Source organism: Leptodactylus fuscus, chromosome 11 (genome assembly GCF_031893055.1).
Source record: "Leptodactylus fuscus isolate aLepFus1 chromosome 11, aLepFus1.hap2, whole genome shotgun sequence".
Classification (NCBI taxonomy): Eukaryota; Metazoa; Chordata; class Amphibia; order Anura; family Leptodactylidae; genus Leptodactylus; species Leptodactylus fuscus.
In genome coordinates, this window is record NC_134275.1 from 31,983,599 (window position 1) to 32,127,777 (window position 144,179).

The 144,179-nt window shown below is 41.6% G+C and overlaps 1 protein-coding gene across 3 annotated transcripts; it reads left to right on the forward strand.

The window, feature by feature from the left end:
• The first annotated feature begins 5,894 nt into the window (after positions 1–5,894).
• On the forward strand, positions 5,895–82,390 carry MVB12B (multivesicular body subunit 12B). Of its 3 annotated transcripts, none has more exons than XM_075260207.1 (10): positions 5,895–6,067; positions 18,213–18,335; positions 36,319–36,426; positions 36,506–36,602; positions 38,267–38,396; positions 39,745–39,873; positions 48,826–48,920; positions 66,292–66,347; positions 68,281–68,361; positions 77,399–82,390. In XM_075260207.1, the coding sequence occupies exons 2-10, from the start codon at positions 18,225–18,227 to the stop codon at positions 77,483–77,485; spliced, it is 894 nt and encodes a 297-aa protein (XP_075116308.1). In that variant the 5' UTR covers positions 5,895–6,067; positions 18,213–18,224; the 3' UTR covers positions 77,486–82,390. The 3 variants fall into 3 exon arrangements, with proteins under 3 accessions (XP_075116308.1, XP_075116306.1, XP_075116307.1); XM_075260205.1 differs by lacking the exon at positions 5,895–6,067 and adding an exon at positions 6,078–6,247 and having other exon boundaries at positions 68,302–68,361; XM_075260206.1 differs by lacking the exon at positions 5,895–6,067 and adding an exon at positions 6,144–6,247.
• Positions 82,391–144,179: the final 61,789 nt, after the last annotated feature.

Here is a 144,179-nt window from a genome sequence, read left to right on the forward strand (position 1 = left end):
TTAGTAGCCCTGCACACAGTATTATGTCCCTCAGTGGCCCCTGCACACAGTATTATGTCCCTTAGTGGCCCCTGCACACAGTATTATGTCCCTCAGTGGCCCCTGCACACAGTATTATGTCCCTTAGTGGCCCTGCACACAGTATTATGTCCCTTAGTGGCCCTGCACACAGTATTATGTCCATTAGTGGCCCCTGCACACAGTATTATGTCCCTTAGTGGCCCTGCACACAGTATTATGTCCCATAGTGGCCCCTGCACACAGTATTATAGCCCATAGTGTCCCCTGCACACAGTATTATAGCCCATAGTGGACACCCATAAACAATTATTATACTCTGGGGTTTTTTCAGACCCCAGACTATAATAATCGGAGACCTGGGGGAATAAAAACATAAAAAATTATTGTTTCTTACCTGTCTCCGCTGCAGTCCTCCGCTGTCATCCTTCTTCAATGACATCTGATGTCACATGACCCGGGACGCAGGTCGGGGTCATGTGATGTCAGAGACATCAGACAACTAGGCCTGAAGCCTGCCCGGATTGTGGAGAAGTAAGTAACAGTGTTTTTTATGTTTCTTACCTCTCCGGCCTCCAATCATTATACTCGGGGGTCTGCAAAGACCCCCGAGTATAATGATAGTCTTTGTGGGGCCCGCGGTGTCACTTACCGATCCCGGCCCAGCCAGGATCGGTAAGTAAATAGGGCCCGTTACGGCCTATTAAGAAAAAAGAAAAAAACGCAGCGGTAGCGGCTGTCACCGAGCTCCCTAATGTCCCGGGCCCTGTGGTAGCCGCTACCACTGCTACCACGGTAGTTTCGCCCCTGGACTGGACTGTGTAGATACAGTATGTCCATGTCTCAGGTTCTCTCTATCCTTGCTAGCTTTGAGATAGACATGGGATCTGTGTCTATCTGGCATTTTATGGCATATCCTATGGATGTAGCTATAAGTGTCCACTTGGCAATACCCCTTTACTAATATCTGGGTAATATTTCCACTGCAGACGGTTCAACAGTAACCCAAAATATCCACCAAAGATACACTAGTGGTGTCCATGTCAAGTTGACGTCCTTTTTGTAAGAGGGTAGTACGGTAGATCCATTTTTAATCATCTTTCCCTCTTTCAGTCTGAGTCACAATTCTAAATAATTATAGTACCCCTCACAGAAAAATTATTTTAATTTGGCATTAACAGGTTTTGATGCAGACAGCTGGTTATAGAGCAGGAGGAGTTGAGCCGATTGATGTATTGTTTTATAGGAAGAGATTTAGTATAACTAAGAATTCAGTCTTTCTGTGCTCGGGGGTCCAGTGGGCAGTCCTACTTAGTGATTGACAGCTATCTCTACATGCATCACATGGGGAAGACTGGCAGTCATTGAGTAGGACCGCCCACTGGACTCGTAAGCACAGAAGGAGCAGGGATTTATATGGCAAAATTCTAATTGGTTCTCCCTGCTTAGTTTTATGCAGTTTAATGCTGAAAACAAGGGCTAGATTGGACTGGATTAAAAGGTTTTGTCTACTTATTTTTTTAAGAATTCATAGTGCTGCTGATGGGGGCTAATAATATAAAAACACAATTACTCACCTCTCTACGCACCTCCTTTTTCAGCAGCATCAGGTCTAGTCTTCTGTAAACAGGTCCCGAACCTGCTGCCACTGCCAACATCAAATGGGGAGAGGTGGGTAATGGCTTTTATGTTACTGGCCCTCAGCAGCACTATTAAAGGGGCTCTATCATTGGGAAAAGTCATTTTTAACTAATCACATCCTTGCATAGGTTTTAGAAAGTCTACTCCACACCTACCTTTAGTATGTAAATTGCCTCAGTGGTTTCTGAATAAGTCAGTTTTATTCATATGCTATTTAGACGGGTGCACAATGTATCGTGCACCTCTTTGCTATTGTTTCCTATGCACAGGCTGCTGATGATGGGGACTCGGCTTCCTGTTTGCACACACACATAGGAGATAATAGCAGAGATCAGTGCTGCTGGGAACTTCCTGTGCTGGCTGGAAGCTCATTAGCATATGGATAAAAACTGACTTATTCAGAAGGAAATCTACATACTAAAGGTAGGTGTGGAATAGGCTTTCGAAAGCCTATGCAAGGATGTGATTAGATAAAAATGACTTTTCCCAGTGATAAAGCCCCTTTAAAGGAGTTTTGTCATTACAGACACTTATCCCCTATCTACAAGATGTGTGTGACCAGTGCTCTATTCACTGTTATAGAAGCCTCATAGAAGTGAATGAAGAGCCAGTCAGTCACACTGGAGCGTAATTCCCATAGAGGAGGCATGAGGGACTCTTTCAGACCCCTGTTCTCCAGATCTATGGACGTTCCAGTGGTTGGACCCTCAGTAATCTAACACTTACTGCCTTCTTAGTGGATCACACAACTCTTTTAATTGATAAAAAAAAATAAAAGTTGAACAATTCCTTAAAAGGGGTTTTACTGTAATAATAATCATCATGTTAATATTACTCTTTTGCTCATTTGCTTTGACCAGGGTTTAGATACAGATGTGACTTTTTGCCCCAGGTTAAGGAAAGTCTAGATACATCTCTGCATGAAGGTAGGGCTCCGGGTGAAAACACTGGAAGAGCAATCTCAAGTGCTTGAGTAGACATATCTGCCAGGTGTCAGGGTGTGGCAGATTTGGGGTTTTTACAATTAGTATGTGATAATTCTTTAGGCTGACATTTAGTATAGAACTGCTTATTGTATCTGTATCCTTTAATCCAGGTAAGAGGTTCTCCCATGAATAGAGTATACAGAAATATCTATTTGAAACCATAACCTAGATACTGAAACATACCTCTCAACTTATATAGAACTGAAAGAAAGACAAAATCTGTACTATGAGCCCTACTTTACTCCACCAATTCCAAAACATGCCCGTTTAGTGGTCCCAACACAGTATCATGCTCCTTGTAGTCCCCTCACAGTATAATGTCTCCCTTGTAACCCCTACAGTGTAATGCCCCATAGCATAATGTCCCACTTAATATGTCCTCCACATTATAATGTGCTCTTTAATGTGGCCCCCACAGTATAATATGCCCCTTAATATGACAAAATAGGGCCAGAGATGTCTAATAATCTCACATCTGCAGGAAATAGAACGTAGCCTGCAGGAGATTCAAAGACTACAAAAGTATACACAGAGTTATAGTTATACAGGATTTGTGGTAGCCAAATAACAATTAAAGGGGATGTTCCGATTAGTAAAGTTTACTATTCACAGGATAAGTGGTTAAGTGTCTGATTGGCCTGCTAGGACCCTCACCAATCACAAGAACAGTATCCCATGCCTTCATTATAAATAAAGCAGTGGTCGAGCTCCCACTTTATTAATCCCTATAGGACAGCTGTAGATAGCCGGGTGCCATATTTGTCTTCTTTTTGGCAGGCCAATAGAGATAAATAAAGTGGAAGCCTGCATGCTCAACTACTACTTCATTCATACAAGGGGACACTGACCCCCTTCTCATCATCAATGTGGGTTCCAGTAGTTGGACCCCGATCACTAAGACATTTATATCACCTGTCCAGGACATAGGAGGGACTCATAACATCATAGGTCTCTGGACCACATTCAGCCTAGGATATGCGAGCAATATGTGGTCCAGAATTTCCTGTCTGTATTTGCCCATGTGCATGGGACCTATGGGTATGCCCACGTGGGCCATATTCACTGTAGATTTTCTGCTGTGGAAAGGCAGGAAATAGCAGATGAGACAAATCTTATTCACACAATAGAAAATATCTTTATCCTGCGGTATTCTGTAGATTTCACCCTTTGCAATTAATAAAATGAATTAAAGGAAGTGCCGGCAGCCCCGCAGATTATCGATGGGATAGAGTCACCTGAGTAAGTGTTTTCTCTTATGAATCGGAGTTGCTATTTTGTGAATATGCAAATGAGTTCTTTGGAGCAATGAGGGTGTTGCCATTGCCAGAGTGATAAGTGGCAAAAATCTCATCAGTCCAAAGAGCTCATTTGCATACTAACAAAAACAATGATATCTCTATAATATCAGCAGTGATTCACAAGGGAAACACCCTTTGATTCAGGTGACCCTAACCTACCTATCTACAGGGCTTGGTTCATATGTTGGGTTATGGTGACAGACAGTGGCATAACTAGGAACAGAGGGGCCCCGTGGCGAACTTTTGAAAAGCCCCCACCCGACGCCCGCCAAAGACCCCGCCCGACCCCCCCAACGCCCGCCATTCCTGCACTCTCTATTATGCCCCATAGTGGCCCCTGAACACAGTATTATGTCCATATAGTGGCCCCTGCCCCATAGTTACCCCTGCACACAGTATTATCCCCCATAGTCACCCCTGCACACAATATTATGCCCCATAGTGGCCCCATTACACAGTATTATCCCCCATAGTAGTTCATGCACACAGTATTATCCCCCATAGTGGCTCCTACACATAGTATTATATCCCACTATGGACACCCATGAACAATCATTATATTCTGGGCTCTTTTCAGACCCCAGAGTTTAATAATCGGAGACCGAAAGGGGATACCAAAAAACACTGTTATTTACCTATCCCCATCTCCGCTGCAGTCCTCGGTGGTCTCGGCCATCTTCAATGATGTCCGAGACGTCACATGACTCAGGAGGCAGGCCTTGGTCATGTGACGTCAGGGAGAATCACAGAGGCCTGCCCGCAGAGAAGCCTGCCCGGAGAGGTAAGTAACATGGTTTTTTATGTTCCCTTACCTCCCCTGGACCTTCAATCATTATACTCGGGGGTCTGAAAAGACCCCTGAGCAAAGTAATGATGTTTGTGCTGCACGTGGCGTCACTTACCGATCCCGGCCCCTACCAGGATCGGTAAGTAAATAGGGCCCGTTACCAGCTGGAGTAACTCCAGCCGGTAACGGCCTATTAAGAAAAGAAAAAAAACACAGGGGTAGCGGCTGTTGCCGGGCCCCTAATGTCCCTGTGGCCCTGTGGCAGGCACTACCCCTGCTACCCCGGTTGTTACGCCACTGGTGACAGACTCCCTTTAAGTAATTCGGTGATTTGAGAATTTTGCAGCTGCAGATTCTGAGCAGATTTACGATTTGCTGTATACACATATGTAACATTATAGTACATCCAAAGCATATCCATGCTTGATACACAGGCAGCAATGCCCTGCAAACCTTCACATTTATACTGCGCTTTAAGCTGAGGTGTAACTTGAAGCTCCTGGGCCCCAATGCAAAATCTATAACGGACCCCCCCCCCCCCCATTTAGAATGCTGGTATATTTTGTCAGAGGGACCTTTGGGGCCCCTCAGGGACCAGGGCCCGTTAGCTACTACTATCTTGGCATCCCCTATAGCTATGCCCCTGGCTTTAAAGTGGTTGTTCAAGGACTGCTAATATATTTTATGGCCCTGGGAGTTGTGACAGATTATTATGTGAGATCGGTGGAGGACTGGGCAGAATGACCCATGAGTGGAGCGACCCCGGAGACTGAAGGCCGCTTCAGATCACATGATCAGGGGTCATGAGATGGCAAAAACCCTATGGATCCATCAGCTGAAATAACCTGTAAATTAACAGTCTCTGGACAACCCCTTTAAGGATCTTTTAGGTCACACATGCTGATAGGACAGTCTATAGGGATGAATCTGTCTATTGCAAGGACACAATTTTGCACTATTGTATTACAGAAGGGTCCTTCAACCATGTGAGCAGTGTGAATAATGACTTCTCTTTCTTTTTCAGATACAATGTTTCTTTAGACCTCATAGAAGGATACATAGTGTTAGTAAGTCTCCAGCACAGTAAATTCCCAGCACAGCACACACACAGGATGAAAACACACCCCTGCAGTGGCGCCTCTCTGCCACTAGGGGCTGCCTCCTTCCTCCCGCCGGCTGGCCGCACAGCCTCGCAGGTCCAGCAGACTTTGTTGCTGCTGGCTGGGTGTAAAGTTTACATGGCCAGGAGGTGACTGATGTGATCTCACAGGCGGACCTGCAGCTCGGACAGGGGTGGGCACCAGGAGGGCATCAGTGCAGAGGCAGGCACACACTGGGTAAGCTTCTCCCCTCCTCTGTGCACTGTGGCTGATGATATGTGTCTCGTTTTTCTCTCTCTCTCTCTCTGTTCAGCCTCTCCCCCTCCTTCCCAGACCTCCCTCTGCTCTCTCCCTCCTCGACTGGCAATGAACAGCTGCCTTTGCATGAAAAGAAGGGACGATTTTCCAGGCATAACAGTTAAGTGTCCTCTGGAGCCCCCAGCTGCAGGGCTGCATTGCATTGCTGGGGTTGTAGCCTGCAGCCTTTGTTGTCTTCTAGCACGGTATCTGCAGGCCTGAGAGCTCATTGGATCAGTGCAGGCATCTGTTAACCCCTTCATGGACTTATTATGGGGGGGGGGGGAGCAGAATGACAGAATTTCCTCTTGGGGATTATTTGTCTTCCTTTCTGTCGCCGTCATTCTCCCTCCCTTCCCCTTTCCATGGCAGCCATGCAGGTTTCTATCCCTGCATGCTATCACCATGGTGCATTCGGTAGCCATGGACTGTTATCTGTCTGCTCTGAGATGACACAAGCCTCCGCAGAAGATAATGGCCGGGGAGGGATGTCTTACTGGAGCAGAGAGGCCTTGCAGCTGCTGGAAGCCTGCCTGTAGTAATGCTATATATATACTGTATCTGGAACGCTGTGTTTCTGCATGTACATAGCATGTGGGACTGTGTATTGAGCTGGTGCTATAGGACCCCTCTGTATGAGGTCACCATTGCACCTTATAGATTTCCAAGTCACCAATGTAGACGTTGTGTCGCTTCAGCCTATGTGTTTGCCATAAGATATTTTACTATGCCAGTAACTTGTGTGGTGCTGCAGCCTATAGGAAACAAATTGGCACCATGTCATGTGATCACCACAACCTAGCAGTAGTGATAGCAACTCTAGGCTGGACATGTCACTATTAGATGCGGGTTGTGATTGGCTGCCATGGACAACTTTTTCTACATTTTTGTGCACAACAGGTACTTGTGTGCTGCTTAAAGGGGTATACTTGCTGATTGGTGGGGGTCCACCCACTGGGACCCCACCGATCATGGGAAATAAAGTACTTTGTGCCCCAGTTTTGCATGAAACGGCAGAACGGACAGTGTGCAGCTCTCCATTCATTTCATTGTGACCGCTGGAGATAGCTGAAACATAGCACATGGTACTCTCCAGCCATGCCATTGAAATGCACTGGCACATGCTGTCCGTGCTGCCTTTTCACTCAAAGCACCCAAGTTTTTGTTATCGGTGGCATACATGACTGGAGTATCCCTTTAAAAGGGATTCGCTACTTCTTTAGTTGCGATTGAGGGTAATGCAGCAGTATCCAACAGTCTTGAATGGAACACCGCTGCAGTATACTAAACCACCGCTATAAAGAATATAGGGAATGAGCCTTTCCGTGTACATCGAGGTACACAGCTGATCTGTAGGGGTCCTGACAGTCGGACCTCCTTCGATCTAAAATTGATGTCCTATCCTAATGATAGGCCATCAATATGTAAAAAATGCATAACCCCTTTTTAGTCTGTACATTTGATCTATCACAGTGACATCAATGATATCTGCTGGAAATGTGGCGGTGCGGATCACAGTAGGATTCAGTGTCCACGTGTTCAAATATAATACGTATAATACCTGTTACACAACAAAGGGTGTATTGCACTTTTTGTGAATGGTAAAGGGTAACTGCCCTTTCGTGAAGCTTTTAACTTGGTGACACAGCACGGTTAGCTACACTATATCCTGCCTAATATAGGGACGCCCCATGATGATGTTCCCAGTATGCCAATAAAATGTCCGAAATTCAATTGTCAGGAAAGCCCTTTAAGACTTGGGGTTACATATGGTGGACATGTTGCTGAGTTTCCATCATGTGTTTTCCTAACAGCCGCCACAAAAAGCATCTCCACTTGGGTGAGTATTGACAGTTTCTAGAATCTCAATGGGTTGTGTTTGCATTGAAAGCTGAGGGGTATAACCTGCAGCATTAATAGACATGCTGTGGGGTATAACCTGCAGCATTAATAGACACGCTGTGGGGTATAACCTGCAGCATTAATAGACATGCTGTGGATTGAAAACCTGCAGCACAGATCAGTCTGTGGGCAATGCAGGTTTTAGTCTCAACATATGAATGAGATTTTGTGAAACCTCCTCTACCACGCTGGTAATAATGTACAACATAGAGAATTAGCCAGTAGTGACTCCATTAGACGTCTATTGTATGGAATGGCCAATTTTGTCAAAAGTAAAATCAGTTGTGTTGGATTTATTATGCCGATATAAGTATATGATCAGCCGATTACTTGCCATACTGTGCAGACTCGGAGCGATTTTGATAGTTTCTTTTTTATTCCACCATTGATGGATCAGCTGTATAATGGGCAATTGTTATATACTGTGTATGGCCAGCTTTACAATGATAACACAACAGTCCTAATCAACTAGCTGTCTATCCTGTCTACCTTATGACCAGTAATGGTGTATATTAGCCCCCATGCCCGGTCTCATTAATGAAATGTATGGGACTGTGGAGGTCATAGACAGCACACTGATATCACCCACAGGCCATCCATGCCATTTGCTCTTGGACCCAATGGACAGACAATGCCAGTGTTAATTTAGTGTCGGTCATCGCAACTCAAAAACAGTCAAGCAAGTCTTTTGACTTGCTTGACTGTTTTTGAGTTGTGATTTGGCTGTAAAACAAACAAGTCACAGTCACATTTGACTTTGCAAAGTTTTGATCCCCAGCGATCAGGAGAATGGGGAACCGAAAGTCCTCCTGCATCATCCATGTTGTTTGTTCAGTTCTATAGGGTTTCCACATATTTCACACTTGGTAGCCCCATAGCAGTGAATGGAGTTCTAGTCATTCAGGTTTACTGGTGCTTCACTCACAGATAGGATGGAGGGGCGCTAGGGGATAAGTGTCTTTAATGGCACAACCCCTTTAAAGGCGACCATTGACATCAGCTGATGTGCACAATTGCAGTCTCCATGTTGCTTGTTATCCCTTCACAATGTTATTGTGATATTATGTGACATAACTTAGGGAGCGTTCACACTACCGTCGGTGTCCGAAATGTAGTGTCCGCTCCTAGTGTCCGCTCAAAATCTGTCACGGACACTAGGAGCGGACACTAGCTGTGTCCGTGACACCTGTCATTTATTTCAATGGGCATCGGGTGCGTTCTTTTGCACTCCGTGCCCGTCCTTTCCTGTCCGCAAGTGAAGATGTCCGACTTCTCAAGCGGACAGAAAAACTCAGGGTTCCTCTGTCCGCTTCAGAAGTCGGACATCTTCACTTGTGGACAGGAAAGGACGGCCACGGAGTGCAAAAGAACGCACCCGATGCCCATTGAAGTAAATGACAGGTGTCACGGACACAGCTAGTGTCCGCTCCTAATGTCCGTGACAGATTTTGAGCGGACACTAGGAGCGGACACTACATGTCGGACACCGACGGTAGTGTGAACGCCCCCTTAGTACGTTTCATAGGTCAGTGTTACATAACATTGGGAAGCATTGCCAGTTCTTTGCTTTACTTATCTTGTCCTGATTTTAAGATGATGATATTTCAGTTTTCTTCATTTGTATCTAAGTGACAGTATATCAGATGTTTGATAGCAGATTGGCGATAAATGATTGTTTCCAAGTCCAGGGGGAAACGGCTATGATAGTTCTATAAACAGTAGACAGTATATTATGTATGTATATATATTAGTTTCTCAATGTTATATGTTGACTTGAACAGTTTATCACCTAGAGGAACAAGGCTATTTTGTATCACAGGAAAAATATTGTTTTTATTTATTTATTTTAGCTTGTGCTATTTTCTGAAATCGCGTATGTTCACTCAGCTGTCATTGAAGTCTAGTGCTCTGATCTACCATAGAATCAGAGCAATAGACTGAAATGTTGATAGAATGACCGATGCAGATAAAGAATCCTCCGTCTGCATCCATCTCCATTCATTGTAATGTCAAAAAACAAGATGGAAGCCTTCTTCTGTTTTTGTTTGTTTATGACTTTTTTTCTTTCTTTTCCATTAGAGGGATCAGAGCAATAGACTTCAGCGGCTGCAATGTGATTACACCTTTAGAAGAGAATCAGAGGCCTCTCTCTTATACACCTGCAGCCCTGAACTGGATCTGACCTCGAAATAGATGTGGCTCCAAGTTCTGGCAGCCGCATCTTTCAGAAATGTATGGTATATTCTATGGATATATAAGTGCCAAGATGGGAATACTCCTTCTAAACTGGCCGCACGTCACAGAGAGCTGAACCAAACCTCTCCTGAACAGAATGGAATAGACTATTTCTCCTATTCCAAATTCTATCAGAAAGCCTCCCAGAGGAATGGAGACTTGTGGACAGAGATGGGACCAGATCCATGATCTGTTCTACATGTTTGGCCCGTAACATACTTATTGTTGGTATATTTACATTGTGTTTGGGTTATATATTGGTTATGCTTCTGAGGAATACACCGAGCCTATCCATAAGATCCCATTCACTGATGGATGTTATGAATGTCCTATTGGCATACGTCCATATACCTTTTAACTGCATGGAATACCGTAGTCTGTGGTGTCCTAAGGATGAGGTGTTCTACCATGTGGCTACACAGTGGTATCCATCAGATGTGTACATTGAGGGTATTCCCCAGAGTATACCACCTATGTACAATGCAAATGCTGTATACATAGACTTTTAGTCTTGTTTGGTATACAGTAGTGGTCTACACTGATCTTCAACACATCTGTAAGACATCAGAACTCCTTAAACAGAATCTGTCGGCAGGAAAGTCAGTACCATGTAGGGCGGCTTCTACACTATCCCAAGATGTGTTTCTTATTCTGCCTTGCAGCTCCATTTTCATGAAAATTAGCGTTGAAAGCCTCCTGCACACAACCAAATACGGTGCGAAAAAAGTGTCTATTTATCAGCTCCAATTTCTGGCCTGCACAGTATCTGGATACTTGGACTCCAAGCATCATAGCTTAGTGTCCCTGCCTCCCCACGGTATAACTAATACCTACTGTATTCATGAAAGCAGTATGGACAGTAGTCCCACAAGCAGACAGAGACTCCTTGTATTAGAGTCAGTGATTCTCAACCTGTGGTACACGTATCCCAGGGGGCACCGCGTGCAGTGGCAGATATAGTGAGTGCTCAGGTTCTGAGGCTCCGAGGGGGCTAGTGCCACCCAAACCATCCACTGACTTCAAATACTGATGCAGAGTGGCTGCCAAGCAAAGATGGGTTTCTTAGGACAATGGGTGAGAGAAAAGGGTCTCCTCTGCAACAGTGGGTAGTATGTTGAAGGACATTGGGTGAGGGTAAGGGTCTCCTCTGCAGCAGTGGGTAGTGTGTGCTGAACAGACAAATGGCTTTGACCTATGATCTGTGAATAGCTGGTTGGAAGCTAAAAGATGCTCAGAACTTTTAGTGTGGACCTACTATGGAGGCTGCCAAAAGGATTTGCTTAGAGCATTATGCCTACTTGAGATTTAGGTGGACACCACAGTGTCCATTGGGGGTACTTGGTTGGAACTTTTTTCACGAGAGGGCACTTATCTTGAACAGGTTGAGAAACACTGTTATAGATCATAGATGACTGTGATAATTCCAGTTCGGGTCTCCGGTTCAAGCCAGGAGATGTGGTCAATAAATGGATTGAAGATTCCAGAACGTACTTGGCCGTGTGCAGACGGCCTAGTGCAGAGATTTCCTCCTTATGGGCCGTCTGACTCATGGTTATATCTAAAGAACAATTGGATTTGATGACTTCATTTCTTTTCTTAGAAGTTTTGGTTTCCTAAAACCCAGTATTGCGATTCCCATAGAACTGATCCTCAAGTCTTGTGTTTGTTTTGAAGTAAATCTGGATTTTAGTACTCTGAATATTGTACTCACAAGGTTTTGTTTAATCTCAAATTCCTGCATTATTTTTCTAGATAAGAATTGGTTGTGACAGGACTCATTAACATGACCAGTCAACCAGAACTACATTGAAACAAAAGAATTTTTGCATTTTTTTCCTTTCCTAATCTGCTCAGAGTCTTTGTGCTGTTTGTGAGTTGGCTAGTCCATAGACTAGTATTGGTGACATCAGAAGGCTCAGTGTTGCAAATATTTGGAGTTGGCACTCTCTGACTCTCTGGCTTCATGCATGGGTCCCTGTGCACAGTCAGAGCTAGTGCACTAACCCATTCATTTCTATGGCACCATACACACGACCGTGTATTTTCAAGCCATGAGCAAAACTCAGGACAGGTCCTTTTCCTGTTCATTTTGCAGCCAGCGATCATTGGCCTCCATGAATGTGACCTTGGCGGCACTTGGATGTCATTATGTGCCTTTCAATCATGGCCCAGCGACAGCACACCCGAGGCTGGCAGTACACTCAAGATTTTGGGTGTCTGTCCTATTCATGATGGGAATGTTCATACCAACAATTCTGCCATCAACATGGACAACTAAACAGCCCGATCAGAGGACAGGTTATGGGCTCATGTATACAACTCTTGTTATCAAATGGCCACAGAAATATTGTAATAAACTGGCAAAAAGCTGTAATTTTACTACAGTAACTCAAGGCCTTAAACAACCCCCCTAATATTTAGCCATTTAGCAGGAAGACTGCCACTCCAGCCAGTTGTCTGAGGTTGGCCGTACCCATAAGATACTATTGGCCAAATGTTTGGTCAGGAAACAATTTTCTTCTAACTCCCATGTACACATGCATGTTCAACTCAACCGAGAGTGCATGTGTTTTGAGTAGGCAAAGAGGGGAAGGCCACTGCCAGATACCTTTTGGTCGCATCTCTCAGAGCACAAACGTAGGAGGTAGGTTGAAATCCAATGTGCAATTGGGAGAGATTTGTTAGGCCCAAATGGTTGTCCTATCTCAACAAAATTGGAGAGTGACGGTAAGCTGAGGCACATCAGTGTATGGTCGTCTTTGGAGGGGGGGACAGATGGCTATGCTTCTGAGGCATGTAACAAACATATATACAGTGCTGCGCAAATGTTTTTGGCAGGTGTGGAAAAAAATGCTGTAAAGTAAGAATGCGTTCTGTAATAGAAAGGTTAATAGTTTTTTTTTAGCTGTTAATTAACGAAATAAAGTCAATGAAAAAAAGAGAAATCTAAATCCTATCAATATTTGGTGTGACCTTTGCCCTTTGGAGGAGGAGGAGGAGTCCTGGAAGCGATGATATGGCGCCCACAGAACCCTGATCTCAATATTATCCAGTCTGTCTGGGATTACATGAAGAGACAGAAGGATTGGAACAAGCCTACAGCCACAGAAGATCTGGGCTTAGTTCTCCAAGATGGCGGGAACAACCTCTCTACCGAGTTCCTTCAAATACTGTTTGCAAAGAGAATTGATGGAAGGCAAAGGGCAAAGGTCACAGCAAATACTGATGGGATTTACATTTCTCTTCTTTCACTTCATTTTGCTAACTAGTAAAAACTATTAACCCTTCTATTTCCGAAACATTCTTACATTGCAGCATGTTTTTCACGCCTAATTATTTTACATGGTACTGTATACGTAGAATTTTTTAAATATATTTTCAGTATTTTCTGTTACTTTGAGAAATCCAGTGCTTTGAATTTTCAAGATTTTCCAGCACTAACTACAGGTATATTGTGTCTAGACATTGTGACATTGTGTGCTTCCATCCTCTCATCAGAGACTTCATACTTTTTATGTTGCGCATGTATTTCCCGGCGCTGTCCATATCTTGTCATCATACGTGTCAGTATCTATCAAGAATTGGGTTCACAGTGTAACTTCCGTATATCAGACACAGTATAATACTGATGTAAACACAAAGAGAACATTGTGCTGCCCGCCATATGCTGCCTGTGGCATTACCGCACTAAACTTGGCACACATTGGAACCTGGATCACAAACCACTATAGTCAGAGTTATGGGCAGCCCGGTGGTTTAGTGGTTAGCACTTTTGCCTTGTAGCTCTGGAGTCCTGGGATCTCAGACCAACAAAGGACAATGTCTGCGTGTAGTTTATATGTTCTCCCTGTATCCGAGTGGGTTTTCTGTGGTTTCCTGCCATATTATAAAAACATAATTTTAGCTTATTTTTCTTCTCTTGAAATTGGGAGAACGGAAAGTAGATTGTGATGCCCATTGGGAACAGAGTGACGTTCATGGTGAGAACCTTTTTACAGCACTATGGAATATGTTGGTGCTTATAAGCAAAATAAAACTTTACTGCAAGTACACACTGTACTGCAAGCACACTAATGGCAACCTATGGTGCTCTTAGGTCAAGTCGTCGGACCCATGCTTGAGCAGCGGATTGTAAACTGTGTTACTTTTGTGTGAAACCTGCTTAAAGATGATCTATCACCAATCCAATGACATACATTGTCTAATAGGCGCTGTCAACTTTAGCATTTTGGGCGGTAACACAGTGGTTTCTCTTAGGACGTGGTCTCTGTATGCTGTACATCCTGCTGGGATAGTATACTCTACATCAACACTAGAAGGGCTTATATCTTTGGAACATCTGAACAGATTTGGATAAACAAAACCCCAAAGTGCTCTGGGTGACGGCACCTATTAGATAATGTGTATCATTGGGCTTTTCAGAGCTGGTGACTAGTCGTCTGTAAAGGGAATCTGTCAGGGCTATTTGTGACACAAAACCATCCACAGGCCCTTATGGATCAGGGATTTAGAATCCCAAATCGCCCTTAAAAAAAAAAAAAAAAAAGCTTTATACTCCCCTTATCGATATATTTATCGCTCCATCACAGTTTTTCACTGAAGACTGAGGACTACACCTTGGCTTCACTGTACATGCCTCGTACCTCAGGCACTTGTGCAGTGAGGTGGGGGGTGTACGTTTCCGGCTTTACTGAAGAACTGCATAAGTGTTGGGAACACCAGAGATGAGTTCAATGAGATATAGGATTATTATTATTATATTTAATTTTTATATATTGTTTAAAGGTGTGTGCGGAAGGTTTTAAAGCAGGGCAATTTGGAACACTATACACCTGGTCTATTAAGGTCTGTGTGTGATTTAGTGTCCCGAATTGACCCGATAGGTTCCTTTTTTAAAGTGATTTTGTGTGTATTTTAAATTGATGGCCTGTTCTCAGCTGCTGCCACACTATGTAGTGGACAGAGTTAGTAGTCACTGACTCCGTCCACTGATGACTTGTTCTGATCACTGCTGCTCAGCTCCCCAAACTACAGTACTTTGCACTGCCATTATACAGTGTACAGAGCCAGGTCCTTCCAGCAGTAGCCGATTGGGCCAATGCCAGGGCTTTGGAGTGGAGGTTGGGGGGAAAAAAAGTTATCAATGCAGCATCAAAATTAATTAAATAAAATAATTATTTAATTTAATTGAACGTTTAATATTGTATAATTAATTTGATACATAGTTTGTAACATTTATTTTTGTAGAAATTCAATTATTGGCTATTTTCATGAACTAGAGGATCTTTACAGCTTCTTTCTGACCATGGCTGTCAGTCGTTTATGAAGTCAGAGCAAAACAGAGCAGTGTAAAGTTGGTAGTTTGCTCTTATATTAATGGACTATCCTAAGAATAGGCCCTAAATATAACCTGCCCAGAAAATCCCTTTAAGGGTGCGTTCATACGGAGTAATGTGCCGCATGATGTGGCACGTATACGGCGTGTGAGACTTTGCACGCCGTAAAAGCTCCCATTGATTTCAATGGGAGCCAGGATCGTATACGCAAAATCACGGCTGCAAAATAACGCGGCGTATACGATCCTGGCTCCCATTGAAATCAATGGGAGCTTTTACGGCGTGCAAAGTCTCACACGCCGTATACGTGCCACATCACGCGGAACATTACTCCGTGTGAACGCACCCTAACACTAGGATTAAGTCACCTTTGGGAGATATTTCCTCAGGGAATGCTTTCTCTCTCCCTTGAGCTGCAATCTGATCTTAATTCGCAGACATATGGAGCAGTAGATCTACTGAATGTGATGTAAACTTATCCCTGTGCATTGCGTGGTTAACACTTTCTTAGCTAAGGAACTTTTTTTTTGCCTCTGGCTTGGCTGGTTATGGTTGTTGGAGATGGCTTCATTAATTGCCTCTTGTGGTTTCTTGCTTCTTACTTCTTTTCTTGTCTTACAGCTTGTGCTTCCCTTGTATGGCATGGACTATAGACTCAAAATCTTTTCTTTTGACTGAGCAGCCTGAATTGAGTGTTTTTGTCCTCAAAAAAAGTCTTTTGGCATGCTGATCACATAGTGACCTACATTTTCTGGCTTGGCTACTGAACTTCTAGATTAGCAGTCGATCTTCTCTACCGTAGAGTTTCTTTCTACTCCCCATAAAACTGGGATTTTTGTGGTCTAGAGTACTCCATACAACAATCGGACAGATTGGCCCTTATTCGGATGGTGTCTTTACCAAGTGTTACTTGTCCTCAGTAGTTAGTGTCACCTCTCCTGAGATGTCTGATTTAGTAAATACTTGTATATCCCATGAAATATCAAATCTGTAGCAAAACTCTATAACATTGTACCATGCCTCTATTATCCCTCTGAGAGATTCATAAATAAATTGACAACTAGGTGCTGCCATTTCTCTTTTTAAAGGTATGCCCAAATAGTTTTTTTACAGGTGGTTTTTGTGGTAGAATCTTCAATTTTTTCCACTTCCCATTCATTTCAATGGTATTTGCAAGGCAGAATTGACCTGTCCGTGCCATTAGCAGCACTGATTGGCCTGTGCAGGGACACACCCCTTGATGGTAACGCCCAGTTGTCGGGGTTTGTTTTTTTTTTTTGTATAAAATTTTTTACTATGAATAACAGAGAAACTGTACAGCGCAGAACTCTGATAAAAGATGCTCCAGAATTGTTACATGGAATACAGGCCATTTTTAAAGGGGTCCTACAATGATATGCAGAGTTGCCCTTTATCATTTTTTGATACAGGGCCTAAAGATGTATTTTTGTCAACCAATAGATGAAGCAATATTTTTATGTATCCTGAAGAGTAGCCTGCTATTTGAACAGGGGAAAAAATTTAAAGGGAGTTCATTACAGCCAAAATGCCTGCTATACCAATGACCATGCCATGTAGAGACCTTTATAGGGAAGCTGTCGTGCCATGTAAGGGTCTTTAATAGGAGCAGAAACATACCAGTGTGGCCACAAACTATTAAATCAATGTAAAGATCATCATCTTTTTATGGATATGCAAATCAGCCTTATCGTGCACTGGGGGCGGGGAGTGAGTTACTAGATTTGCCTTCGGACAGCCAAAATGCAGACAGAGGCTGAAAATGTCAATCACGGCTAAAGGGACGTCAGGCGGTATTTTCAGCTGCGTGTAGGAAAATGGGGCAAATAAGGCCCCGTCTCAGGTTTGAATGTTCATAAAAACATAATTAGGCTTCATTAGTTTGGGGCCATGAAGGTGTTTCTGCTCCTTTTATAGGCCTCTGTCATTGTTTTGGAAGCCAATTTGGGCCAGATAGGCTCCCATTAGGACGCTCTCAGTCCATAATGCATATAGCTGTCATACATAGCACTGAAGAGAAGGGGATTCACTGGATACTTCATTGAATTCAAGTGACTACAAAAAGTTAGTATATGACTTTATGAATTAAAGGGCAATGTAGAATTGATATTTGCTGGGTTATGAAATATATTTATTCAATTAGTCCCAGTACAGTAACCAAACGATTTGCCCCCCTCCTCCTTCCCCAGCCATACACAACTGTTACTCTTCATTGCTTCATCAGACAGCTATTCAGATGTTCATAAAACTTGCATAAAATTCTTACTTCACCTTTGGATTGACAAACAAGAATCCCCGGTGCCTATTTAAGAAGATTATAAAAAGTTAATGCACAAGCTGTATCTTCTGCTTGCTTCTTTGTTACCGTACTACGTGCAACTTGTGTTTGCTATTGGGATTTGCCTATAGTCCTCGAGTTCATCTCCAGTTTATGGGCGGTCGATGCAGAGATGTTTCTGGGATTTGTATACATTTGTGCCGATGAAGGAAAGTGTGTCATGGCGGGGTGGTAGGAATGTGCTGAGGCTTCCTGTGTTGGAATTTCATATACAGTGCTCAAGAGCTCTGTGATAAATTTTACTTTTTCTCTGCAGGATCGTACTATCATGCCTGAGGTTCGGGACCTTTCAGATGCTTTGACTGACCTGTCTATGGATCCCATCACTGGTGTTGGGGTCGTAGCATCAAGGAATAGAGCGCCTACAGGCTACGATGTGGTAAGTATTGGTTTGGGTTAGGGACAAATTCACATGTACACAACAGAACCATCCAGCTCACTTATGGGTACAAGGCTACAGTACTGTGCAGATTTATTTGGCAGATGTGGAAGAAAAGCTGCAAAGTAACAATGTCTTCAAAAATAAAAGGGTTACTAGTTTCTTTTTCTCAATTAATAAAATGAAGAAATGGGAAATGTAATATTTGGTGTCAGCACTCTTTGCTTTCCATCTAGGAAGGGCTAGCATGGGGGCTCAGTGTTAGCACTGTTGACCTGCTGCACTGGGGTCTTGGGTTTGAACCTGACCAAGGACAACCTCTGCATGGAGTTTGCATGCTCTCTCCGTGTTTGTGTGGAGTTCCTCTTGGTGCTCCAGTTTCCCCCCCACATTATTATTATTATATTTATTTTTATTTTTTTTTTTAAACAACTGACCTTTGTGGGTGTTGGGGATGAGCGCCTGTATGGCAGCCACTTACTGCCATTTGAATGTCCGTGAGAAAATCAATTTACCTAATATGTTCGTTCTTGTTGTCACTGTCATCAGTTCCTCTCAGGACACTTGCAAACCGTTTCTGAAAGAACTCGGCAAAGAGGTTTTTCCTGCCATCTTGGAGAACTAAGCACATGGTTCTGTACATTTGAGGGTTTACATATGGTACACAAAATATACACAACAAATATAATACTAACAGTGACCGACTGGCACAGTGGGATAGGGGGCCCTGCCCGCAAGGGGTTACAATCTATGAGGGAAGAGGGATAGAGACAGAAGGTGATGGAAGAGACTGTACAGATGGCAGTGTGATGATAGTGTTATTGGAGGTTGTAGGCCTTCCTGAATAGGTGAATCTTCAGGGCCTTCTTGAAGCCTGTGATTGAGACGGTTGTGTGAGAGGCGGATAAGAGCAGAGCGGAGTAGATGGACTTTGGAGGATCTGAGGTTACGTGTGGGCAGGTAGTGGAAGATTAGGTTAGAGATATATGGTTGGGCCAGGCTGTAGGTGGCATTGTATGTCAGCGTTAGGGCTCATTCACACGCGGCAAGAGGGGGCAAATTCTAATGCTATGTAGACTGCTAGCTTCCTTTTTTCCGTGAGCAGTATGTTCCAGCTCATGGAAAAAAGAAGCGAGTTGCCCTTTCTCCAGGCGGATTCCGTGGCTGAGTCAGTCCCGGCGTCCGCCTAGCGACAGCACCCTTTGGACTAGGCCCGTTCATTTGGGCCTACTCCGGAGCAGGAAGCTGCGACTGTCGGAAGCTGTGACAGTCGCAGCAGGTGCATTTTGGTGCTATTCTGAGGCAGCTTTCCGCATCAGAATCAGGACCAAAATATGCGGTCCTGTGCCCCGTGTAAACAAGGCCTTAGCAACTTGAACTCTATTCACTGGGCAATGAGTAGCCAGTGAAAGGATTGGCAAAAGGGAGCAGCTGATGAAGGACAGGGGGAGAGGTGCATTAAGCGAGCAGCACAGTTTAAGGTGGACTGGACGGGGTGAGAGTATTTGCAGAATAGAGAAGGGTGTTGCAGTAGTCTAAGCGGGAGATAATGAGGGCATGGACTAGCATTTTTGTGGTTTCAGAGGTTAGGGCCAGAGTAATGACTTCAGTGAGTTTGGGGATGAGATGTGACTGGATTGGGTCAAGTGCGCAGGAGGTAAGGTGGGATTTAGAGATTAGGGTGGAGAGCTTTTCATCAGTGATGGTGGAGAAACAGGTTAAAGATGAAGAGTACTGAGCAGTAGGGTAGAGTGGTTGCCGGGGGTGTAGGGTGAGACTGTCTCTGATGGTGCCAACTTGCACAAATATTATGTAGATATTGTCTTGCTCCAATTTCTCTGTCTCTTCATGTAATCCTAGACAGACTGGAGGATGTTGAAATCAGGGCTCCGTGGAGGGCCAGCTTTTTTTCACACCTACCTAAAACTTTGGCAGCATTAATTTGGGAAAGTTGAATATTTCTTCATCAGAAGCCTATTTTACCTTTTTGGAGTCTAGTTTGTGTGTTGACAATCAGAATAAGTCATTAACTACCAAAGCGACACCTTTGGTTAGGCAAAGTAACCTCCCCTGGGGTTATCTGAAGTGACAAAGACAGGAGAATTATAAAATCCTTCTCCTCTCCTTGCACACTGTCAGCTGAAGCTGTAGTGAGGCTGTGAGCATATGCAACTCCGCTTTAACCAGAGATATCTCAAAATGTAGATGCCTACATACATGATCTTGGTCTTATTTTAAAGAGGACCTTTTTGTCACCTGGGGCACATGTAGTTTTATATACCGCTAGAAAGCCGATAGTGCGCTGAATTCAGCGCACTATTGGCTTTCCCGTTCTGTGACCCTGGTGAAGAGCTATCAGTGCCAGTACTGTAGCTCTTCACTGTTAGAAGGGCGCTTCTGACTGACTCAGTCAGGAACACCCCTGCTCACAGCAGAGTCTGTAGCGCTGTACTTTGAGAGAGGGCATTGCTTACCACCCAGCAATGACGCTGAGCGGTGAGGAGTGCCCCCCCCCCCCCATTACTCGTACTATCAGGAGGGGAGGGAGTGTTTCTCCCCGCTCTCACAGTACAGCGCTATAGATGCTACTTTGAGGAAGGGCGTTCCTGGTTGACTGTCAGAAACGCCCTTCTGATGGTGAAGAGCTACAGTACCGGCACCGATAGCTCTTCATCAAGGGCACAGAACATGAATTCAGTGCACTGTCTGCTTTGTAGCGGTACATGTGCCCCAAGTGGTGAAAGGTCCTCTTTAAAGCCAAGATTCTCCAGAATTAGAACCATTTAAAGTCACTGTTGTTTCTGCAGTCTCGCTGAACGTTTCCTGCTAAGGGTAAGCCATAATGTACTTTACTCAGAACCTTAGAAGTGTATGTTCAAAACTGTGTGGGTTACTGTGAGCAACACGGAGGTCCAACACCAGGCCTTTCCGCTGATCAGTTGTTTTGCACATAGTGTACTGGATCAGAAGCAGAGTCATCCTATTACTGAACTCCTATTCATTTCAGTGGAAGCCGGGCTGCAGTAGTGCAACTCCTATACAGTGTACAGAACTGTCTACTTCTGGCACTGTATATTACGCCCAAAACACCTGATCAGTAAAGGAAATAAGTGTTGGATCCCCACCAGCCTCAAATTAATGACCTATAAATAGATCATTAACTTTGGTCTTGGATAACCCTTTCAACATATATTGGCCCCTGTATCTCTGAGAATATGCTCTCGAATGTTGTATTTATCCATTTATCCCTATAAATTCTTTGTCTTCTTAGAAGAAACAACCACTGCTGTTCGTTCATGGGACAGCAGCAGAAAAAACACCTTCTTCTTAAAGGGGTGGTCCAAGTCTCTTTTTTTTTTTTCTTTTTTTTTTTACTTTGTCGCTCAGCCAGGAATCCAGTGGAGAGTCTACATTTTGTGCAGGCAGAAGGTAAACGTAGACCAGGTACCTGAAAGGAGACTCTTTGCTTGAGCCCTGGCTGTACCGAGAGAGAAGTACCATATATAGTGTGTGTTGTTTTAAGCTTTGCTGGGTGGAAAAGGAAACTTTTTGAATGTCCCTTTAAAGGAATTCTTCAGGAAGTATGAGAGCCCTTTCTTCCAAAGTTTAGGTGCCTTACCTAGGGGTTGGATCCAACCTTGGTTCCAATGACTGGAACCAGCACATGGTCCCCAGTCTCTCCACCCCCTCCTCTCTCTTCAGGTAGTTATCTGTCCTGGGGGCTGGCTTTATTATAGTTTGCCATAGCACAGGTTACTACCAGTAAATACAGGATAAGAGGGAGAGGCAGAGTCACTTTGGGGAGTCAGGTGCTGGTTCCAATCGCATGATCTGGAGTCGGAGCTAGTCTGAAACTGTTAGGTTCGGTACCTAAAAACCTTGAAGGTCAGAAGTGTGCTCCTACTTACTGGAGAACCCATTTAAGTGATGGCTCCTAAATTTGAAGAGGGCAGATACAAGAACATAAGGGACAGACAGTGATGTCGGTTCAGAATTGTATAAATTCATGATTGATAAGGCTGATTGACTTACAAGGTCTACAGGATTTACATTTTAATATCTTTAAGACTTGATGATGTATGTAATATACTATTTGGTACATATGTTTACGCATTATAGACTAATGAAGAACTGTGGTATACCCCAGTACATTTTAACATGTAACTAATATACCCCACAGCTTTACCCTTTACTCCTTCCTTGTCTTTATATAGAAATGCCTTTACTGCCGTGCTATTTTTACATCCTGTAATAGTCTACTACACCATATACACATATGCACTCTCCGAGGGGCACATTTCTCTACTGATTCATTAGATCTCAACAAAGTAAATGAATAGGAATTTGTCTTGCCTGCAAAATATTAACAGATGTTCACAGCCCTGACATTTGCCAAGTCGAGTAGAAGTTGCTTGTTGGTGAATTGAACTTGAAATGTCAACGTTTCAGCGAGATGGGGGGTGTGTACGACTTTGTAGAGTCAGGTTTCAATCTAGTAACATTGATGGGCTGTTGTAAATGGAGAATTTTCTATATTGGTAACTTAATTGCTAACTTTTTTTAATGTGAGTCTGTCTGAGAGAAGCCTAGGAAGCAGCTGGTGACTCTGAGCTCGGAGATATATAGATTTATGTGTTTTCAGCCAAAAATCACATATACACAACTGTTTAAATGCTTCTGGGCTGCAAATAAACTGTGAGTCCTGCTTCCCCTACCACATACACATAATAAGCTTGTGAGTCCTTCTTCCCCCCAACCACACCCATAGAAAGCCTGTGAGTCCTGCTTCCCCCAACCACATACACATAGAAAGCCTGTGAGTCCTGCTTCCTCCAACCACATACACATAGAAAGCTTGTGAGTCTGCTTCCCCCCAACCACACCCATAGAAAGCCTGTGAGTCCTGCTTCCCCCAACCACATACACAGCTTGTGAGTCCTGCTTCCCCCAACCACATACACAGCTTGTGAGTCCTGCTTCCCCCAACCACATACACATAGAAAGCTTATGAGTCCTTCTTCCCCCCCAACCACACTCATAGAAAGCCTGTGAGTCCTGCTTCCCCCACACTCACTAGCCATACACAAAATCTAAAAGTTGACTGTGATGTGGTTCATTGATTGATTGGGGGATTGTTCGTATGAACCGTCAACCTAAACCACCAAAATGCTTGATTGGGGGGATCAGTTTGGAAAAAAAAAATTGCTCCGAGTTTCTTCAGAGTATCATGATAAGACAAATGTGGGTGTTCATGTCAAAGGACAGCTGAAAATTTCTAACATAAGGTTTTTCTTTTTTGTTTTACTTAAGGAAAGGGGATAACTTGTGGATTCCCTGAGGTCTGACCCAGGGGATTTGAAGAAAAATGGAGCGGTAGTCAGCCTGTTTGCACCACTCCATTAAAATCAATGGGAGCAAAAGTCATAGCGTGGCCACCACTTCATTCAGAACAGGGGGCTAAATTCCCCCATTCTCCTGATCGTTGGGAATCTGAGCAGTTGGACCCCCACCAGCTTGGAAGTTATTCACTATCCTATATATAGGGAATATCTTCTGAAGATGGGAATACCCATTTATTCTTTTATATTCCTGGAAGGATATATAGCATTGTGATCATTTGGCCTCTTCCCTGATATTTTTTCCATAAGATTTCAGGGACTTCTGGTTAAATGGAGAACAAATTTGATGCATTGTTTGCCCGATTTGGAGTTGGGAAGACATTTTGTTTGCCTTCTTCTGGATCAATACTGTAGAATTATAGGTTGGACTTCACCTTTGTCTTCTTGCAACCTCATGTGAATGGATGATGTTACTAACCTTTGTTTGGGCCATTCTTTCATGGAGTCCTCTAGTAGATACCTACACAATAGCTATGTCCAGGTGTATAGTACTTACTGAGAAAATTCTTGTGTCCTATCAGTGAGAAGTGTAGATATTGCTCATGCTGCAGCACTTTATCTTCATGACATAGACTTCCTATGATGTCCTCGTACACCTCTGCATTTTCACTTGTCCTTTTTCCTATAATATAGATTAGATTTCTAAATTGATCATTTTATAGGCCATTAAGCAGAATAACCCCCCCCCCCCCCTTCCTAGGCCATCTCTTTGAAGGCTAGTGTGTGTACTTGGACCTAGTCTGCAGTGTTGTCTGGGTGGCCTCTGCATAAAACACTCCTTGTACAGTAATGACCTATCCTGATTGAGGTATTCATCTAAAATACACAAGACTTGGTTTCTCAATGAAAAATTTCCCTTAAAGCCTAATGCAAATAAACAAGAAAAACACATTTCCTTCTTAGCTGAGACATCTGGAAGTTGTACATCAGCAGCGGTACATTTACCCCACTTCTGATGGTCCTTCTTCTTAATTGTCTTTTGTTCCTTATACTTCTGTAACCTCCTTTGCTCTCTGCCCTTGCACAGACTATAAACCTTGTGTCAGCATGTTTTACAATGCCTATCCCAAAACCTGTAACACAAATTTTCAGGACTTTTTGTGTCTTTATTAAGCTTATTGTCTTGTTTCTTCTGCCTTTTAATTGCTTGTTAAAACTTAGTTTAGGCAATGACTTAAGTACTTGACACGATTATTATATATAAATCCATCCTGCCAGGTTGTTAAATCTTTCCAAATCTATGTTGAGATCTATAAATTGACATTGGTAGGATTCAGGTTATTGGTAGACAGAAGTAGGGCTTGGCCATTATGACCGAAATCACAATTAATTTGAACATTTTTCTTAAATTATGATTAATGAATGATTATTTTGGGACACTCCCTTCTGTACATCCCCCTTGTATGCCATGCCACTGAATTTTGGTTTTGGCTATTTATGTACCAACAATCCTGATTGGATAGAGCTTGTATGTGTTTCTCTCTTGTTATATACTACTGTACCATCTATGAAACTGTATCACTGAAATTTCCCCATTGTGGGACTATTAAAGGATTATATTATCTTATCTTATCTTATCTTACAGTTAGCCATACCTTTTAGCCAATGTCAGTGTGAAAAGGGATGGTATGGAGGCAAAATAATTGTTTTAAAACAACGGACACCCAATGGACCCCATTACAGTTAATGAGGTCTGTTGGACTCTGTATGTAACCACTTTTGTGGTCTGCCTATTTGTTGTTCTGGTCAAACTATGGACCAGGTCAATGTTAGGTGACATTACTGTGAACTTAGCGAAACGTGCTGCGGTTTTAGTATGATTAGTATAGCAGTTGATGTTAATGGGGTATTATGGTCTCAGGTGTTCCCAGGATGGGTCTCTCTCCAATATCCGATTGGTGGGGTTGCCACACCTGGACCCTGCACCTATCAGCTGATTTGGCCACACAAGACAAGATCTACTGTATAGCGGTGACGCCAGGGTACTGCAAATCTGCGCCTACTACTTGAGTAGGAGCAGCTATCCTGCTGCTATTAGCTGTGGGTGGCATGATGTGGCCAAATCAGTTGATCTGTGGGAGTAAGAGTCCCTGACCCCTACTAACTGGATACCGATGACCGATCTCAATGGGGGCAGGAGAAAATGTTATCAATGGCTCAAGATGACTAAAATATTAAAGAAGCTAATTTCAGTGCATGTTTTGGCTTCTCATTGTATGCTGCTCTGTGTATCTTTTGTACCTGCACAAAGAAAGAAAGAAAGAAAGAAAAAGAGAAACAAATGATAAAGAAGCAATGCTCTCCTCCTAATCCACTGCACTAATTATGCTCAAAATGGATTAAATAAATAAAAAAAATAAAAAAACTCTGCAAAAAGCAATACTCTTTGATCCAAAGGCGCTCTCATTCTGATAGTGCCCTGGATCTCTGCCAGTCTCAACTTCCTGATTCCTCTTGACGCACAGGAAATGACTCTCGTCCAATCACTGGCTGAGGTAGGTCCCTGCTGTGACCAGTGATTGGCTGAGTGGTTATTTTCTGTGTGTCAAGAAGGACCAGAAGGTAGAGACTGGCACAGTACCAGGGCACTATCAGAATGGGCGCAACTGGGGAACAAAAAGTATTGCTTTTTAAAAAAAAAAATGTAATCCAATTTAAGCCATTTTGAGCATAATAAATACTATGGAGCTGATGTATACTGAATCCTATAGCAGTAGGAGCACACAATGCTGGCATTACATGACCGTCACTGTATATCCTGCAGGAGTAGTTGTCAGTTTCTATGGACAGCTATGAAGATGGATGCCGTCAGTGACCCATTGTGTCAACCCATTGACCAAAACTGCTTAAAGTTTTCACAAAAGTATGATGTTCATTGGGAACTCATGACAACTAAGCTTTAATACAGGTTAGTACTTACAGCCAAATAGCTTAGCTTTAGTTTTATACAGGTGAATCTCAGAGGTCACAATGACTGTGTTTACCTACTTGGAACCCAACTTAAAGGTTACCATCACTTCCACCAGCTCCAACTCTTTGCAGCCTTTAATACATATCACTTCAGTCATTCTGGCTCAGTTGCAAATTTTCCTGTAGCTTTTCCTGTAATTGGTGCTCTTAGTTTTAGCATTCAATAAGCTAATTAGGGTCTTTACTGTCAGGTGGGCGGTCCATGGCTTGGTGCAGACAGACAGGTACCACCCATGTCACAGTAGAGAACCTAATTAAAGAGGACCTTTCATCAGATCGGGCAAATGCAGTTTTATATACTGCTGGAAAGCTGACAGTGCGCTGAATTCAGCGCACTGTCGGCTTTCCCGATCTGTGCCCGGTGTAAAGCGCTATCAGTCCCGGGACCGTAGCGCTTTAGTGTCAGAAGGGTGTTTCTGACAATTAGCCAGGGACGCCCTTCTGCCCAGCAGCGCCTATCGCGCTGTACTGTGTGAACGCGTTCCTCCCCAGTCTTAGAGCACAGCGCAATAGGCGCTGCTGGGCAGAAGGGCGTCCCTGGCTAAGTGTCAGAAACGCCCTTCTGACACTAAAGCGCTACGGTAACGGGACCGATAGCGCTTTACACCGGGCACAGATCGGGAAAGCAGATAGTGCGCTGAATTCAGCGCACTGTCAGCTTTCCAGCAGTATATAAAACTGCAAGTGCCCAATCTGATGAAAGGTCCTCTTTAACATGTTGGTCTGAAAGCAGCAGCACTGATTGCTCAGGAATGATGGGGGCTAGAGACAAAAAATTCCAACCTTGCCGGAATTAGTGGAGCCACACCTGTTGGAGTTGGTGACAGGACCGCTTTATACCTGATCCCGTTGAATCTGCCAGTTTTGTCGGCATTAATGTGAGTTATATGGCAAGCTTTAGAGTAATGGGTTCGCTGTAAGTTATCTGTCCCACGGACGCCAGCTGGAATGTCTTTAAATGTGCTCTGCAGATGCTGCATTGAAAGTAAGATGGAAAATTGGAAGAGTTTCCAATCATGTTGGGAATGTGACACTCCTTGAGTACTGGATAATCTAGCAAGATGTGCTCATCCATTATGAAACTGTATCTTGTAATATAATCCTGGTCTTGATACACCAAAAATATTTGATATCATTCATAGCCTTATGTTGGGACTACTGCCGCGTTATCCTACCAAACATGGGGGGGGGATTTTCGATATAAATAGGGTATGTCATAGCCAAACAGACCCTTTTTATCACTTTTTGACACCAAATATTGTTGGTGTGGTGGAATTCGGTGCTGTTACTGTCTTTATACCATATTTCTACACATAATATTAAGAATAGTTTATAGAAAAAATGAGTCAACACTTCCTGAAATAAATGGACAGGTGCAAATTTGCATTGACTACAAAAGCAGAGAAATTTCTTCACTCTGTAGGTTCCTAAAATATATGCAAACAGTATATATTTATTATTTCATACTTCTTTATTGCTATAGAGTATGTACTCTACTGATCTGCACGTACAATTGTGTGATCTCTCATGTTACAACAAGGTGGTTTTGCTTAGATGGCTTCCCAACACCTAGCTGTATATCTGTACAGGAGATTTTCCTCCCTCACTTGAGTCTAGAATACAAAATGAACTCGGGGTAGGTAGGAATAACATTTTTTTAATACTATCTATTAACAGGCTTGACCAAGTTCATGACCAAGTTGGAAACTTCATGATGTCATAAAACACCTGCTTTATGTGTACGGCATGCCTCAGTATTGGTAGTGATAAAGAGGACCTTATGTATGTGGTGTAGAACAGGCTCTGTTGTAGAGGACATGAAAGGTCCTCTTTAAAGGTTCCAAGTCTTTTGACAACATGTTCTTAGGATAGACCATCAGCTGTTTTTAGCACAGTGAAGAAGATGGCACCTGGAAACAGATGGCTTTGTAGGCTTTACTTTACTTTGACCCATGCTATATTGATGACCTATCATAAAGATTTGCCATCAATATCAAGTTTCAGAAAACCTCTTTAAGCAAGTTTAGAAAAACATGGCTGCTTTATTCCTAAACCAGTACCATTAGTATTTATGGGCAGTGTCTGAGTTTTCTAGGCATGCCCTGTTCAGGAAGGGGGAGTAGATAAGCTGTAACATCATCTATTGTCAATAGTGAATGCAATAATGGATTATCTTCTATTGTAATCTTGGAGGAGGAAGAGGAGACTGGTACAATGAAAATCCCTACAGAATTGACAAGTGTCTGTCTATTATCAGGCTTAGTGGCCAAAGTGAAAATTATGGAATATAAAAGAATAACATATTTTTCAAGAATTTTTGATCTTATTTTTGGAATAAAAACTGTTAAAGTGAATTTTTTTTTCAGGACTTTTGAAAAGGATGTAGCCTGCTTCCTGCAGATTGCACTAAATATAACAGGGTTGCATTAATACTACTGTACTAAATAAGGTTCTTTTCCTAGTAGTCCGAGAAGCAAAGTCTAAACCCCTGGATGTAATAATTGTATATATTTATGTACAGAATATAAAGCCCTATAAACGTCTTTCTTTGAGACAATCTGTTTCCTCATCGAAACCGCCATGTTCAGCTCTGGCGACTGTGGGTTACAAATCCACCACAGAGATCAACACACTCATCCAGATTCTGTCTGCCAGCCAGTTTACTCATGTTGTGGTTTGCTCAGACAGCTCTAGAGGTTTGCAGATTCTAGCGGCGTTATACAAGTTGACTACGAAAGCTACATGTGAATGAGAAGAGTAAACCTACAAAAATCTGACCATGTGATATGCCGGAATAATGTGGCGACTGTGTTGGGGGTGTGATTTTGTGAAGTTGTAATCTCCCTGATATTCTGTTGCAAATAGAGCAGTGGGGGAGGGCTGCTGCAGATAAAGGGAACCTTACAGCTGGAGACGCTCCTGATCTTAGATTTGTGACAAGGAATGGCAGAAATTGTTGATATTTTGTGAATCTTTACTCCAGTCTGATACAGTATTGCTAAAAACATGTCTCCTCCTTTGCAAAAAGAATTGGACTCATGGGTTATGATAGGGTATTGAATAACTTGGAGTAAATCAGGAGTAGATCAAAACAGAGAAGAATCATCTGTAATTTATGGGTTCTCACCCTGGTCTTGGCTTCAAAAACTGTATAAAAAAATCTGAACATGTATCTTTATCAAAAGTGTGTGCTTTCATTGACTACTCATTGGTTGCTCTATCTGTATCTTCTCTTCTGGTTAGGCTCTTGACTAGAACTTGAAGCTTGGGCATCCTTTAAACTACAAGAGTACTCCGATTCATTTTTAGGGTATTTTGGGGTTGTTCAGAATTAGAAAATATGTTTATCTTCTTCCTAGAACAGCATCACATCTGTCTATGGTTGTGTCTGGTATTGTGTCTCGGCTAAATTCACTTTAACAGAGCTTAGCTGGAATACCAGAGACAACCATGGACAGATGTTGTGTTGTATTTGGAAAAACAGTTTTTCTAATCCTGGTCAACCTTTATTAAAGGCAGTCTGTCACCAGAGCCCAGCATATCAACCCAGCCCACATATACACCGTATTTTTCGGACTATAAGACGCACCTAGGTTTTAGAGGAGGAAAATAGGGAAAAAATTTTTGAAGCAAAAACTGGTAAAATATTTAATATATGGGAGTTGTAGTTTTGCAACAGCTGCAAGGCCACATTGACAGGTGACCCTGCAGCTGTACGGGGATGCATAGAGCGTTTTTTTTGCGGGGCCAGCTGTACTTTTTAGTTTGCATTTTGGGGGATATCTATTGCTTAGATCACCTTGTATTGAAAAAAAAAAACAGGAGGTGATTTAGAACTTTTATTTATTTCATATTTTTAAAGTGTTTTTTTTTTTTTTTTTACTATTTTATTCCCCCCCGGGGGCTTGAACCTGCGGTCACTTGATCGCAAGTCCCATAGACGGCAATACAACTGTATTGCCGTCTATGGGACATTCTGTCTATTAGTATTACGGCGGCTGGTCATAGAGACCAGCCGCAATACTAATACAGCAGTGACAGGCCGGGGAGCCTCATTAGGCTCCCGGCTGTCACACAGACAGGTCGGCTCCTGCGATATCGCCGCGCAGGAGCCGGCCTGCAACTTTACAGGTACGGGGCCGGTCCCCACCGGGGGAGAAGGGGCCACGGATACTGACCTGGCATCCGCTGTACTAGAGAGGCGGATGCCGGGGAGGGATAGACGCCGGGGCCTGAGACATCGCTACGATCCTCTGCCCTGCATGAAGCCAGGGCACGGAGGAGCGGAATAGCATCACTCCTCCCGCTGCTGCTGGCTTCATGCAGGGCAGAGGAGCGCAGCGATGTCTCAGGCCCCGGCACCTGTAATGGCGTCTATCACTTACCGGCTTCCGCCTCTCTATTACAGCGGATGACAGGCGCCACCTTCAGACTATAAGACGCACCCTTCTTTTCCCCAAAAATTTTTGGGAAAAAAAGTGCGTCTTATAGTCCGAAAAATACGGTACTCGAGTATAAGCCAAATTTTTCAGCACAGTTTTTGTGCTGAAAAAGCCCCCCTCGGCTTATACTTGAGTCAAGCAAAAAAAAAATATATATATTTTTTTTTTTTTGGGAGGGAGGAGTCTATGACCAGCCGCATTAGTAATGTATAGAATCTCCCATAAAATAGCGGGAAAAAAAGAAGCTTTAAAAAAATATAATAAAAAAATAAAGTAAATAAAATTTCTAAATCCCTCCTTTCCCTAGAATACATATAAAAGTAGAAAATGACTGTGAAACACATTAGGTATCCCTGTGCCTGACAGTGCCCGGTCTACTGAATATAGGGGATCTGTAGTGCTCCTGTTCCATCGGGAAGGGGTTAATAGGAGCACTGCAGATCCCCTATATTCAGCCAGGCTGAATTCCAAGTGGGGAAAAAAAACAACTCAGTCTTCAAGCTCAGGGAAGGGGCAGACAGACAACCAAAACACCCCCTCCCCTTCCCCAGCAACTACTGCACCCAAAACTCTGACCATTTTAATTTTTTAAATTTTCCAGTAGCTGCTGCATTTCCCCCCTCGGCTTATACTCGAGCCAATAAGTTTTCCCAGTTCTTTGTGGTAAAATTAGGGGCCTCTGCTTATATTTGTTTCGGCTTATACTCGAGTATATACGGTAGATAGGCTAGGGTCACCTGAATCGAATAGTGTTTTCCCCTTGTGAATTGGTGCTGATGTTGCTGTTTTTTCGTCAACTTTTTTTTTTTTTTTTTTTTAGTTACTCCTTAACAGTATTATGTCTTTGCTTTGTTTGTCCTGTTTTGCAGATTGGGGTCAACATGTTTGGCCGAATATTATGTAATGTGTGACTTAGTCACTGTATGAGTAAACATCTGGATGTTCGTGTCACAGACCAGTAACGGGAAGTTCTCTTTCACTTCCACACTATCTGTAAAGGGTCACATTTCCTCTTTGGTTCATCTGGTAGTGTTTCCACCTGCACTGCCTGCATTTCTACATGAGTTGGGGAAGTGTAAGGTTTACATACTTGGCATGCAAAAAATAAAAAGCTCCTTGTTAAACTGTATACAAAGCGTATTATTTTACTGTAACTAAACCAAGAAAATACATTTTTGAGATGGGTTAGATAAGGCTTAGAGGTGACTTCACCCAAGGAAGAATCCATTAAATGGATATTCCCATCTAAATAAGTCATGTCCTATCAGTATGTTATAGGGATCTCACCTCTGCAACAAAAACAAAGGGACGGGATTCTCTCCTATATACTGTCTTACACTGTAAGGAAGTACAACGTAGTCACATTCTTGTGAAGGTTGCATGCACAACAGATGGCTGTAAGTGTCACTGTGCAGGGAAAAGTGTTGAAGGAGCAATACTGCTGCTACTGCTTGTCTCCGAGGATTGTACAAACCCCCACGATCAGTGATGACATATCCTCAAAATGGTTGAAACGCTCTGTGAAGAGGTTTTCTCACCCCCGACACTTATAACATATCCAAAGGATATATATGTCTGCTAGGTGACAGTCCCACCTCTTGTGCTCTGCTTTCTCTGGGCTCCCTCTCAAGTTAAAATGGTATTCCAGCTCATCATTTACAAAGCATTTCTTACATTGTGTGGTGGCTCTGCTTGGTATTGCAGCTCAGGCCCATTCATTTGAATGAGACTGAGCTGCAGCAAGACCGTGTGACCAATGGATGTGATGTCACTGGCCTGGTAAGAGGAAGTGGAGCTCAATATCATAGTCATGGAATACCCCTTTAATAGAGAGAGAGCAAGCAGTTTGTATGTGACGGCCTTTTCGCTCACTCAGTTGCGGCACGGAAGGGGAGTTCGGAGACCCCCAATCTAGAGATAGGCGGGACCTACATCTATCAAACATTTGTGATATATCTGGTGAGACAACAACCTTAATTGTAGACCTCAGGTGCAATACAAACCCGGTTATGAATAAAGAACTTCCATAGTAGATAAAGGATTGGGAATATGGCAAACTCTAGCCCCAGAGTAAAGCTTTCTTTGGAAGATGTTCATGTTTGTAAAGGGAGTTTTGGCAATGTGGGGATTAAACACCGATCTGTAATATCTGCACTGTTTGTGTATGCACCTCAGTAACAGTGCGGGGTGCAGCACCCCATAAATCAGGTGCCTCCTTCTATGGGGCGTAATACCTGCACTAAAATCTATGCCAACATCATTTACAATCATAAATCTGAAACCAGTTGGCTCTGCCACATCTCTTTCAGGAAAATGCTGAGGTCAGCATAAAAATGACACTTGTGACAATTTTTTCTTACAAGGGCATTTAAAATGTCGCAAACCCAAAGTTTGGTTTCTTTTTTTCTTTTTTTTTTTTTTAAACCTTTCTCTTTTTCAGGATTTAACAAGAACGCAAAGTTCTTCAGCCAAACCAAATTCAAGTCTAGTTAAAATTTTGTGCTCTCAAGGGAAAGGCTTTTTTTGAGGTTTTAAACTTGTCTGGAGCATTTGGCAAAGCACATGAAATTATGGAAATCTATAATCTGCTAAACACCGCAGCCCTAAACTGAAGCTCCTGAAAAGATATCCCCGAGCTGGCAACTCACAGTCCCAACCACAGTAGTGTCATCTAGTTCCGTTCCATTCTACAAGTGGAGACTTTGTCAGGCCATTATGGTTATGGATTTGTGCTGCCATTCATACAGTAAGGCTGCTTTCACATCTGGGTCTTTGTCTCCTTTCCTTTGGTCCATCACGGGACCAGGGAAATCAGCCAGTCTTATCACTGACTGTAATGGATCCTGATGGACCACATTGACTATGATGGGGTCCATCTGGTTCCATTATTTTAGTCCTTACGTTGCCAGATGAAAAAGTTTGTTTTGCAGAACTTTTTTTTACAGGATTTTTGATGGGCTCTTTGCCGGACGGACACCCAGCGCAGGTGTGAACGTAGCTTAATGCAGTACTGTTCATGAATTGCATATTAGTGCCAAAGATGGGAAACACAAAACTCTTGAACAAGCTTTAGCAAAACATTATGTGATCTAATGAGACATGATCCCACCCCATACATGTCTAAAAATATGCTTATATGGCTCAGGCATGGAACCGTGCACATCAGACGCTTGAGTGTTGTCGAGGGATGACCTGTAGCTCAGCAATTTATACATGACTGTTCAGTCTAGCTGAGAGAATAAGAGATTGGACCTACTTGTTGGGGGCCATTCAAACTACTTGCGATTTTCAGATATGATTTTCAGATATTATATTCTGGAAATTAGGGATATTTTATGGATAAGGGGGACATGTTCCGTACATATTATCTTGAGACCTATCACTTCTTCTATTTCATCTGGAGACCCTCATTTTTTGTTTTTCTCAAGGGGTCAGTGAAGCCCAAAATGTATACTGTCTCTCTAAAGTTTCTACATACCCTTATATTACACCCCACATAATGGTATTCTATCAGTCACAGGCAGTGTTGTATCTGTTCAGGGTCAAGCTATCATTTTTAGAAAAGCATTTGAGTTGGATCAGTGATTTCCTTTTTGGCACGATGTTCTGCGTCGTTACTTAAACTTTGTCTCTGGTTTTTATCAAAAAGAACATCTGTCGACCCTCAATCTAATGGTAGCCATGTTTATAAAATGTTTCCAAAGATAATGTTTCTACAGACTCTGACCAGTTTTTATCATCATTCGCTCCATTCCAAGCGCCCGTAACAAAAATTGGTCAATGTGAATGAATTACGAGATCAATGACAAAATGATCGAGTGTGCCACCATAACAAAAAAGTTTTCGGTGGTCCCTTCAGTAGATGCAGATTAAAGGCTCTATTCACACTACCAATGTTCACAGGCAAGTACTGTCTGTGATCCGTGAAAAAATAAAGCATGCTCTACTTTTTGACATATTGGAAATATGGCTCCATTTTCATCCACGTGTCTCTTTCATTGAAAGTCAAGGTTGGCACACTGGGGCCGAGAATCAGTACTGTCTGTGAATATGGACTAAGTAGAAGAAGTGAGTGTTCTCTCCATAAGACTGACTGTGTATCTATTTTTTGCAGTATAAAACAATGGATGTTGGACATCCCAGTGCATTTCTGTGCACGTCCATGTATAGAACACATTTTTCCCAGACCCATAGTCTTGCATGACTGGGAAATGAGAAAAGAAAAAAAATTGTGCATGCCAATGAAAGAAAAACAGATGTGTGAATGGCTCCATCTACCATAATAAGTCCTTGTGCTGTTGTGTTTTGTTTTTTTTTATGGACAGAAAAATCATTAGTGTAAAAGGGTTCTAAAGGAGAGTTCTATTGAGAGGGGGTAACACGCCCCTGAAAATGAACTCTGTCCCAAAAACTGAAGGCTGGAGGAATCTGGAGCAGAGACATCACGTTATAGACTGCACACAGTCTGCACATGGGGCTCTCAGCCACTATATCATTTTTGGCTAGAGGTCCCCTTTTAGTAGTGCACTGTGTTTTATCGTTCTTTGGCACTCTCTTGCATTCCAACGCGTTTTTCAAATGAACACCATCTAGGAATTCACATCATATGCAGACCAGACTAGGAGGAAGGCCGACTGAAGAAACAGTAGAACATGGTACAGTGTTAGAGGTTAAAAAACCTTCAGTAGAAGGCTTGGCTCTTAAGATTGCCAAGAGTCATTGCAAGAAAAAAAAAAAAGATGGTAGGATGTTTTGGTTAATTCGTGACCACCCTCGGGATACCTTACTTTTGGTCTTGGAACTGCCACACTTGAATTCACCCTTTTTGTCACTTTGCCATTGAATGGAAGTGTTTGGTGGTGATATATTAGTAGGGTTTCATGAATATTTCATAGGGGTTCATATGGGGCAATATAAAATAAAGTTGTTCACAAGCCAACACTTCTTGGTTCTTTTGTCTACACATGCTTGTTCTTTACATGATGTTGGTGGACAATTTCTTTTTAGTGACCAGGGCCATCAATTACATTGTAGTAGTAACGGCGAGGATGTTGTTCTGATCTTGTTCCACTTTGTTTTTGCTTTAAGATGGTTCAGAAAATAAATTTGAGAACTGCAAAAGTTCGTAGCCAGCTCAGTACTAATCTCCTACTTGTCCTTGTCATGTTGCAGGTTTCTCAGACAACAGATGGCCTGGATGCAGATCTTTGGAAAGATGGCTTATTTAAGTCCAAGGTGACAAGATATCTTTGCTTCACCAGAGCCTTCTCAAGAGAGAATGTAAGTCTGAACATCAACTAATAACTTGATTTCCTTTCATACCTTGTCCGTAACTGACCATGTGCTTGTTCTTCCACAGAGCCATTTAGGGAATGTCTTGGTGGACATGAAATTGATTGATATAAAGGACACCTTACCTGTAGGCTTCATACCCATCCAAGAGACAGTTGATACACGTAAGTATTTGCTCGTGCTGGGTGTCCCTAAATTAAGATAAACGACCACAAAATAACATTAGAAGCCTCTTAGGATTTTGGACTTTAAGTCAGCTTTGGATGTTGTTTTTTTCCTAAGCTAGCCATACACATTGGATGAATATTGGCAGAACCTGCCAATTTCATCATGACCAGACTGCCATTATATATTTATGGGTTGTCTCATATCTTGTCTTAATAGAAGATGTTGAGGGAAGACTTTACGTGCTGGATTTCATAAAGTCTAATCTTTTTTTTTTTTTCGTATCGGGTCTGTAGAGTCAGGGGCCAGTTACTGACTTCGGCTTCAAAATAAAATAGATGAATTGGAGATGGTGGTTTGGCCTTCTGACTCCACAGCTCTGGTTCACATGAAAGATAAGCAGCCTTCACAGGTTTCAGTCGGAAGGGAAAAGTTTTTGGCAAAATGTTTTCAGGAAACAGCTGCTGATGGTGTATGGCCACCTTAAAAGGTTGTTCATGGCTTCAGAGTCAGTCAGAGATGAGTGGTATCCAATACCCAGCACTCAGCATGTTCAACAGTGCTGCGTGAAGGCTTCCTTTGCTACACAGGCCTTGTGACGCCTTGTTCTTTGCTCATATAGTCTGCTTGCAGCTTATTCCTATTCAATTGAATGAGCTTGAAAAGTAACACCAAGCAGATCTGATATACAATATGCAGCTTATGAGCTTGGTTAAGAAGCTTCAGCAAATGTCCAAACTCTGCAGTCTCTTAAAACAGCTGATCCGCAGGGTCCTGGTTGTTGAACCCTGGCTGACCTTCAATTGATCTATGATATGCCTGGAAGCCAGTCTATCATAATGTGTTGGACCATAAGTCTTAAAGTAAATAAAACACTGAATCTTCCTTTTTGTGACATTGTGTTAGAAATGGGTTGACAGTCTGCTAAACATTAGTTTCCCAATGCAGCTACAGGCCTTTTAGTCTATATTGGCCATTTTAGTTGCTTGAACTGGCCAGACATTTCCAATGATACCAGGTGAAGGAATTTCCTTTCACCGAAAGATTTCTCCTAAGAACAAAGCATCTACTGAAATTTCAGACAATGGCGATGTGTCATTGGTGAACTAAAGCGATCGTTTGTCAAATTTCATTCAATTAATTCTTGTTTTTATTGAAATTGTTTATTTTCAATAAGGGAGTTTGCCAGGATAAATGTTCCTTGTACACAGAACAGCCATGCCCCCCTGCTTTGGCATTTACTAATATGCTTGTATTACTTACAATCTGCCATTTCCCAGGTTCCAGCAGTGGCCATGTGACTTTCTCAAACATGATTTTGGGGCTTCTGCTGAATTTCTGTTTCCCAGACAGCCCTGCTCATCTGGCTGTGAGGGTAATAGTGATGTCACCTATTGGAAAGCTGCTGGAGCCAATGGCGGAGTTCTCTCTTCTGTGGCCTGCTCAACCCCTTGGCTTGTACACACTATAGAGAGCATTGCAGTTACAAGATAAGTGCAACATCAGTGAAGCCTCCTGTATGTGAGTGGGGTGGAGCTGAGCGTTGTTATGGGTTGGAGTTGAATGGGACTAGGAAGGGTAGCTGTGCAGTCTGTGTGTGGCCACAAAAGACCATTGCATTGACCAGTATTACAGGATTACTGTATCTACCTTTTTTCTACAGAGGAAGTTGCTTTTCGAAAAAAGCGCCTGTGCATTAAATTTATCCCAAGAGACTCCACGGAGGCGGCCATCTGTGACATCCGTATTCTCAGCCGCTCTAAACAGGCCCCACCTCAGTATACGTTTATAGGGTGAGTGAGACCAATGTTATTTTTGCTCATTATCTTTTAAAATGTTTGGAAAAAGTATCCCAAATAATTGAATATTTGTCACAATAAATCAGCGGTTTCTATTCCAAACCAATCTATCTGAATTAAGGCAGAGAGATGAAAAAGCTACAGTAATCGCACATTACTGAATGTGAGCACCTTTAAAGAGGATCTACAACTGCATCCTTCAATATTTACCACTCCATAGATTCCAGTGACGTTGGAATTTTTTCTCTAGCCCCCACCATCCCTGAATTATCAGTGATGAGATCCTATCACCATAACTCCACAGATAGGTTAGGGTCACCTGAATCAAGTGGCGTTTTCCTCTTGTGAATTGTTGCCTTCATTGCTGAGATCACCGATTTGTCAATATGCAGATTAGTTCTTTGAAGGAACAGGGGCAGTGCTATTGCTCCACAGAGGGAAACAGAGCTAATTTTGCGTAATGACAAAAACTGTGATCTCAGCAACTCCAATTCATGAGGAGAAACAAACTGTTAAATAAGGTGACTCTATCTGTGGGCTGGATTGATATTCATGGTTCTGGTGGCAGACTCCCTTTAAAGGGGATGCACAGGACTTGAAAACATGGCTGCTTTCACTTCTCAGGAAGTGACATCACATCCGTTGGTCACATAGCAACATCACATCTCCATCCCATTAAAATGTACCGACAGACATGATGCCACTTCCTAAGAAGAAGAAGGCATCCATGTTTTCGAAGTCCTGCACAGCCCCTTTGAGCATTCAATAAGCTAGTTAGGCTTTCTACTGTTAGGTGGGCTGTCCTCAATGCTCTGCTCCAGCTTAGGACGGCCCACCACCCATTGGAGAGCCTAATTAGCATATTGGATGCTGAAGTTAACAGAAATGATTGCTCAGGAACAGTGGGGGCTAGAGAAAAAAACTCCAACTGCACTGGAATCTATGAAAAGATGAAAAGAGCTGGAGGTGGGGAAAGGTCTCTTTTTAATTTAAAATGGTATTTCAGCTTCAGTATAGAAAGATCTGACATGACTTGTAATCTGGTGGACATTAGATCACTATAGTATGGACATTTAGGATTGATCCTGAAAGGGTTAAACCTACCCTGTTCTCCAGGACTGTTCTGTGTGTACTCAGGTCTCTTTAGATAAAGTCAGGATGTGTTTAAAGACCAGAGTAAGTCAGCTGTGACAAATATGCAATAACAAGGGCCAAACTGAAAGGGGCTAAATATTTGTACACAGCAGTATAGCCTTGAGAAAGGAAAGTCTACAAGTTTGCACATTAACTCTTAATTCACCTGCGTCACATCTGGCCTTTCATGGGCTTTTCTTTTGTACAGGGAGTTGAACAGTATGGGCATCTGGTACCGAATGGGAAGAGTTCCCCGGGCCCCAGAATCTCCACAACCTTCAACGCCTTCATCGCCATCCACAGTGGTCACGTCTGCATCTGCTCCAAACCTCCCAAGGTAATCGCCTCTTTCTCTACTGTTTGGCAATGAACCTGCTCCTTCATTCATAGAGAGGAAAATGGGGCCACATTTTGGGGATCAGTGACTGTCCCAGTGGTTGGACCTCCGTCAATACACAATTTGTGGAGTACATAGGTGGGATAATCTTACTTACTGTATCTGCAGGAATGTGGGGTGTGTCATTTTTTCCCTCCTAGAACCTCAAACCTGCTCTATGAAAAATGGTAGATGCCTGTATCTCTTGCTATTTTGATGGATACTTGACCAGGTTCTGAGGTGGCCATATACATAAGCACAAAATCTGCCGTTAATGCACCAATTTCTGTGCGATTGGCAATCTATCTTATGTGTATGTGGGGTGTGAAAAGTGTCACACTTGTCCTCAGGATATATGGGATATTGCAGCTCAGTTTCATTCACTTCAATAGGTACAACCTATGGACAGTTGTGGTGTGTTTCTGGAAGAACACAGCCATGTTTTTTGAATCTTGGACAACCCTACGGTTACAAAATAGCTAATATGTTAGTGAGATCTCACTGCTAGGACCGCCATCTATCACAAGAATGGATATCTCTTCTACCCCTGTATGAATGGAGCGGCTGGTCATGCTTGCACGGCCGCTTCATTCTGTGCGAGATAGCGGAGTACAGCACTCCGACATCTCCAGCAGTCCCATAGACAATGCTTGGAACTTCAGCCTGCTGCTCTATTCATTTGGGGGAATGGGTTGCCATGATTCAGAGTTTGTGTGAATAAGGGACTTAAGTTACCGCCAAGACATATCCTAAGAGTAGTCGATAAATTAAATTTTGCTAAGATAAATTGACCCCAGGGTCATGGCCTGTATGTGGACTGGGTACCAAACACCAGACCCTTTTCTCCTGGGTGGCTGGGCCCATGATGCTAGCCCATTCTGATATTTTGCTTTGGACCCCCTGTATGCAAGTGGAATGAGTCCTGTTTGCAAACCCTGGCTGTGTAGTTGGAGTCCGGGGCATTTTCTCGTCAAGTAGGAAAGAATTTTCAAAATAAAATGATTATTTTTAATTATATGATACTATTATTAATATTATATCATTAATTAGATGTATAGTTTGTTGCATTTCACTCGCTTTTTTCATGAATTAGAAGAGTTGTCACAGTATAATTTGGTGCCGATTTTGTGGCATGTTCCACTTCAAAATGAGCCCCAAATTCCACCCTGCATTCAATGAGTGGCAGAGGTTGATGCAGGTTGCTGAAAAAAATAAGCGTCCTGCTTATTTAGCTGCACGACCCACTTTGTGAGTCCGTCCGTTGATCAGCAATGTCGGGGTGAAAAGCGAAGAGGATTTTAGGCCGAAGTCCACCTCAAATTACTTTTTCACAATTCCACTGTGTGGTTGGAACCTTACTCCCTGTTTGACTATGGTGGTCGGGCTTTTGTAAAATAGAAGTTAGGCCGGTTTCACACGGAGTATTCTGGCTCGTGATTTGGTACGTAGACGCCGCGGGATCTTTTGCGGGCCGTATACGCTCCCATTGTTTTCAGTGGGAGCCGGTACCGTATACGCGACGCTATTTTGCGGCCGTGATTTTGAAAACAATGGGAGCGTATACGGCCCGCAAAAGATCCTGCGGCGTCTACGTTCCACATTACGAGCCAGAATACTCTGTGTGAACCCGGCCTTAGAGTTGGTTTGACCCACCAACTCTACAGCCCTAGTCAGCTATCTTTTTATCCCTGCCTTTACCTACTACTATAACCTCTATCTTACTGGGCATGCCATGGACCTTAGTATAAAAACAGACTATCTGACCATAGCTGTCAGTCAGACTAGTTGTCTCTTCATCTAACCAGTGCTGTAAAATGCCCGTTTTAGTTTTTACTCTACAAAATACTACCATGTGAAGGGGGGTAGGATGGGTGCAGTAATGGGAGATGAATATAGCACCATCTCATCCCGGTCTGTGCATGGCGTCATCCTGCACGGCTAAGGTTCCTACAATTTAAGCGTGTATAAAAAGACTCATTATTCATCATTGATCAGTTAACGCCAGCTCATAGCCTGGAAGTGAGACGCACTATTCTCTGCAGGATTCAATTGGCATCTCTTTCCTTCTCAAATAACCTGATTCATCTTGGACTTCATGTCTCGCCGCAGTTTATGGCTTTGCAGGGAAATTGAATCAGTTTTGTTTTACTCGGCAAATAAAACAAGCGTCAGAATAAAATGTATTGTAATCTGGTTGAGTTAAAACGCACCGTGTTCTGGCGAATAATTGAAAGTTCAATTAATGGCGTACGGTAAAACCTGTCTGTCTGTCTGCAGATGTATGACATAGCCTGGCGTGTCTGTAATGAGCGGCCGGCTCCTCTGACAAGATGTTTATGTCTCTCCCAAAGTTATCATGATTTTATGAGCTGCATGTGAGACAAATGCTCGCTGCCACTTATCATGTTTGAACAGTGCCGAATATTTACTGGCGCGCTGCGGCAAAGGCTTGTGGGTATATGAATTCCGGAATGGTGATCTATATTACAAGCTTTACAGCAGCATAAAGGAATTCGTGTTGGTATAGGTTTAGGATGTATACGTTCCACACTTAGAGGAAGGAGATATTCTTCAGTAGACTATATGGATAGTGTATCATAGAGCGCCCTCTTGTGAGGAGAATTTTTTAAAAGTAGAATTCCACAGTAACTCCTTGAGGACTGAGAAGATTTTGGGGTCAAGGGCTGATCTTTGGTTTGCTGCAGGAATCATAACTGTAACTTTACAAAAAAATAAAAATCTGTGGCTTCCTCCAATCTTTCTTACTAGAATTTTTTTTTTTTTTTTAAACGAAAAGTTTCTTTTTTTCAAGCAGTTCAATGGTGGAGTTTGAAAAAATTAGATATTACATTGTTTTTTTTATTATTTTTTATTTTTACGCCACTGTTGACTATGCAGTATGTGCATATGTATATACGAGTGTGTTCTATTTGTCATATCAAATAGCTGGGGAAACTTTAATTTATTTTTTAAAATAACTTTATTTGCCTTTTTAAAAAAAAAAAAAAAAAAATCTGAATGGCAGTATTATTTTGCTGTCAGGGTTGTGGAGTCAGTCTGAGTCAGATTTGGGCCAGTTTTGGGTGGAGTTAGAAAAAAGTTACTGACTGTGACTTAAAGATAAAATACTGTATTATTTCAGATTATATTACACATTTATCGATATTGTATTTTTTGTACAGTATACACGCGAGTATAAGCCGATTTTTTTCAGCACAGTTTTTGTGCTGAAAAAGTCCGCCTCGGCTTATACTCGAGTCAAGATGGGTGGCCGCTGGATTTTCAAACTGCAGAAGTACTTATGGTACTTCTGCTAGCAGACCCGGAATGCAGCCTCCGCTCCCTTGCTCTCTCTTCAGTGTCTGCCAATGAGTGCCTGTGAGCGTCTTCTGCTCTCCGCCGCGAAACATTTTTTTTTTTACCGGACACAAAGTCCTGCGTGTCTGACTTTGTGTTCAGTTGAAAAAAAAAAAAAAAAAAAACAGTTTCGCCACGGAGAGCAGAAGATGCTCACCAGCGGACACTTTTCAAACCCATGAATGGGTTTGAAAACTGCCTGCCGGTTTTCGTCTCCTGTCCAGTTTCTCGGGCAGGAAACGGAAACCTGCATAACGGAGATCGGGCGCTGGTGTGAACCCGCCTTCAAAGTAGAAAATTACTGTGAAACACATATACATAAGGTATCCCTGTGTCTGAAAGTGCCCGGTCCACTGAATACAGGATATCTGCAGTGCTCCTATTCCGCTGGGAAGGGGTTAATGGGAGCACTGCAGATCCCCTATAATCAGCCAGACTGAATTCCAAGTGGGGGGAAAAGAAACCTCAGTTCTCAAGCTCAGGGAAGGGGCAGACAGACAACCAAAAAACCTCCTCCCCTTCCCCAGCACCCAGCATCTACTGCACCCAAAAACTCAGTCCATTTTAATTTTTGAGATTTTCCAGTAGCTGCTGCATTCCCCCCTCCCCTCGGGTTATGCTTGAGTCAATAAGTTTTCCCAGTTTTTTTGGGTAAAATTAGGGGCCTCAGATTATATTCGGGTCGGCTTATACTCGAGTGTATACGGTAATTAAAGGGGTTGTTCAGGATTCTCAGCAACTCGTGGGGTAGACTGGTTGAGTGTACCGGTAAATGAAAAATAATGCCTACTTACCTGCCCCTTGTTGCCCCTTGCTGCCCCTTGTTGCCCCTGTTTTCCACTCCCAGTCCCTTTAAGTTTTGTGCTGGGACGGAACTTTGGGGTTTATGTCACCAGTGAGACTGGTCATTGCTCAGTGTTGCTGGTCCTGGGCAACCCCTTTAATTAGATACATAGTTTGTTACATATGTAACTTTATAAGTCAGTCATTAGTTTTTTTTGTGGATTAGAGGCTTTTTGCTACTTCTGGCTGGCCATGGCTATTATCCATTTATGAAAGAGTCAGAATCAGGCTGTGGAAAAATAAAGGAATCGGAGTCCGTGGTTTAGCCTTCCAACTCCACAACCCTGTGTTACTACCACTACAATGGAAATGTCTGTCTGGTCACGACCTCCGCTTGCAAAATCATTTGGTTCCTATCATAAGGGGTTGCCTGATTGAGACCACCCTTTTATTTGCTTCTTTATTCTCAGTATATGTCCTGACATTGTGATCTTTTTATTTGTTTGGAGTAGTTGGTATGTTGTTAATAACAGTACTCTATTACCAGGCCTTTGTCATTGGGTGTGTGGGAGGGTAATTATTGGGAAATTCTGCTTCTACCAGTCTCAAAACAAAGGTGACAAAGGTGCCCGTTTATGTTAGAAGGGGATACAGTTTTAGCGTAGTGAATAACCTTGACTAACATTTTTTCCAGGAACATAAAATCACTTTGCATTATTTTGTCAATGTCTATTGTATCATTATGGGTGTTTGTAGGACTAAAGAGACTTTCTAGGATTTTTTTGATGACCATTGAAGAGGATAGCTCATCAATATCTCATTGGTGGGGGGGTCAACACCCAACCCTCATACTAATCAGGACTGCTGGTGGGTTTGATATTGTGCAGCATATCGAGCCGAAAGCAGATTTCTCCATACATTGTATAGTAGCCAAGCCATGTTAATTGATTTTAAAATGAAAAAATTAGGTCCCAGAACAAATTTTTCCTTTCCACATCATATAATGCTTCCTGTTTCCCCCTGTCCCACAGTATAATGCTCCCCTTGCAATCTCCCAATATAGTGTTCCTCAATAGCCTTTCACACAGTATAATGCATTGATCCCCCATACAGTAAAATGCTCACCATTGGCCTCCCCCCTACCCCAAACAAACACGGTATAAGGCTTTCTGGTGGCCCCACACACATTATAATGTTCACCTGTGGCTCCCGCACAGTACAATGCTTACCAGTGGTCCCACACAGTACAATGCTTACCAGTGGTCCCACACAGTACAATGCTTACCAGTGGTCCCACACACAGTATAATGCTTCCCATTCGCCCCTTCTCACTGTATAATGATCCCCAGTGGCCTCACAAACATTATAATGCTCACCCGTGGCCCTCACACAGTACAATGCTTAACAGTGGCCCCTTCTCACTGTATAATGATCCCCAGTGGCCCCACACATAGTATAATGCTGCTCTCCACTTGTCTCTGGCTCTATGCTGCAGCCTTCACCATTGTATTCAACTTGATTTGCATTCTGAATACACGTATAGTTTACATTGACACACAAAGCCATCCTCTTCATGTAGCTATGTGAGCTGGACTGGTCTACTTTTTTCCTAAAGAGGTAGCATGCTAACAGGGCTAGTGGCAAATGGCACCCTAACTAATAAGTCTTGCCACCATTTCCAAAATCTTAGTGGTTACCATCTGGAGCCTTGCATTCAACTGCAGTAAAGTCACACGGCCACTATACCATGTACATCCTCTGCATCTGACTCCATATACACCTTGAGACCCCCTTTACGGTTCTCTTACTCTTAAAGCAAAATTGTCTGAACTCACTAATATACAGTTCCTCTGGCCACCCATGTCTCCTGGGACTGTACCGCATATGCATCAAGAAACTTGCTATGAGCCTCTCCGCCAAAAACAAGGCAGAAGCTGTCAATCAAATTGGATGTCTGTGGGGCAGCGTTGGGTGTGGTATTCAGCTAGAAGGAAGAGTCTGGGCCAGAACTCATCCAGGCTCTTACACATCCATGTTGTACTCGGGACTCCTTTGTGTATTCTGGAAATCATGGAGAAGTAGTCTGCAGTTATAAAGGGATGAGTGTGAATACTACGGGGTACTGGAGATTCTTTATTAACCATTTCACAGCTGACAGACTCCCTTTAACAATCTGTTGTGATAGGGGTGACACTAACAGTCTATGGTGCGAATTCCCCTGTGCGCTCTTGGAAGAAGTCTTCCGAATGTTCCTGTTGGCATTAAGTTTATTGTAATTGTTTCCGTCTCCACCTAATATGATGGAGTTTCTTATAATTACACGTATAGCGCGGGTGTTTGTGTCAGTTTGCTTCCTCCAAATGATGATTAATTGTAAAGACTGTAATGTGAATGGAGACATGTCCCAGATTATTTCCTGGGGGGAACTAGTCCTTATACTGCTATTTGATTTGCCATATGCTCATGCTCCATATGCAGATGTAAGCTCAGAGTCTGGAAAGCGCTTTTTCATCCAGCAGTCCAATAGCTTTTTCTTTATGCATTATGGAAGCCAGATGATATACGGATAGATTTTATTCCTCTTTGTTACAGACAGTTGTACGTTGCTAATGCTATGTTCTGTTTTTCTGACACCAAACTCCTTGTTCTTTTCTTAGATATAGTAATTGGCTAGAAGCCTGACTACCTGAAGCCACCACTAGGGGGATTGTTATTACTGCATGCTGGTTTATTATTGCTATACCTTATCTACAGCATGCTGTAAGCTCCAGACAGAAAGTACACAATGGCATCACCTGTCCAAGGGGCCAAAACAACGGACAGGCGGAGCGCTAAGCTAGCAGTTACATACAGAACCCAATGGACCACATTGGGGTCCATTGGGTGACCATTGTTGTAAAACTGAAACCAGAAGAATAAACCTTGCGAGCAGGACTTTTCCCTCCACCAATTTCAGGTGGACATTACAACAGAGTCTCACAAATGTGAATGTAGACTATGTCCCCTCTACTGATAGCGGTTTGAAGACAGACATTTTTTATTTACCCCCTTCCCACTCATCTGCTCATCTGATAACACTAATAGTGAAGCAAATAGTGTGCGAAGAACCTGAAGAGTGGTTTGCAGATGTCTTAGGCTGTATTCACACAGAGTAACGCCAGGCGTTTTTTGTGTGTTTTTTGCACTTAGCGCCGCGCTATTATGCAGTGGCGTTGCCTGGTGTTAACGCGGCGCTACATGGCATTAACGCGGCGCTAAGTGCAAAAAACGCACAAAAAACGCCTGGTGTTACTCTGTGTGAATACAGCCTAAGTGTGAAGGTGCTGTCTGTCTTTTGCATTCAGCATTTGGGACTGTGACTTCTTCCATGCTGGACTTGTTTTCCTCCCATCTGCTCATGGCTATTTTCATTAGAATGGAGTATATCTGAATCCTACTTACCCTTACGCTAGGTCTGCACTAGTGTCTGGCTCTTTGTTGTTTGGGTTCACCGACAGACTGGACCACTACAACAGCAGGTACACATGGAGCATGGCAGACCCCATTGACTATAATGGGTTGTGGTAGGTGTCTGTCATAGAAACTAACAGCAGGCGAGAAAAAAATCCTCCTTGTTGGACTTTTCACTCTGCCAAAAATAGCTATAACAGCATGTATGTATTTATATGCTAAATATTTATAATGTAGCAGATGTGTTTGTGTGTGTGTGTGTGTATATATATATATATATATATATATATATATATATACAGTATATGTGTGTTACTGTACTAGGATGGTACAGGAGCCGTGCCCACACCATCAGAAGCAAGTGTCAGCTGTAACATACCAGCTAGGTCTGATCCTGACTTTTTAAGCCAAGCCTTTTCCTGTTACAACTTTCTATGTCTGAGATATAAAGTAGCTTTCCATTGGTATCTCTGTAAATGACCATTACAATAAAACAAATGCATTATTTATCCCACATGGTAAACGATATAAACAAATGCCACAATTGCTCTATTTTACTTCATTCTGTCTGTTAACAAAAATGGAATACAATATCATTAAATCACTTCATCACTTCATGTATCCCCAGATGGGTACCAATAAAACAGTCCGTTGTCCTGCAAAAAACAAACCCTTATAGAGCCTAATGAAAATAAAAGGGTCTCAACATACAGCAAAACCAAAACAAATTTCTTTGAATGAATTAATGAATAAAAAAATGAAATTAGGTTTTATGTGTCCCAAAACGGTGACATTTAAAAATACAAATTGTCTTATAAAATGATAGATGAAGAGAACAGAAAAAAAAATTATCACGTACTTAAAGGATTTGCTCCCTTGTAGACACTTCTCCCCTATCTTGTCACATTGCCTGAGGAACTAAAAGTTCCCCTGAAGCCTCCTTGTGAATAGATCTTTGGCAGCCCCATTGAAGTGTATGAAGCGCTGGTCATACAAGGGCACAGGCACTTCAGGGGAACTTTCGGGTCCTAGTGATCACTCGGGGTCCCTCGGTTGGTCCTCCAGTAATCTGGCACTTATCCCCCTATCTTGGATAGGGAAAAAGTGTCTCTAATGGAATAACCCTTTAAGGTCCAAAAATTCTAGCCTCCTCTCAGTCATGTGAATATGCCCTAGGTGTTGGGGGGCATTTCTGTGCTTTCCTTTTGCTCTGGGGTGTGGATAAAATGTATTGGTGCTTTTATTTCCTGGTATTAAATGGACTTTCACATTTCTTACATTACTATGGGTGGTAACGGTCAAGCTATATACTTCTCGTTTCAGACATATATCCCTGACCCTTCCTGCCACATTTCGAGGTAGAAATAATACCCGGCCAGACTTTGAAAATCAGCAGTCCAACCTGTATGCAATATCAGGTAAGCCCATGCCGCCGGCACCACACATCTGGATACTACAAAGTGATATGTTGTCACCATTGTTACCTGCTTTGATGTATAGTTATTTTTTCAAAGTTTTTATAGATTGTGTTTTTGTATTTTACTTCATTTTATCAGATGAAATGAATCATGCAAATCTAAACCTACCCCTTTTTAATTCATTTTCGGAATCTCTCTTACATTTGTAGGGTCATACTGCTATGCACATGCCCATAGTGGCTAAGGCTACTCACCTCCTCCTCTTTGGTAGTCTGCTTTTCCTTGTAGCTCAGCTTAAAGGGAGTCTGTCAGCAGAACTCAGCATATCAACCCAGCCCCATATACAGGTTAGGGTCACCTGAATCAATTCCATTCGTGAATCCCTGCCTCCATCATTGGGATATTTCTAATTTTCATCAATATGCAAATGTGCTCTTTGGAGCAACAAGGACATTGTCAATCCTCCAAAGAGGTAAACGGCAAGGTCTTCGCTCCTCCAAGCAGCTTATTTGCATGTTGACAAAGATTCCGATATCTTGGCAGTGGAGTCGGTGGTTCTGAGTTCTGGTGACACACTCCCTTTTATTTCCGCCTGCAGCCAATTCTATTCTTCCCTCTTCTCTAGGAGCTCATCTATTTCCAAGCTCAGTTCTTCTCTTGGCTTTGCATAAGCTGAGGCTATGTCCTGTATATTAAACTGTCATTCATAGTACACGTGTCCAGCTGCTGCAGAACTTCATAACACAAGCACGTATTGCTGCACACTCTCATTCATGTGTTCTTTCTCATGCAGAACTTCACAACACATGCCTTTAGTGCAGCCAAACAGGCAAACTTTCTCCTACAACCATTATAATATGCAACCTTTCTGTTGAAAAACCCCATAACATGCACCATTTATTGTTACAGAACTTCATAACACGAGCCATTATTACTGTAGATGTAGAACCTTATTACACATTCCCTTACTGTGGCAGAACCTCATAACATGCGCTTACTGCTGCAGGACCTGTAAACATTATTGGTGTAGGACTGCGTAACATGCAACGTTGCAGAAATTCATGATCTGGCATGACATGTGACAACGTCATAACATGAGTCATTATTGCTGTCTCTAAGCACGAGCCCTTACTGTAGAATAATAGGCACGTTTCTGCTGCAGAACCTCTTAACTTGTGCCCTTATAGACGTGCCAGAAGCTCATAACAGGTGCCCTTCCTGCTGCAGAACCTCATAACAAGCAACCTTTCTGCTGCATAACCTCAGAGTATATGGCTTTGCTGCTTCAGAAGCAAATAGTGGAAATAGTGTGGAACTGTTTTGTAATCTAGGACATAAAATTGATTTGATGCTCTAGGAACATAGGGATAATATTGTTCCATGCGTTTACACAAAAAATTCTTGAAAAAAATAAAATAAAAATCACATTTCCTATTACATCTGTTTGATATTTAGACCATGGAGCGCCCCCTAGTGTACAAAGGATGATATTTCTAGTTTCTACTTCAGACTTTTTTTTCCCTTTTAGGCTGCAGTAGTAATGTAGATAACCATGGATGTTGCATATGCTCCTTAGTATTTCTATGAATGTCTCATCAGTCTGTAAATCTACTAAGGCCGCATGAACGCAGATGTGAACTAAGGTTCGGTTTCCATTAGGGGAGTCCGTTGGGGACCTCCCCAAAAGAAAACCTAATCCTTATAATAAAAAATAATTTTTTTTAAAAAAAAGCTGTTACATAAGGAAACCTGCGGACCCCATAGACTATAATGGGGTCCGTGTGATTTTCACTCACTTTCCGCATGAAAAATTCAGAGAGAAAATTGCTGCTTGCAGGACTTCTCAAGATGCTATACTTCATCACTCAGTGCCTGAGCAACAGGTTCTTTAAGTTCCAGAACTGAACTGTGCAAAAGTTTTTTATTTTTTTTACTTATCTGTTTTCCGTTCTAGGCTTTGCATGTTATCTGACTATGTCTTCTTGTCTGTTGCCTACCCACAGCTCTGAGTGACCTCCTCCTGCTCAGACCTAGCCTGTTTGACTATGTTTTTTATTTATTGCTCTTTGCAACTTCTATATATCAGCCATTGCAAACAGCAACTACTTTCAAGTTTGCAACCTGAAATTCTCCTGATCAGATATTTATGTCATAACATTTCCATAAATTACAAATTCTTGGACAACCCAGTTAAATAGGACCTGTCACTAGGTTTGAAAAGCCCAATGACCTATATCTGATCGGTGCTGTCACCCTGAGCATTATGGTGATTAACCAAATCCATTCCAAAGATATAACCCCTTTTAGAGTTGATGTAAATAGGGGCCAATTGGGTCGTAACAGTGCATGACATAAAGCACACAGAGACCCCGCCCAGAGCGGTACCACAGTCTTACTGCCCACTTGGCTAGTAGACCCTAATTTTCAACAACACTAAAAAGGCTTATATCTTTAGAATGGCTGAACTGATCTCTGTCAACAAAACAGTCAGGGTGACAGTGGCCTCACTCACATACATCGCTGGATCCTTACCAGCAACCTCTAAGGCTTCAGTTGATCTCACGTGAGCCTCATTGCTTCTGGTGGTTTGAGCACCGCACATTATGGAAAGGAGACCAGAAGCAGATAAAGCACTGGCCAACTGAATATGACATTTTTTCTTCTATACACACCTCAAATCCTGAATAACCTCTTTAGACATTTATGACCTGTCTAGAGAATAAACCATAAAAGTGTGATAGCTCAGAGTACCACATATCCAAGTATCAGGAGAACATGGTTGCCCTGCCATTTGACTTGAGATGTTGTCTTACATAGCTCTTTTCGCTCATGTTTGGCAAAAGTTGTAGATGGCCCCCTACCTAATAGACATTTATAGAATTTAATAATGCCCTAGTCTCCTGGAAACCCCTTTAATTTCAGAATTTTGACTCACAGTGGTAAGTCAACAATGTTTAATCCTGTAGGTTTCCTTATTGTGCCTGGTCTAAAGAAAATTGAGAATGGATTTGCTGAGTGAGCAGTTGGGCAAGTGTGAACCAGGGAGGTCACCGGCCTCATCTGTAATGGAGCAAATTTTGTTAGAGATTGATTTTATCAGTTCTCTGTTGAAAAGACAAATTGTCTGTCAGGATAAAGTATATATTTCATATATAGATGTGGTGCGAGTGGGGCGCATTGGCTCTATTGTGTTATTTGTAACCTGTTTGGAAGAGTAAATTTAATCTCATCTGGTTTGAGAAATGAATGGGGTTTACTTGCCTTGAAGGGTTGAAAAGCGAGATGATGGGCCTGACTAATTGGATAAAGGTAAGTGAGCAGATTGTCCTGCCGGGGCTGCTGAAGGGTGGTACTCGTGTTACTATGGAGGTCCATACATTTGTTCTCCAAATCAGTCAATCTACAGTGAACTTGTCATTACTCATTACCATTTATGGTGGAATGATGTTACCCTGAAACACGGTAATATCTGCACCTTATTGCGTTCGGTCCTCACATCATAGCCTTGGGTGAGGTTTACACATTGAGATATGTCTCCCAATCAGACCGTCCTGCTAATAACTCATTACTGGCCCTACTGTCGTTGAAGTTGCCTTCAGATATTTTGCTCAGATCGGGGAAATTCATTCCATTGTAGCAAATTAAATTCACCAAATTGTAGAGTTCTCAGATGTCACCTCTTATGTGTTCTAGTAGGGGATAAGCTCATCTTGCTCTATTATACTGTACAGTGAATTACTAAGGGGATACTAAATACTATGTGGTGTTCCGGTGAGTTGGGGTCAGTAACTTAAAGGTAAATCAATAATCAAAGATGATTGACCTCAAAACCTTCAGGTAATATATCCACCCAACTAGGACTCAGCAAGTAAATGATTCCAACATTTGAAAGGAGCACAATTTAGTTTGGTTTTCATCTGAACGTTGAAATTGATGTTGGCCTCTTCCATGCAGAATCTCTTGCTGCAGCCATTTCTTCACTGTAGTCCTAGTTTGGTGGTAGGAGAAGGAGGCCCACCTCAGATATATCCGACTTCTACTCCCTATGCCAGCTCAATGAACTTTTTTTCAGTTTAAGTGAAAGGAAGAAAAATGAAATTGAAACCGCCTGTAAACTTTAAAAAAAAAAAAAAAATCTAGATTTTACTTTTAGGCAAAATCGTCCAGTCCTACACCTAACTGTTTTAGACATTCTTCTTATGTTCAGTTTGTTCGTAAACTTCCACCTACAACTTAAAGAGGTATTCCAGGACTTAAATATTGATGAACTATCCTTATGGCAGGTCATCATCCTAATATGCTTTTGATAGGATCATCAGTATCATATTGGTGGGGTGACATCACTTACATTCAAGTGAATTACATTCAAGTGAATGGGGCTGAGCTGTATTTCAGAAGTCACATTCTGTTTGTGCAGAGATCTATGATTGACCAGAGGTTTTAGTTGCAATTATGGTTTCATACTTGACATTAGGTGGTAACATGGTGGCTCAGTGGTTAACACAGTTTCCTTGAAGCTCTGGGGTTCTGAGTTTGAATGACTAAGGGTAACTTCTCCCTGTAGTTTCTATGATCTCCCCAGTTAGGCAAGTTTCAGATGGCCATGTTTAGTCTAGGAAACATGCTGTATGTGATGGCCACATTTTCCAAAGCAAGCGAGATGAGCTCACCGTATCCTAGTGATGATCTCGTTCACCTCTAGCCTGACGTCACCTCTACTATCCAGTACTCACTGCATTATTTGAGTAAAGGACAGTAGCCTTGTGGCTGGACTTTAACTTGCAGCATCAGTGATCACTAGGATGATGTGAGCTCACTTCAGATGAACTCTATTTGCTTCAGGAAATGCAGCTATTTCAGCGGGCCATGTCACCTGGATGGCTATCTAAAACTGGCCTTAGGTTCCAGACACACAAATGTGTGCTAGCTGTATTTTTAATGGCTAGCACACTAACGGATTACTCCAGCCAGTCACGACCCCTTTTAACGTACCCATCCCCACCACCGTTCACTGTCGTCGCTGCTTCCACTTCAGCCCTCCAGGGGCCCCTGCACTGCACATTATGTCATCACGTTGCTAAATGTGTAGCGCACTGGGCCCATTGAAAGCTGAAGTGGGAAGCAAGGAGGCCGCGATCAGGAGCAGGGATTGAGAAGTGAATGTAGCAGCCAGGTTTTCCCTGGTTCTGCCGATCCTGCTCTACCACTCCCCAACTTTTAGGCTACAGGCCATATTAAGCCTGTGGCCTACACGCTGAGAACAAATATTTACCTGCCTGTTCTCTGGACCCTCCCGTTTCTTCCTGCTTCATGCGCACGTGATGTCATAACAGTGTGCCTGGAGCAGAGATATAGAATGGGACCCTGAAGTAGACAGGTAAGTAGTGAGCTAACATTGCCGTATGGGGGGCCAGTGAAGACGCCACGGTTTGGCCCCTCCATTGCTCCCCCCCCCCCCCCCCCATACAGTGGCCCTTTCCCTGACCTCCCCTATACAGTGGCCACTTCACTAGCTCCCCATACTGGACCAGTGATGCGTTTATTATATTGTTTGGGAGCAGTGATGGGGACATATAATTATTATTATTATTTTTTTTTTTTAATGGTCTATTCTTAGGATAAGCCTTAAGTACTTGATTGTTAAGGAGCCGGCACCCGGCCTGATCAGCTGTATGGAGCCACTTCCAGCACCCGCCCTGTATACATAATGAGGCTGGAAGAAGAAAGCGCCATCCATTGTATAGTGGCACCATCACTGCAGTCCAGTGGGAGCTGAGCTGCAGTGAAGGTGCTGGGCTACTATATAGTGGGTAGAGCTTTCTGCTTCCGATCCTGTATTGTGTACATGACAGGCGCCGGAAGCGGCTCTGTACAGCTGATCAAGTTGGGTGTCATTCCCGTACCGATCAGTAAAATGTCTGGACAACCCATTTTAAATAGGTTGTCCATAAATTGGAGTGACCCATGGGTCGCCCAGAGAGATGTAAAATTTAAAAAAAAAACTAAAAAAAACCCCCTCAAAACTTATTAACATTGTCTCCACCAGTAGCCATTTGGTCTTTTGCTGGGGCCTTATTGCTGGAAATCCTGCGTCCTATGTGAATGCTGAGGACAATCAGTTGGCTCAGGTGTAACTCTAGAGGGACCAGTGACATCACTTACATATGTCACTAGTCACCAGTAGCTGCTGAGGCCATTTATTGATCTCAGTGATCACATGAGGTGCAAGGCCAGCACAAGACTGAATGGACACTAGTGGCAGATAATGAAGTACCATAAGACATGAGACACACGTGATGTGGGACATAGGAATATGCTGGGTTTTTGTTTTTTTCCATTTAATTTAAACATCCCCCGCATAACACATGGGTTGCTCCAGTTCCTGAAAATCCCTTTAAAGGGGTTATCTACCTTTCTAATATTGATAACCTTTCCTTAGGATAGACTCAATGTTACATATAAAAGGGTTTGACAACCAGGACCCCTGCAGATCAGCTTTTCCAGGAGAGTACAGGTAATGTTAACATTTCTAGACCCCATGCTGCTTGCTTGTCACACAGGGTGTAGCAGTGGGTATAGGTACTGCAGTGGTGCACGGGTGTTCATGCCTCCTGATCTGTTATTACCTGTAGCTGCGCTGTTTCCGTACAGCTGATCAGCATGGGTATCCTAAGGGTAGACAATCAGTATTAGAAAAGTGGATAAACCATTTAATATACCAGAGGCATAAATTATATTATGGGCACTCTAGTAGTAGGGTGGGCACCTAGAATCAATTCCACTAGTGGGCGCTAGACATCCCAGTCCGACACTGTTTAACAGCATGCAATGGGCACTTGTACCACAGAACAGTTTTCTCAGATTCTGGAATTTGTTGCACCTGTTGACGCTTCTGTTTATGTAACAGACATTTACATGGCTTACAAAAGGTTAATGTGAGCATCCATGCCATTGTTAGCGGATTGGCACACACCAGATTGCTTCAACAGATTTTGATGCCCAAAATTGTTTTGCATTTCAGCATCCGCCGCAGCGGCTCAACAACAATGAATGTGTACTTCCCACGTCCTCTTGGAAATCCTTAATACGCCGTCTGCATCTGCTTTTAATTTACTCCTAATAATTGAAAGATGCAGCCGAGTTTTCCAATTAAAGCTCCGCTCTCTGCTGTTTGTGAACGCTCCTCCATATCGCTGATTGCAAACTGACAGGTGAACTTGCCCATGAATTAAACATGAAGCCGACGCGCGGCGTCCGCGCTAAAACCTGTGCCATCATGGAGAATTTTAAATACAGGATGTCATTTGCATAATATTAATTTCTTTATCAAGTGTTCTCCTGTATTCAAAGCTAAAATCGCTCTGACAAGCCGCAGAAAATGGCTTTTCCCCCCTTTCCTTTTTTTTTTGTTTCGCAAGGATTTATTGCTTGTATAATTCCAGATCCTTAATAATATAATATGAACGGCTCTCAGATTTCTATAGAAGGCTTGTTAATTGTTCCAGATGGCACTTGCTGATTATGCAAAATTATTATATTTTTTTTTTTTATTCCTCTGGAGATATTTTGGACCAAATTAATTTTTTTTTTCTTTAGATATTTTTTCTCTCTGTATCAACGTTGAGTTTAATCTTTTCTTACATTTGTCTGGGTTGTGTTTCCTTGTTCCATTTTCTCTTGCTGACAAAGAAGGATTAAACCCATTTTTCCCCTTTTGTGTATCAGTACAATGACTCGCGCTATACGACGAGTTCACATCATTTTTTTTTTTTTTGTATAAAAGTCGAATTCTGTTTAATTTACTGGACAAGAGAACGGGAAACAGAGCAAAGAAAGAGTCTCTGTTCTATGAAACGGCAGTCCAGCCAGCCAGAGAAGAAGGGCTAGAAAGCCAGATGGCATCTACGCACATTGGAGGCAGCCATTTTGAAAGGAGGACTAATAGACATGATGGTGCATTCTGGTAACATTTACCCATAGCAACCCTTTGTGGTGTAAGTTTAGTGTGAACTATCGTGATACATACAGTCGTGTATATTCACTCACCTAAATCCGTGCATACCAAGACTGTGATAGGCCGCTACATTGGATAACACTTCTGTGATGTCATAGTGGGTTTTTAAAAAAGTTTCAAATAAACATGGATTTTATTAAAGCAATACTAAAGCTAGAAATGAAGGATAAATAAGTAGCGCTCACAGTTTTTCAGTCTCCAGGATTTCCTGCATAACCCTGCAGGGAAAAAGATCTATATATCTGCTCGATCGAACACAGAAGACCAGCTGACCGGGTGGGCAAAGGGGAGGGCTTAGTAATATTTTTGTCCTACTAGCGGATAAGGCACAAAAGGTAGCCAGTTGTCTTACACCTAGACACAGGAGCGTGAAGACGAAGTGGGGGTGCTGGCAGAGCATCTGGGGCACACAGAATATTTATGTAATCTCTGTTTTATCTGTAATATTAGACAAAATAAGTAAGGGAAAGTAAGAGATGAAGGCAGGATTTGAGGAAGGGGGGGCATCTGGGCCCCTAGCCGATTAGCTGCAGCCATTTCAGTACTTACCAAGTACAGCGCCATACTTTTGTACAGCGACTGTGCTTGGTATCACATCTGAACCCATTCTCTTAAATGGGACTGAACTGTGATCAGGCCATGTGACATCACAAGCAGCTGATCCCCAGAGGTTCTGAGTATCGGACCCCTGTGAATCTTTAGAGCATAACCTGTCCTGAGGATAGGTCATCCAATGAAAAATCCCAGATTACAGCTGATTAATAGGACACCCATTCAGGCTGAGGCCCCACGTTGAAAAATTTATTTATTTGAGGAAGCTCTTAGTGAACTGCCCGCGTGGGTTTGACACCGAGAGAAGATAGGACATGTCGCTTCTTTTCTCCGCTAGCAGCAGCCCGCCGCTAGCAGAGAAAAGAAGCCTGGCGGTCTGCATAGACCACCATTGTAAAGGGGAGGTTTTTGACGCGAAATCCGCTGTCAAAAACCTCCCCTTTGCTCACGTGTGAACGAGCCCTTATAGTTCTTCATTCTGCTGAATCCACTCCTATCTTTGGCTCAAAAAACCGCAGCAAAATTTGTAACTAAAAAAGCAGCTTTTCTGTAACGTGGGGCCTCAGTCTTAATGTTTAGTTTTTTTGTAGTTTATTGTTGAAGAAATTGTTATTTCTGTGGCCACCAAGTTGCAACTCCATTGTTGTCTTGTGGGTGTTATTGAGTCTCCCCACCTCATCCTGAAAGAGAAACCTGGCTTGTCCCTGCAAGTCTTCTGTAAAATATTTCTACATTGTGGTTTTAGTGATGACAATGATATGGGTCTATCCTGTCTTGGACACTTCTTCCAAGATGACACACCTGTATACATGAATATTCACACTTTCTATAGTGAGCTGTCATCATCTTCTCATTTCTAGCAGATAGTCTTAAGAAGCATTGAGTGTGTAATTACTATAGAAGAAGAATGTCTTATTAGATATACGTGTAGGTAGGAGAACGTCTACATCAACATATCACTGGAGGGCCTCTGAAATGTTCAGGAGAATGATGGTGCACACTATAATTTGGATCACTTGGTTCACACCTCCTATAATAGGCTATAATGTTCCTCTGAAATTACTCCTTAGCTGTCAGTGATGATATGTCCGAGGCTTAAATAAATCTGGGAGGATATGTCAAACATCTATGCAAGTTTTCACCTATCATTAACCTTACCACTTATTTTACTCCTGTTATGCATATCCAAAAATGAGATCTGTCAAGATCTAAAGGCGTCTAAAAACACCTCGACCACATTGGCTCTGATTCTTTGGTTTTATACACATGACCATTGTAGTGTGTGGATCCATGGTGAGCTGAATGGATGGCACAAGATGATATCTCTATATTGCCCGTGTTTTTTTTAACTAGATGGACTAGATGGCTCTAAACTCAGGCAGGAATAGGACCTTCACCGTGTTTTGCAGCTTGGTCCTACAGTCTTCCCCACATGTCTGTAAAAACTATGGATGTGTATAGGGCCATAGAAATGAATAGACTCGAAATTAGGGATAATATATGGCAAAACACTATGGTCATGTGCATGAAGCCTTAGACTTTTGTCACGTTCATTGACCTTAGTTGGTTACATGGAAACTTAAAATATTGGAATCAGAACAAACTTAGACTTATATTCTTCCCATTTACAACCTTAGGGATAGATAGTTCATCTCCAATTTTCAGATATTTACTTACTCTTGATTTTCTAACTGTTTTTCTGTAAGATAATATCAGATTGTACGCCTAGTTCTTGCTTAGTTTCTTATTTAAAACACTTCCCCTTCTGTATCATCATTAAATGGGTTTTCTGATGTTATAGTATTGGAGACCAATCTTTAGGTTAGGTCATCAACATCAGACGGGTGGTGGTTCGACACCCAAGACTCCCGAGGATCACCTTTTTGTAGAAACTGTGGCCTGTTCATTGAATATGAAGCATAGTGCATGAGCTGTTCTTAGCATTGCAGCTCAGCCCCATTTATTTGAATTTAAAGAGTGGCTCAGTCTCTGGAATATGGCTTACCCATGGGATACGTGTTGATCTACAGTGTTCACCCTAATATGAATCTCTCATGTAATATCATTAAAAATAGAGATTCAGAGCTGTAAAGTCTCACCTGTGTCACAACTACGTAGACTAATGGGTGACTTCTGGCAGACTTGTTCTTTAGTAACCATCCTGTACACTCAAATCCTCACTCATGGGCCTGGTCTACTGCCATCAGAAAAGACTAGTGAATATTCCATCCAAATAAGTGAGACTTTAGGGTTGGGATTGGGCTAAATATTAGTGTGCAGCCCTCCAAAATTTAAAGGGATTTTTTTTTGACTTGCTTCCCTAAGTACTTTAAGATGCTGTACCAAGGGGTACTGGTTCCGACACTAGGTCACATGATTGGAACCAGCACTTGACCTGCGGGTTGTTCCGACTGCTCCATTTTCACCACTGGTTACCCGTGCTATGGGAGCTGGTTAGTTAGCCAGCCCGTATGGCACAGGTAACTACCTATGAAAACTGGAGAGGAGGCTCAGCAAACCCAGAGGCCAGGTGCTGCTTCCAATAACGCGACCAGGGGTCAGCCTTGGACCTTTTAGGTACAGGATCTAAAAAACCCCAGAGGAAGCAAGTCAAAAAAAGACTCCCTGGTCAACCCCTTAAGAAATACTGATTAATAGAGAAACTTGGACATGCAGGAATCTCCTAATTCATCGCTATGAGCTATGAGCTGTTATACAGCTTCTTCTATCTTCATTTCTGGGGACTGGGCATCAGAAGTTTTTATCATGCAAAAATATCCCTGTTGAAATTTCTAGCCAAAGTATTTTCCTCCCCTCTGCATAAGTTTGTCAGTGTCTACCCTTATAAACTTGACAGCCATAATATCCACCCACCTATGACAGTGTTATCCACAGTGCCCTCCTCAACCGTGCCGCGACCCCCATAACCGTTCTAGCCACACACAAGCCAAGTTGTCGTCCATCCTAACAATTCCTAGCGCGTTGGAGCATGCCGCTAAAGTTACACCCTTTTTCATGGCAGATTATTTATGGTATAAGGCTCGGATCCTGCCTGTATACTTGATGTGTTACAGGCGATGAATTTGAGGGGTCAGGTCCTGTAGAATAAGACGGATGAATTCACCCTGCTATTGATTAATCATAACTAATTACGCCCTGACAAGGTCTGCATTAATAGCCGAATACGGTAACCTTTCTGGAGATTGGTGCAAACACTTTGGCTTTTCCTCCAGGGCTCTGCTACTGCTCCACTAATAAAGAGAAAAATCTTTGATTTGCATTAACGAACGGGACTAATTGTTGTCTTGTTAATTGGCTTCAGGGACCGAGTATTATCTTAATTACAAGGCTCAATTATCCTAATAGCTGCAATGCCAGACAATTGAACATTTGCGCATGTCGAGCTGTTATTTTTATTGGGGCCAGCGCTAACAGAATTCATTAATTAGCAGGAAAAATTATGAGCATTTTTGATGACTTATTAAATCCCACTCTTTAGATGAGGGGACTCTGGTGCTTAATTTACACAAAATGCGTTTACATATATGCAAATTCTTAAACATTTGTTAAAAAGCTGTTCATTAACTTGGAGTATCATTTTATTAGATCAGTGGGCAGAATCTTGTATCACTGTGGGGGGGGGGGAATTTATTATCCCTATGAGTATAAAAAAAATTGGGAACGCAGAAAAATTAGCGCAGGTGGAGTTTCTACTCAGTCTTTAGCATTTTGTGAAAATGGGTCTATCCCAGCAGAATTGTCGTAATTTTTTTAATGCCAGTTTTGCAGTGTAAGTAATGGCTGAAATCTTTGCTGGAGTAGATGTTAGACTAGGCGATCATACCATTAAAGGGGTTGTCCCATGAAAAGCATCCTATCTATACTGCTAGTTTATGTGGATTTAAGACTTTTTTCCTAAATACATTGCTTTATCAAAACTGCTTTGTTTGGCCGCTATCTTAATTTATTCACGTCATTGTTGACATTGCGTTTCTATGGCCACTGGGCTTATCTGCTCGTTTCCCAAGTGACATAGCTGCCTGCTCTCGGGGCGAGGGAGGGGCTGACAAGCAACAGAGCTCCTCAGATAGGGGAGGGGGGAGGTGAGAGCTCCAGGATTACTGTGCTGTCTATCTTCAGCTCTTCCACTTATCAGCCGATTTAATTGAATTTGGCTGATAAGGGCTGAGATAAGGAGTCCGTTACCTCTGTATGTAATGCAAGCTGACTCAAATCCAGCTCTGCTACATCAGCTTCATACTGTGGTAATGTATTTACAACCAATCCCTCATTACTGTCTGCAAACATAGCAGAGCAAGTGAAACCCTGCCCACCAAGGTGCCGAGAAAACCAGGAAGTGAATAGAGCACAGCCTGCAGGTTGGTGAACAAGGGTTATGGGAATACCCCTTTAAGGATGAGGTGAGGTATGGGCCTTCCTGTAAATCAAGCAAATCGTTCCAGACGACAAGCCGGACTGAAAAGCTGAATGCAAAGAATAATTCTTTGTTGCCCATAGCAATAACTAGTTAAGGTTGCAGATGATGGACTGGATATGTGATATACAATACTCTACCATTAAAACCAATGGAGGAGGTAGTTCCCTGTCTGGTCCTCTTTTTCTATGTGGAGGGTAATTCTTTGAAACTCCTGTAGTAGAGGGCATACAAGTTTAAGGGTAAGTTCACATGGCAAATTTTGCGGTAGGATCTACCATACAAAATCTGCTGTGGAACTCTTCTTTTGGGTGGTACAATGATTTCCAACTCCCATTCATTTTAATGGAAATTTTAGGCAGAATCCAACCAAGGACTGATCAGGTCACTTTTTTTTCCTACTAACAGATGTTTTTTTTTTTTCACCACAAAGATCCCAGGAACAGCTCCACTCCTGTCAATGTTTGGTATGGCTGCTTTTTCTCTTTCAAGTGAATTGGGTGGAGCTGTAATACCGGACCTAGCCTGTCAATGAGAGTGGTGCTGTTTTTTTTTAGAAATAATGCAGTCCCTTTTTTCTAATGTCATATAATTCCTGTAAGAAATCAAGTAATTGTAACCCTTTTTTTTTTGCCATGTTATGTAAAGCTTTCAATATATTGGTCCATACATACCATGGTCTACAATCAGAGTAGCTGGATGTATGGTAGGAGCAGCAGTAGGATGCTGGCAGTCGTGGCCATAATTCATTGTACACACAGTCTGTGTTTATTTGGTTGTAATATGTAATGAGGTGTAATTTATATACTAATCAGTGTACGGTAACAGCAGGATGATTTCCATATTAATATAATATTTTATTATCATTTCAGGCAGAATTTAGCCATCCATGTAGGCAGTTCAATTTATGCGACGGCTGAGTAATCCGCTGGGTGAGCGCTCTTTAGTGCGCGGCTTCCAATTACCAGACAAAACAATGCATGTTGTTATTTGGTCTACACAAATGTAAAAATATTATTTCTTTTAGGTACCGCCCCCAGAAATATTTGTTCATAGAGAGTAAAGACCTCTTTTTCGGATACAGACATAGCATTGATGTGTGAGATGTTTTGGTTGGTTAAGTTCAGGTCCTGAGATCCCCACCAGTCGCTAAAACAAAGGGGTAGAAGTGCTGTTCCCCTTTGGCTGTGATTGGCTTTCCTTGACAGATGAAGATGGGCTCATGAGTTCTGTGAACCTTCAATCGCAGCAGAAGGGGCACATCTGATCACATCTGAAGGGGCACATGGCTCAGCGCTACTTCCAGTTCGATTTAGAGATTGACAGCATACTGACCTATTACTGAATGTAAAGGATTGTGAAGTGCAGGAAACTTTTTTTTTTAAATAAATGGGAAAAACCCTAATCTCTTTTTGAATGTCCTCCGATCCAGCAACGCTGTAGGAAGCTCACATGGCGCATAAAGCCAATGACTGGCTACAGTGGCTACAATGTGATCCATGTCCAGTGAGGATTGGAAAAGTACATCTGGTAGGGAGTACAGGGTAGGAGGGTAAGTGTTTTTTGTTTGTTTTAAAGGAAGTCTGTCACCAGGATGACGCATATAACACCAGTGACTGTGAGAGAGGTCAGGTTCACTTGAATGTAATACCTTTTTCTTTATGAAAATTCATGTCTCTAATGGCAAGATATTAATTTATTTCACAATATGCAAATGAGCAATCCAGAGCACTGAGAGCGGCTCCGTTGCTCCAAACTGCTGTGCCCCACAATGCTATAATACACCCTCCTTCCCCTTCTCTTCTTTGAGAGGCAGGGCCTTGTAACTATGCTGAGGTCTAACCTGACCCTATATTCTTGTGTTCATGCTGGTCCCTTAGTGCACTGTGCGGCTGCCCTTGTTTCTCCAGACTGGTCACTGACATACTGTGAAATGGAGGAACGTACTTTCTTAGGCAAAAAGCGTTATGCTCAGGTGAGCATGACCGATCCGTGTTGCTGGTTTCATATGCTTCCCCCTGGTGACAGACTCCTTTTAAAGAGTTTTCTGCACTTACACAATTTTTTTCTAGATCTCAGACTTTAAAGAATGAAAGTATGCAGTAATCTGCCTCTACTGGTAGTAAACATGTCATCTGTTATATGAAGTTATAGTCACATTGCATTATACCGGACATTATACTGAGCACCCTCATACCAATAAAGATGCCTTTTCCTTAAAGGGGCTCTATCAGCAAAATTTTGCTGTATGAGCCCCACATATGCCTGAATAGCCTTTAAAAAGGTTATTCAAGCAATGCTAATCTTATTTTAAACTCCTCTCCCGTTTTAAAATAAAACTATAAAAACATATGTAAATCATACCTGAACATGCACGGTGGGCGGTGATTCACGATCCAACATCATCTTCTGGCACGCCTACCTCTTCTTTCTTCTTGCAGTGACGCCCTCTGGTCCTGGCTCTTCCACGCCTTCAGCGTCCTCTTCTTCCGGCGTGATGGCTTGAAATCCCACGCCTGCGTAATAGTGCTTCCCTCCGGAGCGCTACTGCGCAGGCTTCGGTGCCATTTTTAGAAATGGCAGTTCTTGAGCATACGGCACATGCGCAGTACGCTCGTGAAGTTGTAATAGGAACTGAGCATCCTGAGTGCCGAAGCCTGCGCAGTAGCGCTACGGAGGAAGCACTACTACACAGGCGCGGGATTTGAAGCCATCACGCCGGAAGAAGAGGACGCTGAAGGTGTGGAAGAGCCAGGACCAGCGGGCGTCGCTGCAAGAAGAAAGAGGAGGTAGGTGTGCCAGAAGATGATGTCGGATCGTGTACAACTGCCCAGCGTGCACATTCAGGTATGATTTACATATATGTTTTTATAGTTTTATTTTAAAACGGGAAAGGGGGGGGGTTGAAATAGGATTATCGGTGCCTGCATAGCTCATACAGCAAAATTTTGCTGATGGAGACCCTTTAAGAAGCTGCTTTCATATATGCATATTTCATATTTGCAATGGGGAGATATCAGAGCGTTAGGTTTCAAAGCCGACCATTAGGTCTGACCCCCCCCCCCTTCACCTGAGCCTTATTTACATATTTCTAACAACTGTATAAAGAAGTAGTTCTGTTGTATGATGGCTAAAGGTATAATGGTGCTCTGTATAATATCCACTACAATTCACCGTGTTTGATATCAAGTTTCCGGTGAATGACTCCCTTTAAGCCTGTGGGGATGCAGAGGACTTGGTGCTCTTCATCAGGATATAAATTAGTAGCCTCATCAGTGTAGTCGGACAAATGTCAAATGCCCATTAGATAGTCGCCCAGTCCAACTGATCTCGTCAGGCCTGAACAATGATGGTTTAATACCTTTACTTACTAAATTTGTTTGCTATAATAGAAAAAAAAATTTATGCTCATAGCCAATGAATCTGTTGGCAGAATCCTACCAGAGATGTGCTGTATTATATGGTACATGACTGTAAGAAGATTTCTGCTCCAGCCTACCCCATCTGTACATTCTCCCCCACGTTCTTGATAGACAGACTGGAAAGCGTGCGAACGCGGTCCATATTAATATCTCGCTATGGAAACGTGCGACTTTAGTGTTTGCTAATCCTACCATAAAGTAATTAAATTTAACATTGATGTAGTTTCCATATTTATGCACAACACAGGCACGCGGAATGTGTTTTGTAATCTGTGGAGGGAGAGAACACGCTGACAGCCCTGGTGAATGTCTGTGATTTGACATTATCACATTAATAACACATCCATTCTTCAAAGCGTTTTTAAGCATGATCTGTATGATAAAGGGCATCTACTTAATTACAAGCTTGCTTAATTACAGCTGTGTGGAAACTCGTTTGTTTAGGAGGATGCTAATTACACTGCTGAGCCCTTGGCATGGGCTGGCGTTCTGTATTCCGTACAGTGGCAGAACGCCCAGATGAAGTGGCTTCAGCTTTAATGACTGCAGGTGACACCGAGAGAGCTTGTTATGCCGAGCGCCGGTGCCCTAACTCATATGTGACAGACGCCCAGATGAGAGCGGCTCTGTGCAGACCCGGCGAACAGGAGACATTTCTATGAATATCCGTCAGCGCCGTATCTGTGCTGTCACGTAACTCGCCACACAGTTTTATGGGGGTTTGAGAAATGTATCGAAGGCGTCGGCACAAATATAAAAAATGTCTTTAATTCCTCGCTGTGTTGATTACCGAAACTGATATCCTTTATAAATGATTCTTGTCTGGGCTTTGGTGTCATTTTTGTGTATTGTTGCACTGTAATTTTTTTTATTGTATTTTTTTATTACTTTTTTTTTTTTTTCATCTTTTCCACTCATCATTTTGGTCCCTTTTTTTTTCTCTTTCAGCAATGGATGGCGTTCCTTTTATGATTTCAGAGAAGTTTGCATGTGCGTCAGAGGCGGTGAGTGTACAGTCCATACTATAGTGGACAATATCTGTCTCTTTTAGGTGTAACTTCTACTTAGAGCCTTCCATATTCATCTACATTATTATGTAAAGGGATTTTTTGAGATTACAAGAAAGGTGTACTTACTATAAATGGTGTCAATGAGTTGTGTCTGGTATTGCAGCTTAGCCCCTGTTAGTTTTATTAGCTTCAATACCAGACGCAGTCATGGATAAGAGTAGCTGTACCTCTTTAAAGGGGTTTTCGCATGAACATAAACTTGTATAAGTTTCTTGATGAGAAAAAGTTAAACCTCTTGAAAACCATTAATCTTTTTGCAGAATTTTTAAGATGGTCTCTAACCATTTTAGTGGTGACTTCTTTTGTCTTGAATCGGATGCCAATGGATACAACCATAAATTGAGGAACTTTCTATGGCCTGGAACCTGTCAGAAACTGAGCCATGATGTCCTTATTGTGGACAGGTTATCAGGCAGGGACACTACATGTATGAGAAGATAACCCCCCCCCCCACAATGTGGACATCATGGCTGGGTTTCTGACAAATCCCAGACGATAGAAAGTTCCTGCACTCATAATCGTATCTATTGGCAACCAATGAAGGAAAAGAAGTCGCCACGAAGATGGTTCGAGAAACTCTGCAAAATTTTCAATTATTTATATTTGCAAAAATGTTTACATTTTAATTCTCTGAAAAATTTAAATATGGTTATGTCCATGGGCAAACCCCTTTGCCTAATCTTACTTTACCTTCCCTCTGAAACCCTAATAGTTGCTTTAGCCTGTAGTCATTCTGGTGCATAGTGGGGGGCAATATTCTAGTTTTACAATCCTTTCCTCTATACACACCAGTGTCCGTGAGTCCAGATTTCACTTGGGCCTAGATCTGTTTTGCAGGAATCTATTGCATCGACAATTTATACTGTTATACCCTTAATGCCATGCTGAACACAACTTTCAAGAAAAAGTTTAGCCCCAACCCCCCAAAAAAGAAGAAATACGATACTCATATTTTTTTCACCTCATATAGATGTCATAGAAAGTTATAAAATGCAGCAGTATATATATGGCCAATGTTACCTTGACTGCTGGCAATGCATATGCTGTAGATAATTATTGGTTCCTTTGCTAGTTGTTCCCAAAAATGACAACCAACCTGCTTATGTACTTTGTAAATGCACTGGCAGGCCAGATGCTACACAGTAGTTACAATGTATCCACTGCTTTTCTGTAGAAGTGTAGAATGCAGTGAACTGTATGTTAATGTTGACATAGCCCATGCTATTTTTTAATTAATATATTATTTTACTATTTACATCATATAATAATTTAAATTTGATCTATAAAATATCCAAAAAACAAAAAATTCAAAATAAAAAGTTGAACTACTTTTACTTTAATGTATTACTAATAATAATAATAATAATAATAATAATAACAACAACATTATTGATAGTATTACTTTTTTTATTTGACTTCCTTTTATGGTGAAATCTTGAATTGTTTTGAATATATTTTTATTTTTAGAAATGTATAAGATTTATTATGTACATATATATATATATATATATATATATATATATATATATATATATATATAATAATTTTCATTGTTTTACAGTTTTATAAATTTTTTTTATGTTTTTGCCTTGAGATAAAGAAATATATAAATAGATATATTACATGTTACATATTGTTAGGTGTTGGTTTAGCAGAGTATTTGCTATTCAAGAAAGTCTCCATTCCTTTGGTTTTTCTGCCCTCATGTGGTCAGTAGTAGAACTGCAAGGCTTTGTCATTGACCACAAGTGCTTATGGCAATTGACTGTTGTATTGATTGTGTTTAGAAAATCATCCAATACGCTTTTTGTAATACAAAGATTCCTATTTTTTCTTTAATTGAACCTCTTAAATTCTGGTTAATCAGAAAGAGGTTTCTTTGTTTCAGATGCAGCAGGTTGATCTTTTGGGGATTACAATCAAGTCGCTAGCAGAAATAGAGAAAGAGGTAAGAAATAAGAATGTAAGCTGTGGTCTCCATTAAAACGCGTAGTTCTTCAATATTTGGTATCCATTTAAAGACTGCGCTGCGTTTCCAGATATAAAGCATGGCTTCCTGGTACCTGAGTGTCTGCATCATACCAGGTAATATTCCCAATTATTATACTCGTTAAGACTTACCTAGGTAAAGACACTTAATTGGGTTAATTGTTATTAAGTGACTCTAATTTTTTCTTTCTGACAAATGCCACATCTAGTCACTTTCTTGGTGGAAATCTATCAACTGAGACCGGGACTCATCTTCAAGTAGAGGAATACCGACAGTTTTAATTTACTCAAAAAAAATGGAAATTTTTCTTGCAAACACCCTTGAAAATATTAAGTTGTTTTGTGTATACAGCTTTTCTACAGAATTAGGTGTGCCAGAATAAGGGCCCGTTCACATGGAGTAAACGCACGTGTATTTTGGCAAAATACACATGTAAAAAATACACGTGTGAAAATAAGACTCCTATTGACTTCAATGACATTTTACACGTGTATTTTGACGTGGTTTTTTTTTTTACACGTGTAAAAAAATGTAATTGAAGTCAATGGGAGTCTTATTTTTACATGTGTATTTTGCCAAAATACACACGCGTTTACTCCGTGTGAACGGGCCCTAACACAGTGCGACTGCTATTCAATTGTTAGAAAAAGCATGAGGGTAGTCAGATCCTGTAGTACAGTGAATCCTCCTCTGCTTGCTTCTTGCTAACCTGTTCTGTATGGTCAGCACTAGAGATAAGCGAACAGTAAAATGTTCGAGGTTCGATATACATTTCGAGTAGCCCCTCAATATTTGACTACTCGAATCGAACCCTATTATAGTCTATGGGGGGGAAAATGCTTCAGGGGTAGGCAACGTTCGATCAAATTATACTTACCAAGTCCACGAGTGAGGGTCGGGCTGGATCCTCCAAGAAGTCTTCTCTGTGCAGCATCCCCGTGGCATCTTCCGGCTCTGAATTCACTCTGCCAGGCATCGGTCCTGGGCAGAGCCAACTGCGCATGCCCACACTACAAGCGGACATGCGCAATGGGCTCTGCCCAGGCCCGATGCCTGGCAGAGTGAATGAAGAGCCGGAAGACGCCACGGGGAAGCTGCACGGAGAAGGCTTCTAAAGGTAGGAGAAGAACCAGCGTTGATTGGCCGACTGTATAGCATTCGGCCAATCAATGCTGGTTCTGCATCGAACTTTTACATTCGAACAGCGAGTGGTACTCGATCGAGTACGAGTATCTCGAATACCGTATTATTCGATCGAATACCTACTCGCTCATCTCTAGTCAGCACACCTCAGTGTTCTTCACAGGCAGCATGAAACCTAGTTTGCACACTTTTATTTGTGTGAAAGGAAACAATGAGCTCTGAACTTGGATCTGCACAAGCATGTATATGTCAGAAAGGAGGAACTTAGTAAAATTTGAAACTTTCTAGATACACATCTACTATAGTCAGGTCTTCCAGGAATATACATCCCCCTTGCTTCTTGTGTGGTCACAGCAGTTTAGTGTTATTCACAAGACGTAAGTTACATAATCCCTGCACAAAACTCACTTGCACACTTGTAAATGTGTGTGTGTGTGAGAAGGACACCAATGTAGACTAGAGTAGTAAAAAGTAAGAGAACAGCTTCATAAAAAAAGCTCTGAACGTGCAGCTACACAAGCACATATGCCAGAAAGCAGAAATAACCCAACAACATAGTGAAATATAAACCTCTGCAGATACACATCTTCTACAGTCCTGCCCTGTAATAATGTACAACCCCCCCCCCCCCCTTTGCTTATTGCCAGGTTAGTCAGCACAGGTTAGTGTTATTCACACAGCATGTTTTGTATATCACTGCATTTTCTCACAATTCCCAGCTTGCACACTTCTAAGAGTGCGAGAACTGGGAAAAAGAGCAGTAGAAAGAGACAGCAGCTTCCGACAGAAACTCTGAGATCTGAACTTGCAACTGCATAAGCACACATGCCATAAAACAAAAGCCAGCCACTCTGAATTTTCAGCTACACAAGCACGCATGCTACAAAGCAAAAATTGTCCACTCTGAACTTGCAGCTGCACAAAGCTCACACACCAGAAAGCAGAAATCTGCCAAAAACCTAGTGAAATTTAACCTACAGATACACATTTAACGATCAATTGTTATTTTCACGACAGTTATATACACATTTTAATGATCTATTTGTGTATCGATAATGCGTTACAAGTCAGGAACCTCTATGAATGCAGCAGTTTCTATAATATGCCACACACTTAACATAAGAGCATTTCCCTCTATTTCCTGCAATCTGTCTTTCTTTCTCGCCCTTCTCCCTCTTTGCGTTCCCTAGCCCCTTTTGTTTCTTTCTTCTGTTCCCTATGGGCTGGAGATTCGTCTTGATTATAATTGCTGTTAGCCACGCATATCTAATTTGTGTCTTTTTAAGAGCTAATTAGCGAGTCCTCGACATCTTTATGTGTTGTGCTCAGATCCAGTCGCCTCCTTGCAATTCAGCTCCAGGAGGTTTGTGTTTGACAGACAGTCTCCCATTTTACTATAGTAACCCCTTCTGTTCCTAAAACGATTCTTGATTCCTCTTTTGGGGGGTATAGCTTACCCACAGTAATACTGCAAGATGGTCTGTAATAAATCCCAAACCAATAATAGTGCCATGTAGGGGTCATACATACCTTTGCCTCCACAAACCTATAAAGCAATCTTTTTACGGAAACCTGCCTGCAAATTTGTCTTCAGATGTCCGTCACAGAGGCAGAGAATGTCAATCATAGCTAAAAGGACAGCATTGGGTGTGGCTTCCGGGGGGGGGCTTAGATGAAACACTTGTACCTATCTGTACACAAGGCTGGAAAATCATGTGCCCACCTCAATACCATGAGGAAAGTCCTAAATACACTGTTAAGATAAAATATGCCAATGCTGATTTTGACTTAGAGTCTCTGAAATGTTCTCTTTTTGCACAATATATGGACAGTTTCTTCTGGATCCAAGTTCCAGATTGTCAGAAGTTGTGAAGTATCAGTATCAGTCAGTAGACTGGAATTTCTCCATACATTATCTTTGAAGGTTTAGCACCTCAGGCCATTGTGAGAATGTATCAGCAGACGTTAGTCATGTGGATCCTTTATTGTAACCATTAGCCTACTGTATGGTAACCGCTTTCTATGGGTTATTACAGGAATAGAGCACCTAATGCACTGGTGTATGGTAGCAGGTTTTGGTATCATGACTTTATTCTTGGGGCACTGTTTTTGGAAGAGTGTATCACAGGTCAGTTGTTCTTTATGATGAGGGAGCGATAACTTCTGAAAGCGACCTGTAATAGTCTCATCCAAAAAACACACACACAACCTGTGGCCTGGTGTGGATACTAGTAAATATCAGCCACATTCACCAAAATGGAGCATGGGTATCACTGGTATGAGGAACTTTAGTAGTGCTGAACTTTAATAAAGAAGGTTGTCTTGCAATCTGGTGAAGCGTGGTCCTTTATCCCGGTCCATACATGTACTGTTATGAGGAAGGCAACCATGTCTTTCTAATCTTATAAAATTTCTTTAACCCCTTCCCAATGTATGACATACATGTATGTCCTGACGTTGGGTGGAGTATACGGCACTCCGCCATCCCTGGCCACTGTCTGGTCCTGCAGCACCCCAAGGCTTGTTCCGTTGGAAGTCCCCACATCACATAACCACTGAGGCCAATCAGAGGCCTAAGGAAAGGACCTGAAATGTGACCGGGATGTATGTGAGTGATGTCCTGGGGACTTTCCTTAGGCCACTATATTGGCCTCAGTGGTCATGTGATGCGGGGGCTTCCTTCAGAACATGCAGTGGGACAGGAAAGTATGGGTTTATTTTATTATTTTTCATTCTTACCCTTCGCCATCCTCCAGAAATTTTTATTTTCTAGGACAAGAACTTCAACTCCTTCAGTAATATAGTATGCCGTATTATTATATGCTATAGTGTGTGTGTGTATTGTGTGTGTGTGTGTGTGTGTGTGTGTGTGTGTGTGTGTATAGTAAATACTATATTTTATACCCTCTGCCTGGTAATCTCACAGCCGGTTTAAGAGACTGATAAGTTAGTTACTGAAAACTTTAAAGCAGCACTCCGGGCCAAACCTTTTTAACCATCCAACATTGCTCACCTGATTGTCATTCTCCCGGCTTCTTTCATGTATTCTGCACATCTCTACAGTCCAGACTCTCCTCAGTCTCTCCTCAACTTCTCTGCAGCCTTTCCTCAGCTTTTCCTCAGCTTCTCTTCAGCTTCTCGTCAGCTTCTCTTCATATTTTCCTCAGCCTCTCCTTAGTTTATCTTTAGCTTCTCCTCAGCCTCTCCTCAGCTTATCTTCAGCTTTTCCTAAGCTTCTCCTCAGCCTCTCCTCAGCTTATCTTCAGCCTCTCCTCAGCTTTTCCTAAGCTTCTCCTCAGCTTATCTTCAGCTTTTCCTCAGCCTTTCCTCAGTTTCTCCTCAGCCTCTCTTCAGCCTCATCTCAGCTTCTCTTCAGATTCTCCTCAGAAATCAACCATCTACCATTATATTTCTCTTTTTCCTTGCTCAGCTATCAATCCCATGATGCATCAGCACAGCGTCACATGACCAACAAGACTGTACCATCACTGCTGTGGAGGAAGGGGGAACAGCGCTGTTATCCTTTCCTTTACATATTCCCCCTAATATACACAGTCAGGGAGGAGGCTGCAGTGTCGTGTCCTCCATTTTAGGTGTGTGACACGAGCAGTCTTGACAGCCTGTGTGGTACAATCCATGCTGTACGAATCATGTAGAAAGTTCTGTTTTCTGTATTGATGGGAATTTTGGAACAAAAGTCCATTTTTATTCATATGCTAATGAGCTTCCAGCCAGCACAGGAAGTTCCCAGCAGCACTCGTTTCTGCTATTATCTTCTATGTGTGTGTGCAAACAGGAAGCGAGTCATCAGCAGCAGCCTATGCTGTATACACCCATAGGAAACAATAGCAAAGAGGGTGCATGATGGTGCACAGAGTCCAATTAGCATATGAATAAAACCAGACTTATTCAAAAACCACTGAGGCAATTTGGGGGTTGCAGCTGCACACCTGGGTATACTGCGCATATACAGAGATGTAGCAGAGCCTAGACGTGGGTGCAGGCGGATCATCGCCAACAGCAATTGCACATGTATACGCAGGTCCTCGCCAAAAACAACACGTGGACAAAGTCGCGGGCAGAAGCTAGTATTACATATTTCCCAGCCTCCTCTGTGATTTGTCAAATTCCTGGAAAATCCCTTTAACAATGAAGTCCCTGAAAGTTTCTATTGGCTAATTTACTAACTTCACACTGCAAAAATACATTTGCCTTCCAAACCAATAATAATGCCCTGCAGGGCCCTTTTATATGAACAAAAATGTAACTTTTTGACCAAAAACTAATAAAGCAATGCAGAAAGAATCCAAAGTGCACTGGGGTGACTGACTTGGTCTCTAAGCAATTCTGGTAAACCTAGCCCTACCCCCGGTGCACTTGAGGCTGATTTGCAAATCCATAAAAAGATGATTATCTCTGCATTGCTTCATTGGATTTTGGCAACAAAGGCAAATTGCTCCTCCTATTAAATACCCCTACATAGCACTAATATTGGTTTCGGAGCCATTTTGAAAGCCATCAATTTTGTTTAGTGAGGGACTGACCTGAGGAACCCACCATGGACCAGGATATTGAAGATGTGAAAGCTTCTATTGGTGGTTATGTCGGATATCCAAGCTTGTCCTATCCAAGTGCTATAGCCATTTCAATTGTGGCCCCTTCATTGTCCTGACAGACCGGGTTCTTGATGATTGGATATCCACAGATTAAAACATTGAGAGCCGGAGGGTTCCTTTATGTACCTCTTATATTCATTTAAGTAGGGCCTTAGGCCTAGTTCACACGGGCATGGAATAGTGTATTTTGGTCCTGATTTTGACGCGGGAAGCAAAGTCAAAATCGGGACCAAAATACACCTTCTGCGACTGTAAGTCGCAGCTTCCCGCTCCAGAGTAGGCCCAAAATGAATGAGCCTAGCCTGGAGGGTGCTGCCGCAAGGCAAACGCCACTGCTCAATGAGCTGTGAAATCTGCTTGAAGAATGGGCAGCTCACTTCTTTTATCCATGAGCAGCAACATGCTGCTCACGGAAAAAAGATCGCTATCAGTCTCCATAGACCACCATTGTGAGGGGGCGAATTATGACTTGGATTCCGCGCCAAAATCTGCACCCTCTGTCCCTGTGTGAACGAGCCCTTGCATGGAAATTTGTGGTTTGCATCTCAACCTTAGTCTATGTTAAAGGACTTTACCACCCCTGTTCCCAACTTATCAGCAGCTCATACAGACTCCGATGTTTTAGATGCCATAGTAGCTAAACAAAATGCCAACTGTGCTTCCCATAATTGATTGTGTCCCCATAACAAGTGCCTCCCGGATGCCCCATAAACTATGTTTTCAAGATTTCCTTAAACAAGATGTGTACTCAGTGTCTTCATACATAGTGGGCCCTTAGACAGCTGCTAGGAAGTGACCTCTCTAATGTAGTCCCCAATATATCCCTATACTTTGCTCCAGTTTGCCGCTTGTCCATGGTCCTTATCCTTTCACCATCACTACATGCATTAGATTTGGCCTCTGCGATAGCTACAGGAATATGTACTGAAATCAAATTACCTCTGCTTAAAGGGTTTGTCCAGGAATTGCAGTTCTGGCCCTGGAGGTCAGGGAAAGCAAAACAAAAAAAAGTCATATTCGCCTGCCCCGGCGCTCTGGTGTCCGTCACCACTGTCTGGCCCAGCGGCACCTGGGGGCCTATTCTGTCACTGTTGATGTTCTGGGTCCTTTCCTCTGGCCTTAGCAGTCACGTGCACTGGAACAAGCCTCCGGGAACAAGAAGGACTGGGTAGCGGACACCGGAGCACCAGGGACAGGTGAGTATGATTTATTTTATTTTTTTTATGTTTCACCTTCTCCAACCTCCAGACCCAGAACATTAAAGGGGTTGGCCACTTTCAGACCAATATTGACAAACAAATTTACAATACAATTTTCCAATATACTTTCTGTATCAATTCCTCACGGTTTTCTAGATTTCAGCTTGCTGTCATTCATTTTGTTACTTCTAGAGCAGGGGTGCCCAAAACGTCGATCGCGAAGGACGTATGGGTCGATCTCATAACATGTTTTATTTACTTTTTTTTCTTTGAACCAGTGCAGGAAAGCTGCCGCTGTCCTTGCACTGGTTCAAACGTCTACGTTTCAGCGTCATCACGCCACCTACGCTGATACGTAGACGTCTGCCTGGAGAAAAGGATGCGGTGGCGGCAGCAACAGCATCGAGGTCGGTAAGTATGAGAACTTTGTTTGTTTGTTTTTATAATAGGCCGCTACCTGCTGGAGTATTCCCAGCAGGTAGCGGCCTATTTACCAACCTCCCCAGACCTGTTCACTGGCGCCCCCGCTTCCCCTTGTACTATAGGCCGCGGCGGACAGTAGTGAATTGGCCCGGGCCAGGCCGCGATCCCATTACCGCTATTATTATATTCGGGAGCTTTTTCAGACACCCGAGTATAATAATCTGAGTCACAGGGGAGGTGAAAGAACATAATAAACAATGTTACTTACCTCTCCAGGTTCCGATGTCAATCTGACAATGCTGCGGCACAGGCCCCACCCATAAGAAGTGGGTAGTAGATCTTTTGACTTGGTCATTTTATAAGTAGCTCGCATGCTGAAAAAGTGTGAGTACCCCTGTTCTAGTGTATAAAACTCTGACCATGGTCATGTGACTTATGGTCCATGGTCATGTGATGAGCACACAGGTGCACAGCTGATTACCAGGCAGAGGTCTGAATATTGTGCTGTGACTGTAACGAGCGGCACCTGTGTGCTCATCACATGACCATGGACCGTAAATCACATGACCATGGTCAGAGTTTTATCCTCTAGAAGTAACAGAATGAATGACAGCAAACAGAGATCTAGAAAACTGTGAGGAATTGACACAAAGTATATTGGAAAATTGTATATCTTTTTATTGTACATTTGTTTGTCAATATTGGTCTGAAAGTGGCCAACCCCTTTAATTCCTGGACAAACACTGTAAGCAGATCTCTGCTTTGAATAATCCATGTTTGATAGAAGGGTTCCTAGTAACAACCTTGAGACACCCAGGAAGCAAGAAATATGACAGTAAGTGAACAACTTCTCTGCAATGCCACACATGGGGAAATAAATATATACTGTACCTACTCAAATCAATGGATTATGTGTGTAATACAGGACACGACAGGTCCTCGAGAGAGAGACAGACACTGTATCTGGGCTCCACTCTGACTTTATCTATTAACACAGAATTTTTTAAAGAGACCCTGCTAAATAATTTTTTGTCATTTTTTTGTAAATTATATGATATTAACCAGGATGGGCAAAGACCATTCCCCATTCATTCCTACCTTATTGCCAGTATATGACAGACCCAGGACTGGAACGAGGGCAAAAACTACATGACCAAAGCAGTCTGGAAATAATGCTAATAATGAGCTTAAAAATAATAAAAATAATGCTAATAATGAGCTTAAAAACTTACAAACTGAAATGGAGGTAAAAAAAATAAAATGCTTCTTTGATAGGGTGTATATAAATGTTAGTAATACCAGAAGGCCTGCAATATATACTATTTATTCACTTTTTCGTTCACAACTGCATGCAAAAAAATGGCCTTTGAATATGTTTCCAGCCCTAACAAAATACTCCTGAAAGAGCTATGTAACGTTCTGCCTATGACATCCATGTGAGCTATAGGGTTTTCATTTGTAGATACGTAGTCATTTTACTGTTGGCCACAAGATGGCAGTGCTGAAATATTTTCTAACCTCCCCGTCCTGCATTATAACCAGCTACCTTATTTGTGCCTGGTAACCTGTAAATAATATCCAGCTGACAACCTTTTCCACTTTGTCTTCCCACAGTATGACTACAGCTTCAGAACAGAACAGAGCGCCGCAGCTCGCCTGCCCCCCAGTCCTGCCCGTTGCCAACAGATGCCCCCACCGTGAGATATAGGAAGGTGGCATTATGCATTTGGCACGCACAAGTACTACTACTGAGCAGAACCCATTGCTGCTAACCATAACTTCTAACCCCTGCCCTGCCAAGGTGGCAGACGTGAAGAGTTGGTGGAGATTTTTCTAACAGAATCTGTTTTTTTTTTGTATTGGTATTTTGTAAATATAGCTACTTAAAAAGAAAAAAAAAAATGTACCCATGTTGAGTTGTATTACCTGTGCTGAGCTATCCGGCTCCACACCCTTCAGTGTTAACCTATACTAAGTTTGTCTGCACACTTCCAGTCTCTGTAGATGTGATATCCATGAGCATTTGGGGACAGTGGCACGAGATGAGGCGGTATCGCCAACCAAACATGGAGCACATACTAATCTGTGAGCACGTGCAGTGGGTTGTATGCGGAAGCCAACACATGCTTCCAGGATAAATGGAAATCCCGGGGGTAGTGAAAAAAGCAGTGATAGCCTTTGACCCCACTCCTTCATTCGGTTGGCACATCCCTTTTTCCTCCAGAGACTTAGCGACTACCACTGGCCGTAGCCATCACATGGTGAGTGATATATTATAATTGGAGTCACCAGCATCCAAGAGGCCAGTGATTGTCCTATACTTCAGGCCTGGCCAGTTACAGCACCAGAGGGAATAAAGCATGTGACCCCCTTCCAAACAGAGGACCAGGGGTAGGTGTTGCCTCTATTTATATATTACTCCTCCTCCTCCTCCCTGGAACTTTTCCATTCATTCTGAAAAACCCTTTTAATAATAATAAAAAAAAATGCATTGTGCATGGCAAATCTAAAAATCCAATTATACATGTTGATCTTATAATTGCTTCTTAGTATTTAAAGGGGAAGGGTAGACATTTAATAGGGTTTCCTTTCAATAAAAATGGACCCACTCTTGTATATATAGACTCTTACTTAAAAGGAAAGGTGGAAGTGTTGTAAAATGAATTTTGCCCTTTATATGAGAACCTATTGTCATAGACTCTTAAGGTCATCTATAGAATGGAAACCCTGGAGGAACCTGTCCACCCATGCAGCCTTTTTTTTTGCTCTTGTATCAGGAGATGGCTTTAGATGTAGTTGGCAGTGCGTGGTAGACTGAAGGATGGGAAGTCCTCACCGCTCATCAGTATGGCCACCAATATAATATATGTGCAACCGCATTATCCTTTCATATCGGACCAATTAAGTCCATTTAAAGGGAACCTGTTAAGACAATTTGGGATGCTGAACCACTACTGTTCCAGATATGCGTACAGTATGCCGGTCCATCCTAGGGTCATTCACTAATATACTTACCAGTAAGGACTCATTTTTGGCGTTCCTGGTACATTTTTCAATGACGCTAAGGCAGTCCATATTCACTGCTCATCACTAGTGTCGCTGATATTATTATGAAACTATAAGAATATTTTAATAAACAACCTCCGGGTCAGACAAGCCTACTATAGGCATATTTAGGATACTAAACCACTGGTCCATAAAGACATGCTGGTGGTATATTGTCCCAAATTCTCCTGACAGGTTCCCTTTAACTGAGGCTAGGTTCATGCAAATGTCCAGCTCTCTGTTATTCACTTGCACCAGGGGGACCTATATGACAGCGAGCCAGAGTACTAAAACAGCGGTTACATGAAGATACCAGTGGACCCCCATTGATTATAATGGCAGTCTGCTGGGTCTGTTGTGTTTTCATCATTTTTGTACTGAAAGCAGCGGAGAGAAAGGTACTCCATTCTGGATTGATCACTGAGGACTTCTTCAGATGTTTTTTGTGTAATTAGAAGATTATATATATATATTACACACACAAACACACGCACACACACACTCACAGTCTTATGAACTCGATCGCCAGTCTGCTGAACCCATTGCTGCAGATTCAGTATGACATCATTTCTGTTCAGAATGTCAGTTCATTTTATAATAAGTGCGGCACCTCCGCCCGTCCCTTTTAGCACAAATGACTTTTGCGTATAAAAGCGAAGCACAACAATGGCCGTCTCTTGCTTTGTAAAACCAGATTAGATGTCAGACAGATGGCATAAGCCAGATATTCTGCGGGGTGTTTAGAAATCTTTTTGTATAGGACACATACAGGATACATTTCATAACCAACAGGTTTCTTGTAATTATTCTTCTAAATTAAAACCGCTGAAGGTTTATGAGAGGCAATTCTGCCGGCTGTAATACAATATTGTGCCAGAGCTGGACTTGTAATTAAATATTAAATGGACCTAAGAAAAAAAAATGTAATTTCTAAAAGGAAGATGATGAAGCGGCTGACGTAACCGATCATCTAATATTTAACTGGTTATTGTCCCATCAGGATTGAAGTTTTTGAGCTGTATGTTGAAAATGTAAAGGTTTTTCCTAATTTACAAAGTATAATTTAGGTGGACCATCATTAGCTCATGTGCCCTCACAATAAGATGTACCTTATAGATTCATGTAGGGCTCCAGAATTTAGAATCCCCATACAATAAAATGCACTGATATTGATGTAAGTCATTGTGAAGTTATAGGAACCCAATTGTCAAAAAGTAACCTTAGGATCCTTAGAAATGCTAATTTTTGACTACGGATCAAACTATTAGGAGGTTTTAAAGATATTCGTTACTACTGTCCAATTCAGTATTAAGCTAGGTACACATCTGCAGCAGTCTGTCGCAACGGAGAGATGGACTGCTGTTTTAGCATTTACACATGAACCCCATTGACTATAATAGGGTTCGCCAGGTCTCTGCTGCTTCAAGCTTGAAACCGGTAGAGAGAGGTAGTCCTCCATGCAGGACTGTTCTCTCCACCAATTTTTGTTGGAGACTCTGTAGATGTAAATGTAGCCCTACTGTGAGAATTTTTATAATTTGGTTGTTCAAGGATTAGTTCTCTTCCATCCTGACAACATTACCAGGAGACTGAATTGGGAGATGTCCTACTAAGAGTAGATGTCATTGATGAATATTCTGTGTATGGATAGCATTGACGTGGTCTTATTAATGGATTAAGGGGTATCTCATGCTCCCCTTCCTATATTGAAAACAGATTGTGTGTGTATAGAGTTGAGGTAAGGTCTCCATAAGGCTAGGGCTACACATCGATTTTGACAGTGACTTCCATCATCAGACCAGAGATTGACATTACCCTGCGACTCCTTCACTGATGTAAATGAATGGAGCTACATTGTGACCTCGAAGATACTGCGACTATGGCTTTTAGTCACAAAAAGATTGTGGTCATACGTCAAAATCGCAGGCAAACTCACTCGAGCCCAATGTGAAACGTATTGACTACTGTCCCTGCCCCTATGGAGAGTGCCTATAAATGGAAACCAGTTTTCTGTCCATACCATAAAAGTGATGATTCTTTATGCTACGTTTTTTTTTTGCAGGGTCTCTGTCCAGTGGCCCGGGAACATTAGAGATCCAGGGAACCATAGTTTGGTAGAGGATAGGATCATTGATCTGCTCTTCTATACAGGTGTATGAGCAGGAACTCTCGGAAGATTATCATATAATATAGCTGTTTGTTCACTTAGCACTTCAGGTCTTATACCACTATATAGTTGTTGTTTTTTTTTTCTGGATTATTTTAGATTCATAGCTTGTTGGATATAACTATACTTGTCCTCATGGGTTAGGGCTAGTAGGGACTAGCAGATCCTGTTTTCCATTTCTTAGAAAACTGAGACATAGAACATAAGGCGGTGAGTTACTAACCCATCTACACTATTTCTCTGCCATAGATGGGTGTAACTGGGGGACATCTTTGGTGCAGAGCCCTTTCTTGCACCACATCATTCCTTCCGCACTGTGAAAAGTAGGCAGAGATCGAAGCGGGAATGACTCAGCCCAACACATTCACTATATCTCGCCTCAGTTCTAGACTGGCGTAGATTTACAGGGGTACACCTGAATTATTAAGAAGCTGGGGTCTTTTAATAATTATGACGCATGTAGCGCCAACAGGGGATTGGCATGCGGAAAACCGGACATAATAAATTCCTCTCAGTGTGTGACCCCCCCCCCCATATTGTGAGAGGTTGACCACTACTTTTTAGGATCATGTTCACATTGATGATTTTCATCATGTGCTTTGTTCAGAAAACTGTATGTATTTCACTTCCCATTGTGAAAATCTGTCTTGCAGAGGATAAATTGTTATAACAGTCCTTGAAGTGGTATCTGCATGGAAACTGTAGCTGGTAGCCACGTTCATATTGGACTAATTGCATGGGGTTAATCGATATATAAATCTGCAGTGGATGTCTGAGGCTCAGATTAAGGTTTCTCCTGTGGACTCTCCTTCACATCAGCCGTCCGAACATGTTCTTAGTATATAGTTCCATCTCTTACTGGATTGAAGTTTCCCTATGTAGTCCAGTGTATTCCTCTGTCTCCCAGACGTGGTTTGTACAAGGGCTTGAGCCACAGCATTATAGGCCAAATTCACAAGTGGCAAATGTTCAGAATATGTGGTAGTCCAGATTGCATTAAAGCTATGGGAAAGAGCACAAAGGAACATCATTTCAGCTTCTTCCAAAAATTCTTAAAGGGGTTGTACAGAATTTGAAAAAAAAGGAACACATTAGTCTATAGGTGCCCAGTTTATAAGCCAAAATAACACTATGGTCACCCAGTATCCTATGGAATCGCTGTTCCGTGATCTGCTCCATATGTGCTGTGAGATGTGCAATTTTCACAGTGCAAAAAAAAATGGTATTCTGTTCTGAAATGTGCTATTTTCTGTTAGATTTCTCGGAAGTGTGCAGTTTCTGTATACATATTATTTTATATTTATTTAACATGACGCCCTGTATTTTAGGGGATTTTTCTTTCTTGTGATATTAGTGTGTATTATTAATATAATTTGTTAAATAAAAGTTTGTCTTTAACCTCCCCTTTGTTTTATTATTTCAGTCATTGGTAATAAATAATTTATTACAATATTGTAAATCTGCTTTTCTCCTTTATTATCAATGCCAAAGTCCAGATTAAATACATTACAGCGAATGAAGATATTTATTGCATCAAATGCAGATCAGAAATAGTTAACATTTTCAGAAAATTGTTTTAAAATTAAAAACTCAGCTACTTGCTGCCACTAGGGGCAGTATGAATGGAATTGGATGGATAATGACTGGCCTCCTAGTCTGAGCAGAGTGTTTGTGCTTTATGGCAGCTGCAATGAATTGCAGTTAATATTCTACAGTGATGTGTCTATCGACTATTACAGTCATCTGTCTGTATAGTCTATGCACATAAGGTTTTGATCAGAACACAGTATGACTGATAAACAGTATGTCAGCTGTTTCATATGAAGAATCCAAGCATTAGCATGCCAGACAAATATAGGTGCGTTCACATAGACTAAATGGAGAAAATTATTGGTCCCCAGCTCTCACGGCCCGTTCATACGGGGACGGAGGGGGCGGATTTTGGTGTGGAATCCAAGTCATAATCCGCCCCCTCACCATGGTGGTCTGTAGATACCGCTCACGGAAAAAAGAAGCGAGCTGCCCTTTCTTCAGGCGGATCCTGTGGCTCTTTGAGTCGTGGCGTTATCCTCGCGGCAGCACCCTACGGACTAGGCCCATTCATTTTGGGCCTACTCCGGAGCGGGAAGCTGCGACTGACAGTCGTGGCAAGCGTATTTTAGTCCCAATTGTGACGCGGCTTCCCGCGTCAAAATCAGGACCAAAATACACTATTCCGCGCATGTGTGACCTAAGCCTTAAATGATCAGTAACTTTTCAGACAACTTTTAATATAACGTGATTCTGGACCAGAATGCAATGCACTTTGGAGTTCTCAAGTACTGAAAATCTAGTTGTTGTTATCTGTAGTCCTACAGTCCTATGAAAAAGTTTGGGCACCCCTATTAATCTTAATCATTTTTAGTTCTAAATATTTTGGTGTTTGCAACAGCCATTTCAGTTTGATATATCTAATAACTGATGGACACAGTAATATTTCAGGATTGAAATGAGGTTTATTGTACTAACAGAAAATGCGCAATATGCATTAAACCAAAATTTGACCGGTGCAAAAGTATGGGCACCCTTATCATTTTATTGATTTGAATACTCCTAACTACTTGTTACTGACTTACTGAAGCACAAAATTGGTTTTGTAACCTCAGTGAGCTTTGAACTTCATAGCCAGATGTATCCAATCATAAGAAAAGGTATTTAAGGTGGCCAATTGCAAGTTGTTCTACTATTTGAATCTCCTCTGAAGAGTGGCATCATGGGCTACTCAAAACAACTCTCAAATGATCTGAAAACAAAGATTGTTCAACATAGTTGTTCAGCGGAAGGATACAAAAAGCTGTCTCAGAGATTTAACCTGTCAGTTTCCACTGTGAGGAAAATAGTAAGGAAATGGAAGACCACAGGGACAGTTCTTGTTAAGCCCAGAAGTGGCAGGCCAAGAAAAATATCAGAAAGGCAGAGAAGAAGAATGGTGAGAACAGTCAAGGACAATCCACAGACCACCTCCAAAGAGCTGCAGCATCATCTTGCTGCAGATGGTGTCACTGTGCATCGGTCAACTATACAGCGCACTTTGCACAAATAGAAGCTGTATGGGAGAGTGATGAGAAAGAAGCCGTTTCTGCACGTACGCCACAAATAGAGTTGCCTGAGGTATGAAAAAGCACATTTGGACAAGGCAGCTTCATTTTGGAAACAAAAATTGAGTTGTTTGGTTATAAAAAAAAGGCGTTATGCATGGCGTCCAAAAAGAAACAGCATTCCAAGAAAAACACATGCTACCCACTGTAAAATTTGGTGGAGGTTCCATCATGCTTTGGGGCTGTGTGGCCAATGCCGGCATCGGGAATCTTGTTAAAGTTGAGGGTCGCATGGATTCCACTCAGTATCAGCAGATTCTTGAGAATAATGTTCAAGAATCAGTGACGAAGTTGAAGTTACGCCGGGGATGGATATTTCAGCAAGACAATGATCCAAAACACCGCTCCAAATCCTCAGGCATTCATGCAGAGGAACAATTACAATGTTCTGGAATGGCCATCCCAGTCCCCAGACCTGAATATCATTGAACATCTGTGGGATGATTTGAAGCGGGCTGTCCATGCTCGGCGACCATCTAACTTAACTGAACTTGAATTGTTTGTCCAAAATACCTTTATCCAGGATCCAGGAACTGATTAAAAGCTACAGGAAGCGACTAGAGGCTGTTATCTTTGCAAAAGGAGGATGTACTAAATATTAATGTCACTTTTCTGTTGAGGTGCCCATACTTTTGCACCGGTCAAATTTTGGTTTAATGCATATTGCGCATTTTCTGTTAGTACAATAAACCTCATTTCAATCCTGGAATATTACTGTGTCCATCAGTTATTAGATATATCAAACTGAAATGGCTGTTGCAAACACCAAAATATTTAGAACTAAAAATGATTAAGATTAATAGGGGTGCCCAAACTTTTTCATAGGACTGTATATAACACCTCAGACAACATCCAGTTTGAGAACTTAAATAAAAACTTTGTATAAAAGAGAGTGTTAGAGCATTACCTGTGGTCTTACATAGGGCTGTAAGCAGTATCAAATATACTATCTGTACTCAAAAACTTATCATTGTGTTATCAGTCGCATTACATAGTACAGATAATATAGATAATATACAGGTTACCTGCAGTCCTATGCAACCCATGAGATAATGTATAAGATTTTATTTTCTACAGTCCTATAACACCACACAGATAAAATAGTGATAATTCTGCGAGTACAGATAATGTTACCTGCAGTCCTATGTAAAATAAAAAAAAACTTCAGCTAATGCTATGATTGGCTCTTCGACTCAGAAAGTTCTTACTGTGTTATCTGAGGAGTAATGGGTTTACATGGTGAAGATTTGTTATAGCGCATACAAAAATGCTTACTTTTTATAGAATTTTTTTGTTTTTGTTTTAGTATGCATTTTTTAAGCAAAAACTATATTACCTGTTGTGTTACTTAGGGCTACAGCTAACATATAAACAAAACCATGCCAAATAGGAAAAATCTACATACTATTAGATGTGGGCTTTTTTTCATCACTCCCCCAACTGCTATAGCGGTAGTTTCTTGGGTTTTGATTTTACAGCATTCACTGTGTTTTATCTGCAGCTCAATAGGATTATCGCAAGTTCTGACACTGTATTGGCTTCTTGGCAGAGATATCAATGTTCTTGTTAGGGTTCCTGGTTGGCTTAGATGGGACGTTACCCAGGTCCCTGATAATTTGGTCAACACCTGCCGAGGCTTAGAGGGAACATTGTCTAATAAGACATTCACATACTTTGTGAGCTGTTCCGCTGTTTCCGGCTGCAGGTAGCTACTTTGACTTTATCTATGTACTTAGGACACAAATAAAGTTGAACACAATGGTGGAGCAGAGAAATATCAGCTTCAAGCTCTACCATTCAGGCAGCGGATGATGAAGTATGTGGCAAGGAGTCCCAATGAGCTTCAAGCTGGAGACATCAATATGGTCAGAGCCTGCAGGGAACTCTGTAGGAACGAGGAAAGGTGAGTTTTTTTTTAAAAAAAATGTGTATGTAATAATATTACATGGGGATACTTAAGGGGGCACTATATTGTGTGCGCCACATGAGAGGGCATTAAATTTTGTTGTGGGGGTACACATGAAACCTTTAAACAGGGCCCACTAGTGAGTAAAGCAGCCCTGCATAAGCAGAGGTCTTGTAGATATGAATCAAAAAAGCTGCACACATGGCGGCCACCTGTTCTTTGACAGAGATAAGTGAACCAATTTGGGTCAAAAGAGATTTGACCCAAATTTTTCAAAAGTTTTGGTGTTTGCCACCCACGATTCACTATTATTTATTGTTAAGTATCTTCAGACACCAGAGTATAATAAGCGGACACCAACATAAAAAAAATCTATTTTCCTCTTCCCTCACCTCTCCCGATGTCCAGTGGTCCAACCATCTTCTCTTCTGGCCTCCTAGCTGATGTCCTGTGCCTCAAGGAACCAATGAGGCCTCTGGTTGGGCCTCAGCAGTCATGTGGGGTACCCCAATGTTGTGAAGATTAAATGAATGGAAGAACACACAAATATTAATTATAAGAAGAAAAACTCATGAGTTTGGCCCAACTCTAATCTCTGCCTAGATGTGGCCACCTCACCTAAATGAATAGTGATCAAGAGGTCCCCTTTCTATGAAACATTTTACCTTATACTATGGATATGTCATAATATCTGTGGTGAGGAACCCTGTTAATATGATAATATACTGTATAGTCCTTGGCCACACAGCGAGTAATCACAGTTGGCTACCTGTTGCGATCTGCAGTAGCAGCACTGTGGATAAGGTTGTAAGATAGATAATGGAGTCTATTGCCAATTTTAAAGGGAGTCTGTCACCAGAATCCAGTATCTCAATCTATCTTGGCGATATAGACATCAATTCGCACACAGTTTAATTCGGGTGACCCTAACCTATCTACTTAGATTTGATACCCTGCGTTCTGGTGACTCCCTTTAAATAATCTGCTATAATTCTTTGAATGCTGTTAGATAGTTTTTGGTCTGGTATACACATTGTATATGTATTTAAGGTTTAGTGGTTCTTTTTACAGCAAATGTGAAAATTCCCTGTGAATGATTTTTCACTTTAGTCATATGAGTTGCGATTATTAACGTTTTAGCCGTTTGTTGCTCAGGTGAGAGCTGTGGTGGGATTTGAAGGAGCTCATATATCCTAACTGCGCTTGCCATGTCTGTGCTGTGCTTTGGAAGAAAAAGAACTTCAGAAAAATAGAATATGGAATTTTTTCTCTTCCCATAATTCGTTACACTAATAAAAATAGTAATCTACCTGGCTTCATAAAATTTGTTTTGGAACCTATTATTTCATGCTACCATTGGTTTATGACTGTGCTCTCCTGTACATTACTGTTCTTCTATTGGTTTATTGTTCATATAGTGATGACAAAATATAAAAAAATTCCTAGGATGGCCACTTCCTCACTATATATTGTGTTATTTATTCTCTATGGCCGAAAAAACTGTCCTCCCTACTCAGTAAGGATGAACGCTCACGCAACGTCACGGGTGCTATCCTTACTTTAACTTAAAGAGGACCTTTCATGTCCTCAGAGATGTGCGGTTTTACATACCATTAAAGAGGCAACTGCGCGCTGGATTCAGCACACTTTCAGCTTTGCCGATATGTTCCTTGGTGCTGGAGATATAGTTTCAACACCAATATCTCTCCACTGTCGGGCCTTACAGCCTAGTGTCATCCTTTGGCTGTGAGAAATGCCCCCCTGATAATACTCTAAAGTAGCCTTGTACTGTCAGGGAGGGGGCGTTCCTCACGGCCCAGCAATGACGCGAGGTTATAAGACCCACCTTTCTGACAATTGAGAGACATTGGTGCCGAAACTAAGGGCAACAATATCTCCAGCACCGGGGCACATACAGGGAAAGCTGACAGTGCGCTATATTCAGCATACTGTTGACTTTCTAATGGTATGTAAGGGGGAATTCACACGGAGTAAAGTGGGGCACGATCTGGCATGTATACGGCGTGTCAGAGTTTGCGCGCTCAAAAAGATCTACGAAAAAATTACGGGCGCAAAATTACGCGGCGTATACGCTGGTAACTCCCTTTGAAATTAATGGGATCTTTTTGAGACCGCAAACTCTGACACGCCGTATACGTGCCAGATCGCGCTCCACTTTACTCCGTGTGAATTCCCCCTAATACCACACATTGATGAGGACACGAAAGGTCCTCTTTAAGACAGCCTGTCTGCCTTAGAAGCAAAATGTGAACTTTCATCTGTACAGATGGAGGCGCTCACTGGCTTTACAGGTGACTCATGGAGTGTGCAGTGAGATGGATTCATTACACATCACATTGTTTCCCACTTCGTGTGTGTGGGCTACTAAAGAGTCCACTGTACTGTGTATAGGGGCAATAACAGAGCATTATACTGTGATGGGTCACTAAGGGGGCATTATTTATACCTACCGATAATGGGATGACATCCTGGAAAAGTATGCAGATTTCTAGCCTGTTGGATCCCTACAACACCCACCAGGTTCTGGTCATTTTATATGTAACATGGGCATAATATGTGCCATTCATGTCTCGAAGAAGTATTATACTGCATGAGTCACAAAAAAGGTGTGACCTTACACAAAAAAAGGGTTCAATCTCGTGAAGAGAGAGCATGATAACCCCCAACATATTTACTCCTCTCTTATATTGAAGCAAGTCCCATTACTGGACATTGCCTTGTATTGAGTTCTACCAGGATTCCATTATGATGTCCTTCACTTTGATGCATGCACTATATCTGATGGAATGAAACAGAGCATTATTTTGTTAGAATTAAAACTGAAATTTCTGCTTTGGGTGTACCTGGTTGCAATTTTTATTTTTACTTAGAGATACTTCACATAAAAATTAGAGATGAGCGAACACTAAAATGTTCGAGGTTCGAAATTCGATTCGAACAGCCGCTCACTGTTCGAGTGTTCGAATGGGTTTCGAACCCCATTATAGTCTATGGGGAACATAAACTCGTTAAGGGGGAAACCCAAATTCGTGTCTGGAGGGTCACCAAGTCCACTATGACACCCCAGGAAATGATACCAACACCCTGGAATGACACTGGGACAGCAGGGGAAGCATGTCTGGGGGCATAAAAGTCACTTTATTTCATGGAAATCCCTGTCAGTTTGCGATTTTCGCAACCTAACTTTTCCCCATAGAAATGCATTGGCCAGTGCTGATTGGCCAGAATACGGAACTCGACCAATCAGCGCTGGCTCTGCTGGAGGAGGCGGAGTCTAAGATCGCTCCACACCAGTCTCCATTCAGGTCCGACCTTAGACTCCGCCTCCTCCGGCAGAGCCAGCGCTGATTGGCCGAAGGCTGGCCAATGCATTCCTATGCGAATGCAGAGACTTAGCAGTGCTGAGTCAGTTTTGCTCAACTACACATCTGATGCACACTCGGCACTGCTACATCAGATGTAGCAATCTGATGTAGCAGAGCCGAGGGTGCACTAGAACCCCTGTGCAAACTCAGTTCACGCTAATAGAATGCATTGGCCAGCGCTGATTGGCCAATGCATTCTATTAGCCCGATGAAGTAGAGCTGAATGTGTGTGCTAAGCACACACATTCAGCACTGCTTCATCACGCCAATACAATGCATTAGCCAGTGCTGATTGGCCGGAGTACGGAATTCGGCCAATCAGCGCTGGCTCTGCTGGAGGAGGCGGAGTCTAAGGTCGGACCTGAATGGAGACTGGTGTGGAGCGATCTTAGACTCCGCCTCCTCCAGCAGAGCCAGCGCTGATTGGCCGAATTCCGTACTCTGGCCAATCAGCGCTGGCCAATGCATTCTATTAGCCCGATGAAGTAGAGCTGAATGTGTGTGCTTAGCACACACATTCAGCTCTACTTCATCGGGCTAATAGAATGCATTGGCCATCAGCGCTGGCCAATGCATTCTATTAGCTTGATGAAGCAGAGTGTGCACAAGGGTTCAAGCGCACCCTCGGCTCTGATGTAGCAGAGCCGAGGGTGCACAAGGGTTCAAGTGCACCCTCGGCTCTGCTACATCAGAGCCGAGGGTGCGCTTGAACCCTTGTGCACACTCTGCTTCATCAAGCTAATAGAATGCATTGGCCAGCACTGATTGGCCAGAGTACGGAATTCGGCCAATCAGCGCTGGCCAATGCATCCCTATGGGAAAAAGTTTATCTCACAAAAATCACAATTACACACCCGATAGAGCCCCAAAAAGTTATTTTTAATAACATTCCCCCCTAAATAAAGGTTATCCCTAGCTATCCCTGCCTGTACAGCTATCCCTGTCTCATAGTCACAAAGTTCACATTCTCATATGACCTGGATTTGAAATCCACTATTCGTCTAAAATGGAGGTCACCTGATTTTGGCAGCCAATGACTTTTTCCAATTTTTTTCAATGCCCCCGGTGTCGTAGTTCCTGTCCCACCTCCCCTGCGCTGTTATTGGTGCAAAAAAGGCGCCAGGGAAGGTGGGAGGGGAATCGAATTTTGGCGCACTTTACCACGCGGTGTTCGATTCGATTCGAACATGGCGAACACCCTGATATCCGATCGAACATGTGTTCGATAGAACACTGTTCGCTCATCTCTAATAAAAATGTTTAGAAACTTGTATAGATGGTGAATCAGGAGCGTGTGCCTTATGGCAGCCATAATCAATGGAAGTCCACTGACATATGAGATGTGACATAAACTATTACAGTCTCCACCAAGTGAGTATAGCTTCTCCCCCTGAGATGAAGGAGTGACAGGGGGCTGCATATAGAGCATTGTCTGCATGTATTGTCTTACTTTTCTTCCTTATTTAGGCCTCTAGCAGTACAAGAACATTTGCAATTATATCCCCTGCTGACTCTGCCCAATTCTGTACAGCAAAGCTGACAAGTGAACTACAGCAAACAGAAACGTGTGGTCAAGATGAAAACACCAATAGTTCAACATCTGATTTTTGAAAATTGTAGGTGGGCGTCTGTAAGTAGTCTTATAGAATTGTACCTACAGCGGAAAGTTGGTTTAGAAATTCAGACTTGTATCATAACCCCAGTGCAATGCAAGATAAAGCAAGCACATTTGATATATTAGGACACCATGAGGATAATATTTCATGTATTCATGTGCTTTGATTTCTGTTTTCATCCATCTTCTTGTAATTCTCTTCCTGCCACATTGTATCTTTACCACATACGTTGCTTTTTCCCTGTTTATAAACTACAAATGAAAAATGCTTCATCCCAAAGGATAAAAAGTTTCCTTAAGCGTCAGAGCCCAAATATGAATTTGCATCCTTCTTATGAATTACTTGCTCTCCGCCTGTCCCCTAAATGTGGAATGTCCTTTTGAGGTTGAGCAGATTAATCATGTGGTTCCTGGCGTTCTTTTCTTCTCTTTTTGTTTTTGTAACCTCTGGTTATTCAAAATGAAAACCATTTGTGGGACAGAAGAGGAGGGGAAGCTGGATTTGTCCCTGACCTCTAAAGGGTTCACCTGATGGAATATCAAGCATACACACCACATCATTAACCGGCCATGCCATAATCTATTTAATTTATAGGGCCTTGTAGGAGGAAATAAGTTTCGTGAACCTGGCCTTGCGTACATCATGGTCTTAAGCAAACCAATGACCAATCAAAATACATTGTTTAGCAAAAATCTGATTCCCGTGTGTTCCTGTGACAGGTGTAAGGTGGAACTTTCTCCTAGTGATCATTCCTATATAGTACTATGCAAAATATTTAGGCAGCTGTGGAAAAATAGATAGTGTTAATGGAAGAGATGGGCAAAACTCACAAAATTTGGCAAATAGCTGTCTGATTTCAGGAATTTATAATATTATACTGTGAGATTTTTTCAGTCTTGATTCTTAGACAAAAGCATCATGATATGATCGTAATCCACATACCCTGGTGACCCGTGACATCACCCCAGAGGGCAAAAGACCACTGAAGAAGGACCTCAAGGAAGCCCGAGAGAGTTGAGTCAAGGTGAGTATAAATGTGTACCATGTTTCTAAACCTCCCTAGGGTCTCTTATTATTATACTTTGGGGTATGAAAACAGTTGAAAAATTTTGGGTTCAGTCCAAGCTCGAAACCAGTTTAATCCATCACTAGTTAAGTTTTTTTTTTTTTTTGTTTTTTGTGAATTAACAAAATGAAATGAATGAAGAAAAGAGAAATCTAAATCCCATTAATATTTGGTGTGACCTTTACCCTTTGCCTTCCATTCCATACACTTGCACACAGTTTGTGAAGGAACTCAGTAGGGAAATTGTTCCCACTGTCTTGTAGATCTCAGACAGACTGGATGATGCTGAGATCAGGGCTATACGTGTGAGGGCCGTATCATCACTTCCAGAACTCCTCCTCCAAAAGGCAAAGATCACATCAAGAAAGATTTCTCTTTTCTTCAATCACTTCGTTTTGTTAGTTGGAAAATATAAACTATTAACACTTATATCGCTGAAAGCATTCTGAACTGGTAGCATTTTTTTTCCTTATACCCGCCTAAAACATTTGCAGAGCGCTGTATATTCTGTGGTGTTTCTGGATCATAGAAATTATGACTTACTGTATCAAGTAAATCAGAAAAGAGTAACAATAACCTAGTCCACCCGCTACATCTAATTCTAACTCCATTCTCTGTGTTTGTTCTGGTGCTGGGAATAGCTGGTTGGTGTGGGTTTCAGGTTTTAGTACCCCACTGACCTGATATTGAAGATCTATCCCAAAGATAGGTCACCTATATCTGCAACTTGGAAACACCTTTAAATCATTAAGTGCTCCTGGTTCATGACCTACCAGTAACTCTTCCTATGCCAAGAACATCCTGAGACTTGTCCTTTTGACACAGACATGTGAGAACTCTAATGCAAGAGCAGTATGTTAGTCAAAACTTTATAAAGTACCCCTATAGCCTCTAAGGTCAGATGGGCAGTCCTAGGTCATCAGTCTTGAACCCCCCCACCGGACAGTAGAGAGACAAATTAGCCATATCCTGCAATTGCTCAGGAATGGTGTGGGCTAGAGAAAAAATTCCAGCAATGCCTGAATCAGTGGAATGACACTTATTTGATGGTACAAGAAATTGGAGTTACTGGAAGTGATGAATGATCCTCTTTAAAGTGCACTTTTGCACTTGTGTGTTGGTCAAGTGCTTTTTCGGCTGGTGGTTATTTTTCCTGGCTCTCGCATATGTACAGGTATGCACGCTTGGCTTGGATAAGCAAGCATGTGATTTCAATGAAGAGAGTGAGCCGCTGCCAGACACCTCTTAACCCCCTTCAGAATGAAATGTTGATTCTTCCGCAACATTGTCTTCTATCGGGAGAGATTCAGGAGGTCCTGCCAAAATCGATGGATTTGACCAACTTTTCTATTTTTTTTTTTGTTGTATGGGGCCTTTTAGTATTGTTGAAAGTGACAACCTTGCTTTAAGCTCTTTGGTTACAATTCTTTGTGGAGTGATATGTATAGTATTTCACAAATTAAGGAAAATAGGACATGAAATACGACATGTAATATATTAGGACTCCGACCTCAAGGCCTCAAGGGCTCTACACATAGATACAGGAATAGAGTTGTTCTGCTAAAGATAGGTCTCCAACAGACTTCATAAAGAATTGAACTTTTCGACTGTCTGAATGTGAAAAGCAGCACCATCTTCCCATGACCCCAACCCGGGGAATCTCTGTCTTACTCTGCAACCTTCAGGGTAAGTGCTGAAGGAAAAATAAGTCACAAGGATTATGATGGATTTATATTAGTAAGTACCAAAAGTGTACAAGTGTATCCTGTGGGGCTCGGACAGACACTTCCAGAGATATCTGCATTTAATGCACGTTGAGAGAACGAGGATAGATCCTTCCCCAGACAGTGATTTCTGAGAGATAAACTAAGCAAAACTCTTTAAGCTCCTTCACATGTTTTTACTTTGTGACCTGCTCTGGTGAAAGATGGGAGAACTGGAAGCCCACCACATGTGATATTAACCCATCCGAAGGGGGAAATGCCGGTCTATAAGCAGCTTTCCTTCTTTATTGTATATGTTATGGGTCAAGACTAAGGATATCATTTATTATCAATGTGGGACTTTCACTGACAGAGTCTATATCGGCTCCTACGGCTTAGTAGATATGATAAGAATAAGTCACCATCTTTAAATATGGCTCAGCTCAATGACTGACAGCCCACCCATCCAAGGTAAGCACCGGAGACTTCGAGGCAGTACAAGAAATCTGGGCTTGACTGCAGGTCTATGACACATTCTTCTTTGCCTTCTATCAACTTTACTTCATTTACATGAAAGGGAAGCTGATGGGCCATTACAAACCCATTGATTTCTATGGGAGTGTGCTTAGATTCATCTGGACATAAAAAATATCTAAATAAAATGGGTTTTGGACCTCAAACCTCTAGAAATACATTTTCCAATATATCCCAATAAATCTGCCCTTACACATAAAAATGAAATTGACCAAACCTTCTGATTTTGCTGGAGACATCTAATGATGTCGGGGGAAGGTGGAGATATTGGGTATTTAATTAAGTACACATGCTTGTATATTCAAGTCAGGTATACATGTGTATAGTGTTTGATTGACAGCCATGGAAGTGTATGGGTACTTTACAAGGAATCACCATTTGCACACATAATATACAGTGTATATATATGTGAAGTGTGAAGTGTGAAGATGCTACAGCTGACTGGTATTTCTTTCTATTACTGTGGACACTGTTACAGCCTGGGAACCATCACCCACCTACCCCAGGAGTTATGGAAGCTTGGCAAGAGAGCAGCACCCTGTATACCTGGATGGCCTCTGACTTCCTTGGGGCAGTAGAACACTGTGGTAAGAAGAAAGGAGGAGGAGGAGGGCTTGTGATGAAGGACATTTGGGGCATTTTTTGTGGTTAATGGACAATAGTGCTGATGCAAGATACCGAACTATCAGCTGTGAGCAGGAGATCTCATCACCTACCAAAGGAACTACCACATGTTATCATGATAGCTGCATATGTCCCCCACCTCTGCAAAATTTCTGCTTGTTATATCCACATGCTGTGACCCCCCTCCTTGTGTCCTACAACCAAGTCGGCTGTATTATTATTATTATTATTATAATTATTATTATTAACATCAATCTGCACAGAGAACTAAATGATCCTGCAGTGTGTCTGTGTTTCTTTCTTTTTTTTTAGTTGCTATGATTCCTAGGATTTCTCTATCTGCCATGAGCTTCTATGTGTTTCTCTCTTGCTATATACTACTGTACCATCTATGAAACTGTATCACTGAAATTTCCCCATTGTGGGACTATTAAAGGAATATCATATATATATATATATATATATATATATATATATATATATATATATAGTTTTTATTGTACATTTTTAAATTCTATTTTCTGTTATGGGACTGCTATCTATGTGTCATGGCTATGGGACTGCTATCTGTCTAGCTTCTCTTCTTCCCAAGTACAGTATTTCATGATCTGCTTTACAGCATGGTCATGGCCCTAGGCAGCAATAAGCTTTGACATCATCTATTGTTATTAGTTGCTGTAATGAAGGGATGTAATGCTATGGGATGTTATTTACAGATGTGTTATCTTCTATTGAAATCATGTATGTATTGTAAATGAGGTGACTGCTCAAAAGAAAACACATACGGAATTGAAAATTGATAGTTTATTATTAGGCTTAGTGGCCAGAGTGATAATTGCATAATTCTGTAATTATTTTCAACAGTTCTTAAAAAATCGAGACATAGATGATCATACAGCCCCCACATCAGTAGGTGTTACCATCATTTATTTAGCACATATGTCACCTTTACTTTCCCACCTTATCTGATCGTCCAGCTGTCAAATAAAGTTGTCATTAAATCGCCCATGTGCTAAATAGTGCAATGACATTGCTTATCATAGTCTGTTATGACAACTATTTGGCCATGAGTGAAATCTGGAATATTTCAAGATTTTTGTTCTGTGACTAGTCACATAACAGAATATAAACAATTAAATGTAAAATCTATTCATAATATATACTGAATTAAAGGGTACTTTCAATTATAAAACCACTTTTCATTTAAGAAATATACAGCTCAATATATTAAACTTTATTATATATTAGAATCTGTTTCCACTTATGAGACTGCTCCGCTCCTCTTTATCTTCACTCAGTCTGTTTGTTTACATAGACTCCATATCTGTATCCAGCTCACACATCTCAATGGAGAAAAAGCAAAAGGAGGCTGTTAATTGATTTATTGCCTCATTCAGTGAAGTGCAAGGGTCTTATCTTAAAACATAGCAGTATCAGAAAGGTCCTGTCAGTCACAGAGTAGCAGAGTATAGCAGCTGTAGCTTTTAGCCTGCCTTTTTCCAGCAGCTTTCTCCGCCTCTCTCTCCATAGACTTATATGTAAAAAGTAACTCAGCTTTGTATGTTGAGAAGGAAAAGCAATTACTTTGGAGGTCATATACATAAAAACAAAGTACACCAACTTGGGACTGGACTATCTATCCAGTAGTGTTAGAACCTCTTATCTTCTGTCAGAACAAAGGTACAAAAATGATAAAATTCAACATGTTCATTGCTTCTTTGCCCCAGAATCATCTATCGGGAACAGTCCACACACTCCCTAAGAAGGATTGGGCATGTTGAATTTTGACATGCTTGATCCTTTGCTCTCATGGGTTATAAACCACATCCAGAAGTGTCTGAAAGTGATTTACTTCTCTATCCCCATTAAGAGCACATTCAGTTATGAGGGATAGCTATTAGAGATGAGCGAGTAGTATTCGATCGAGTAGGTATTCGATCGAATACTACGGTATTCAAAATACTCGTACTCGATCGAATACCACTCGCTATTCGAATGTAAAAGTTCGATGCAGAACCAGCATTGATTGGCCGAATGCTATACAGTCGGCCAATCAACGCTGGTTCTTCTCCTACCTTTAGAAGTCTTCTCCGTGCAGCTTCTCCGCGGCGTCTTCCGGCTTTTCATTCACTCTGCCAGGCATCGGGCCTGGGCAGAGCCGACTGCGCATGTCCGCTTGTAGTGCGGGCATGCGCAGTCGGCTATGCCCAGGCCTGATGCCTGGCAGTGTGAATTCAGAGCCGGAAGATGTCGCATGGACGCTGCACGGAGAAGACTTCTCAGAGGATCTGGTGGACTCGGTAAGTAAGTATAATTTGATCGAATGTTGCCTACCCCTGAAACGAGCATTTTCCCCCCATAGACTATAATAGGGTTCGATATTCGATTAGAGTAGTCGAATATTGAGGGGCTACTCGAAACGAATATCGAACCTCGAACATTTTACTGTTCGCTCATCTCTAATAGCTATCAATCGACAGCTATTGAAGGTGTATGGCCACTATTAGTCTGACATTACAAACAATGACAGAAAAAAGTCTGAATTTGTTGAAACCATTAAAAAATAGGTCCATCCATAGTTCCCGATTGTTGCATCCAGTTATGTAATTTGAAGAGTTTTTATCATGACCATGACTATATTCAATTTCAAGACAAGTAAAAGTTAAATATTTTTAGCAAATATAAGTATTTCACTATTTTGCAGAGTTCCATCTTAGTGGTGACACTTTTGTCTTGATCAGTTGCCAATGGAATGACCATGAAAGGAACTTTTTATGGTCTGACAAAACCCAGCCATGACTTCCTTACTGTGTCTGGGTTATCTTCTCAGGCATGTAGTGCCCCTGCCTGATAACCAGTCCACAATAAGAACATCATTATTGTCATACCATCCATGATGTAATTATTGTCCCTGGTTATCTTCTCGGGCATGTAGTGCCCCTGCCTGATAACCTGTCCACAATAAGGAGATCATGGTTGGGTTCCCGAAGTTCCAGATCGTAGAAAATTCCTGTATTCATGGTCTTATCCATTGGCAACTGATCAAGACAAAAGACGTCACCATTAAGATAGTTAGGGAAAATCTTTAAAACTCCGCAAAATGTTTAATTGCTTATATTTCCAAAAGTTTCTAACTTTTGTCTATAAATATAAATGTGGTTATGTTAGTGGGAAAAACTCTAACATTTGGCTTCAGAGCTTTTGTTTCACATCTCAGTTGTATTGTCCGGACCCTCATAGTGATCTCACCTTGTTTCTTCTGCACAAGCTGGATGTAATGAAGTACATCACCATGCACGGCACAGGACACTCTGATTCCCCTTAGGACTACTCAGCTAATCTGGCGAAGTAAACTAGGGGTCAAGAGGTTGGCAATAATTCCTGTCAGTGGAGAATTCAGCAGAGGCCAATTTCTTTTCTAACCCCTAAGGTTCCTCCGGAGGGCACCTCTCCACCTCTTCATCACTTGAATATACAGGAATCTTGGGCAAGAGAAGTAGTGCAAGCTTTTTAACTCGTTCACTACTGAAGATATATGGTGGCAAACAATAAACTGACCATCCAAGGAAAGAAAAAATACAGTGATTTACAAGGAAGGAAAATTTAGAGCAAAAAAATGAATCCAGTTTTTTCTTTACCAAAATAATCAGATCACTTGAAACAGTTTCTTGTTGTTTTTGGGATGTTTGCAAAATTTATGAGGACATCAAATATATGCATGCAACTAACAATCAATTGTGTGAACCAGACGTGTAAATTGAACAGATGACACTTTCTGTCCACCACTCATTTTTGCAGGTGCCATCAATGTACATTATTTGGTTGTTGTAGACAATGAGCAAAGGAAAATGTACCAATGCTAATAGTTAAAATCTTTTTTTTATATTTCTCTGTATTGCGCCATCCAGTGGAATCGACACAATTTATATTCTGTTCAATTTTGCATGCCTAAGTAAAGAATCAGTGTCATACAGTATTATGTAGTATAGTATTATGTCACTATAGAACTCACATGTACAGTATTATAGTGCTATACAACTCAGGGCTCGTTCACATCTGCGTTCATGGGTCCTTATTGCAGGTTTCCGTTTCCTGCATAAAACAGAGCAGGAGACGGAAGCCTGCAGGAGACTTTCTCACCCATTCATTTGAATGGGTGAGAAAGCTGTCCGGCCGTGCGCGGCAGTGAGCGTTTTGCGCTCTCCGCCGTGAAATCGGGTTTTATAATCCGGACACAGAGTCGGACATGCACTACTCTGTGTCCGGATAAAAAAATCCGGTTTCGCGGCGGAGAGCCTAAAACGCTCACCACCGCGCACGGCCGGACCCGGTCTATGGTTTCCGTCTTCTGCCATGCAGAAGACGGAAACCATAGTACGGACACATGAACGCAGGTGTGAACCCAGCGTTACATGTACAGTATTTTGGCGCTATACAACTCATATGTACAGTATTATGGCGCTATACAACTCACATGTACAGTATTATGGCGCTATACAACTCACATGTACAGTATTGTGGCACTATACAACTCACATGTACAGTATTATGGCGCTATACAACTCACATGTACAGTATTATGGCGCTATACAAATCACATGTACAGTATTGTGGTACTATACAACTCACATGTACAGTATTTTGGCGCTATACATCTCATATGTACAGTATTATGGCGCTATACAACTCACATGTACAGTATTATGGCACTATACAACTCACATGTACAGTATTATGGCGCTATACAATTCACATGTACAGTATTGTGGTGCTATACAACTCATATGTACAGTATTTTGGCGCTATACAACTCACATGTACAGTATTATGGCACTATACAACTCACATGTACAGTATTATGGCGCTATACAATTCACATGTACAGTATTGTGGCGCTATACAACTCACATGTACAGTATTGTGGTACTATACAACTCACATGTACAGTATTTTGGCGCTATACATCTCATATGTACAGTATTATGGCGCTATACAACTCACATGTACAGTATTATGGCACTATACAACTCACATGTACAGTATTATGGCGCTATACAACTCACATGTACAGTATTGTGGTACTATACAACTCACATGTACAGTATTTTGGCGCTATACATCTCATATGTACAGTATTATGGCGCTATAAAACTCACATGTACAGTATTATGGCGCTATACAATTCACATGTACAGTATTGTGGTGCTATACAACTCATATGTACAAACTGAGATTTGTTTTCTGAATATTCGTGAGGTTCATGCACCTGCTTCAGTTTGGATCAAAGCTGAAACTTTTGGAAGATTTGGGGCACATTTGGTTCTTTCCAAAGGAGTTCACTCATCTAAACCTGTAATATAATAATGTGCATGAAGCTTTAGAGTAAAGAAAATTAAAATTATTTTTGTACCATTCAAAAATGTCACTTGGTAGCAAAATCTAATTTAAGACCTCCTCTTATAATCTGGGAATTTCCACCTTCATGTTTACTCTGACACAAGAGGAGACTTTTAAAGAGGACCTTTCACCATTTTGCCCACAGGCAGTTCTATATACTGCCGGAAAGCTGACAGTGCGCTGAGTTCAGCCCACTGTCGGCTTTCCCGATCTGTGCCCGGTGTGAAGAGCTTACGGTCCGGTACCGTAGCTCTTCTATGGTCAGAAGGGCGTTTCTGACAGTTAGGCAGAGACGTCCTTCTTCACAGCACAGCCAATCGCGCTGTGCTGTGAGAGTCGGGAGGAACGCCCCCTCCCTCTGCTCGCAGTACTCGTCCATAGACGAGCATTATCAGGGAGGGAGGGGGGAGTTCCTCCCGGCTCTCACAGCACAGCGTGATTGGCTGTGCTGTGAAGAAGGACGTCTCTGGCTAACTGTCAGAAACGCCCTTCTGACCATAGAAGAGCTACGGTACCGGAAAAACTGTGTCGGAACAAAAAATGGGGTTGTCAAATCAGGAAATTGCTAAAAAATGTTATTGTCAGGATACGAAGTCGCCGCGGTCTCCTTGCTGCGCGGCGTCTCCCTGGGAGACGTGTTAGTTCTATTGGGTGTGCTTAGGTCATTAAGGGTTAATCTTTTCCTTGCCTTCAGTCTCCATGTCATTAGCCATCATGTGTGTTTTTCTGCTGCTATTTAATCCCCACCCGGGCATGGATCCTTGCCAGCCATTCACTTGTGTTTCCTGGTCCCCCTGCTCAGTCTGATTCCCTGTCTGTTTGTATTCCATATGTTTCTTGGTTTTTAGACCCGGCTTGTATTTTTGACTATCCCTTGTCTTTTAATTTGGTACCTTTTATTATATCTCCTGGCTTGACCTCTTGCTCGTCTGACCTCGCCTTCTCTTCTGTGTCTTGCTGGGACTTGTGGTCCTCCCTGGTTCCATGCAGTTTAGTCTTTTGTTTTGCATTGCATGTACACTGTGCTTTCTGTTTAGGTGTGACCCCGTGACTCCAGTCCCTAGGACTTTCAGGGCCTCCTCTTCCCTTATCCTAGCCGCCGGATAGAAGGTTAGGAGCCGTGGTAGGCGCACTTCAATTAGGAAGTGCATTGGTCTGCCTCATCTCAGATACTACAGCATAGTTATAGCTGCAGGGCCTGCGACCCCTTTTGTCATTAGTTGCACAGTGTTGCTTTCCCAGCTGTGTCACTTTGCACTGCCTGACCCTGACTCCAATCCTTACAGTTATTGTTAAAATACATAATTACTTTCAGTTACTTTATATTTCAAAAACATACAAATGACTTTTACTTTACTTTTAAAAAAAAATTGCTAAATGTGTGGTTTAAGCTTAGTGTCAATTTTGTCATGAGCTGTTTGCCATTCATCTAAGATTGAATTCATACCAAGGCTCATTGCCCATTCAGGCATTCTGTCCATCATTCCGTATTTTTGAGACAAAACCCAGCAGATCCCATTATAGTCTATAGGGCTGGTAGTTTTCTGTGGGTAACTGCTTTTTTAGTAGATTGAGTTTCTGGTTTTCAAGTCCACTTGGGGACAGAAACCCTAACGCAGGTGTGAACCTAGCATAATACCTGTGCAGGAAATTTTTGGGTTTTCCCACCAGGTGTTGCCTTTTGAGCTAGAAAATAGGCAAATAAAGTAATCATATGTAACAAATGACTTTGGTATAGCAGTACCTATAGCAACTAAGTAGAATACACAATTCTTTTGTATGGTATGGTTTAGAAACATGAAACTGTACTCTTTTTGGGCGCATTTCCATTGGAAAGTTCATATTGGTCAGATGTTATAGGACATTGGGTATATTTTGTTTACAAAATTGCATGTTTACTAGAGTGTATTTTTTGAAGCGTAAGCATATTGCAATATGGTCTATCAGCATCATTTGTCATATTTCTTATTGACTGAAATAGGAAAAAAAAAATTGTAACTGCATGTAAAAACTGTGATCTCGTTGTTACCATCATGGTTGCCTACTAATATAGTACTTCTAAATTTATGCTCCTTTTGAAGAGTTTTCACCTCAAATAACATCTACAGGATAGATGATAAAATGTAAGAACTGGAGGTCCCTGGCGCTAGGGCTGCAACAGAAAGATGATCCTGGGGTCCATTCCTGTTCACTGTTCAACCACAGTGAGGAAGAGTATGAGTAGAACAATGGGCAAACATGCAATCCAATTCAAGTCTACGGTGCTTATGCAAAATAGAGTAAGTTGAGTAAGAAGAGCGCTTGGGTATTTCCAACAGAACCATAGAGTTCAAATAGTATGAGTATGTGTATGCTTATCTGCCACTAGGATCTCACACTGGGGCCCCCAACCATCTTATGTTTTAATGATAAATGCTAAAGGGATTTTAAAGACTAAATAGTTCAGGACCTATCTTTAACATAGGTCATCAATTAATAGATTGGCAGGACTCTAACACCCAGGCACCTGATCAGCTGTTTGAAGAGTCTGCAGCATTCAGGTGAGTCTTGCAGTCTCTTCAATACTTACCAAACACAGTGCTGGTATCGTAGCTCAGTCCATTGACTTGAATAGGACTGAGCTGTGATCAGGCCATGTGACCTATGAATATGGCATCACATGACCAGGGAGTGCTGCTGCTGCTTCTTCAAAGACATGGTCCACAGGGGATCCTAGGTGTCAGATGCCCAAAGACTTTCAAGGACAAGTCATCAATTAAAAAGTCCCGGAAAATCCCTTTAATTGTGGGAAAACCACATAATACAGTCCTATGAAAAAGTTTGGGCACCCCTATTAATCTTAATCATTTTTTGTTCTAAATATTTTGGTGTTTGCAACAGCCATTTCAGTTTGATATATCTAATAACTGATGGACACAGTAATATTTCAGGATTGAAATGAGGTTTATTGTACTAACAGAAAATGTGCAATATGCATTAAACCAAAATTTGACCGGTGCGAAAGTATGGGCACCCTTATCATTTTATTGATTTGAATTCCCCTAACTACTTTTTACTGACTTACTGAAGCACAAAATTGGTTTTGTAACCTCAGTGAGCTTTGACCTTCATAACCAGATGTATCCAATCATAAGAAAAGGTATTTAAGGTGGCCAATTGCAAGTTGTTCTCCTATTTGAATCTCCTCTGAAGAGTGGCATCATGGGCTACTCAAAACAACTCTCAAATGATCTGAAAACAAAGATTGTTCAACATAGTTGTTCAGGGGAAGCATACAAAAAGTTGTCTCAGAGATTTAACCTGTCAGTTTCCACTGTGAGGAACATAGTAAGGAAATGGAAGACCACAGGGACAGTTCTTGTTAAGCCCAGAAGTGTCAGGCCAAGAAAAATATCAGAAAGACAGAGAAGAAGAATGGTGAAAACAGTCAAGGACAATCCACAGACCACCTCCAAAGAGCTGCAGCATCATCTTGCTGCAGATGGTGTCACTGTGCATCGGTCAACTATACAGCGCACTTTGCACAAATAGAAGCTGTATGGGAGAGTGATGAGAAAGAAGCCGTTTCTGCACGTACGCCACAAATAGAGTTGCCTGAGGTATGAAAAAGCACATTTGGGCAAGGCAGCTTCATTTTGGAAACAAAAATTGAGTTGTTTGGTTATAAAAAAAAAGGCGTTATGCATGGCGTCCAAAAAGAAACAGCATTCCAAGAAAAACACATGCTACCCACTGTAAAATTTGGTGGAGGTTCCATCATGCTTTGGGGCTGTGTGGCCAATGCCGGCATCGGGAATCTTGTTAAAGTTGAGGGTCGCATGGATTCCACTCAGTATCAGCAGATTCTTGAGAATAATGTTCAAGAATCAGTGACGAAGTTGAAGTTACGCCGGGGATGGATATTTCAGCAAGACAATGATCCAAAACACCGCTCCAAATCCTCAGGCATTCATGCAGAGGAACAATTACAATGTTCTGGAATGGCCATCCCAGTCCCCAGACCTGAATATCATTGAACATCTGTGGGATGATTTGAAGCGGGCTGTCCATGCTCGGCGACCATCTAACTTAACTGAACTTGAATTGTTTGTCCAAAATACCTTTATCCAGGATCCAGGAACTGATTAAAAGCTACAGGAAGCGACTAGAGGCTGTTATCTTTGCAAAAGGAGGATGTACTAAATATTAATGTCACTTTTCTGTTGAGGTGCCCATACTTTTGCACCGGTCAAATTTTGGTTTAATGCATATTGCACATTTTCTGTTAGTACAATAAACCTCATTTCAATCCTGAAATATTACTGTGTCCATCAGTTATTAGATATATCAAACTGAAATGGCTGTTGCAAATACCAAAATATTTAGAACTAAAAATGATTAAGATTAATAGGGGTGCCCAAACTTTTTCATAGGACTGTATGTAGCAAAGTATCACCACTGCTACTTTGTGTAAATAGTCACATAGAGATAAAGCAGAATTTGCTATGTAGCATATATCACAGGTTAAGAAAGATGTCAAGTGTTTTTTAACTATGTTTTTGCCGGATGACTAGCTAACCACAGCTGTAAACTGAGTAATAAATGCATATATTCATAATTATACGGGTATCTAATTTTGTAGGATTTTGCACACTGGGACAGATAAGTGGATAAGTGAAGGTGTGACAAGGGGCAAACCATAACATTTCATGAGCAGAATTATGATTTTTGCAGGGTTACTGGCAAATTACATCCTTGGTGATTGTGTCAGTTCATCCTTTTTCCCTGTTAATCTTTGTGAAATTACCTCTGGCCACATGAAACCAGTTAAGGTAATTGAGTTGAGTTGTATGAAGGTGCTATTGATATCCACAATATATTTTCCCGGGACAAGAAACAAACTTCCACTCTATGAGTCAGGTTCTGATCTTCCCCAAGCATCAAGGTTATAAAATGAGGTTTTTTTCCTCTTTCTTTTAAGATTTTAAGAGAAAAACATTTCTCCCAATTTCCCAGATTTTATTAGTCATTAACCTCTGGATTGTCAAAGCACCAAAATGAGAAATCAGTGGTTATAATGCCCTCTGGCAACAAATGGGTTAAGTTTGTTAGAACTCTAGTTTCCTGCCACTGTCTTATTGGGAAAACACTGCTAAGATTTCATGCTGTCAGAGCTTAGTTAAAAGGCGCAAATCTTTTCTGAAATTAGACAGTTGCAAAGTGGTGTTACTAAAGATGCATAGCCCTAAATTCTCACATAGGAAGAAAAATATTTCATTTTTTATTGTAATTTTTATCTTTTATTTAAATTTCAAGTTAATTTAAAAAAAAATGGTTTTGGAAAAAATTTAAAAACTGTAATCAAATTCAGGAAATGTCAAGTGGAATCAAATTTTGGCACAAATTGAGAGATAAGACATACACAGCACAAGAAAAGAAAGGAACCCATCTATAACACTGGGAGGCCCTGGAGGATTCTGGGAATGGAACATTCAAACAGGTTGGTCTCCTACAAAAGTATTCTTTTATTGTGGCCTGTATGGAAGGAAAGTGGAAACAGACAAGTCATTAAGATTTTGTGCAAATATGGACAGCCATAGCCATATATGATATTAAGTTCTTTACTTGTATGTGTTCTAGGATGCTTTATTTTCCAGATAATTAAAAAAAAAAAGACTAGCCACAAAATGTTTTTAGTTGTTTTTACAAAAAATTAAAAGAAAATAAATATTTAAAAAATATATATTCACCAAACAGCACAATTTCAACTAAAATAGTATTATCTGTTAAAACATGCACATTATAAGAAAGAAATGTCAGCAGGAATGTGATGCAAGATGTGAAATACTTATATATTCATAACAGTGGTTACTTATACAAATAGCCGGCAAGCCGCAATATTTGTTTTACCAAAGTGAAATCTCAATAGTAACAGTATATTTCCTAATCTAAATTAATATTTTCACTTTCATTTATTTTATTATTTATTCATTTTCTATCACACTAGACTTTTACTTCTACAGTTGAAATGGAAAGATTTAAAGTGTAATTTATGATGGAAGGAATAGGATTCAATTTGTCAGAAAAAAATTGTCGCAAATAGGTTCCCAGTAGTAGGGTAAACAGTATGAAATTGTCTTTGGATATAGATGGCGAACCTACATGTCATTTATTTTAGTGATTTGAAATTTAACATCATAAAAATGTTTTATTGAATTATTTGTTTCTGTTTGTTATGTGGTGATATTACTAGAAATAATATCCAAAGGTCAAGCATTCAAAAATTTTGTTAAATTCAGTGAACATTTTATAAAAAAAATATATTTTTTGCTAGGTACCATATAAATATTTCTATTTATTTTATAAAGTCTAAGTGCACCTCTATTTATTTGTCTTGCTCCTAATTGTCCCATCTTCAGCATTTGAAAATATGTAAAGGAAATACTGAAATATAAGGAAAGTTAAAATAGAAATTGTGACCTTATCATGCTCATATGCTATTATATTCATATTTCACAAAGGAGGTGTTTATTAATTCAATGATCTTACATGTAATATAATAAAATTTATTTAATGAATTATTTATGTTCACTGTGTTCTATGTTAATCTTTCCAGAATCAAAAAATCTGTGTTTTTAAATATTTTTGAAATATATGCAATGTCAGTTATAATTGGTAGATTAATTTACTCAGAAGCATATTATTAGTTTTTCAATTCATTTTTGTGCACTTATATTTATGACTTATTCCAAATTTTCATGATCTATTTGTCAAGCAATTATTAAGGAAAACAATTGAAATCCTTATTTTATCTATATTGTGTATGTTATTCTATTTATTCTATTCATATTTCACAAGACTAGTAGATTTTCACATTTGTATATACAATTTAATACGTTGGATAAAAGATTTTTTTCTGTAACATAACAATGATATTTTTACATGTGTTGCCACAGTAAAATTGGACAATTTAGAATAGGAAATTCTAAAGATAAATTGATGGTAAATTGTTTAATCTGTCAAAATGAAAAATAAATTATGCAAGACATAAATAGACAGACTTGTAGAAATATATTTTTCTGTAAGTTACTCTTCAGGATCACTAAATAAACATTTTAAATCTTCAATACAAAGTCAAATATGTCCCAATCCCTTTGAACATAGAACTTACAAGAAAGTTGGCTTTCTTGGCTGGTTTAATGGAGGGCTGATCAACCTATTTATTGTACAATATAATCCTTCAACTGTTTATATTTGATTTATTAGAAACATTTTCATAAACTATTTCTTAGTTTTTGGATTACATATTTGAATCCCTTAAACTTTAAAAATATGTTGTATTAAAAAAAATATCATTGATATTTTTAAATATATTTTACACAATGTCTTTTTGAGTGTTTTTAAATTACTAATAATTGTAAATTATCTACATCACATGGTATTCAGTGTAAAAAACAAACTAGTAAGCTAAATTTAGAATTAAAATGTTTTATGAAATAAGTTAAATATTCTTAAATTATTTAGTAAAATATTGTCATAAAATTCCTATATGTTTCCCATAGTTTAAAATATTTTATTTTAATTATTTACTCTTAGATTTTTTTTTATTTTAGTGACTATGGCTCAACATATATATGTGGACTGTATTTTTGAGACTTCAACGTAAATAAAGCATTAGTTATTTCTATTTGTATAATAGTTGTCCTCTTAGTGTTGCCTATAGGCAATTTTTTTCTAGCACCTTAAAAATAAATAGAAATTTATGCAGTTTCTTTAAATTATTGTAAATTGCATCAGTTAAAGAACTTTATATTGAGTATTATAATGACAGTTCTATTTCATGAGGAAAAAAATGTTAGCTGAAAATTTTTTGAAAGAGAAGCAAAACAAATTTGTAATAATTTCACCAATTAAATTTTTGCGATCAAAACATTTTTAAAACAGCAAACATTTGGTGTTTGATATATTTTATTTCCTGTGTTTTCATTGTTATAACTGTGAAAATTTTTTTTTACTCACATTTAAATATGTCAACGTCCTTAGGGCCATGGAAAAGTAATATTTGGCCACATGGATCCCATTTCACTGGCCTTGTAAATACTACAATGCCGGTGATCTAAAAATGGAAATTAAATGATTTTTCCACTTATAACATGTTTCATGTGATTACGAAGCCTTGTGGCTAAAATAATAATGCAAAAATCCGTAAATGAGATTTTCACTTGTTGTTAAGACCAATCACTTAGAAGCAAATACTATCCTAGATAGACCATTTACGAAAAGTGTGAAATAGTTGACATTCAATAAAAAAGATGAATTCATCTTAAATTTGCTTTCACTTAAGTGTAGAGTTTTTGATGGAGAGACATTTTTGTGGCTAGATTAATTTCTTTTTCCATAGTTATAAAATGTCATCTGTCTATACATGTATCTATCCAATAAAAATCTGTGATGACTACAAACAAATAAGACAAAATATATGATGCAGAATGTGCTACAGAAAGGGGTGCAGGAACTCTGCCCTCTCCATATTCTATATTAGGAATTGAGAAGGGGCTGTCAAATGGTTAAAACCAAGATACATGTTAATTCTTATAGGTGGTAGTCTAATGTATTGGCCATTCTGATCTGGAGCTATATTCACAACCAGTCTTTCACTTCCTGTACTGATCTTGATCAGATTATGTCTATATTGTAGGTATTGTCCTTAAGACATAGTCTTCTTATTGCACTATGTAGTAAACTAATACAAAAGGAAGTGCAAAAAAGTGTCTTACATTATTGGGACCTAGCTAAGTTTTTATGGGGGTCTCTGTCAACAAATTGTTGACTGGCTCCATTATGACCAGCATTCAGATACTATAACTTGGACCCAGCACAAAATATACCTGCCCTCTGAATTTAGAGGTGGTATCTAGTTTAGAAAATCCACCCTGTTGAGAAATTCTAAGTTCACCTCTATCTATCAGATTTTTATGGCATTTCCTATGGATATGCAATAGATGTCTTAGTTGAGAACACCCCTTTAACCTATTTTATCTGTAGTTAGGTACTGTACCCCCATGCAATGTGGCTGCTGATAGGTTCAGTTGTCAATGCTAAAATTAATGCCATTGTCAGTCATAAACTCTTGATGCAATGCTTGAATACAAGATACACTCAAGACAATATATAATGGGGCTTGTTATACTCACATTTCCTTTAAAGGAGTCTGTCACCAGAATCCAGCAGATTAACCCAAATAGATAGGTTAGGGTTACTTGAACCAAATGGTCTTTTCTCCTTGTGCATCGGTTCCGTGTTGCTGGAATATAGTTGTTTTTGTCAGTCTGCAAATGAGCTCTTTGGAGCAATGGCAACACCCTCATTGCTCCAAATAGTTCATTTGCATATTTAAAAAAAATAGCAATATATTGGCAATAGAGATAGAAAAACCTGAAGTGCAGAATGGGGCCATATTACAGGTCTTAGCACATCAAAGACCTGTAATATAACTATGTGCATGACAATAACATAGGCTGTCACCACATACTGACCATAGTCATGCCAGGGGCTGTCAATCTGCAAATGAATTTATAGTTAGATATACTGAACCGTTGGGTTTTAATAACGTCTGTGCACATTTTATGTCTATTTTAAAGCTAATGTATTCCATTACTGGATAAAAGTTTATAGAATGATATGTAATAATATGATAGTCATTATTATTGCTATAGAGCAGTTCCAAAAACGTCCACCTCAGCTTTCAATTCTATATAAGGTTGGACTGAGCCACCAAGGTACCAATGCTCTGTTGAACTAGAGCTCTGTCTCAACAATGGACCTCAAAGTTCTAGAAGAAGACAACCCAGTTGTAGCTGATGTTGAAGACAATCATTTGTTATTAAGGTCTATTTTTTGCAAGCTGATTCACAGAAAACCTTTTGGAGCTTATTGATATACCCTGTCCATAACGATAGCAATGCAATTGAAAATGGACTTGTGTATGTGCTATATAGATGGAGGCCCTTATTGTAATTTCCTCTGGTGAATTTAAGGATCTATGGCAATGCACTAGGTTATTAGTGGATGGCAATGTCTTATAAAGTGAACTGCTATAATAATCCGTCACTTATATGATACTAAATATGATACTTATATGTTCCATTATACTAAATGGAGAATATTCAAATGACTTATGAGCCTTTTCACTTTTTTCTTTTCTGGTTCCTTATGAAAAACTGAAAGATTTTAATGCTTTCCTTGAGATTATTCAACACTAAAACTGCCAACTGAGCTGGTTTTCCAGAGGAATACCAATGAAAAGTATGCAATAAAAGATGGAATCAAGATCTCCCAATAACAAATGTCCACAATGAATGGAGGAAACCATTGTTCTACCCTATCATACTATTTTCCCACATACACATCAAAGAAAAGTTCCCAAACCTGTTGCTTTCAGCAGGACTGACTAACTCTCTCATGTGTATGGTGGCCTTCTATCTCTTCCCTGATGATGTCAAGGTATAGAAGTTTTCTTGTAGAATTTTATCTTGTCCGATCCTTTGTTCCCCTGGCAGATAAAAGCCACTGTCAGAGGACTTACTGTCTTGACTTCCAATTGAATGGATGGGGAATTCGGGAAGAAGAGCTACAGGCTGAAGAAGCATTTGACCAACAGTTATGGAAGTTGTCTGGGCACCTTTAGATGACCTATCACATAGAAAAAATACAATACAATAGTATTTTCTTTAGACTCAACAACCCATCAAGATTGACCTTGATGTTTCTGAGGCTTGGGCTAAGCACATCTCCATCTAGCTTTGCTCCTTAAACAGGTGCACATCCGCCATCCAGAGGTAGGTGGTACCTGTTCCTTTCTTGACGTTTATTAGCAGTCTCTGCTATTGTACCCAAGCACCTGCATGCAATAAAAACCATTACGTATGGGAGGCCATGAGGAAATTAAGTGACCTTTCCCAAGGGCTACATATTTCCTTAAGATGTTTATTACAGATGAAGAGGTCCCGAGGTAGAACATTAACAACTTGTAGAGTGATAAAAGGATTTTTTATCATTTCTCTCTGACAGAGAAAGGAAGAAACCTTGCAGTTGATCCATTAAAAAAAATATTTCCTAGTTGCTCTTTCCAACAACTTGGACAAACCAATGCGGCCGACATTGAGAGAAAATAAATATAGATTAAAGTCTTGCGGCCCTTGACATGCTGTCAGGTGTTGTGCTAATTAATAATTGTAGAGATTTAATAGGGACAGCCCTCAGTGGTTTCCAATAGTGAGTCATTTGGAAACCAGATTTCTAAAAAAAAATTAAAAAAAATCCCCCTCCAAAAAAAATCTGGAATAGATCTATTTCCCAACAGCTTGTGGAAAGATGCCGTAAATGTCTGGAAATCTGTTCCTTCTGAATAATTTGCAAACGCGGTATAACTTTTAAAACGGTTTGCATTTGGAATAGTTTGCTCCAAAGCTTTTATAGCATAAAGTTATCAATAAAACCTTATCCCAAAAATGTGCAAAGATTTTACCGAATGACACAGCTTCCTAAACCTTTTATAGGAATAACTGTATTTACAAAAATAATTGGCAGTTACATTATAAAATTCCATATTAAAAATCAAACGTTCCGACAATTATGTCTTGAATATTTTTTTTATCTTGTGTAAAATGTTCTTTGTTTGTCCAATGTTGAATATTGAAGACTACGGGGGCTTTGGGAACAATTTATATCATTACTATGACTATACCATACCAGATTAAGTTTTTATTGTTTTATATTGTTTCTACATAAATCTAAGGTTTCATTGTTTTATATATTTTTTTTTTTTTATATATTTTCCTGAATTTAATTTATCTGCCAATGTTATTGCCAATAGTGTGTGTCTCATAAAATATACGTCTGTTTTTTGAATTTCTTCCTGGCTTTAAAAGTCTCAATTATTTAAACAAATAGCTGTGACATAAGTATCTTAACTCTATGGTATATGTATCATCTTTCGCACATTCGTTAAAAAAATAAATAATTCTCCATGCGCCAACTTGGAACTTTCTTTAATTCAATTTTAATGTCGCCAAACCAGTAGACCTTTAAATCCAATTTCAAAATTGTCTGTATATACAGGGTGTATTCACACTGTGTTTGTAGTGTAAATTTGGTATTTTCTGGAAAATCTTCCAATTCGTATGCCCAACACTGAGCCAACATGTACGTAAAAAGTGCCCTTGGCTTACGTAAAGGTGGAATACAGAACATATACCTATACTTTATAGAACAGGTAGTTTAACGTGCCATTCAATAGAGCTATCCCACAGAAATAAATGCCCTGCACTGGATATGTTTACTTTTAATTGAAGACTCTGAGTTGCATATACCATTGTATGCCTATATACTGGGTGGTATATGTCAAAAGAATTTTCCGATTTATACTTTTGATGCAGTGCATTGTGAAAACACATGAATTAATATATAAATGGTTAAGAAAATATATAAAGTTTTCAACTGAATCTATTAATGTTAATACATCTTAATGACTGTCTCATATTAACTTAGATAATCACATAATGATATGCATGTAAATATAGTAAAATTATAGAGAAATAGCAAGTACAGGAATATTTGTACTATAGAGACTGCTATTATGTGGCCCATAAGGGGGGAACTTATAAAATTCAGAGAGGTAATGTGCAATAGTCCTCAAGCTCTTCAAGACCAAACAAGGAACAAGGGAGTGAGACTTCAAGGGTTGCACCAAATTTATATTATTAGCTAAATGACCATTGTTCCCTACTGACTCTGAAAGGGGGAAAAGGGTAGTTTGTGATGGTTAAATGGGCCAAAAATATAATAGGATTGAGGCTCAATCAAACTGGAGATTTGTTCACAAAACATTTGAAGGCCCAATGAATTAAGCACCAAGTTACATGACATGGAAAATGGCTACTAAGGGATATGGACATCTTAGGATGGAGTTGGTAGTTTACAGCACCTCAACTAACTGCATATGTTATATGTTTGCCTATTGGGATCATCTAGTATTGAAGGTAAAAATGACTTTACACTGTACTGTAGAAGATTAGTACAGCAAACATACGTCGGTCAATAAAATGAACATATAACCAAATATACAATTCTTCAAGTGGACCTGTCAGCAGGTCTGAAAAGCCCAGTAACACAACTCTTCTTATGCACTCAGTATTTTGATGTTTGGTTTATCCAAGTCTGTTCCAAAGACATAAACCCTGTTACTATTGATTAAATTTAGGGTCTGCTAGTCAAGTGAGCAGTAAAACTGTGGTTTCTCTGGGGTGGTGTCTCTCTGTGCTGTATTTCGTACAGTTTTACCGCCCACTTGACTAGTATAAAGGCTTATATCTTTTGAATAGCTGAACTGATTTGTATAACCAAAACACCAAAATGCTCACAGTGACAGTGTCTATCAGATGATGTGTGCCACTGGGCTTTTCAGACATGTTGAAAGATCCTCTTTAAGTATTGTATACTCAGTGTTATGTTAGTTTTATGGAAATGACTACCACTCATGGTATATAGCAAGCAGAAAGGCTGGTGGGGTATACGCTATGGGATGCTGGGGATGGAGGTCGGTCGGTCACTAACAAACCTTGCTGCTTTGGTCAGGATGTTTAGATACAGGCTCAGATAGCAAACAGAATCTTTGTTCTTGGTGATGGAAAGCTGAGCAACAGAACCTTCACCAGCTAAACAGTGACCCACTCTTCTTCTCATCTGATCTGGGGAAGTACAGTATGTGACTATCAGTTCTGCTGGCTTTATCAGCTGCTTTCTAAAACTCTCTGGCCTTCAGATGCTCTATCAGATGTGAACTGCTGATTATAGCTTTTCATGAAGCTCCTAAACCCTTCATATCTAGCAGATGTTTTTCCATGGGCTGAGGCCTCCTTACTGTAACCGCTGTCACATAGTGACCGATCAGTCACCATTACTGTGTCCTTCCAATTCACATTGTTTTGCATCTGAAATTCTCTCATACATTCCTTATTGATCCCAATTGTTAAAACCACAGAATCCAAGGGCGTGGGGCAGACAGATTTTCCGTCTGGTTTTGCTTTGAAGAAGATAGGGAAAAAAAATAAAGACATATCCGCAGGGTGAATTCATGAACTTGAATGCAGAAAATGCGTAGAATGTGTCCACTTGTGCCTGGCAACTTCCTAATGCTTCATCCGTTTCCCTAAATAAAACAACCCCATATGGGACATGTTTCCCTGTCTGGGAACGTGAAGGATAATCTCTTGCCCCTGAACTTAAAAATCCATTTAGATGAAAAGCAAATAATGGCATTTACACAAGCAAGGTCAGAGGGAGAACAAGCAGGATGAGCAGAATTGGAAGGGTTAATTGTTAGTAGAGCGCACACTCGGCACGCATGTTATAATAGATACGTGTCCTTTGTTTGTACTGGACACATCTTGTGTGTACACTACAGATACTGACTCTGAACGCTATATAAACTCTTCTGACTGTGTATCGTAGCTATTCACACTGCATTATATATTATACACAAATGAGTCGTGTATGTATGGTACCTACATGTACATGCAAGACAGAGGTTAGACAGTTGAACATCCACTCACACTCCTCTCATCCATGTGGAGTGATGGATTATTAGTATTCCAACTACAAACAGAGACGGCTTTTATAAGACTTCAGCCTCATAGTTACATGTAGTGCCCCACATCATGCTGGCTAACAGTATATTGGGCACATCCATACTATTAAACAATATAAAATAGAAGAGGATTGAACAGAAACCCGGTTATGGTCATATTTTCAATGAACTTTATTTAAAAATTCATCTTACAATCCCTATGTTTCCAACTGGAACTCCTATTCTTGTGATTGAAAGGGGTATTAGTGGATAAAAGATAAGTTGACTTAGTACAACCGCTCTATCTAATTGGAGAAGTGCTCCCTTTATCCCTTGCATCTGATTTACATATTATGAGATCAGTCAGATTGCTCTACTAGGCAATGCCTTCTTAGTATGCCCTACAAAATAATGACACCCCATTCAACATCAACATCATAAGGACAGACGGCGTCCTACTAAAATGATAAACAGCAGCTGACTGGAACATTTCATTGATATTCATCCTAGTAGTGTCAGACTGAGATGCCATAGGGCCACCAATAAAATTCGATCTGGGGGCACACTACACAGCCAAATGCACATATTAATTGACATTCATTTATAAATTTCTCTAATGGAACCAACATAAGACCCCATGCACACAGGCCAATTTTGTAGCAGGATGAAACTTGGAATATCATCTGAGTGCATTCCATCATGCAGTCACGTCTATGGGGGCTTCCTATCCATTCCGTTCTGATGACATGGAGCAGGATACGACCTGCCCTATTTTTAATGGAACAAACCACTGGACAACCCCTCTCATGGCACACTTAGACGTGTGCATAGAGCCTAAATGTGTGGTCCAGCAGTAGCTTGCTGCTTAGCCCTTGTCTCTGATCGTTTCCATCCTAAGGTCCGGTCAGTAGAACTAGAGGCCTCTTAGCTCTGTGATCCAGAGATAGATGCCCACGCAGCTCTTAGGCAGCCATAACATGCTGCAGGATGTTTTTTTGGGGCCCTTGCAGTGTGATGGAGAAAATGGGACCCATGGAGGGAGGGAGGTTACTGACTGGCCTGACTTTGCACCTCAATGTCATCGCAGCCACCCCATGTATCTGTGGTATGGAAAAATTAGCTGGGTACTTGTCATTTTCCTGTAAAGGGGGTGTGACAAGGACCTTCAGGCCAATGGCCTGGCAGTGCTCAGCATAAATGCAGCGCCCCCTCCACTAGCTCAGGGGTTATGAAGTGTGACTTTGAAAACCTGTTCTGTGACATGCCATGGTGAACTTGGGCAGCATGCTGGCTCAGTGGTTAGCACTGCAGCCTTGCAACGCTGGAGTCCTGGGTTCGAATCCTGCCAAGGACAAAATCTGCAAGGAGTTAGTATGTTAGGTGTTTGCGTGGATGTACTCCGGTGTCCTCCCACACGCCAAACATACCGATAGGGACTGTAGATTGTGAGCCCTACATGGGACAGTGACTGTCAATGTCTGTAAAGCGCTGCGGAATATGATGGCGCTCTACAATAATAATTAATAATAATAATAATAATAACTTGGGGCCACCAGAGAATTCACCTGTGGCCCAGTCCGAGCCTGGTCTCTAGTCAGATTTACTCCCGAAAATCTATAATATCGGCTCCAATGACCCTAACATACACAAAAAACTGTCTAAAAGAAAAACTTTTATTGTTGCCCATAGCAACCAATCATGGTGTAACTTTAATTTTTCAAAGCTTTATATGAAGTGAAAGCTGCACATTGATTGGTTGCTATGGGCAATAAATACAGCATTGTTGGGATTACAAGGGACCCCAAGATATGTTGTCGCTTGAGGCCACCTTCCTGAAGCAACAAGTCACACAACAGTATACAAAATGGATACCTAGTTAGAAACAACACTGAGTATGATAACTCTCGCCCACTGTACTTGAGTCAATTTATCCTCATGATGCCTTGACGCAAGCGTCATGACATAAGTACACCCCACATGACCTGTAAGGGCCAATCACAGGCGTCACTGGTCCCCATGACCTGTGGCATCACAGAAGAAGCCCAAAGATGGCAGGGAACACACACCGGACAGGTGAGGGAGCCTAGGAGAGATGAGAGAAGGTGAGTATCAGAGTTTATTATTTTACCGCACCTCCCTAGGACCTCCATATAATATACTCTGTGATCTGAAGAAACCCTGAAATCCAAAATTAAACTGGTGGGACTCGGGAGAACCTTGTGAATATTCGTGAAGTGTATTTGTAAGGGTCACCCATCTGTAATTGCAGAGTGTTGATATCACCATGGAAGCATCTGTATATGGTAGTGCATACAGCATGCTGTTGTGTTGTTATTAGAGATGAGCGAACACTGTTTGGATCAGCCGATCTGAACAGCACGCTCCCATGGAAATGAATGGAAGCACCTGTGACGCCGGCCGGCAGCCGGCAAAATCAGCGTCACAGGTGCTTCCATTCATTTCTATGGGAGCGTGCTGTTCAGATCGGCTGATCCAAACAGTGTTCGCTCATCTCTAGTTGTTATATTATACACTTTTAGTGTCCTTTTGATGGTATTATCACTGTCAATGCTCGTACTGTTGGACCTCAGGGTAATGTGACCCTTTGGCCATCACCTGTAATAAAGTCTTTACCGATGTCCATTGTGGTGGTATTTAAGGTGACATCAATTGAAATCACCTAATGTTGAGAGCTTTCTGTATCTGTGACAGGGCCGGCACAAGGTATCTTGATGCCCTAGGCTTAACTTAGGTGCACCCTCCACTGCCTCATGTACCTGGACACTAAAATCCCCACCAGCTGGCATAGATTTCAGGCATCATGTATGCTAACTGGCATCAAGAATAATACATTTAGCATACTGCCAACATGAAAGTGAGATAGGCGATGCAAACCACAAAAAAAAAAGTTTTGAATTTTTGTGAAAAATCCACTTTTATATGCCTTGTACACCAGATAAGACCTAATAAATGTGTCCCACTGCCACAAAAAACACTCCTCACATGAGATTAAAATTTTTTTAAAAAACAAGCTACGACTTTTAAGTGTGGAGAACAAAAATTAAGTAACAAACGAGGCCCCATTACTATAGGGTTAAATGAACATTATTACTAGTACTGTTACAGTATGTCGTATCATATAGATATAGCAGAGGTAATCACAACTGCATTTGGTTAAACTTCTGCAGCGTGATAATTTATCATAGACGTCAGCAGCAAATCTCATCTGTAATTGTAGATCTTATGATTCCTAGTCTGGTATTTCCCCAATTTTACCTATGAATGTAGTTACACTTTCTGATAGTTTTCAAGAACTATGTTCTGCCGTTATATTTTGCAATGCTATAAATCAATATCTCCTATGAAACTACGACTTCCAGCATGCTATTGCAGCCACCGACTGGGACTTCTAGTTTTAGATAAGACCTCTTTATCATCAGGTAAAGCATATATAGTAACCTAACATAAAACATATTAACTCCTCTCCTGTCTTACCATAGAAGGGTAAATGTGTATGGCGCCCACTGACTTCAATATAATAGTACAAATAAAGGGAATATTATAACCAGCTCATGTTCTGCTTCTTTCTGCAGCCACCAAATTAGTATGTTGTTTTAGTTTATTTTTCCTGTAGATGGTGCAATTGAGTTATGTGTGGACATTTCTGTACACTAGCGATGGGAAATTCAGTATATATTAGGTAGAAGCTTGGTTGTTACAGTAAGGTAAAGCTAAAGCACTTTATATCCCAGATGGCAGTATGTTCTGTCCTTATGTACCAGGGTCTGTTGTTTACTATGTGAATGGTGATTCCATACGTTATAAGTGATCAGCAAATGCAAAAAGAATAATATAATGTATGACAGCTATGCATAAACATTAGATGAAAAGTGCAAAATGACAATAATGTAAATACCAGTTCCCATGTAATAAATAAATGTATGTGTGTGTGTGTATATATATATATATATATATATATATATATATATATATATATATTCAATTTTATATTCAGCAATAGTTGATCCTATTTATAGACCATAGACGGCTATAAACAGATGCCCTATAGATTTGCCCGGTGGCTCCTGGTTAGGTATCATAACTTAATTCAATAGGAAGCTACAAGTTTTCTAAACTATATGTATATGTATAGGATAAAATAATTTCACGTCACTGATTCCCACAGTGACTTGTCCTATTTTTATATATGGCATCCAGTAGTTAAAGGGGTTTATTGGGATCATAAAGTTAAATGCAGGCAGCAGGGAAGAGATAGAAAATAAAATTGCATTCATACTTGCCTGCACCCTTCCCTCTCCTCCTGTCCTGAGCTGTCAGTCAGTGCTACCATTGTATGTGTATACAGTGCAGCTGTAGCAGTGATGTCACGTCGATGGGACCTCTGCAGTCAGTCCTATCACTCAGCTCTATACACACAGGACTGCGGCAGTGATGGCCAGCTCAGTAACCCTTTAAAGGGTTGACGGTTGAATCTGAGGGGTTAAAAACACAAGTTAGAGTTACCTACAATCCCATCCTTGTAGGGGGGAGATGCTGCCAGGAAAATTTATCTCCCTTTAGGAGATAACATGAGCACTGCCCTTGTTTATGACTATCATTGCACAGTAAATGGATAGCACAGTGTCCAGGTTATGACCCATCCTTAAGATATTCCATACATATGTGATAGCTAACAGCTAATATATAGCCCCCACATAGATCACCATACTATACTCTGCACTGAGCTGGAAGCTGTTGGCTCTGTGCCTTGTATAGTGGCTGAGCATAAGCCATAAATAAGAAAATCCTGGACAACCCCTTCAAAGCATTTCTGCCTGTACATATAGCAATATAGCATGATATGGGAAGGAATAAATTAAGAATATCTGTACTTATCCATAATATCCATACATCCTAACCGGCCAAAATTTGATGTGATTTCCCCAAATGTTCAGACACAACCCTGGCAAATTTGGTTTCTCTTAGTTCCAAAAGAGATGAGTCTTATGGACATTCTTGCAGGGTTGTCCCAATTTTACCAAAACAAACCTTGATAACTAAGGGGGCGTTCACACTACCGTCGGTGTCCGACATGTAGTGTCCGCTCCTAGTGTCCGCTCAAAATCTGTCATGGACACTAGGAGCGGACACTAGATGTGTCCGTGACACCTGTCATTCACTTTAATGTGAATCGGGTGCGTTCTTTTGCACTCCGTGCCCGTCCTTCCCTGTCCGCAAGAGAAGATGTCCGACTTCTCAAGCGGACAGAGGAACCCTGCATGCAGGGTTTTTCTGTCCGCTTGAGAAGTCGGACATCTTCTCTTGCGGACAGGAAAGGACGGGCACGGAGTGCAAAAGAACGCACCCGATGCCCATTAAAGTGAATGACAGGTGTCACAGACACATCTAGTGTCCGCTCCTAGTGTCCGTGACAGATTTTGAGCGGACACTAGGAGCGGACACTACATGTCGGACACCGACGGTAGTGTGAACGCTCCCTAAGTATGGGGGACCATCCACAGGGACCTCACTAGAAGGCATATTATGCTTCTGATATAGGAACCGATATATCCAGTCCTGATGGCACAGGTGCAACTTGAAACTGCCAAACTTACATACAAAGTGTGTAACAGGGCCCCCGACTTTTCATGTGCTTTTTAGGTCCCGTTCACATGGGCACAGAGGGGGCGGATTATGGCGCATAATCCACGTCATAATCCGCCCCCTCACAATGGTGGTCTATGGAGACCGCCAGGCTGCTTTTTTTCCGTGAGTGGCATACTGCTGCTCACAGAAAAAAGAAGTGGGCTGCCCTTTCTTCAGGCGGATTTCGCCTGGCGGCAGCTACCTCCGGAGTCGACCCATTGATTTGAGCTGATTCCGGGAGGAGGGGGTGCAACCTCGACAGTCGTGGCAGGCGGGTTTTGACCCGAGAATGACGTGTCTCCCTGCATCACTCTCGGTGCCAAAACCCGCTATACCGCCCCCTGCGTGAACTAGCACTTATAGTACTGAGGTTTTTTGCAACAGAGCAATGCTTGGACTGTCTCAGTCTCCGGTTCCATTGCCACTTGGCGCCATATGCATCACCATAATGAAATGGACAGTCAGCAGGACCATGAGCTGGACAATTCTGGATCTCCAGTCACATCTCATTGGATCTCTGAAATGTTTTAATTGCCAAATTCTGTTTTCAATAAACCAGTGGACTAGGCCAGAGATCATTTTCTGTTGAAAAGAGTAACCACAAGCCGTCAAAGCCAGATGAGAGCCCGGTTGTAATGAAAATAAATTGATGTCTTTGTTCCAAGTTTGGCTTGAGGCGGCAGAGCTGATTCATACGACCTAGTCTGACACCATTATTTTATCCATCTTTACATCTAGCCCAGATTCAGAATCTACTTGTAGTGAACACACCTGCAGAAAATACAGGAGAAATGTGTGCACCCGAAGCCAGGCACTGACTGTGGTATGCACACAGTAGGCAACTATAATGTTGTCTATACAAAACACACTGGACCTGTCCATGTTAAACAAGGTCATAGTAACATAATTGAGAGGGCTGGATAGAGAGAAACAAGTCCATTCAATCCAACCTATAAACCTACCAAATTGATCCACAAGAAGTCCAAAAACTCCTTGAGGCTGACATCAATTGCCCCACCAGTGGAAAAATGTCTTCCTTCCTAATCCAAGTATGTCAATCCTTGGATCAAAGTCTTATCCCAAACATTTCTAGGACCCAAGTCCATATTTAATAAGGGTTTCCAAGATTAGTAAAACAGACTATGTGACTGATGAACAAGATATGATATGGAGCGCCTCTGCTTTTTCAAACAGCATGGGTCCCATGATCAGACCCATGGATCTTCAATTGATGACTTATCCTAAGGATGGGTCATGAGATAATAAGTCCCAGAAACCTATTTAATATTTTAGATTAGGAATTGATTGGTTACTATTTATAACAAAAATGCCATAGGGAGTGCGGGTGTGGACCACTGCATTGCAATCGATTTGATTTGGGGTAAATCTTAGATAATGGAGTCTAACAGATTCCTTGGTATTCATCCTTAAACCCCTAAACAGAGATTTGGACTTCGCTGCAGAAAATCCTTAAGTTACATCTCCAAGTCACAGCCACATGTGCAGTCTCTGCCAGTACTAAATGAAAGGCAGAAGTTGTAGTCAAGAAGTCAGAAGTTCTCGCAATATGGGCAGTAGGCAGGATACAGATAAGTAGAGGTATTCACAACAATCTTAGTCAGCAACAGGAGAAGTCAGAAGTTGGAACCTGTTGCTCAGGAACAGGTTGAATGCTGGTCCCTCAAGTAGCCCGGTGAAGATAAAATTCTGTCAATATGGTGAATAGGTAGATGATCTGGCAAAGCAATACACAAGTAGAGGAAATCAGGACAAATCGGGGCAGTAACAGGAGAAAACAAAAAAAAAAAATCAGGATTTGGAACACTAAGGAACCCATTGCTCAGGAACAGATTGAGTGTGAGGGTGCCTGAAGATGCCTGGAGTGGCATAGTATTTCTAGGTTAGAACAGCATTTCCTTTTAAGAAGACCGGGGATCAGGATAAACATATGTGTGCAGAAAAGGCCGTATCTGAATATGTAGTAGGACAGCACAAGTGCCCACTGTAGGGAGGCAGCAGATTAAAGTGGGACTTGGTGGCACATGCAACGCAAAGTCATTATTTTTGTCAAGTTTTGATACAAGTTTTTGATAGATATGGCTGTTCTTGGACTTGCTGATATCATTAGGATTTTTCAGTTTTAGTTTATAGGGATTTTTGGTTGCCAGCATTGGCTCCTGCTATTTTATGTGTATGGGGAAACATTCTTCTGGTGTTAGTGGTTCATTTTGGAATCAATCCATTCCTGATTTAGGCCGTCTTCACATCTGCTTTGCAGCCTCCAGCTCAGATCCATCATATTTGATGGTGGAAGTGTTGAATGTGAAGGTCAATGGCTGGAGTATCAGCCAGGGCTCGATGAGATTTCAGTGCAGTACCACTTTGTCCAGTCAGTAAAGGGTAAATGAACATTTCAGAAATTCATTCTCTTGATCTCTCAAGATGAGATTTGGATTATTCCAGGAACCTTTAAAACTTGCTTTATAGAACGGATGACTTTGTGCCAAACACCGGCTACCATTTCCATCTCCGTAAAGCAATATGTTGCATTCTTTTGGTTAAGGACATTACAGTTTATTGGTTTTTTGGGGTTAAATTATTTGGCTATGCGCTCCTCCCCCTGCAGGGGTGTGATCACGACACACTTTTATTTTCATGGTGCTGCCAAATTTGTGCTCTGAAGCTATTTCGCTATGATTTATGCCAACCACATTCTTTTGATGATGCATCTTTTATGAGCAAGAGACGGGCCCGGTTCCTGATAAGTATACGCTTAGCAACTGTTATTATCCAATTACCAAACCGTCTGCAGGATAGGTCATGTATCTCTGTATACTACACACACACAACTCCAAGCGCCGAGGCTTTGAAGACCCAATTGATGTGACGCTGTGAAGCAGATCTTATGAGATGAATCAAACACATCACTTTTCCCGCTTTCATGCCACACAGAGGGAGAACGGCAGCCAAAGAAACATTTGCCAATTTACTGACAGCACAGACTCCATAGAAGCAGATTAACAAGATGAGAGGTGGTAAATATGTCCATCATGATATTTCTCCAGTTTTATAGAACATGAATCAGCAATCGTGTTTTTCGTTGTCAGCAGCAGATTTCAGAAATTTGCTGGCGATCGGCAGCTTTTTTTTGTGTTACTTTTATAGAGGCTGCTTAGTATTAGGCAAGTTCATCTCAAAGAATATACAAGATAAATTCATAAAGAAAGTTCTCTGTGCTGCATTGTCTTTGGCTGGATACAACTGTGGTGCCACATATGTTTCATCCCTAAATGGCTTCTTAAGAAGAGGCCCAACAACAGACTCCTGTTTCAGGGTATTTGCCCCTCATCGAGAAGCAGGATACTAACTGACTATGTGACAGATATTAGAAGGGGCTTCCTTTCAAAGAGTGGAGCTAAAGCAAGTTTTCCATTTACCTTTAAAGGGGTATTCCCACATCGCATACTCACTAGTCTTCACTGCTGTAAATTCTTCTTTCTTCCTGGTTTCTTGCATCATTTGGTGGGCGGGATTTCACATGCAACCTGCTGTTTAGCTCCACCCCAAATTAGCTCCTCCCTCCCCCCTGAGAGCAGCAGCTACATCACTTGACTTTTGAGCAGGTAAGTCAAGGGCTGTGTCAACAATGAATTGAATAAAGTAAGATAGTGGACAAACAAAGCAGTTTTGCTGAAGCAGTGTATTTAGGAAAAGTCTTCCATCCACAATAACAAGAAGTATAGATAGTATCCTTGTGATGGGACAACCCCTTTAAGTAGGATTTATTTGCATCACTAAATGGTGGAACATTAATGATCATGTGTTGTTGATACAGTTAGTGTAGCAATGGACACCATACTGTAAGTGGGTGAAAGTAGAGGTCTGATCTAGACTTTTTTTTGGTAAAATAAAATGATTTTGATATCGGGGCCATATAACACTAATGTGTACAACTGTATGCATTTAGGGGTCTGTGAAAAAGAAGGACAGTGCCATGTGCTGTCCATGCTCTCCACTGACCCATGCACTTCAATAAATGAGGCCAAACTGCAAAATAGACCGTAATAGGACATAAGTTTTAAGGCCTCATATGGATTTGGTAACATCATGGTAATACGTATGGGAAATTAGAAATGAAAGGGTCTGTGTGCTAGCCATAAAATAAAATTTAAAGCACATGGACCAAAAAATGGTCATGGGCATGTAGCCTAAGGTCCTCAGGCTATATGTGGAAACAATGAGGTGGATTTAGTAACGGCTGGCTAAGTCATAGGGTAGGCATCTGGGGTGTTCAAAGAGGGTGGCATGGATTTTATGAATAAAAAAAAATCTAAAACGGGCAAATGAAGAGTAGATATGGGAGTCAGTACTCCCTATTACAGATATTAATTTGACAGTAATATGGAGTAGATATTATAAATAAGAATGCTAGGGACTGTTGTAGAGAAGGGAACTTTGAGATGAACTTTAGGCATCTGGGGAATAGGTTGCATTCTGGGTAAAAGATAGCTGGTCCTGCCCCTGATAGATCGACAAACAACTTGGCATACATCCTTGCCACCTGATCATGCTCACAGATTGATGTGGTCTTTCGTATAGCACCCATCAATACCAATTCTTTTTGAGAGTTGTGCCTGTGAAAGATACTTTCCTGGCATCCTTAACTTGCTTGACAATACTCATTGGAATTATTTAGGAAGAGCAATTGTACTAACCCATTGCAGTATTGTAGGCGGTGATAATCTGCCAAACCAGCAGGTAGACGGAAATCCCATCCAGGGCTACTGGAAAATGAAGGAAGAAAAACCAATGGACCCAGTGGAAATAGACTGGCAACATTTTACTCATGACAATGTGATCCTAGTCAACACCATCTGATTTTTTGCTTTTTTATTTTTCCAAAGCTAAGGCACATACTCCTGAACCAGTAAGATTTTTGAAGACAGACAACCTCTTGCAATGGAAGAACAGGTCATCTCCGACCAATTCCCAGCCCCGTTAAAAAATAACTTAAATTGCTATATTTTCTTGAATTATTATTGTGTAGACCAGGAAGGACACTGATAGTAGATAGTATTGCTGATTGATCACCAACATTCGTTCCTCCTGGTCTAGAAAACACTGGAGTTGGAAAGAGGAACTGCTCAAGGGTTATTTTTTAATAGTTTCTGGGACCTTTCTTACAGAACTATATATCAATCTGCTGAATCTGGATCCCTTTAATCCCAACTAAAATTCTGGATATTGCGGGTAAGTCATTAGGAAGTAGTGTCAGTGACTGTATACCAGTGATATATACAGCTCCCTTGGGTCTTATGTTTGTTTTTACTTTTTTCTTACAATTTAGATGCTTTTTCCCTAACAGATCGCGTGGGAAAACAATGCTAGTTTTGATTAAATCCTTGTGGTACCCAAGATGGAGGTCACATGGGAATGTTTGATTTCCTTTTTTAACCATTTAGGGCCTTAGAATTGTCACTAGTTTATGTGAGATTAATAGATACGTTCTAATTTAGACGTATTAATAGATCCCAAAATAAAAATATATGGATAACAGGATGACCTTTAGAAGTCTCAGAACAGCTGTATGCAAGGATTATCTGCGCTATACACTGCTATACACCAATGGTTCTCAATAGGAATTTGACAAGAAGAGTGGTCTTTAGCAATTCCAAGATGTGGTATAAACTTCTTAATTAAAGTAGACTCTTCATCATGTCAAAAAAACCTGATAGCATACATCATGTGATAGGTGGAGCATTTTGGTATTTTGTTTATCCAAATCCATTCAGCCATTCCAAACAAGTAAACCATTCTATTGTTAATACATATCAAGGTCTGCTAGCCAAGTGGGTGGTAACACTGTGGTTTATCCTGGGGCAGAGTCTCTGTGTGCTATATTTCATACAGTGTTGCCACCCACTTGGCTAGTACATTCATGGATCCCTCCAATGTTATCTTCTGACATGTTTTATATGGAATGTATTGGATACATGAATGTTAAATTCTTATTTTGAAGATGAAATCTGAGTTCGTTTTCAACATAGAGTTAAAAATCTAGAAGAAATATAAAAGTAATTGAAATCCGAACTTCAAGATTTAGCAATGATATTGAAGTGTTGGACACAAAAAGATGTTTCCCACAATGCAAAGAATTTTTGTTCCTTGTAAAATTGTTAATGGGCATATAATATAATTATTTCACTTGCTCCAGAGTGTTCTGATTACTCAGTATATAAATATGTTGCAATATTGCAAATTCAGCAATACAACAATGATATGTAATTTCCAATATTATGAAGAGATGACCCAAGCTTTCACCGAGGCCTTATTACAATAAAGCCAAATTTCACATAAAGTATAGGCCTATGTAATGCAAGTCTATGTGGCACCACTAAAGTGTTATTACCCAGTGTTACATGCCCTAGAGGAAAGAGTAGGTTAAGAGATACATTTTCTGCGTACCACTACATCCATAGTTACATAGTAGATGATGAGGTTGGATAAATACATTACTCCATCAAGCCCAACCTATAACCCTACAATCCCTACAGTGTTGATCCAGAGGAAGGCAAAAAAACCCATGAGGCTCATGCCTATCTCAAGGGAAAAAATTCCTTCCTGACTCCAAATCTAGCTCTCAGTATAACAATAATAATAATAATAATAATACATTTTATTTATATAGCGCCAACATATTCCTCAGCGCTGTACAATTTGTAGGGTTCAAATACAGACAGAAAGATACATTACAAAGAAAGTCATTTCACACAATGGGACTGAGGGCCCTGCTCGCAACAGCTTACAATCTATGAGGTAGAGGGGGTGACACAAGCGGTAGCAGGGGCGGCATTGCTTATGCAGAGGTCAGACACTTTTGTAATAGAGGTTACTGTCATTACACAAACATAAAGCTTTATGAGCCGTCAACAGTCGTGTCCTTCAACATGTGGATGGAGCATGGACCTATAAAGTTAGCCTGAAATGGCATCATATCATGTGGGGAAATGTGGGAGCGGGGACAGAGGAGGGTTAAGGGTTTACGTTAGAAATTGTGATAGGCTTGTCTGAAAAGATGCGTCTTTAGTTTGCGTTTGAAACTGTAGAAATTGGGAGTTAATCTGATTGTCCGGGGTAGAGCATTCCAGAGAAGTGGTGCAGTTCGGGAGAAGTCTTGTATACGAGCGTGGGAGGTTCTGATAATAGAGGATGTAAGTGTTAGGTCATTGAGTGAATGGAGAGCACGGGTAGGGCGGTAGACAGAGATGAGGGAGGAAATGTATGGAGGTGCGGCATTATGGAGAGCCTTGTGGATGAGAGTGATGACTTTATATTTTATTCTATAATGAATAGGCAGCCAATGTAGCGACTGGCACAGACCAGAGGCATCGCTGTAGCGTCTAGCCTGATAGATGAGCCTGGCCGCTGCATTCAGAATAGATTGTAGAGGGGAGAGTTTAGTGAGGGGAAGACCGATTAGTAAGGAGTTACAGTAGTCAAGGCGAGAATGAATCAGAGACAATAAGTGTCTTTAATGTATCTCTGGTAAGGAAAGGGTGTATTCTGGAGATATTTTTGAGGTGGAGGTGACATGAACGTGCGAAACCCTGGATCAACATGTCCTTAAAATCTAGAGTCCATAACCTGTTATATTTTTCTCTTCAAGAAAGGCATCCAGGCCCTCTTTGAACTTGTGTAATGAATCCAACCATGCCAGTATTTGTCTCGGAAAACATCTTTAGGCTAAGGCCCCATGTTGCAGATTTTGTTGTGGTTTTCTGAGTTAAAGCCAAGAATGACTACAAAAGGAATGGGAAATATATAGGAAGTTTTTATACTTCTACCTTCTGCTCAGTCTAGTCCTGGCTTTGGCTTAAAAAAACGCAACAAAATCTGCAACAAAAAAAAGCTGCGTTTCAGCAACATGGGGACTTAGCAGAGTTTAACCATACATTTAACACTTTAAAAATACTGTGGCATAGAGTGTTATGTTGGATATGTTAAAATATCTCACCTCAACAAGATAATTGTGATTTTTCTGCGTAGAAACATATCTTTTTTATAATAATGCTTTACAAAGTTACTCTTAACGGTGACCTTTCATGTTCTCTGGCACCCGCAGTTTTATATACTGCTGAAAGCTGATGGTAAGTGCCCAGTTGTCGGATATATTGGTGAGATTGGTTTTGGCACAATATCCCTTCACCGTCAGAAGGGCAGACCTTATAGCCTAGTGTCTTTGCTGGATGGTAAGGAACTCCCCCCGCTGACAGTACAATGCTATAGAAGAGTACTATTGGGTGAGGGGGGCACTAATGGCACTGATATCTCCTGGACCCGGTCGCACATCGGGAAAGCTGACAGTGCGCTGAATTCAGTGCACTGTCAGCTTTCTAGCAGTGTATAATACCGCGGGTGTCAGAGGACATGAAAAATCCATTTTAAATGCATATTCTGATTACTTACTGCCATAGGTATAGATGACAGAGTTCCTTTCAATTATTCTTCCCAAAATGAGCATTCCTGAAATTTATAGGACAGGTTATACAGTAGTTGATACAGACAAAGAGAAAAAAGACAATTTGTGAAAGTTGCATAAACACGGAAAATCCCCTATAGTAACCTGCTAGTATGTGACAGCAATACAAGCCTGTTTAGTATGTGAACCATTGAGCTATAGGACTAGAGCCTGTTGTCAGTCTCTCTATAATCTCGGGCGTCAGGAGTGGCTTCCTTATGATAGTCTCCTTAATGAGATCTGTGTGTAATTTTGATAATTACTATATGTAACGTTATTACAAAAGGTGTTAACATGTGTAATGTTACATGATATTACAATGATATTACAAATGATATAAGAACATAAGTCTGTATAGAGAAGAAGACATAGCCTTAAAAGGTTAGTATTAGAGATGAGCGAACACTAAAATGTTCGAGGTTCGAAATTCGATTCGAACAGCCGCTCACTGTTCGAGTGTTCGAATGGGTTTCGAACCCCATTATAGTCTATGGGGAACATAAACTCGTTAAGGGGGAAACCCAAATTCGTGTCTGGAGGGTCACCAAGTCCACTATGACACCCCAGGAAATGATACCAACACCCTGGAATGACACTGGGACAGCAGGGGAAGCATGTCTGGGAGCATAAAAGTCACTTTATTTCATGGAAATCCCTGTCAGTTTGCGATTTTCGCAAGCTAACTTTTCCCCATAGAAATGCATTGGCCAGTGCTGATTGGCCAGAGTACGGAACTCGACCAATCAGCGCTGGCTCTGCTGGAGGAGGCGGAGTCTAAGATCGCTCCACACCAGTCTCCATTCAGGTCCGACCTTAGACTCCGCCTCCTCCGGCAGAGCCAGCGCTGATTGGCCGAAGGCTGGCCAATGCATTCCTATGCGAATGCAGAGACTTAGCAGTGCTGAGTCAGTTTTGCTCAACTACACATCTGATGCACACTCGGCACTGCTACATCAGATGTAGCAATCTGATGTAGCAGAGCCGAGGGTGCACTAGAACCCCTGTGCAAACTCAGTTCACGCTAATAGAATGCATTGGCCAGCGCTGATTGGCCAATGCATTCTATTAGCCCGATGAAGTAGAGCTGAATTGTGTGTGTTAAGCACACACATTCAGCACTGCTTCATCACGCCAATACAATGCATTAGCCAGTGCTGATTGGCCAGAGTACGGAATTCGGCCAATCAGCGCTGGCTCTGCTGGAGGAGGCGGAGTCTAAGGTCGGACCTGAATGGAGACTGGTGTGGAGCGATCTTAGACTCCGCCTCCTCCAGCAGAGCCAGCGCTGATTGGCCGAATTCCGTACTCTGGCCAATCAGCGCTGGCCAATGCATTCTATTAGCCCGATGAAGTAGAGCTGAATGTGTGTGCTAAGCACACACATTCAGCACTGCTTCATCACGCCAATACAATGCATTAGCCAGTGCTGATTGGCCAGAGTACGGAATTCGGCCAATCAGCGCTGGCTCTGCTGGAGGAGGCGGAGTCTAAGGTCGGACCTGAATGGAGACTGGTGTGGAGCGATCTTAGACTCCGCCTCCTCCAGCAGAGCCAGCGCTGATTGGCCGAATTCCGTACTCTGGCCAATCAGCGCTGGCCAATGCATTCTATTAGCCCGATGAAGTAGAGCTGAATGTGTGTGCTAAGCACACACATTCAGCACTGCTTCATCACGCCAATACAATGCATTAGCCAGTGCTGATTGGCCAGAGTACGGAATTCGGCCAATCAGCGCTGGCTCTGCTGGAGGAGGCGGAGTCTAAGGTCGGACCTGAATGGAGACTGGTGTGGAGCGATCTTAGACTCCGCCTCCTCCAGCAGAGCCAGCGCTGATTGGCCGAATTCCGTACTCTGGCCAATCAGCGCTGGCCAATGCATTCTATTAGCCCGATGAAGTAGAGCTGAATGTGTGTGCTTAGCACACACATTCAGCTCTACTTCATCGGGCTAATAGAATGCATTGGCCAATCAGCGCTGGCCAATGCATTCTATTAGCTTGATGAAGCAGAGTGTGCACAAGGGTTCAAGCGCACCCTCGGCTCTGATGTAGCAGAGCCGAGGGTGCACAAGGGTTCAAGTGCACCCTCGGCTCTCCTACATCAGAGCCGAGGGTGCACTTGAACCCTTGTGCAGCCTCAGCTCTGCTACATCAGAGCCGAGGGTGCGCTTGAACCCTTGTGCACACTCTGCTTCATCAAGCTAATAGAATGCATTGGCCAGCACTGATTGGCCAGAGTACGGAATTCGGCCAATCAGCGCTGGCCAATGCATCCCTATGGGAAAAAGTTTATCTCACAAAAATCACAATTACACACCCGATAGAGCCCCAAAAAATTATTTTTAATAACATTCCCCCCTAAATAAAGGTTATCCCTAGCTATCCCTGCCTGTACAGCTATCCCTGTCTCATAGTCACAAAGTTCACATTCTCATATGACCCGGATTTGAAATCCACTATTCGTCTAAAATGGAGGTCACCTGATTTCGGCAGCCAATGACTTTTTCCAATTTTTTTCAATGCCCCCGGTGTCGTAGTTCCTGTCCCACCTCCCCTGCGCTGTTATTGGTGCAAAAAAGGCGCCAGGGAAGGTGGGAGGGGAATCGAATTTTGGCGCACTTTACCACGCGGTGTTCGATTCGATTCGAACATGGCGAACACCCTGATATCCGATCGAACATGTGTTCGATAGAACACTGTTCGCTCATCTCTAGTTAGTATCATTGTCTATCTATCTATCTATCTATCTATCTATCTATCTATCTATCTATCTAGTAAAAAGTTTCAGGGTCCATTCACACAGGTTTTTGGTGAGAATTTTGGCAAGGAAAAAATCCGCTTCAGGAATTAGGAAATGTTTTTTTCCTCCAGCACAGTGTATGGACGTTGAAAAACTGCCAGCGTTTTTTCCACGCAGTTTTTGCCAATACCACATGGATTTTCCACCTCCCATTGACTGTGTTGGTTTTTGCAGGTGGAATCCGCCTGAAGAAAGCAGAAAAAAAAGCTAGCGGAACTCATAGAACTCTATGGGGAGGCGTTTTTTCCACGTGGATACTGACACAGATTCAGCGTCAAAATCCTCGCCAAAAAACTCTGTGTCAATGGACCCTTAGGCAGGTTTGGAAAAATGCTGAAAGGTATGAATGCTTTCAGTAATGGAAGGGTTAATAATTTACTTTTGTCAATGGAGCAAATGAAGTGTATGAATAAAGCAGAACTCTAAATCCCACCATTATTTGGTGTGACCGCCTTTTGCCTTCCATCAATTTTTCAAGGCACACTTACAGACAGTGGGAGATTGTTGCCACCATCTTGGAGAAATAAACACAGATCTTCTGTGGATGTAGACTTACTCCAATCCTTCTGTCTCTTCGTGTATTCCCAGACAGACTGAATGATGTTGAAATCAGGAGTCTGTGGGGTCATATCATCACTTCCATGTCTCCTCCTACAGAGAGCAAAGATTGATGAGATTTACAGTAGATTTCTCTTTATTTCATTCACTTCTTTTTATTTGACAAAAATGAACTATTAACCCTTCTATTTCTGAAAGCATTCTTACATTGCTTTTCCACATATGACTTATATATTTATTACTAGCCCTTCCCCGCGACTTCGTCTGCGGGTTGTTGGAGTGGTTGTTCCGCCTATATTCAGCAAGTTGCTGCCGTCGATGGTTTGCCTGCTCCAGCGTTTTGGCAGCTCTCAAGCTGTCCTACTGCTGAACTTGTTCCTCATACTGTGCTGTGATTATTCTGGCATCTCAGCAGCTCGCTGGGACACCACATAATGAGCATGTTGTTGGTGTTGATGATCCGGCATTTCGACAGCTGTTAAGCTGGCCTGTCGCTAAACGTGTTCCTCGTGCTGTGCCCGGGATTGTTCCAGCATCTCAGCACCTTGCTGGGACGCTATATAATGAGCGTTTTTTTGGCGTTGATGATCCGCATGCTCTGGCGTTGTGGCAGCTCTCAAGCTGGTCTGTTGCTGAATTTGTTCCTCGCGCTACGCCTGTGATTGTTCCTGCATCTCAGCAGCTCGCTGGCAAGCCATATAATGGGTGTGTTGTTGGCGTTGATGATCCGCATGCTCCAGCTATTCGGCAACTCTCAAACTGGCCTGCCGCTGAACTCGTTCCTCGTGCTGTGCCTGTGATTGTTGCAGCATCTCAGCAGCTCGCTGGGACACCATATAATGGGCATGTTGGCAGCTCTCAAGTTGTCCTGGAACTGAAGTTTTTCTTCGCACCATGCCTGTAATTGTTCCGGCATCTCAGCAGCTCACTCTGCTGACCTTTGGCTTCCTTCATAGCTCTCATTATATGTGACAAATTAGATTTTCTTTTTCCAGTCATGTTTAAGAATTGACAAACTGCCAATTTGGATTAAAGGTGTTTGCCCATGTCAGTTTGTCTGCACTGCCTGGAGCAGATCAGATAATATGGAAATGTGTGTACACAAACCACTGAGGGTTAGCGTGTGTTTACACAGAGAGATAACAGCCCTGGGACCTGACCTAAGTTGCAGCAAAGAGCAGTGTAATATAGTATGTGAACATAAATTCATAACAGTCGTGAAGCCATGTCATTTACCTGGATAAAAAGTAGTCTATTATTTATCAAGGTTACAATCTATCTGTGTGCCAAATTTCATTTAAACACATAAACTTTCACATCTATAATATTAGTAGGATAAAAAGGTACTTTTAATGTTGCTAATGTTGGTATTTAAAAATAATCTCAAATATTTAATTTTTCACACTGGCTCAAGGAGCTCACTTGTCAGCTTTGCCATGTAGCCCAGGACAAAGTTGACAGAGTCATTTCATTATCAATGTAGGGTGGGGGATATCACTATTTTATTTTTGTGAGCTACTTTATAAACTGACCAAGGCAAAAGATCTACTACCCACTTCTTGTGGGCGGGGCCGGGATGGGCCTGTGGGCATGACGGGGTGTGTCTGTGGCGGAGATGGGCATGTAGGCTGGGTTGGGCGGAGCATGAGAGCAGGAGACAGTGGCGTTCTGTGGCCGCCCAGGGATCCCCGGTGTCTGCTTGTTCACAGCGCAGGCTGAGAGTTATCTCTGGACACCGGCAGGTTGGGGCTGCGGCAGCCCCACCTGCCAGTGTCCGGAGATGACTCTCAGCCTGCGCTGTGAACAAGCAGCACCCCGGCTCCCTTCATCCCTAAGAGCGAGGAGCGCGTCATCCCCCGGAGCTGCTGCTGGCCGGCCTGCAAGTGTTCGGAGTGCTTGTTCACAGCGCAGAGTCAACTCTCAGCCTGCACTGTGAACAAGCAGACACCTGGGATCCCTGGCTGCATCCCACGATCGACCCATACGTCCTTTGCAATCGACTGGTAGATCGCAATCAACGTATTCGGCACCCCTGCCCTATAATATGCAGGTACTTTGGTACAATTTCTTTTTTCTGCCTTTTGTTATCATCCATTGCTTTAGCCTGCCTTGTTCTGTTATTGGTCCACATGTATACATGTATGTAGATAGGCCTGTTAGTTTATTTTTGGCCATGCGGCAGAGTAGATTGCCTGTTTCCTTAGCTGTGGGCCCCATGGCAATTGCTGTGCCTGCTACCATTGTTGTTTTGCTCTCGCTGTTGCATTTTCAATAATTTAATTCTGTGTTCCCATAGATTCCCTGTCAAGGAAAAATCAAGCCATGGGCAACAGTAATAGATATAGACATATTTTGGATGAGTTATCTTTTACTTTTGCATATGGGCATTAGGACCACAAATGTCTCGCTAACCACAAGGGTGGGGCCCTCCGTTTTTCTCATGATTAGGAGAATAGTTGTCACAATGAATAAATGAAATACTACACACAATTTTTGGACATGGTGGATATCATGCACATCTGATCCAAACACAAAACAGCTGCGGACTCATATATTATGAATGCTATCTATTATGTGTAAATACTATTCTGCAAGTAGAAAACTCATCTAGTCAATATAACCCATTTATTAACCTATCACAGACTTTTATTGGACTATTGGACTATGCTTTCACATAGAGTAACGCGCTGCTCATTCTGACACGTAAAAACGTGTCAGAGTGAGCTCTGTAAAACAAAATCGCATTGACTTCAATGGGTGCCGTCTTACGCACCCTATGCATTGAAATCAATGGGAGGCTTTTTAACCCATTGATTTCAATGTGTAGGGTGCGTAAGATGGCACCCATTAAAGTCAACGGAATTCTGATTTACAGCGCTCACTCTGACATGTGTTTATGTGTCAGAATGAGCAGCGTATTACTCCGTGTGAAAGCAGCCTTACTATGATACCGCTGGTGCAAACAACAGGCCTTTGACTTAGTAATCTGCAGACAAGATGCCAGAAATAACTATATTTTGCTATAAATAATGTTTATCCTGGGCTACCTTGAGGTCCTCTTCAGTGGTCTTTCAGCATGTCTTGCAATCCTGGGTGATGTCAGGACGAAATCACTTAGACCTGTGAATTGTCCCTTGGTAGCTTGGGGTGGGACAACATCATGATGCTTGGAGACCCCAGAGTATAATAGTGACTTGCGTGTGGAGGACCCCAAAAGTTTTGGCTTGGGTCAAGTCCAATACTTTTGGAAAACTAGGGTCGAATCCAGTTCAATCCTAATCAATTCACCCATCTCTATATAATGACCAGCTCTTCATTGGCGAGATATCGTCACTCCATAGGGAGAGACCACCATTTAGGTGTGTGGAGTCTTATTAAGCCATGAGCTCTCCACTGTGCAAAGGAACATGGGAAGAATATGCAAATCCCCTTCCATGATGTAATTAGGAAGTTAGTGCCTCAGTCATGCACAGCTCTTGGTTGTTATTCATCTATATTTAGTCTAGTGTGTCCAGTAGTCTATGTGCCACTTTAGACATCTCTACAACTGAAGTGTACTGTGATGTCTATTGTTTTGACTTCTATACCTAATAGGCCTTTGGTGAGGTAAGTTGTCTGGATTCTTTTATACTGTTTTCTTCTTCCTTCCAAGGGACAATATGACAATTAAGTAATTGAGATATTATGTAATGTCCTTGATACTCCAAATAGCTCATTGGCATATCAAGAAAAGGTCTAATAGCTCAGCAATGGAGTCACTGACCGGAAAGCAGAAAAAAGCATTTTACCCCTTTAAAGCTATACAAAGCCGTCCCTGAATTCCACTATTTTTGCCAATTAAATTTAATTTAAAATTATGGAATATATCAAAAGAGACATAAATGCTCATGGCATAGTTTTGCCTCTGTAGAAATCACGATTCACACCTGAGATATTGGGGGGAATTTATTAAAGGGGTTGTCCAGGATAAAAAGACAATTTTATATTAAACTAAACATTCCTCCCCCATTTACTTTATAAATCACTTTTACTATCAAAAGTGAATATTTGCCATGAAAGCTGGAGCAATCATGTGACCGCCCCAATCATATCTTTATAGTATCCTGTGACTCTTCGTCTCGCTGCTTCCGGAGATGGGGGTCACATTATATATACTCATTCTATCACCTCCCCTCTTCTGCCATCCCCAGCCCTTCCCTTCTGTCCATTCACTTCCCATCCCCTCAATAAACTCCTCCTGTCTCCAGCCCTCCCCTCCCATCTCCTCATTTTCCATCACCTCCCCTCACTACACTCCTCCCATCTCCAGCCCTGCCCTCCTGTCTCCTCACTTCCTGTACCCTCCCCTCACTACTCTGTTCCTGTCTCCAGCCCTCCCCTCACTATAGTGCTCTCATCTCCACCCCTGCCGTCCCACCTCCTCACTTCCCATCCCCTCCCCTCACTACACTGCTCTTGTCTCCAGCCCTCCCCTCCCATGTATTCACTTCCCATCCCTTCCCCTCACAACACCAAACCCAGAATACTTACCTTTCCATCCTGCTGTCTCCTCTCCAGTTGTGTCATCAGCGATGCGCACAGCGAGCTATTGCACATGCGAGAACCAGCTAGCTAGGGAAAAAAGGAGGGGGACAGTGAGTGTGAAAGGGAAGTATAGTATGGAGATCTAGCCATCTATAGATGGCTGCTGAGGGTGTAGTGGGCGTGCTAGCTAAGGAAACAGGGAGGGGGAGTGTGTGAGAAAGGGTGGGGGTCAGTCAGTGAGAAAAAGAGGAGAAGTGAGGAATCCTGGAACTTGTAGGAAACACAGCTTTTTTTTTGTTGAAATAGGAACAAGTATTTATACTTATCCCTTCTGATCAATCCTCTCCTGGCTTTGGCTCAAAAAAAACACAGCAAACAAAAAAAGCTGCATTTCCACAACATGGGGCCGTAGCCTAAAACTGGCATTTTCTACTCTATTTTCTATACCAGTCTTAATTCTCCACTGGCCTAAGATGCACCTGAAGAGATGCTCTGGCATCTTACAAATTCTGATGCATGCGTAGAGGTCCCGCGGACCAGATATAAAATCTACACTGGCATTGATTTCAGGTGTTCATTTTGGTTGGGAAAGTGGTGAATGGGATTGAAAACCAACAATCTGGAGACTCTTTGGTGGAAAATAGAGAAACGCACCTTTAGGCTGAGTTCACACATAGTTTTTTGGCCAGGATTTTGAGACCGAATTTTGGACACCTGTATATCCTAATTGGGTTTAGAAGAAGGTGACCAAGGCAATTAAGAAATTGGGAGGATTGCAATGTCATGACAAGTTATCTAATATGGAGTAAGCCCATTTGAAGACTAAGGTGAGAGAGGGCTGATCTAAGTATAATATACAAATATTGGAATAGACAGTAGAGAGATTGTAAGGCTCTTCATATATCTAGTACTGTAACAATGACAAACCATGACATGTAGCGGTAAGAAGGTTTCACCATCAACATGTTTTTGTTTTGTTTTTTACCATAAGTGCAGCCATAAGACTATGAGATGTTTCATTCATTGTAAGTTCAGAGGGACTTGGATGTCTTTCTTAAAAGTAATAATATCACAAGTTATGGATACTAGATTTCTGCAGATGGGTTGTTGACCCAAGGATTTTTTTCTGAGTGCCATATTTGAGGCTGGGAAGACATTTCTTATTCCCTAAAACTGCTCACTGGCTGTGATGTCCAAGATCCCTTCTGCTGATTGTCCTCAGCATCACTTGCAGCAGGGATTTCCACTGGAAGAAAACAACAGACCGGGATGACCAGAGGCATCGGAGGCATCGGTGCACCGGGGAAAAGTGAGTGTGATTTTTCTAATTTTTGTTGCATGGACAACCTCTTTAAGGATGAACACAGTAGTTTGGAAACTGGTGCACGTCTTTTTTAACCATATCAGCTATATATGTATGCATCTGACCACAACTGTAATAGGGGGCAGCAGAGAGTCGCATTTTGAGATTCCTTGACCCCAGTTATGTATTGAGCCACATTTTTTTTTTAATGTAGATTTGTGAGCCCCACATAGAGCTCATAATGTATATTTTTCCCTATCAGTATGTTTTTGGAATATGGGATGGAAATCGCTGCAAACACTGGGAGAACATACAAACCCCTTGCAGATGGTTTTCTGCCCTTGGCGGGATTTGAACACCAGGACTCCAGCGCTGCAAGGCTGCAGTGCTAACCACTGAGCCACATATTATACACAACCGTTAGTACTATTTTACAGCATAGCGCCATGTTCTGGTCTTTCATGTTGTACAATACAGTAACCTGATGCTCGTATGTGCATTGAAGTTCTGGTGTATTCCTTGCCAGGATGTGAGATTCCCTTCCTCGGGGTTGCTAAGCAGCATTTGTCTCATAAATAGGTGCCTTATCCTGAAAGGGAGATGAGCTGTGAGGGAAAACAGGGAATTCACTTGGCTCCAGCTCCGGCTTCGACAGGAGGACATGTATGGGAAGGATGGGGGTGAAATTTGTATTTTGCTTGGAAAAATAAAGACCAGAAGGTAACACTATGCACAGATTCTTTACTTAGTTCAAGATGTTTCCAAGGAGAAGCAAGGAAGGGAGGGGGGCAGATGGAATTGGGGGCATATAATGTTTGAAACCTTGGGAGGATCTGTTAGGCGTTGGCTGTCAGGCTTTGGAAGACTGCCGAATAACACCTTCATATAGTATTCCCTTAACTCCTTCATTACCACTTGCTTTGTATAGACTGCCTGCAGCTTCTAGTGCATAGACCTGGCATTGTACATGATTCAGTAACTGACTGCATGGAATAGTTTCTTTTCCTATTAGCATACACTATGCAGCAGTGTCATATTGGAATTCCCTGGCTTACCAGAAGAAATGATCTTGAGGGTCCACCATCCAACTATAAGGAACATATACATGTCTACTTTTACTTGCATTGAAAACTCATCATTAGTTAGGAGGGAATCTGTCTTCTGAAGAAGACTGTCTTTGCGGTATTACAGGCCATGCAGGCTTTTCTGAGAATTCAAGGAAAGAACATAGTTTGGCATTAAGGGGGTTGTTTAGGACTGTAAGCTTGATGACTTTCCCCTAGGATAGGTTATCAATTGAAGATCTGTGGTATCAGACACCTGGGACCCCCATGGGCCAGCCGTTTGCAGCGGCACTCCCTGAGCACTGTTTCGGCTTTACGGACAATGAGATGTCAGTTCATCAGTCACATGACCTATTAGCAGCTCAGTCCTATTCAACTGAATGAGCTGAGCTGCAATACCAAGCACGGCCCGAACACTACAGCGTCTTCAAACAACATGGGCCTCGGTGTCAAAACTCCTGCTGATCTTTCATTTTCAGCCTATTCTAGGCTTTGGACATCAGCTATCTAGCAGGGGCGTAACTACCGTGGTAGCAGCAGTAGCAGCTGCCACAGGGCCCGGGCCATTAGGGGGCCCGGTGACAGCCGCTACCGCTGCATTTTTTTTTTTTAAATAGTCCGTTACGGGCCCCATTCACTTGCCGATCCTGGCTGGGCCGTGATCGGCAAGTGACACCGCGGGCCCCACAAACACTATCATTATACTCGGGGGTCTTTGCAGACCCCCGAGTATAATGATCAGCGGACCGGGAGACGTAAGGAACATAACAAACAGTGTTACTTACCTCTCCACGATCCTGCCTCCGGCCTCCCTCATTCGTGTCTGACGTCACATGACCCGGGTCTGCTTCCCGGGTCATGTGACGTCCGACGTCATTAATGCAGGACAAGAGCAGCAGCCGGCAGCCGACAGCCTAGGAGCCGGGCACAGGTAAGCAACTGTTTGTTTTTTTTTTAATGTTTTTATTCCCCCGGGTCTCCGATTATTATACTCTGGGGCCTGAAAAGACCCCAGAGTATAATAATTGTTTATGGATGTCCACAGTGGGACATAATATTGTGTGCAGGGGCCACTATTGGGGTTAATACTGTGTGCAGGGGACACTATTGGGGTTAATACTGTGTGCAGGGGCAACTATTGGGGTTAATACTGTGTGCAGGGGCCACTATTGGGGTTAATACTGTGTGCAGGGAACACTATTGGGGTTAATACTGTATGCAGGGGACACTATTGGGGTAAATACTGTGTGCAGGGAACACTGTTGGGGTTAATACTGTGTGCAGGGGACACTATTGGGGTTAATACTGTGTGCAGGGGACACTATTGGGGTTAATACTGTGTGCAGGGGACACTATTGGGGTTAATACTGTGTGCAGGGGACACTATTGGGGTTAATACTGTGTGCAGGGGACACTATTGGGGTTAATACTGTGTGCAGGGCTTACTAAAGGACATAATAGAGTTCTGAGGAGGGGGTCGGTTGGGGGGGGCATGTCAAAAGTTCGCCACGGGGCCCCGCCATTCCTAGTTACGCCACTGCTATCTAGCATGGAAAACCCCTTTAATCCCTGGTCATGGCACTAGACACTGCTCTGTAGGGAAGTATCTTCTGCCCCAAAACTCATTATACACCCAGAACATATCATCAGTAAGGTCTAATAGGTTATTTGTGAATCAACCGATAAGAAATAGAACCCAGTGATAGGCTCCAAGGTCAGATCTAAATGGAGTTGTCTTCTGCTAGACGTTCAGGACCTGTTAGGTTTTTTCTTAAGGGACCTTTGGGGGGTGGATCATTTGTGGATTGGTTTGGAGTTTACTCATTTGTGTTGTGGGGCCTAAAGAATCTCCTTGTTATTTACCATTAACCCACTTGAGTTTCTTGGTTAGTCCCCACAATAGTCAAAGACTGGCTGCAGGTGTTCTTAGCAATGGGATGATAAGTTGTCAACAGGAATGCAAAAGACAGAGGATGGTTTCACGATGTTCACTGTGCCTATATGACCATTGGTTGCCCAATCACAGGCCTCTGCGGTGACTCTGGGCGCATGATGTCACAGTAGAGCACCAGACGCAATGAAGAGGCCAAAATGAGGTAACGGAAAATGAGTATGAATGTTTTTTTGTTTTTTTTTTGCCTCCCTAATTAAACTCTGAGGTGTGAAGAGACCTCAGAGCATAATCTAGCAACTAAGTTAGTTCAAGATAAATCTCCATTTGTTAGGCTTAGTAAAAAACAAATAATTTGGAATATTCAGGTCAAACTTGGCCAAGTAGAGTTGGTTCACCCATATCTAGTGAAAATCAGGTGTGAGATGGGAAAAGAATTCAATGCCGAGGTCATAGAATCAGGGACATGTTCAGAGTCAGGAATATTGAATTGTCTTAAATTGCAAGCAATGGACACAGAGTCATTCTACTTTAAATACGCTGTTAGGCCTGATATCATTAACAGATACCAGTTGCCATTGCCACTTGACATGATGGGCTAGAAGAGATTCTTGGCCGCAAGCCGGTAGATAGTGAGCGAGGAATAATGTGTTGAGTTCCTTAGCATCCAGACCCACTGGTGGCTATAAACAGGAAAGATACAACTGTAAGGCCGGGTTCACACGGAGTATTTTGGTTCGTAATGTGGAACGTAGACGCCGCGGGAGCTCTTGTGGGCCGTATACGCTCCCATTGTTTTCAATGGGAGCCGGTACCGTATACGCGGCGCTATTTTGCGGCCGCTGCAAAATCACGGCCGCAAAATAGCGCCGCGTATACGGTACCGGCTCCCATTGAAAACAATGGGAGCGTATACGGCCCGCAAGAGCTCCCGCAGCGTCTACGTTCGACATTACGAACCAAAATACTCCGTGTGAACCCGGCCTTAGAGGACACCACTACTGAAATGGACTGCAAAAGATGACCGTGACTATAAGGATGTTAGACTAGGTTCACATCTGTTAGGAGCCTCTACTACAGATTTCACTTTGGTGGTAAGAAGATGAACATTGTGACGGAAACCAGACCAAACCCTTTGAATCAATTTTCAGGCACCCACGTCAAGGATCTGGCACTACTATTTTTTAGTTTTTCTGTACCTATAAGAGAACTATAAGCACAGATGTAGACCTAGCCTTACCACATGGTGACACATAAGCACATATCCAATGGTAGTTATTCATGTTTATACATAGGATTGCCAAATCCATTCAAAAAGTGATTCAGATGTGTCAGAGATTCATGGAAGCAAAAATATCCTGTATAATTCTGCACTAGTGCCTTAAAGGGAGTCTGTCACAATTACCCCGAATATCAAGGCAACCCCATAGATAGGTAGGTTAGGGACACCTGATTTAAACAGTGTATTCTACTTGTGAATTGGCCATTGATGAGATATCACCATTTTTGTATATATGCAAATGAGCCCTTACCTCTTTGGAGCAATGGCAATGTCTTTGTTGCTCCAAAGAGCTATTTTGCATATTGTCAATAAAAGCCAATTTCAAAAGCAGCAATTCACAATGGGATGACGCCTTTTCATCTGTGGGGCTGGGTTGATTTGCTGGGTTCTGTTGACAGGCTCACCTTACCGAGCTCTAGAGTGACCTATGGCTGTACTGACACTATCATTGACCTAGACGACCCTAAATTATAAATAGAGATGTCTAGGGAGCTTATGATGACACCACTCAGGCAGTTATAAGGTCATGAATAGCTCCACATTATAAAAGCCCAATAGGTACATTTCCAAGGGCTTATAAGTCATTACTACGCAAACATCTGGATTCCTGACTAGAGTTAGACTTTAAGGACATCAATGAGCGATAATGGAACATCCATAACCTTCTTGTGTAACAGATATTTTCTATTTAAGCCTATGGGTGTTTTTCATTTTATGCATATGAGTTGTTATATGCATGTTGTTCCTTGTAGTTTCCAGTTTAACTAATAACATTTTCCTTACTTTGTGAGGGTATTTGGCGGCATCGGAAACTTTAAAACATTTCAGGCAATGACAGATTTTTGGCAGGATGGGTGTGTTAATATTGGAGTATGCCTTTTAACTCTTTACTAAGTTATCAAAATATGTTAGATGTGCATTGTGAATTCTAGAAGGCTAAATCTACCAAGAAAGGTGGTCGGTTATCTGCTTGTATATGCAGGGTTAGACTTTGGTCCTTGGGCTCTTGAGAGGAAGTAGTTCTGGGGCTTCAGAGTTCATTACTAGAGATAAGTGAACACTAAAATGTTCGAGGTTCGAAATCCGATTCGAACAGCCGCTCACTGTTCGACTCTTCGAACGGGTTTCGAACCCCATTATAGTCTATGGGGAGAAATGCTCGTTTCAGGGGTAGGCAACATTCGATCAAATTCTACTTACCAAGTCCATGAGTGAGGGTCGGGCTGGATTCTTCTCCCTGCGCAGCGTCCCCGCGTCCTCTTCTGGTCTTGAATTCACTCTGCTAGGCATCAGGCCTAGGCAGAGCCGACTGCCCAGGCCCGATGCCTAAGCAGAGTTAATTCAGAGCCGGAAGAGGATGCGGGAACGTTGCGCAGGGAGAAGACTTCTAAAGGTAAGAGAAGAACCAGCGTTGATTGGCAATGTATAGCATTCTGCCAATCAACGCTGGTTCTGCATCGAATCCTAACTTCGAACAGCTAGTAGTGTTCGATCGAGTACGAGTATTTCAAATACCGTAGTATTCGATCGAATACCTACTCGATCTAATACTACTCGCTCATCTCTATTAATTATATATAGGTTTGTCCACTATTCCATCCTTGGGGATTATTTTTGTACACAAG

What these genes read in the sequence shown, in the direction of transcription:
- MVB12B (XM_075260205.1), top strand. Translation starts at nt 6,107, where the DNA reads ATGTGTCTCGTTTTTCTCTCTCTCTCTCTCTGTTCAGCCTCTCCCCCT. An exon ending in TTGCATGTGCGTCAGAGGCG is followed by an intron (nt 66,348 to 68,301) that starts GTGAGTGTACAG and finishes TCTTTGTTTCAG; the next exon opens with ATGCAGCAGGTTGATCTTTT. An exon ending in TAGCAGAAATAGAGAAAGAG is followed by an intron (nt 68,362 to 77,398) that starts GTAAGAAATAAG and finishes GTCTTCCCACAG; the next exon opens with TATGACTACAGCTTCAGAAC.